We start from the raw sequence: 144,179 nt of genomic DNA, 5'->3' as shown, positions 1-144,179 counted from the left end.
CTGGAACTGCATTCCTACACAAGTCACGATCCGATTGAGGAGAAATATGGTTTTTGCTGAAGCACTAATCTCCAGACGTTCAAATCATTAGGCGCCCACTTTTCGAGTTTTGCTACTTTATTCGCTTTAAACCATCCGCCGTCCAGTTCCTTAGCGAACTACCTATCACTGCTTTCTCCAATGTTCTTTCACTGTTTTAATTTAGTTCCCAGGTAGCTTTACTGTTAAGATCAAATTCACTTCCAACATTTACGAAGACAAGAATAAAGTTCTCATTAAATCCCCATTTTAAAGAGTAATTTAATAGAGTAACTTTTGTTGCCATGTTTAGCTTTAAATAAAAAACCTTTTATTTATATTATTTCACACTTTACTTTTGTTGTTAATGAGATAGAATTGCTAAACAAGTTGTGGAGAATTATTTTAAAGCAGTGTTAGTTATGTTTAGGTGCGGTAGGAATCAAGTCCGGGAGCCGTTGAAAGTAATTACGAGTATTGAGGTAGTATAGAAAAGGAGTAGAAGACGTGAGCAACGGTAAATAATACATCGTTAGAGAATGAGTCGGTACTTCGTGGTGCTGAGGTTGTGGCAGAAGAAGAGACCATCTTTTTATGAGTGGGTGCTGATGGCGAGATGCTGTACGGATTATTGTTGGTGAGTGTGCGTCTGGAGGTGTTGCTCCGTCACTCTTTACTATCAAACAAGTTTTAGACTTCACCAAACCATCAATAGTAAAAGAAGCGGCCAGGTTTTTACTTTATATCTTTCATCTTTATTTTCTTAGAAAGATTTCTGGTTGCACCACTTTATCCTTTCTCCAAATACAGTTTATAATTAAATTAGTTCCTCTAATGTTAGTTGACTGAGTCTCTGGCCTCTCTTCACCCTCCTCTGTCGCTGGGCCGATACAATAAGCCGCCACCATGACCAAACAGCTCTCTTCTCTTGGCACAGCCACAATACACTATGATCGGACAGCTTTTAGATAGATCTGTCAATTAACGAAAACAGATTCATTGCTGCTGCTGCACTTCAAACTCTGCTCGTTTTATAAACACACACATACATTCACACATATAGTGCACAATAAAATATCCTTCTCATTGCTGTTTAAAGGGCTCATTACTTACCATTTGGAAATCACTTCACCTTGTTTATTTTGAAAACGATGCTCTCACAGGAGAACAGGACTTGAATATTTTAAATAATTGCTGTTCACGAAATTCACAATTAAAAATCTCAAATCTAATTTTGAAGTTATTTAAAATATTAAGTAAAGGAATTAATGAAAACACATTGTATTTTGTGAAAAGCTCTAATCACAGGAGGTTGGCTCTAATGCAAAAATAATTAAACGAGTTATCACACTTCAAATGATCATATCGAATCGAATTTAAATTCCGGGTTTTTTTTTGGTTTTTTTAAAACGTAAGTAATAATAAAATTAAAGACAGTGAATTCCTGTATTATAAGTTTTAATTAACAAAATAATAATACTGAGGAAATTAAATAAATGTTTGGCCAATTTTAAGAGGAATAAAATAAATAAATTAATAATATAATTAATTTCTGATGCCAAAATTGTGGATTCTCTGTAATTGTTTCATTCGCATACAAATAAATGTCTATTAGATGACAACAGTATTAACTAAGACAGTAGAATACGTATTTTCTACAACCTGTCTTGGAGAATTATTAGAGAAAATATATTTAGAAAATACTGTTGATGTTCTGTAAAATCTTAATGTACAGGTTAGGCATTGCTGTTTAGAAAATACTCAAGCGAAATACAGTTAACATTTGCAAGATGGAGAACAGCCCTGTGTTTTTTAATTAAAAAAGGTGATACTCGCATAGAGCGGCTCTAGTATTTTCATACAACCTCGTCTTAGCAGATATAAGTGTTAAAAAACATCTGAGATTTAAGCAATGATTTTTAATCAGTTTACAAAGATTTCACGATATTACGTGGTATTACAAACCACCTATCTGGACTAAAACTTCAGCGGAAATTGACCCTTTTTTACTAAAATTGCTCTAAAAAGAAAAAAGACTTGGGAAACTTTACAACAAAGTGTACGTATAAAGTGTGAATCGTCAGGCTTCAAATTTCAGTGAGAACGCCTTATCAGCTTTACAGAGAAAAAGTCTTTTTCCAATCACAAAGTTCCCAACCATGAAGGGCACCGCAACGAAGGAAAATAATCAAGGAATCGGTCCTCCTCTCTGATAATTGCTTATGAAACCTTCTCACTAACATTAATTAATTTGCATTAATCTTGAAGGCAATATTATACTAAGTTTGGGTTTTCAAGATAATCGCGGATAATCCTACAGGAAATTAGCGATATTTTCTTTAAACCTAGGATTATAGCGAATAATATTATGTGGTGAGAATTTTTAGTAAATATTAAAATTAAAATTCCTTTTACACATTCATTTTTTGCGACGAAATAGACGTTTGTGAGTCATGGTGGCTATTGCTTTGTGGCCAAACTCAGTGGAATTAACCGGTAGTGTTTAGCAAATTTAGAAAGTGATTACCTTTGTGGCAGTAATCAAATTCATATGAAACGTAGTATGAATAACGTGGTAGTAGCATTATGTGGGTGATATATTTGTTGCTCGCATACATATTGTGTTATGCGATATAAATTTACAAATAAATAAAAGTACTTGGACGGAATTGTCGGTAAGTCCTACAAAGGTGGCTAGACATTGAGTGATTCCTTACAAAAAAAAAAAATATGCGGTAATGTTTTGGTGAGTGTGAATGTATATGTACAATGTTGGTGATGGTGTGCGAGGTGCGATGATGAGCTGCGGAGTCTGGCAAAGATAGATGGAGCGATCTGTATAGGTGGAATCTTAATTAGCCAGGTGCTGTATGGCCCAGAGCCGAGCTGCGGCTATTATCTTTCAGATGAAGACAAACAGACCGCCTGAACCTTTGCGCCTCCTGATGAACACATTTGTCGTCCCTTCTACAGCGCTCACCGCTTCACCACTAACCCCAGCTTAACTATTAGTCATTTCACTGAATTATTTCTTTTGACATTTAACCTATCATATAGTTTATTGTATAAAAAATACAAATATTTATTATATATAGCTCTAAGATAATTTTTTATTTTGGGCCTAATGAGTTACTGCGTTTAATTACTTTTTAGTTCAAGGAGGCATGTCTTGTCCATGGAAATCCGCATTATCCCATTACATAGAATATACAGAAGGTACTTCTTAGGTTCTTATAACCTATCATTTCCTTATTTTATACTGAAAAGGTATTTTAGAGGGAACCTAATTATCCATACTATTTGATTTATCCTCATCAATTTGACTGGAAAAAATGTTCAAATATAAGTTGTATAGCATCGCATATTAATGGGCCCACAAAGTTTTAAAAGAAATTTTTTAAATAGGTTTGTAGTTTACATGAGATTTTAAGTGAAGGGGAACTCACAAGAGTTTGTTACCAACTTATCTAGGGTACGATTTTGGGTAAAATATTCTAATATTGGGTCGTATTCTATTGTCAAACTTATCTATCTATCTAGAATTATTTAAGCCCTCTAACGACAAAATTATGAAGTTTGTATTTATAATTTATATTTTTATAAGCTGAATGAAGTGGAAATGATAATTGCTAAAATTTAAACAAACTTTTTTTTTTCTTGTATTTCAAGTACTCGTATCGAGAAAGAATACTTAAGAATGGATTCACACAGAAAATATTACCAGTCATATCCGTAGTGAATACTTGGAGTTAGTGACTTCGTGAGAGTTGGATGTTGGGAGGAGGATATATCCGGTGGGATTTTTTTTTTTTTTTTGTAAATACGAAGTGAAGAGAAGCGGGGTGTGTGCGCATGAGCATGAAGTTAGTAGCAATTACCTGTTTGAGACAGGAGAGTGACTTGCATACGGCCACTGTCTCCCACTGCAACTTGTCCATCAAGTATCTCAAGATCTTCATAGACACTTTCATTCACTGCCCACTGCTCTCTTGAATCCTCTCATCATCTTGTTACAAGCCTCTCGACACTCTACTCCATCTCTTAGACCAAAAGGGAACATATCTCGTAGGTAGTGCAGAATTCACGATCACATCCTACACCTTCTTTCACTGTGCAGCTTTCATAGCACTATAGCAGTGACACCACCTTTCTGGTCCTGGGAACAAAACTCATTTGTTGTTGAAAATTAATTAGAAATTGTTTAAAAATTAACAAAAAGCACAAAATATTTTTGCCACAGGTGACACAAAGGATGATCACTTTTTTGAAATATTTTCTAAATTCATAAAGTGTAGCACCAAAATGTCTTTTTATTTCTTTTCTTCTTGCCATCGTATCATTTAGTTTCGAAATTAGGTTTTCATTAAAATTACACATTTTGAGGTCTCCTGAGACCTGAACAAGAAAACGATGATTTTAGCGCGTGGTCTGTCCGTGTTCGATTGTAGACTGTTTTCTTTGTCATGCGAAGTGCATAGGAATATTTATTATTTATTATTTTCATAAGATAAGATTAAGATAATTTGTGTAAAGAGGACTGTATAATAGTCGAAGGTATTGAGAGAATGGCTGGTGCCAGTAACCGAACTGGAAATCTGGGACAGCCTGATGGTTGTACGAGTAAATTATAATTTTATAAAAAGATGTTGTTTCTGAAGGAGTCTTCCCAGTATCTTATTCAGTGTTCGCAAGAGACTAAAGAGACGGATTAAATATGGGAAGATTTTTGGATTTATGGATAGTCATAACTGAAAGTTTCCTCTGGAGAGAAAAGTTGGGATTTCTTAGAAAACATCTTCTTTGAAGCACTCCTTCAAGTAAAAGTAGGGTGATGCCACTTCATACGATTAGAGACGATAAAAGTCTTGTTGGAAATTTGCATTTAGAGAAAATCAGTCTGATGGCTTGCTTTTTTAAGAAAAGGTTTTGATTTTTCACAAAATGGCTAGACATGAAACTTGGCTCACAACCAACTTTTAAGAATCTGTACACATGTGACATAAATAAATATGTTGTGGTTACATTAAAATCTATTTATTAGTACAATAAATGTTTCCATAAAAATTTGATTTAGTGGAATCTATGACATTAATTCTAAACTATTCGTTAATGGTTTGACTTTATCTTGCGCAATCAATTAGATCACATTGTTAACAAGCAAACGATGATATTACGACGTACTTATTGATATCATGGAGCGTTTTGAAGTATTAAGGAAAGTAATACGCATGGCTTTGCTTTTAATTTTGTGCTGTGACAGACCATTGATTTATTGTTGAATAACACAAACCTAGCTGTTCTATTGAACTTAAATATGTCGTGACTGCAGTCTAGTTTTTGAAGTTTTTTTTTCCAATTTAGAAACAATGTGCCTGATACAAAATGCAGATTTACATAAAAACAGCACGCCATTGTAAGTGAAAACATATACCCAGGTTAAATAAAGTTTCGGGCTATGTAGCAGTTTATTAGCTTCCAAAAATCAAAGAAATATATAAATTAAAAAAAAATAGTTCAATACATTTAGTTTTTTGTGTATATCATGTTTCATTTAGTGCGAGAGAATAGTTTTTCTCTTTATTTTCATTTTAATTATAAATTTAAACAGCCATCATCACATAGAATGTGCAATATCATATATAGAATGTGTTGATATCATTAATATAATTTGCTGTATTAATAATTTAATAATCTGTATTATTTATGATGAAGTTAAAACATTTTTACTAGGTTTGTACTAATTTTTATGAGCAGTAGAACCAACAATCCATTTAATAGAGATCATTGGAGATTGGCTTACTCAATCGTTTGATGATAGCTGTTCGTCCTGCTAGAACTAGAATCAGTCATTCAAACTTTCCCGATTAGTCTCTGGAAGAGCAAGTTTCCTAGCATTTAAACTAGAGTTTTAAAGTCATTGAAATGGAATGATGTTATTCTAAATAAATATAACTAGGTCCATAGAATTATTTATCTAATTTTGATAAATCGTAACAGATATTAAGACAAAAGTATTTTGTTTTGGGTAGGATGGTGGGTTAGGCGATAATGATGGTAGTTGATGATATTTTAGACAGAGCTTAATACTTGTGGTGGCAATATGATAAGCTAATGTTGGATTAGAGTGCGTTAGGGGTAAAGTGTATGAGAGAGATAGAATGTTTAGGGCAGAAGTACATTGTTAGCATAGTGTATCAATTAAGTATTCTGTAGGTGGTCCATTAGCTAAACAGATTAGCGGAGTGCTGTCCATTTAGGAAACAGTCCGGGAGGGCGCGCAAAACTGTGTGCGCGCGCGGGGCCGCACCCTGCAAGCTCTGGTTACTACCAGCCGGGACTTGGGCATGCATTAGGGATGCAGGGACCGTGATTGTCCCCTCATTTGCCATGCTAAACCTCTCTTGCTCTCTCTTTCCTATACCCTTCTCAGCCCCGCTATCCCCCTCCTCTCGCAATTACACGGCCAAAGTGAGGGCAACGCCAAACTGGAAGCATGTACTACCGAGCGCTTGGCACTCTGTGTTGACACAACCAATCGGCCGACTAGCAACTCGCAATAAAAACGCAAATCGAGCTCGCTTGGCCTAAATTAACGCAGGACAAGCTTTCCCCTACATTCCAAGTGAACAGCGCCGGAGAATAACAAGAGAGGTCTAGAACTTAGTATTTATTTCTAACCGAAAGTATTCGAAAGACTATGTACATTGCAAAGTGTTAGATATTGCTCTTTTAATTTTACAATTAAAATGTTACTTTCGCAAAGTTGGCCAAACTGCAACTTGCAGGTCATCTTTCTATCACTACCTTGCATTCACTGGCCATGAACAGGTGGAAGTAGTCTAAAGCTGGCCAATCTAGTACCATTGCCCTAAAGTCAAATTTAAAATCTCTTGAACTTATTCTTTCGGATAAGTAAATGTTTCAAATAAACTAATTACTTATAATTTAGCAATTAGCGATAGTTTAATGCGAATCGTTGGAGTCTTTTCGTGAAAATTACATATTGATTTTTTTTCTTGAATGAAATTTTAGCATTCTTTGGTTTGTAATTTAAAAATTTTTTTAGCACTAAAACAGAATCGAAGTTGGTGATCAAATTTGTAGAATAATATTAGAATTTATAACTGAATTTAACTCCCACGCCGCGAGGCTAAAAACAAATACAACTTAAAACAAGTTCTACAAGCTCTATTATTGCTTTTAAAGACTACAGGTATTTTATACATCTATAACAGTCCGAAGGATCACTCTAGAGTACGGTGACCATTCGTACTGTTTTTGGCAGGACAGTACTGTTTTTTAAGACGCTGTCCTTCTTTTTTTTTTAAGCATAAATGTCCTGTTTTTTATTCATTTGTACTGTTTTGTACTGTTTTTCAATGAAATTTTAATTATACTCAATGAAATTAATGAAAATATGAATATTTTTTCGAAGATTTATGTATGATTTTGTTAAGATCTGATCTTCATATTGTGAAAATTAGATATATTTGTATATTATTGTCGTTAGTATAGTTTTAAAGAATGTGACATTAAAACAAAATTTGTTGTGATTTTAAAAGACTGACTATTTTTTCTATTTACAAGAGTTACTATTTACATTTTGTTACTAACTAATAAGTGTATTGTGCAAGTAGTCGCTCAGTTTCGGTTGAACATGGGCCATATTATATGGCCATTGTTTTGTAATAACCGATCTCGAGTTAATAAACGTATTAATATTTTTTATAGGTTTTTTTTCCTCCTTGTCCTGTTTTTTGATACAAAAATAATGGTCACCGTACTCTAGAGGGAAGCTAAAGATTTCAGTTCATAAGAATCTCCGAAAGATCAATTATCTGGCAGAAGAATCAAATTGCAGAGATCGGCCTTTAAGTGAACGATTGAAATGAGTGATTTTTGAGCATATATCAATGTATAAACCAAAATCGTTTCCTAATTAAAGAAAAAAATCGAAAATATTAGAACGAATTATAGAGTTTGATCTTATTTTGTTTTTTCTTTCTTAAAATATTTTGATCCAAACACACAGACCTCATCTAAAAACATTTTGTCTGAATTTAGAAGACCTCCAATTTTTCTCAAAACATCTAATTTCAGGCCCTGGAAATGAACAAATAATAATTTTTTTACAAGATCTTTTGTTTGGCACGAATCATTGACAAAGCTCGGCTCGGAAAATATATTGGCCCAGTCGAAGGTTGTGCACAACTGTTACATTTTCAAAATGATGGGTAAAAATCTAGAAACAAAAACTAAAAAACTAGTTCATTTTGTGGTTTTAAAACTATTCAACATCCTTAAGCTCATCACTAGTATCTTTTACCTCATTTGTGACTTTCAAATAGCAGCCATTGAGGGGCTGTGGGTTTGGTCGCTTGAAAGTTTCAGACGATAGTTATTTAATAGTTGAAAAAGTTATTATTTATTAAATTGAAGACCCCAATAGTTTTCAAATGGATTAAAAGTTTATAAAAAAAAAAAAAAAATCTGAAATATGTAACTATTTTTTTGTATTCTTCTGTATGTAACTACTTTTGTATTGAGTGCACTCATTTAAAAAAGCTCTACGTGACTCACTGGTCAAATAAATAACTATCTATAAGCTGATGCATTGTGAAAAGTGCAGTTCCCTGATTCATTTTGGAGTTGCTAACTCTGTAATCTTTCTTCTGCTAAACTATATTAAAATTCACCATCCTACGTTCAATTATTGGTTGACTTACTATCATTATAAAATTTTTAAATTTCATTCATAAAATTAAGTCAAAGTTCAAAGTAGTTTTAATTCCCAAAAATTACTTTGAACGTTTTACCGAGATTACTAAAAATGAATACGAGTATTTTGAGCGTTAATGAACAGTTAATTGACTGCGTGGGCCGCCGATAACGGTCGGTAAATGACTTGCGATGACTACAACTAGCTGGTTGTGTTCTCTTTTGGCAAGCTGATAAATGTACAGTACTTTTAATGTACTTCGGAGAAGAACTTAAAAGACGACACTAATTGTGAAAATTGTGATTGAAAAATGCTAGTTTTATTATTATTATTTGGCAGATGTTCTTAATTTTCCACAGAAACAAATTTATTTTCACGAATGAGAGGGGCACTAAAAATAGAATTAGTATTTTTTTAGTTTTCAACAGTTTGACTGTTTTTAAAACTTTAAACTCAACATTTTTATCTCGTGTAAAAGGGCGCATCAAACTAAGACAATTTGGAAAAAAGGTTTAAGTAAAAATCGATTAGTTATTTTGTGGTCGATTATAACATTGTATTTAGTAAGTAATTTACTAAATGATAGATATTTAGTGAAATGAAGTGCAAAAATGTTGTAGAGGGCTGTTGACTGTAGAGGGAAGCTTTACATCCGGTTGATTATCCGTCCAATATTTACGGAAAGATGTTAGTTTGAATACTGATCAGAGCAGGGTGCAGACATAGTGGTCGCTCTGCAAACCAGACAACGGTCAAACATTAAATTATCCTACACTCCGGTTGAATATCAACCAGCTCTATTCTCTATTACGGCAACCCATCAAATAGTTCACTTTCTACTCGGCTGAACACTATCCTAGCAAAAGGGCAATTTGTTACCACTCTTCTTCATATTATCATACTTATCGATACACTTTTCTAATTTTATTTTATTCCTTAAGTTGGAAATCATGGAGAATTGTGAAAAAAACTCTTTGGAAATCTTACATCATTCTTTTTTCATAATGCTGAAAATTTTGTTCACTGCACTTGGAATTTCAATTTAAGATACAGAAACTAAATTTAAATCCAAGTTGCTGGTTTCGTTTGTACTTTCCTCAGACGACCATGTCCCCATCTCCATTAAAAGCCATTTGCGAACTTTTCTCATTTCAGTTTGTGGAATGGAATAATACCAAAAATCAAATAATGATACCAGAACAGACTGATGGCACTTGCAGACAGGTAGTATCTATTGCTACCCGTCTACTCTCACCTCCGAAGGAATTAGCGAAGCGTTAGGGGAAATACTAGAAGCGGGTAAACTAGGAGATTTGGCGCGTTAGTATTCCAGTATTTGTGAATGAAATCTGGTTTAATTTAACAAAGCGACAATTTCTGGAATGGAAATGAAATCTTCAGCTCCTCGAAGACAAGGTATTTAAACCAGGATGTGCGCAACAATCCTCTACAGTGTGGTGCAAAGTTTCATTAGCAACACCACTTGTTACCACAACAACACAGGTTAATGATTAGGTAATAGGTGGCACCCTGTCCATTCAACACCTAAACTATCTGGCGGATGCAAGACCAGCTAAAATTAAGCAGAGTAATCGTAGCCAAACGAAGGCCTCATGCTCCGGTACTCTTTTAAAATCCACCTCCGTTCTAAAACGTCACTAGGTTGCAGATATAACAGTGGAGGAGTCACTGAGGTAAACCAAGCACGCTCCCACGTAGACTACCAAATAATATTGGGTATGTTATATCGTACTGGATTCGCTGACAACTAGCACTCTTAGTAATATCCCATAATTGCAGTCCTTAAGTCCAACCAAAGAGTTTTGAGCGACAGTTGAGGGGGTCTTAAGAGAAGTTTATAACTGGGGTTTTTAGTTCCCTGTATAGCAAAGTAAAGAAGTAGAAGTTTTGTAGGGATATAGTGCAATTTATTTTGAACACTAAGCGCCAAGGGTGGTGAATGTTGTCGCAACTTTGTGATAAGGTTTGGAAAAACCAGAGAGTTCGTGCCAATTTCACTAGTGTCTGAGAGTTACACTAAAAATATTGAACATGATTGATATATTTACTGAATATGAATGGCCAGACAAAATAACAGAACTTTTTAAATTTGTACTCTGCTACACAGCTAACTGATCTTAAAAGTGTGTTTGTTTAAGAGAATTGTGATTTGCTGAGTTAATGATTTAGGAACAATCCGATTATTATAGATTACAAGCTGAACTTTAATCTAAATCTATTTAAAGAAGGAGTAAGCTGTTAGAGTAAACTCTCCCTGATCTATGTAAATGGGAATATATACTCCGTTTGGTGGCTTACATCCACAGCCAACGTGTTATGTGGTTTAAGGAATGAGGGAGGTTCTAATCAGACTGTTTACATTGAATTAGTCCTCATTGTTACAAGTCATTAACCATGTGTACACCATCCCACAGACAGTAACCCTCTTTTACAGTTCAGACGTGCAATATACAGTGTGCATGGCTGTTACTAGAATAATACATAAGTTTCCAATTCTCCAACTCACAAACTATACCAGAGGGGGGACTTAACCAAATTCATGTTGTCAGTGTCAACACTAGGGATGCTGGTTACAAGTTCCGCTACTAAAGTTCACTGTTAGGGGGCCGCATAGAAGACTAACTCACTTCATGGACTTGTGTAACAGTGGTCGCATGTTTGGTGGGTGTGACAGTGTGTGGTGGGAATTATGGCGAAAGCTGACAATATTGTTGCCACGTTGGAGTTCCAGATATTTACCCGGCCGCTTGGATGAAAAAGCACGATGGTTCAGGGATTTCCACAGTTTACATTGCCAGCTCAATCCACTTTATGCCCAGGTCAAATCGAATTGATAAACCAACTAATGTTATTGTAGCAAAGGTGAAAAGTTTTTTCTTCCTCATCCACCTGTCCGCAGCCAAACCGTCCACCGAACGCATAAACCTTTACTCTATTCCAAATATAAAAAGCACTACCATTTGCAGGGATTTTTAAAAGTGGTCTTCCCACTGGCACTTTTGATCAACAACAAATTAGCCGCTGAATCAACATTGCAGAAACATTTCCAATGGTTAAAATATTCTTTGTTCATTTTCAATTTAGTTTTCTTCTCCCTCTCTTTTTGTTTTACACATTTATCACACTTTTAGAAATCCAATTTACTTGCCTGAAAATTTTGTGTCTCATTATCTCCTTCAATCGCACCTGATGATCCTGAAAGATGTTTAGAGTTTAGCAATAATCCTCAATTAATATTAACTAACCACAAATTTTCACACAAATAATTACCTTATTACATTATACAAAAATTAACCAATTTTTTTATTTTTATTTTAAATAAATTTGTTATGTTACACCAGCGCCTAGATACGCCATAAGTAACAATGACAATAACTGACCACTACAAACTCACTAATTGAGGGGAGAAGCTACCCAGTGATAACACTCTCTAAGTCGTCTCCGAGGATTAGCTACTCTCTTCAGAAGAGGGAAAATCGCGAGGCCACTGACGTTTTAATCGCCTGGGAGGATGATCTGGATGGTGATGAGATGATAAATGGCGAACAAAAGGATTGGAATAAGAGTGCAAGTTCTGATGAAAATTTTTATAACGAGTTCGTGCAACCTGGACCTACAAACGGAATTTCCAAGTCTGTGTGGATGGTTAGATTTGAAACGTAAAATGGAGCGTTAACGATAGTGCGGAGAATTTTAGACTGAAGAGATTGAATTCGTTGCAGATTGGAGAGTTTCGTTGAACCCCACAGTTCAACACCGTACGTCCAGGCGGGTTTTAGTACAGAATAACTCAATTTAAACTTTTAAAATCATTAGTTGAATATCAGATTATTGAAATATGATTAAACAAAACATGAATATAAATAATCTAGTGAGTACGTCCACCCGACATTCTTAAACTCATTCTCGAGTTTCTAACATATTTTTTCGTACTTAAAACTATTTACTTCATATCCTTTACAAGACGTCATTGAAATCACATGGAATTGGTCGCTTAGCTTTGTTGCAACACGTTTTATTAATCGATTCGTGAAACCATGTTTATTAAATAACTGAATTTATTATAAATAGTAAGTTGACTAGGTCTTAACCCTTACTTGAATGAAGTATTCACATGTTCGCTGCAAGATTAAAATAGGCAGCGCATGCAGAAAAACAGAACAAAGTTTAGACGGGAAATGTGAACACTCATTTCCGTTTAGTCTCAAAGGTTCATTAGTCTTTTTTTTTTAATCTTGAAGCGAACATATAAATACTTTATTAGAGCAAAAGTTAAGACAGTTCTAATAATCTTGTCATAGAATAAATTCAGTTACTTAACAATCATCTGATTATTAGTGGTTTCAGGTATCGAATAATAAAATATGTTGCGACCAATTCCGTGTTGATTTCAATTACGTCTCGCAATGGATATCAAGTAAATGTTTAACCACAAAGATAACTGACTACAATGCGCATATCACTTATAAAAAAACATCTTGACATAAAATTTAAAACCTTTAACATAGTTTCTTCAAATTCCGAGTTACTTCTATACTAACTTTCAGATTGACACTCTCAAGAACCAAAATGTCGCTGATGGAGAGAAGAGTCTTCATAACCTTCGGAATATCCTTTAAAAATAATAATAATAATCATAGAAAATAACTAAGATGTAAGTTATCAGCTTAGGGAAAGTCAGAGAAGCCGTTTTTGATAAAATCTCTTATTTTTGTAAGTCCATTCGGCCATGCTAGTATGTTTACTAGCCTGTGCTATCTCCTTTGGTATGATGTGTTTTAAAAAACATGATGCAAGTAAATTTTAAATGTCTTATTTTTACAGTTTATCTCGATGTTATCGAAAAGGGCCCTGTGATTTCCTATAATCTTCTTGTACTCTTTAAATATGTTTTATGTTTTCAAGATTCTTTAATGATATACCTGTTTTTTTAGGTGGATTAGTCTTCGCTCCATCCCATTTCTGTCAAATGTATTGAAAGATTGATAACCCAGATGTGTATACCTTTTATTTTATTATTTTTATTTTTTAAATATTAATTAGAATCTTCCTCAGACTCCACACTGACGGTATTGGACCAAGTGTTGCCGTCTTTATTTTGTACACATTAAGTTTTTATGTCTTTTTCTTGAATTTTCAATTTCAATGAATTTTTAAATTTCGAAAGATATATAGAAAAAAAATATTATGTTTTGTTTTATTTTCCTTTGCTTTTCAGTTGCTAAATGTCCATGTTGGCAGGAAATTGCTTGACTAAGATGGTCAAATTTCTCAAACGACTTCTTTTTAGGTTTTGTATAAACTCTACTCAGATCTCGGTTTTGTTGGATATTCTTTTAATGTAAATTAATTAGAAAGAGGGGTTCTAGGGCTTCATTCATTTAGAAATTCTTTTATTTTAGTGAAACAATATTAAAACCGAGAGGCATTTAGTAAAAAGTTGACTATTGAAAAAAAAATTGGAGATTTTTTGTAAATGAGAGTCGTTTGAGGGTTCACACTTATTTTGTTTAATGATTAAATTCACACGTAAATATAAACAATGATCCTTCATCCTGCTCTCACTGGACCTCATCCTGCAAAAAGAAGAGATTTTCCGGCTCTCTGTCTCTATAAAGTAACAAATAAATAGTCAGCAGGACACTTGGCGGATGCACTCCTTATTTATGTGCACGCAGTTTGGACTGGACAATGTAAACAGTATTGATGCACCATGGAGAGAGCTAACTAACGCAGGTTATATAATGAACCAAACAACAGATGTGCACATTACTCTTTATAAAACCCTTTATGAAAACAACGTACTCCTTCACCACGTCACTTAGCTACCATTATTTCAGTCTATTTTCTTAACTGGCACTTTATAAACATTTTAACTTACCTATTGTTGAGGGGAGATCTACAGTATTTACTTATTATGTGTCTATAATTTTAAGTAAATACTTTTTTTAGGCGGTTAAACTACCGATATGAGTTCTGATAACGACTGTGTTGGTTTTTTTGTTACTTTATATCTCTAGACGTTTCTCTTAGTATCAAAGGTAATAAAGTCCAAGAGGGATGGAACCCAGCACCCAATACACCTTAGTTTGGCTTTTGGCTTCTAACCTCTCAGCGACTAGACTTTTTTTTAGGCATTGGCTTTCGCCATACAGCCAGCATCGTCTAGGTGCTTATCACTAGAATATCACTCACTCTCCATTCTTACTTACAAATTCATTCGCTTCACACATTCATCATTCTACTATATACAACTGTTTACATAAACCTTACAACTAATGGATGGATCAGTACTCTATATTCCTGCCATCCTTATAGCTTAACCGAAATTAAAATCACGTAATCCTTCTCTAATCATTTTCTTGCATTCATTCTAATCGGCTATAACTTTTAAATACATTCATATTTCTTTGCTAGTTCTGCTATAGATTTAAGCATATAGATTGAAACCTTATTTGATCACTTTCAGCAAGAACAGTATTTTATTGGATACTGTTTCTATACTGCAAGATTCCTGTAATACATTACTCGGAAGCTGTAATGATCTGTACCCATTCTTAAGAGATGCGTCACACTACAGTTCTCTTAATTACAGAAACCTTTTCCTTTTCTTTGTACTTGTAATTTTTCCTCCAATCTTCATGATGTAATATTTGATTTATTATTCACTTGATTTCTTTGTTTATTACAAAAATAAATGTCTGGTCTCATTGGGGTAGCTAGAGCTTTAGGCTCTAAGCCTAAGCAAACCTAAAATATTTCAGAAAAATTAAAACTTTGTTATTATTATTATTATTCTTAATAGCTGCCTACATTTCAGCATACAGCTGTAGCTTTGATGAAAGAAATCATTTTAAATTATGTCTGTGCGAATAAACGAATAAGCCTGAACGTTTAAGCTTTACAGCAATGGCTGGCGTCTGGTAGCCTTTTGCAGTTGCTCATTTCTCAACTCCAGACGGGGTTGATTGCTTGATAGCATTGAGGTTCTGAGTGGTATAGCCTTTTGGCTACTTCCAGTAGTTATTCTTAATGAGACGGAGGAAGAACTGTCCATCCCTTTAATGACGGATTGTTTAGGGTGTGAAAGGGCATGGATCTTTGGCTGAAACGCTATAAGTGCTTACTAGAAAGATAATTCCCATTAAGGTTTTTGCTAGATTTTTAAAACAATTGTAAATCTATTGCTTACTCAAGTCCAACTCTGATTAATTAACCCTGATCTCGGTCTATTTCTGTTACTTTCTTTGTTATTTTTTCATTTTAAGGCGTGTCAACATCTAAGCTCATTGGCGCTTGGAGCTTTTTCCAGTGCACTGTCAGCCTCCGAACAGTGTTATCTCATTACAAATAACAAACATATCCTGTTGCTGTTGTTGTTTTTCTTTAGTGCCCAGAGTGGCCTCAGATAGAGTAGGCTTTTCATGCTTACTGACGAATTACATTTACTGTATTTAATTTAGTTGACTCCTTCAAATATATTTTTTCGAACAGTGTTTCTATTTATTTCGATTTTAGCTCAAAATAAACATTTACCACTTCAGTTAATTGAACATTATGTTCTATTAATCAATCGCTTATTTTGGAAGCAGATTGTACACAAAATAATTCCGTGATAAAAACTTACTACAAATGCGGAAGAAACAATTTTTAGGGTGCGTGTTATTTGCCCCTGTAAAACATAATACCTAAACATCAGGATGGATAATTATAAGGGTACACCCTTAGCTTCATAATAGCAAGTAGTTAGTAACTTGAGAGCTCCCCTCGGATCGAACAGTACCGGCGCTACTGGAACCCAACGCCAGTACAATCATCGTCTAACCATTTCTTGGTACCTCTTATGTCTTTAACAATATAATAGAAGTCAAATTCATAGTTTGTACTACAAATACTATCGAATTGCCATGAATTGTCTATTACTGCTAATTTGATTGTCATTAGCGTTGAACTGTTTGGCAAGTTGGATTTGTAAAATGTTGGAAATAATAAACAATTGGTACGGAATACTTTAGCTCAACATTTAGCACTTTCCGCCGAGGAGATGTTGGGTTCAAGTCTAGCTGCTGGCCCTTACGATTTCCCTTCCAAGCGGCCTCTTTCAGCTCACTGTCCGTTAGTTTACGGTGTTGTCTGTAACGAGAGATCACTGTGAACTGGCCGGAGCTATAAAGTTTATTGACAAAATTTTAAAATTTAATTTCGAATATCACACAAGTTTCTAAAACAAGATACAGAAAACTCCACTTCAACCTGCAATCTCATATAAATCCTCTAGCTCAAAATCTTTCTTTTAGAACTCTTCCTGACAACCCGACAAGACGCCTTAAGAGTCAATGGTCTCGTGATCTCCTCTCAATTGAAAAGAGCGACTAATAGCCTAATATCTTGGAGTGCTACCACTGGGTAACTTCTACACTCTTATACCTCGATAATTCATAGTTCTGTTATCACTATTACTTATAGCGCCAACGCGTTGATTGTAGCAAAAATAAACGCAAAAAAAATAATCGAATATTGTTAAATAAGAATCCTTTCTTCTTCATTCCAAATCTTTAGTTCGACAGTTAGACTTCCCTCAACTCAGGTAGTCCTTGCCGCAACCAGGAACGCTACAGGCCTTCAGTCTAACTTTATAATAGTTAACTAACAAGTTTTAATTTTGATAGGTTTTTATTTTATATATTAGTGAATATTGAGTCTCTCAAATGTTCAGGTAAAGAGCAGCACATTAATAGCTTTGCTTATTCAGGAGCGATTATTCAGTATACTAAAACTATTATTTAGTAGTATTGAAACTATTATTTTAGTTTCTTGTTTTTGCTGAACAAATCTGTTCTTGTTTTTCCCAGTTTCCCAGTTTTAATTTACTTTTTACCTCGAATGCAAGGCTATCACGTAATTGTCTGACTACGTGCTAAAATGAGTGATAAAAACAAGTGTTTCCTGGCTATTGTTGGAACAGTGATTGTGTCTGGCTGACTATTCCACCCCCGACCATAACATCAAATCATCTCCCAGAGTCTCACCGTTTTATAAATGTTTCTACATCCCCTAGTCTTCTGCACAAATAAACTATCACTTCTTGATTTTTATCCAGTCCTGCGGACCTAACCACATTTTTAACAGAACTGTATAACTAGTTTATTGACAGAGGAATTAAAAAAAATTAGTCTTTAATAAATAAAATTAAATCTAGTAAATTAATCTAGTAAACCAAGCGAATTGTTAAATCTTTTACATTACTGGGATTTGTACCGAAAGAAAAGTCATTGTAAAAAGAGGAGGTTGATTTTTGGTTATCCCTTAAAGGACCTTCACGCATGAGCTTTACCTGAAACAGTAAACTAAGAGAGCTAATTAGCTGATTTTTTTTTTAAATATATTTTTATTTTTAATATTTTTTGGGTATTTTCTTTAAAACCATTTCTATCTATTTGCTTTTTTAAAATTCAAACTGTCGGCTAAATTTAAAATTCATCAAAAACTGCCTTATGTTGAAAAACACCTCAACAAAACAAGTATCTCTTTTTCCTATGAAAATTAGAATTCCCAAATTTTGTTAAAAATAAAGGACATATTACTAAGAAAGCAATTGAATTATGTACTATTTTGGAACGCAGAAAGTGCTATGTTTTGTGCAGAAGTTTTTTCCAATTAATTTCTATATTACTCGTACAAGAAAACTTTGCAAAATGAGGAATTTAGTGGAACTCGATAACTTTTGACCTTTAAGTAGTCGGTTAACTCATCGGAATCTGATCAGCACCATGCCAACACGCGTCGTGATAAGGTATCCGATGTTGAGGAGGGAGTAGAGAATACTTTCTCTCGCTAATTGGCCGCTGAAGAGAGAATAAATAAGGAGTATCTGCGTATCTTTCTCTGTATTGCAAATTAGTCTGATGCAGGAATTCAGGGCTGTTTATTATTCTGTTCAGCAGTTAGATCTTTGTACACCAAACAGCAAATAGTTTAAATGAGGCAGCGGATAATTTAGATTCATTTAATTCAGCACAGACTTTTGTAAGTCCTGTAAGTGGTCAGTTTCAAGAAAGCAAGTTCATATCAATCAGGGCCAAATTTTTTGGCAAAATTTTAACAATCGGATTAAATATTCCATTGTTTTCTAAATGGAGTAATTTATATTAAAGTGGATTTTATTAATAAATACAAAGTTTCTTTTTTTTAGTGCCTTATTTTCAGAAATATTCAATCTTAAGAAGATTACTTTTGGTCATACAAGAAGTAGAAGTTAGTCCCTGCTGAACTTTATGAATGCCATCAGCTAAAGAAGTTGGAGCTCAGTGATAGATCTGTAAGTTATCTGCATAAATCAGACGGTTGCAGCTGAGAATCATGTTGCTAACATAAATAGAAAACAGCATTGGCCCAGCAATGTTTCATCACTAAGAACTCCACAGAAACTTTATTATTTTTGGTGTAAGAATGTAGGAAGGATTTTTTATCCGTTTAACTATATAGTATGATCGTTTTTGCTTAATACTACAAACTGTGTATGATACTAAGAGCTAATAAATTAAAAAAAATAATAAATTCTTTGCGAAGAACGTGAACAAAGAAGTTCAAGGGAACTTTATTCATGTACACCGCGAAGAAAAATAGTACTTTGTTTGGTTGTAACTTCTAATTACTTTGAGGAAATCTACTAAACTAACCCTTTAAACTTTCTTCGATTTGTTGAGTCAGGATTCCAAACTTATTTATTAAATTAGTTATATCTGTAAAATAGACGATCGCTACAGTTCATCTAGCAAAGGAAGAAGTTTTTTTAAAAAAACATTTTGAAAAACAGCCTGGTGCTAAACTTTCAAAAGAAACTTTTAATCTATAAAAAGAAATTTAAAAGAACTTTCATTAAAATTTTAATTTGGTCCTAAATAACTTTTATTTACTTTTTCTGTATTCATATTATGAGAATGTTTTAGCAAGTAAATTGAATAACGAATCGCAATATTTATGGCATAATTAGAGCTTCAATTAATACTCAAACGAACTTCGAGAGAAAGAACTGGGAAATATTACTGAGGAAAAGCGAAGGTAATATTCTAATGAAATATACTTTGATAATATATATATATATATATATATATATATATATATATATTGAAGGGTAGACGGCGGTTTATTTAGGAAATTGCCAAGCTAGTCAGTTTGTCTGTCTGTCAAGTGAATCCCTCGCTCCATATTGCCTGCATCGACTTGTTTTCCTACAGCTCTCTCACTTGCCCGCTTTCTCATTTCCCTACAGATTTCCTCGACCCTGTCACCATGGATACCTTGCGGCGGTACCAACCCTCTTTCTCTAACCCCCCACTAAACCATCTGTATCCCTTGGTACCTGGCCTTTTAATGATCCTCACTGCTCGTCTGTGGTCCTCTCTGTAACTGAAACCCTTGAACCACTTCAAACGTTCCTGGTCTACCCCTCTAGATGAAGATGTTGATGAAGATGATGGGTAGTGGTCCACCTCTAATAAACTTGTTCAGTTAGCTCTCTTAACTTTATTTATAAATAGAAAACGCAGCTTCCAATGGCTGCCGTCTAAAATTATATTAATTACATAAATGTATCAGTGATTTTGATTAATGATTTAATCGATTATGGTCTGCTGTATCGTATATTCTAGCCGAAGAATTAGAAATTGATATTATATATTTCATCTTTAATTCATGTCTTAGCGTTTCATAATTTCAAATTTAAGGTAATTAATAAAATAGGCTTTTCAGTTTTCCATTCCAGCATTGCGATCCTACAGCTTTGACATTTTGAGCAATGTTACATAGAACCCTGGGTACGAAACAGTGGTATTTACAAAATTGGTTTGAGTGGTTTTGTGCTCAGAATACTTCGGAGAATCTTCGTTGTTTTTCTCTAAAATGTCTTCAACGCATCTCTGCATACTTCGAATGCATGAACAATTTATAACTTTTGTTTCAAAAATTTGTCAAAGAAAATATATTTTATGATAGTTTTTGGGAAGAGATGGGCTTTCATACCAAGTTTTGGAGCAGACCCTAAAGTGCTACTTCATTGCGTAGATATTTTGGTTTTTAGAGATTTTTTCAGGAATACTTCTAGTGATTTCTTTGAAGTTAGTATTCGTCTTCATACATGTAGGTTAGAGGAGCGAAGTTGGGCTCATCTTGCTTATCCTAGGATTTCTCTGCCTCCTCACTATGCATTAGCAACATCAAATCTTAGAATAACATCTGTCTATATTAGTGTGATGTTACACAACAGTTTTTTAGAGTTTTCTTATCATTTTCTTAGTAATTAACAAATGATTTCTTTTAATATGAACATAATGTAAGTTAAGCAATCTAATCACTTTGATTCGAATGTTTTTCTCAGAGAAAATTGATTATAGCTGATTGATTTCTGAAGTAGCTGAGACTTATATATAACGGACATGTATAATGTTGATGTCATCTATCTTTAAAGCGAAGATCATTTTGAAGAAAACTTAATTAGGTAAGTTGCTGCAAGAAAAAAACCACTTGACACCATCTTGTTTTAATTTGGTTTGTCAACTAGCACGTTACTTAATTTTTTTTTGTTTTATTTAAAAAAAAAGTAATTGTTATTTTCTGTTTAAAATTTATGTAATCCTATAGGTATATATTTAGTTATAATTTTTCCGTTACTTGGTTTGTTTTTTAGGGTTTCTGTATGTAAATATTTTAGTTCCTCTTTCCTCGCAGATTTTAGATTTTCCGCCGAAAATACATTTTCGACTCCTCGAAGTAAATAAAAGATTGTTTTTTAGTGTGCGTCTAGCCTATCCACTTTAGTATAGTCTTACAATTATTTCCTTTTTTCCAAGAATAGAAAATGGCAGAATGTCTAAACTTACACACTTTGTTTGGGTGACAGCAAGGGAAGTGACAATAAGATTTCGGTCCATCGGAAGTATCATTAGCCTTGATTTTTTCTCTTCGCCTCCTTTCCTTTGGATATTATCAGTCAAACGATTTTCTTCATTTTTTTTTGTACACAAACACAAGCTATTTCCGAATTCGGAACTTTTGTAAGCGCATTATTCAGATCTATTGCGATTTTCTGTAAATTTCAGGTAGTATACCAGGAAACGTTTTTACAGGCAGAACCCATCTCTCAAAAGTACGAGCTATACTCGTATAGCTTTGATCAAAGGATTACAGCAATGGTCAGAGTTAATTGCTAAATGTTAATTGATTCTAAGCATTATATTTTAAGGTAATCATCATTCACTGTCATATAATTTCCAAAATTAAAAAAAAAAATGAAAGATTTAATAACTAAAAGTAAATGTGGGGCTAAAAAACCTGAATGAATAATTATAATTATAATAAATGATAATTATCAGAGATTACTTCCATCATAGGATCGTTGTTTTCTTTCATTCGGACCGTTTTCGGTTCTTCATACACCACCAGAGATTCGTTCATCATGTTTGTGTAGAAAAATTTGATTTCTAATTGTATAGCCAATCTCTCACCGGATTATCTAGGTGAAGTGAAAAAGTAAAGTAAACAAATCGCTGAAAGTGTACGAAAGCGGTCAGGATAAAAAGAAACAAGGATGCTACGAAATCATAGTGTAATTGTCTGGTATTAATGATGTAACAATGATTTGTTCAATAATTACTAATTTTTTTAAAATATTACTAAAATATGTCAACTTTTAAGTTTCTAAAACTTATTAGCGAGGTTTAAATATTAAAATTTATTTTTCAACTCGGGAGAAAATTGCTCACAATCAAAGGTAGCCGGAAATACATTTTTAAATCAAGCTCTAGATGAAAAATAAAAACGTTTGTATAATAAATTCCATTAAACAAAGATAATATCAATAATAGTGGAAAACAAAAATAAAGAAATAGGCGGTAGCGGTTGTGTTGGGTTTGTACGAGCTAGTGGTAGTAATGGCAGAGTGGGGATGTTAGGGATGATGATGATGAGGTGTGTAGGCGGTGTTATCCTTGGCAAGTTATCGAGTTAAATCCGAGTGAGAAGAGAGTATAGTTAGAAGAGTAGCTGACAGTGTGGCTAAGTGTATGCTATATATCTGTATGGTGGGTTCTCCAGTCTGGTCTGCTGGAGCGCTGCAAGCGAGATGGTTTGTGAGTGGAGATGATTATGGTGGGGGCAGAGTACAGAGCTGGGCGGAGCTAACTCATCTTGCCGGCCGGCTTTGCCACACTCGACGCGAGATCAATACTCTGCCGCCCCACACAGCTTCCTCCCGGAATGTACCCTCTCTGTTACAATACACTCTCTGCTACCTGTAATTATACACTTCTCCCCTCTCTGTATCAAACTACTCGTTCAGATCTGGGCCAAACCGTTCTTCCTCAATCGTAACATTATCTGCTTAATATTGTACATTTTATTTCATATCAAGTATTGGGCACTTTTTAACAAAGAGCTTGTTTCTCTTTAAATTATTTAAATACATTACAACTTTTTATTCAATGGTGGCTTCCAATTCTGAAACGATTACCCAAAATCTAAGATAATTTCGGCAACCTACGGCTCACATTAAAGATTTGTTCGTGCATGCTACCAGAAAACTACAGGAGTTTTAAATACATTTCGAACTATAACATACTGTTGTGAGCAAACTTTTGGAATCATGAAATCTATTGCAAACCCTTGTTTCGGTATGTTTAACATAGAAAATTTATAAATTTTCTTAATCATCTTCAAATTGAATCCATCTTTAAAAAATTACTTCAAGAACAGAACTCATTAGAGCTCTTCAAACCTTTTTAAGTTAATGATTTGAAGATTAAAAAATCAGACAACAAAATTTAAATTGTTATGCAATGTGAATATGTCACATAATTTTGATTATTTAAAATTATTAATCTAATTAATTAGTTCACACAAAGATAATAACATCAAGAATAATAATAATGGAAAACGATAATGAAAATAAACGTGAGATAAAATGTTTCAGATTACATTTTCCATTCGAGACTTTCTGATCTCTAAGGATCCATCTTTAACCTAACATACATATATATGAACAAAAGGATTGTTAAAATTGCTAATTATGGTTTCCAACTAAGTTGCGATACATTTTGTTGAGATTCCAATTTCAACTTAAGATGCAGCATCCTTCTTACTGCCTATTTTTTTCTAAGGACTGCAGGCAGCGCTTCCGTTTTACTTTTTCAGACTCGACCACTCTAAGAGAATGTATTGTAATCCAGCGGATTTCACATTTTGATTGTCACCAGCAATGTCCGTTTTGAAATCTCTAGAGTCGGGCAAAGAGGTATGTATGTTTGAAAAATCAGTCCATCTGCGTGTTTATCCCCGTAACGCAAAAACCAATAAATCGGAGAAACTTTAAGTTTGGTATTAAGCTTAAGTACTAATAGAGGATGCTGCCATAAAGTTTTGGTTAATCATCCGGAAGTAATAATAATAATAATAATAATAATATGAGGGAAGGGATTAGCTATGAGGTTAGCATACTGGACTCCCACGCGGAGGTCCCGGGTTCGAATCCAGCTGCTGACCCTTAGATTTTCTCTTCCTAGGAGCTTCTTACAGCTCACTGTCCGGTAATGGACAGTGTTGTCTGTAACGAGAGAACACTGTCCGGAGGTCGGCAGTGCACTGGAAAAAGCTCCGGGCGCCAATAACCTTAGATGTTGACGCGCCTTAAATCATAAAAAAAAAAAAACAATAATAATAATATGTGTTTATTATATTCAATAACGATACAAAATACGAATAAAAATAATAATGAACAGAAAACTAAGATAAACAACACAATGCATGGACATTATGTCATCCGGAAGTATTACTGAATAAACTTTTTAGTATTTTAAGTTTGCGCCAAAAAACGGCTTCGACGATTATCTTTATAAACTTGTTCTACTAATAGTGTATTCTAGCTCTACAATTTTTATTTAAAACATTTTTTTTTAGAAAAAAATAGATTAAGGACCCTATTGGATGAAGAGGGCTTCCTCTAATGTGCCATTACTGTTTACAGTATTATCTTGTCACTTACATAATATAATAAGGATCAAATATGAAACCAAATTCCCAAATTTAAAGAATGTCGTCTGACTGGACGTGATGATTCAGTATTTTGATGTTATCTCAAAAACGGCTCTTTCGATTTTATTTAAACTTTGTACGGTGATTACAAACATATAAATCTATAACTCACATTCTAACAATTTATTTATCAAAAAATTGGTTTAAGAATATTTCAAGACAAGAACTAAATAGACGAAACGGACAACTATGAAGACTGCTACGGTGGAGATCAACCATGAACGTACAGAACAAACTGACTCTGTACAAGACACTACTAAGACCCATCTGGACCTACGGAGCTGAGCTGTGGGGCTCTGCGAAACCTTCCAACATCCAAAGAATCCAATGCTTTCAATCTAAAGTCCTTCGGCATATCGTCAACCCTCCTTATTATGGTATCCAATTTAATCCTCCATACAGATCTCAATATCTCTTTTGTCAATGATCTAATACATTCTCGGCTTCCTTAATTTCCATAATAGCTTAACCATACATCCTAATCCCACAGCACAAGCCTTATCCACTCCACGCCGCCTGAAACGGCGACTTCTATCTCAGTCCTAACCTTTCAGCATTGGCTGGCACTTCTCAACATGCCGCCTCGCTTGTGGCGCTGGATCCACCAGGATTCAGCAAACAGTCTGTGATGACTCGAGATAGACCACTTTACATGTTGTAGTTTATACAGGTTGTAAATAATACAATAATAATAATAATCATAATAATAAAAGAATGTTTTTGGTCTCGGGTTTGGGCGAATTCCCTTCAAAAGTATCATTTCCTTAATGTACTATTAAGGAGGGGGTTATGTGTATTGCAAAAAATGAGTTTGAAAAGAATTCAAACAATCTCTTTACTCAATAATTGACAGAGGACATTATATGAACACTTTCTTGATAATGGTTCCTAGGATTTTCTATAAACTTTGTAAATACATCATACGCGGAAGTATTCCGCATAACTTCGAAGAAGCGAGCAGGAGGATTAAGATAATCGTCTTAGGTCGCTGAGTTCTTAAGTTAACTAACTTTTGGTGCCAAAAATATTTACATACAGGCATCAGATATTTTTGGGACAGTAAAAGTGCTGTTCATGAAAAGTGCTAAATGTTATTTAATCTACGAGTATGTCTAGTTTTTATAAAAAATGTTATCACCCCCAAACTTGCAAACAGAGACTACAAAATGTAATATCCATTGCTCTGTAAAATTTGTGTTCAAGAATATGACTAATGGATTTTTTTTTTCCTGCAATTATGGATGTGTACAATATTTATTTTAAAGATATTTGAAAAGCGTTTATTGGAATTGAGTTAGTTGCGCTGGTAACAAAGAGTTTAGAATGCAGAAGGAGGTATTTGTATCGTAGGTTAAAGGGAAGCTGTTGGTAGCTGGTGAGCCATATTAAGAGGACTGGAATCCCACAAGTGTTTGTTCAGTGGCTAATAGGTTCCGTTCAGGGTGTCCTCTGTCATCATCAACAACAACAATAACAATACCAACGTGCGAGTGTGTCTGTGTGTGTAACAAACGGTGTTAAACCGTCCTGCAGAGTATTTAGTGTACTAACCTCAACGTTCACAATGCATCTATGGTCGCAGTTCCATTATATGAACACGTTATTTCCTAGCTTGGAGTACCCCATACAGACCACATCCCATACTACATTGTCACTTATATCCACTAAGAGATTCGCATTTCCAAAAGATGCTGTACAACAACACAACCTTCTATTGATTATCACATTGGTATCGTTTCTTTTTTTTTTTTATTATTTTTTCTACTTGAAAACAAATCTGAGCTTTAGGTACCTGAAAGAGTAAACATGTCTTTGTATGATATTTGGTATAGTGGAGTTCCTAGAATGGCGGGCATCATGTACCATGGCCCACGTTTCCTCAGCCCAAACCACGATGTGGGTGATTGTATAGTGGGTAACTTTAGTGGTGAGAACTTATCGTGTGCCTGTTAACGTTGGAAAGTGTAACATTAGATAGCTGTGCGGTAGTTTAGGTTCATACTGCATTGTTAATATTTCCAATAAATACTAACCATAGCTGACATCTTGAATTTGCAGTAGCTTAGCTCTCTCTCAAGAAGATTTTATTGAGTTATATCAATCGTGATGCTTCACGGGTTCTTCAAAGAAAACGTTTTAAGTAGTTTAAAGTTCTCGAGTAAAAATATAACCTTCATACAAATACGTCTTCTTAATCTTAAATCCCGGGTCTTGGATACTAACTACAACTCTAATTAGACAAACTTGGGTTCACCTGGAATCCATATACCAGACTGAAACGAAGCATCACTATCTACTCAAACGACCGCTAGACATACGATCGAACTAACCCAAAACAACGAAGTACTGCTCTATTATCTACTCCTAAACCAATTTAATCTTACGAACCCTATTAAATGGGGTCATCCGAGCGTTTCAACAACAAAAGCCTTCGACACCTTCAATTAAAAATACTCCGTACTATAACTAGTGCTCCATTCGCCACATGAGCAATCAATTCAATCTAAGGATTCCATTCCTTAATGCCCTAATTTGAACACGTTATCGCAAATTCCTTTCCCTTTTCGCGCATTATCACAATCCTTTAAACCATCAACTTCCTTTCTGCATCCAACCCAAAAAATCTCCCTCGTCGACTTAGGCGACTTTGGCCGAACATCTTCTTATGAAGTGTCAACAGTGAAATGTAGTGTCAGGCTAGTTCACTGAATTAGTGTGGGATGTCACCACTGAGTGATTTCGTCGTCATTGTAAGTTAGTCCATTTGTATTTATTGTTTGAATTCAATTTTAAACATCATTATGCACTGTTAGGCGTTTAAAAAACCTTTAAAGAAGCATGAATCTACAGATTCAAAGTTTTCACATCATCTTTTATGCGAAACAATACACTTTCCTGTTACTTATCGCTCGTTGAACCATTTGGAAAGAGAATACTTTAGTTAAATTTAATATTTGGACCCGGCGCCACCGTTTTTTGCAATATCGCATTTTTACTGAAAACACGTGTGTCAGTAGCTATAATAACTATTATTTAAAACATAAAAATACTTCTTCTAGGGCACTTACAACGAAGAAAGAATGTTAATAAGCTATCTAAAGTCTCATTTAAGGTAATTTACTCATTTACCTATATAATACTTCAGGAATTCGATAAGAAAAGAAAAAAAAAAAATGAAATAGTTAAACGGAAGTAAGTGCCTCTTTACTAAAAATGTTTTGTGGCTTTTAGCGACTTTTCCGCAAAGTTTTATGAAAATTCCTGTAAAAGAGAATATCATGTTAAAATAAGGAAATCACACCAGATTTTTTTAATTTTTTTAAATATTTGAAAGGCCAAACGAACAATAAGTGAAGACTTGAGTAAAACTTGAAATGCGTGAATGATAAATATTTCACTAATAGTGCTTGGCTTGACTAAGAACTCCTTAATAAGAGGCACATGGTGCATGATGTTTACCCAAGATGTGGAGGATTAGCAGCCGGTTGGCTAGCCACACAACCAGAACCAACTATTGGCTGTGACAAGTACCTCTATTGTTGACATGGTGCTCACACCTGGCTCTTTAGATAACAATGTATTGCAAAAAAAAAGGTTGTTAAAGATCCAGCTTAACTATCTAGAGCATTCTTACCCAAAACAACCACAATTAACTACCTAAGATAACGCTATGTCATTAATCGACGCTACCAGTTCTCGCGCCTAATCTTCCTTTCTTAGATTATCCATTTATTCGGCTGCTATAAATAATTCAATACCTCCTAATAGCATGACTACTTGATGGACGTTCAACATTAACACTGACCACACTAAGTAAGGAGTTCAGCCCAAGCATTCCAATATGTGCTGCCTCCAATTATTGCCGACTGTTCATAAGGAAATTATTCGCCAGTTAACCAATGTTCGTACTCAGACTCTAACGAGACAATTCATAATAATTTTCATCATTCTATTCGTCAAAAACTTATTCACATCTCGCTTTTTAAAAATAAATCATTCCACCCACAAATTGATCTGCTCTCTATCTGGCATTTCCTGCCCTCTGATAATCATACTCGACATATGAGACGATTTCGACCTCGCGATTTTCTAAGTGAGGGAAAAATAATGTATATAAAGAAATATTACTTTCGGAGAAGAGAGGTCAGGGCCATTTTGCCTCTCATGTTTTTATTGTCATCATTTTAGTTATTCTAAGAGCTTTACTGTCTGCCAGTTGTAAATTAAAAAATAAATTATGTGTATGATTAATTACGAAACAGGAATTAACATTCATTACTTAATTCCGTATCATATTATTTCCCACTTCATTGTAACTCTCAAAAAATTTACTGAATTTTAAAAGTTAAGTGGAAATGAAATGAAATTTACTTTTATTAGAAAACAATTTGGATCACTAGAAATTCATGATAAACATTTAAATCATTCGTACCAACGTCAACTGGACAAAGAAATGCCTTGTGTGCAATGAAGCATACATAGTTTAAGGACAAACATTGTAGCAGTTTTTTTTAAACAAAAATATGAAAAATCCGTTCGAGTATAGTTGCATTTCCGGTGGTAGATTTTGTCCCAAAGATATTACTGGCTGCAATAAACCAATAGAATATTTACATTTCGCACATTTCCGTTTTTAAGTTAAGTTGAGAAAAAAATGTAAACTCTCACTTACAAACAAAAACCACCTTTCAGATTTAGGAGACCACAAAATGGACATTTCGGGTGAAAACTTTAAATTGCAGTACCTTATCTTACTAGTAGAGAAAGAGGAAGTACTAGAAAATAGAATAACGGAAGTGGTTAGCTCAATGGCATTGGACTCCCACACAGAGATCGTGTGTTCGAATTCAACCTGCCTTTACTCTTGTTAGCAGCCTCGCGTATCTTACTGTCTGGTGATGGTCAGCGTTGTTCGCAACGTGAGAACAGTGTCCGGCAATGTACTTAAAATGGCACCAGGTGACGCTCCTAAAATTAAAAATAAATAATAATAATAAAATTATAAAATGGAATTGGAATTACCACTTTTGACTGCAATAATTTGATAAATACTCCACAATGCTATATATGAAGTATAATATAACTATAATTTTCTAGTGATTAGAAATACGTTAGGAAGGTAAAATGTACAGGTGTTAACATGCGCTTAGAGAATGGTGAATAGTAGGGCATTATCGCCACAGGATGAATAGCAAACTGTGCAGTCTCTAAGGTTGTTAATACTGTCATTACCTCACCAGGGGGCCCCTCTATTTTAGTTATTGTATACATATGTAACCAATATGTAACACATTCACACTTCTAGTGTGAACTGGTAACAATAGTAAAGACTCCACCAACTCCAGTGAGTAGACTTCTTATTTCTTTTTAATTAAATTCCCAGCGACAAATGATACACCTTATGTGAAACAGAATGAAAATCCGATCGCTCAATGACAATTAATATATTCCATTTGGTTATAGTCAGGAAGTACTGGCAATTTGAAATTGAAAGAATTACTCTTCAGCAAGTGGCAATATGAGCGATTCAATAAATTTCAATTCTACTTATTATTTGCACCTAAAACATAATGAAAATGGTAAAGGAAGTTAGACTTTCAAACACTCGCGCCTGAAAACATTGTAAAACAATAAAATATTTTAGCGACCTTTAATCACTGTTTTATTTACTATTCGTTCGGCTAATTTAGTAAGTTTTCATTTTTACATTATTCATACGAGGCCACTGTCTCTTAAGGCGTCTTGTCGGGTTGTCAGGAAGAGTTCTAGAAGAAAGATTTTGAGCTAGAGGATTTAAATTAGATTGCAGGTTGAAGTAGAGTTTTCTGTATCGTGTTTTAGCAACTTGGGTGATAAAAGGAATGTTAAGGTCAGTGTGTATAGTCAGGATGGAGACATAAAATGGAACGTCTACAATAGTTCGAAGTATTTTAGATTGTAGAGATTGAATCCTTTGGAGATTCGAGCGTTTAGTTGAACCCCACAGCTCTATTCCATACGCTCGGATGGGTTTTAAAATAGTAGCATAAATCAGTATATTTAAATATTTATACATTTAAATGCTAAAAAAACTCACTAAATACGAACTGCGAACAAACTTGACAAAAGACAAAAAGAGGTTTCATTTGGATCCTAGGTCTTCTTTAAAGCGGATTTACAAATATTCTATTCTAGCTAAGGATATCTAAAAAGAAGAAACATCCATCTTTCTTTTACGGCATGCCTCAGGTCATGATGACGTTGACTTCAAACGTATATAAGAATGAAATTTTGCTACCTTCTTTCAAACGTCCCTTAAAAAGTGGCTAGTATTTTAGTCTCTGAATAGGTGAGGAATAAGTTTGCAATTTATAGATAAGTTTTTGAAAAAGTTTACGCCAAAATAATGAAATAATTGTAGATTTTTTTTCTTTACCTCTGTATATCTGGGAGTTCATCTACATAAAAAACATTAAATCGGCAATGAAATGGTAGTACATTCTGTAGCCGCTTGAGGGATGTTCTAAGCTATCAAAGGAGGATTTCTAAACTGACAAGAGGGGACTCGAGTCCAAATTAGCCATAAATAATTCTCTATTCCTGCCTACGATCAAATTTTTCTGTTGTTTCTAGACACCGGATTCGATATTAATCAATGTTGCATCAGGTTATATAGAAGATATAGAAGAACGCCGGATAGGTAAGTTTCAGATGGCTGGAGCACATACTGCCATAAACGCAGAACTCCTTATCAGGCTGATTGGAGGTTTGAGACAAAGATAATGGCCGAAATTAAAGTGAAAAGCCAGGCGAAAGAAGCTTTAGTAAAGAGAAGGCTGGATTGAGAAAGGAGACACGATATGGTCCGAAACAGCGGTCGATGGGAGAAACTCAGTGAAGGGACACAATGTTACCGCCGAACTACGATGGCGATAAGAAGGATTTTTTAAAAAAAGTTTATTTATTTTCACAACTTGGCATGGATTGACATGGAATCCCCATACTAGACTGAAAAAACAAGAAACTAACCAGCGCTACAAACTTCTCGCCAGATTACTTGACAAACGATCGAAGCTTAACCTAGATAACAAAAGACTCTTTTATCTAATGTTACTGCGATCCATTTGGTCATACGGCATCGAAGTATGGGGATCGACTAAGCGTTCCAACTCACTACGCCTCCAGGCATTACAGTCAAAAATACTTCGAAAACTTCTTAACTTAAGGCTCCGTTCTATGTATCTAACCTCACTATCCATAATGACCTCAAAATTCCTTTCATTACAGATCTTGCAAACACTCGTTTCTTCAAATTTCATTCCTCTACAGCAGCTCATCCTAACCCTCTCATAGAACACCTATCTTCCTCCACATTACCAGGCAATCCTCTAAGGAGATTGAAGAGAAGATGGCCTCGTGATCTTCTCTCATCGTGAGAGCAGTGTAGCTGAGCACGTTACTGGAGTGACACCACTGGGTGCCATCTCCAATCGTGATTTCCCGTTATTTCTTTTCTCTTTCACCATATTTGCTTGTTGCAACAACTGTTGCAGTGGTAAGTTATAATAAAAGATTTAAAAAAAAATTCACAACTGCAGCAAGTGAAACTGATAAATTCGTGGGTCGCACAAACTCAAACGGAAACTCCCAAAGAAGAAGCATTGCCCTCTTTGTAGAATGGCTTTTACTTCATTAAGAAGATCACATGGCTTGAAGATTTCCTGGCAATGTATTAAGTAAGTTAGGAATGTAATTTAGTTAGTAATGCAGTAAGTTGGGAAACTGCAAGGTTAGAATGTGAGGAAACTGAGGCGTGGAACTAAGCAAAGAGGAATCTTGCGGATTCGGTAACATGAGGAACAAGGAGATCTCGGTTCAAGGTAGAATTTGAAAGAAGTTAAAGAATATTAGCAATCCAACGGAATGTTTTTTATTGGAAGAATTGGATTATGTAGATATCGGAAGCTTTGGCCGAGGCCCGAAGTTCTATTTCGGACGTCCCGATAGGTTTCATTGTGTCGATAAGTCGTTTGTGGTTTGTTTCGATTTTTTTTTCTAGAAGTCAAGAGAGAAGTTTGAATCGTCTTTTTCAAACATCTGCTATGCTGCAAATATTCCACAAGGGTGTGTTAATTAATATAGGTTATTATGCGATTAAAAAGATAAAAAAACATAACTAAAATCAATAAAAGGATCCATAATTCTTAATATATAAACGTAGAACATGATGTTAATATGGTGGAGAATGTGTAAAAGAAGGACCATACAATGTAACAACATGACAGCATATATCCGGTCCAACATTGTGGGACATGTGATACAGGTTGGTTGGCGTCTCATGTCTGTCCCAACATAAACATGCATGTTGCTTTTTTATTTTATTTCTTTTTATCCCTATCATTGAGACACAACACATTTGGTCTCCGCTGTTAAGGTTAACTCATCAAATTGTGACGTTTATGTGTCCAACATACGTCTAGGTGCATCTCCAGCGACTCAATTTATTCTTTTATATAATATGTCACTAATAACTGCCACCTTTTTTTTTATATATATATATTTCCAAAGGCGCATCAACATCTGTAGTCATTGGCGCCCTGAGTTAATTTCAGTGCACTGTCGGCTTCCATGTTACAGATAACACTGTTCATCAGCAGGCAGTGAACTATAAGATGTTCCCAGGAAGAGAAAAATCTTAGGGCCAGCAGCTGGATTCGTACCCGGGATCTCCCTTTGGAATCCGGTATACGCTAACCACTGAAATAATCCCTTCCATTTTTTTAAAAAAGTTATTCTTAATTTTTCACCATCATTTCGAAGAATTAACCTTATATTTGCAATATGTGCTTCTTCACTAGACTAGTACGCAGATTTAAGTCCAGCTGGCTGCCCAGACTCCAGTTGAGCTAGTATTGACCCTGATGAGAAATTGGAGTCCAGAGTGCTAGGCAAAAGCTCTGCAGAATAGATTTTGTCACTCTGTAATTAAATAATAAATTTTTAGGTGCCAATCTTATTTTTGGGAAATCTCCGTTCTGATCTAATTGCAGAGGGAGGGGATTATTTCAGAAAGAAATTAAGGAGCCAAACCGGCAAGCGTTTGACCATTATCATAGATTATCTTTAAATATATTGATTTAGTACATAAATTATCTTTCCTTCAATAAATCTATAAATTCTATTTAAATTATTTAAAATAAACAATTGCAACGGGTTTCAGCGAGTTAATTTTATTTATGAAATTGATAGATATGCCTTGTCTCAACTATTCACGAACATTTCAAAAGGACTTGAGAATTTAAAAAATCACATGCACGAAACCGTTAAAAAAAAGCAATTCATAAGGATTTTAAATTCAATAAATCTTACAAATCGAACCATGTTATTAGAAATGACGTAGTGATTGATTAATTACTATCTGAAAATTTTAAATTAAGTCTTTATTTGGTCATCTTCATAACGTGTACAAGAAGGAAACGGGTTCTTCAACCTGAAAGAGCTCGTAGTCAGTGAGGCTGTTGTTCTCTTAAGTTGAGGATGATGTGAAGACAAACTAATCAGTTGCACAACTGTTTAGAACCTCCTTAGAGATATTTTATGCATTTGATTCGCATAATTGCCTAAGTTATATAAGCAGATATTTCAGAGTGAGCTGGCCTCACCAGTGGCAGAGGCGACAACATAGCGTGCGAGGTTACCTAACATCCAACATCTCCATGAAGGGGTGTTAAGTTAAGCTTAATGGCGTGGGCCAATTTCTAGCCAGAGAGTTGCTGCTTCACAAAAATGCTGAACTTTAATGCCCTGACTTTGCTTTTGGTCCTATTCGTCAATTGCTTTTTCCGTACAATAAACTGTGTCGCATTTTCTTCCAGGGTCGTTCAATTTAATGAAGAATAGTCTCTTAAGAGAGGAGAATCCGGAAATAAAAGAAGCTATGAGCAGTCAATTTCTAATAATTTTAAATAATTAATTAATTCCTAGTTTACTGTCACCCATTTTGATGGAAATATAAAAACAATTTTGATTAAAAATGTGTATTTTTAAAAAATCAATTGATGTGTAACTGGGGTAACTCTGGCTGGTTCCTTCTTAACATCTGCTGCCCATTTGATCGGCTTATCATGAAACTTGTTGGGTGAGGTTCATATTCGTGTGTGATGCAGTGTTAAAATAGTCCATTACGGTGCTATGTTGATCCTAATAGGGTGATGTCTTGGTGTAGACCCAGTCAGTTTAGATAACACTTGCATGTCGCATGATATTTCAGGCGTGGCAGCGGCAGAATGCCGGCAGCCATGAAGCAGTCTTGTGGGTATTGCGGTATTATTCGACCGAAAGAACGCCTAGTGATTCACTCCAATGGTGTTTGCCACACTTACAGCTCCCTCAGGGCCAGATGCTCCCTCTGGTTGGCTAGTACTTTACTGTAGATATATGGTAACTGAAGGGCGATCCCCTAATTCTATCTTTTAGTACAGCGGTTCTGCTGCACCACCAAACTTTAATCCTCGAATATACATCTGCTGACAACAAACCTAATACAAACTATATCATTATTATTCATGTATTTAGTTACTATTTATTTCGATACCCTCCTTTTATTCAGCCCCCTCTTTCTATTCCAAGTCAGTTTTTATATATGACTAATTGAAAATCTTTAGCGTTCGGTTGGAGTAGGCCATATGTTGGTATCTTTCAATGTACATCGTTTTAATTATTTCTCATAAGAAATTAGTTACCAGAAAGATTGGCTCGATTGTATGCGTTGATTCTCTGAAAAAGAATTGTTTTTTATGTTTACTTTGATGGATTTTGGAAAAGGTAATTACTTCCTTGATTTCATTGCTTACGATAAGAGCAAAAGAACAGTTCAACAAAGATGACTTGATCCAAAAATCCAAAAAAAGAGAGAAAAATATATCTTCTACTAAAATTAATCATTACATTTCAAGCACCATTAGACCTCACACATATCGATGCATAATTTCTCAATGAACTTTTGAATTATTCAAAAACTCACTTATTTATTGCTTCTATATTCACTTTCAAATGTTAGCCGTGGTATTTCTGATTTCAACTCCACTTTTTCCAAAAACTATTCTGAAGCGAGGATTGGCGAGTTTAATTATTATTTTGACATTGTTATTAGCTCGTTATATTATCATCCAGTCCCTAATCGATTAAAAAAACAAACAGTAATATTCGTTTTTGATGATATCTAAGGAGCTCTGATATTGTAAGGGCTTTAACTGGGAATGAAAGAGATGCTCGTTCTATAACTCTGTTTAACTCTCGTAAAAAATGACTTGCCTTGGGTTTCAAGGTGAAGGAAATCAGAAAATGATGCGTAGGTATTAAAAAATAAGTTCAATAAATGATAATTGAGAACTGTAGGAATAGTTGATGGTCTGATGACCATAAGCTAAAGAACTTTAGTTTTAGTCTGAGGACCTCTGCAGACAGTCTGTGGAACTTGAATTATATGCATTTCATGCATATAGAACTTTAGTGACGAGCAAATTCTAAAATAACACCGTATGAACTTATGAAATCAGTTTTAAAATAAAAAAAGTAGCCATTGAGCTACATATTAATTTTACGAAAACTAATGCTTAGATTATTGACTGAAATTAGTGAGTTTTATAGATTAATGAAGCTTAAAATATGAACCAAAAGCAATATTAGCAGGAAATGTTGCAGTTGGAGGTTAATGCAGGTGACGTAAGCAATGAGGGAGACATGGTCAATGCTGTAAGCAGCTTTACCTTCTTCTATTCCTTAATCTTCATGTGTGAAACGACAACACCTTAATCTATTGTCCTCCACTACATTCTTACTGCAACTTAAGGTTTTTCTAGCTGACAGATTTCTTTTTGCAGCCTAACACCTCTTGCAAAGATTAGACCCAAACTACTACAATGTTCCTCCAAATAATAGTTGGTTTCCTTAAAAACCACATGACACTTCTTTCCTTTGTACGTTCGTTTTCTTTTAAAGTATTTCTATGAATGTTATTTTTATTAAAACACTTCTGAGATTTCTACATTGACTACTTCGTTACATACGATACAAACGGGAAAAAAATGCGAAGGGAACATCATTTCAAAATGTCTTTAGATATATCTTATTCTTTTAGATTTTCTGGAATTTAAATAAACCAATAGAGTATTACGTTTAATAAAACAGAGTACGTTTTACAGAATGTTAGAAGTACTGTTAGTAAATTAAATTTCTTTAGAATCTAAGAATTTTTTTATTCATTTATGATTACGGTCTAATATAGGTGCTTTAAGCTTATTGTGAAAAGAATAGTCTCACATTAAATGTTAATAAAACAAAGATTTCAAAATTCGGACAAGGTCGTCAATCTAAAAAGCAAAGGAAATTCTATTATGGTAACGAGCACGTAAAAAATTTAAAGGAATTTGAGAATTTGGGCATAACTTTTACTAGTTCCGGTTTATTTAACGAAACGACAAAGAAAAGAAGCGCAGAAAAGTCACTATTCAATAATGGTTGCTTAAGTGACAATTTAAAAAAATAAGCAATTCGCCACCTCTCCCTAGAACTAAATTGAAAAGGATTTCCTAAGAGAAAAACTGTATTTTTTGCCCTTTTTCTCACGTTGCAGTTTGTAACAATTCTCAACAAAATAGACTAATACTCAGTTACTACGCTGGATAAAATTAGGAAATTAGGCCATCATTTTCAAATTACATATACAATATATATGTACAGGGTGAACCAGTAAGTATTGTCCATAGGCCTACTGTGTGAAGTACATCTAAAGTGGAGTTCAATGACGTATTGGCCAACTTCATATTTTCCACCGTTCTTGAGTGACGTCACTTTGAATTTTTTTTCCAAAATCATTACTTTTTTCCAATAAAAATGTTATTACTCAGAAAGTTTTAGTCCGAATTCGATTCTGATAACACGGTTAGAAAGATAGATAAATTTTCTAAAAATTGATACCATTTTGTAGCATAAGTTATTCTCCAAACAGCCTCAATCTTCCTCCGAATGCTGGAAAAATAAAAGTAATCGAAATTTTTAAGAAAACTCATTAGGCCCTTACGTGATCATTATCCGACCTAGGTGCTGGCACCTAGTTGTTGTTTAATTCATAGAAAAATCTTTTAGATGGACCGTAGTCAATTTTTTCAGTAGATTGTCTTTAAATAAGAAAGTCAAAGGTCCTAACATTTTCTCAAATATTTCAAAGAGATAACCAGAATTTTTTTTTTTTTTTTTAGTGCCATTTGTGACCATTGACTTTCTTATTTAAAGACAATCTACTGAAAAAATTGACTACGGTCCATCTAAAAGATTTTTCTATGAATTAAACAACTTGATAACTAACACTGTTGAGTGCTCGTGAACACGTTTTCTTGTAAAACAAACGTAATTTCTCGTACGAAGATAAAAGGAATCCTGGAAAATGATATACCGTTTGAAAGCCCATTAAACAAGGAAACTTTTATAAAAAGTGCCAGCACCTAGGTCGGATAATGATCACGTAAGGGCCTAATGAGTTTTCTTAAAAATTTCGATTACTTTTATTTTTCCAGCATTTGGAGGAAGATTGAGGCTGTTTGGAGAATAACTTATGCTTCAAAATGGTATCAATGTTTAGAAAATTTATCTATCTTTCTAACCGTGTTATCAGAATCGAATTCGGACTAAAACTTTCTGAGTAATAACATTTTTATTGGAAAAAAGTAATGTTTTTGGAAAAAAAAATTAAAGTGACGTCACTCAAGAACGGTGGAAAATATGAAGTTGGCTAATACGTCATTGAACTCCACTTTAGATGTACTTCACACAGTAGGCCTATGGACATTACTTACTGATTCACCCTGTATATATATTTTTTTTAAAAAAAAACCTAGTTCAGTTGGCAAGACATGTTAAGAAGCGAAAGGGTGTAACATAAGTTGACATTAATTATGGGAAAATGTTTCCTAGAACTGGGTGCATAGGAAGGGAGAAGGGATGTTTTGGAGGTAAGGTTATGGTGACCAAATATGAAGACAGTTAAATTACAGCCCTTCACTTGTTAGGGCATGCCTCAGTAATTTAGTCCATTATTTTTATCATTTCCAGTTACAATCAATATCGTTAGGTACATTTTCAAAACTAATTCTAGTTATTTGAAGGTCCGTCGAAATCTACAAATAGATTGCTGATAGATTTTTTTTTTTACTTGCAATATTTTTCTTAATAGGATGCATTGCTTTTAGATTTTGTCACGGCTAAAAGAACGTTGAGCATAATAAAGTGGTTTTGAAACTTATTAGTACCCTTTAAGGAAATAAATTTTTAGCAGGTTCCTGGAGAGATTAATGGCACGACAGAATCTACTTCTAGTGGTATCATCATAGCCATTAATAATAGACCGTTATTATTATTATTATTTTTTTTTTTTTTGGCGCATCAACAGCTGAGGTTATTAGCGCCCGGAGCTTTTTCCAGTGCACTGCCGGCCTCCGGACAGTGTTCTCTCGTTACAGACAACACTGTCCATCACCGGACAGTGAGCTGTAAGAAGCTCCTAGGAAGAGAAAATCTAAGAGTCAGCTGCTGGATTCGAACCCGGGACCTCCGCGTGGGAGTCCAGTATGCTAACCTCATAGCTAATCCCTTCCCTTATTATTATTATTATTTTGGCCTGAAAAAGAAATGTTCTGAGAACTAGCCAATCATAATAGATTATTTCATTAACAGAAAGTAGATTAGCACTAAAGTAATTAAAATTATTATTAAATTAAACATAAATTAGTATCAGTGAACGTAATTGGTAATTGGTAATATATTTGGAATAAAATCATAACTTAATAAGAATAGAGCAAGTCTAATAATAAATTAAGGCAGTTCTTTGTACAGTTGTTTGTATTAAAACTTTATGTAACGTGAAGAGTGGCAGCTTCAATGCAGGGTTTGTTCAAAAATATATTCCGAAGGTAGAATATAATCGTTCAATTGAATTGTTTGATTTATTACTGAATTGAAATACTTTAACCAGCACATAAATGTGATTAATTTGCAAATCTCCTACGCAATTGAGTCCCAGTTCCGTAGTCAGATGGGCGGCTGAGATTTTATGAGTTTAAAAAAACTATTATACTTTGAATAAGCAGCATGAACATCCAGTAGATTCAACCCAGCAAACAATATAACAAATAACGTTATGCGAAATCACCTACACTCTTTTTAAAGACATGAAGTACCGTTAGAGATGCTATTAGGGCCCAGTCATTTTTTTCATTATTTTTAGATCAACTTCTCCAAGAGTTAGAGAAGTGTGACGTATGTATTTGGGGGCGGTCATTAAGATACTGATGTGAGCGTATACCCATTTTGGGCCGACAATTCTGTGACTCTGCAGCTGAATATTAATGCGTTGGCTTTTTTTTTTTTCGAATTGTGGGTTCTTGAATTTAAATTTAAGTTCAAAATTATCAATTCTTGAAGGAGTGGTTGATTAGCAAGAATGAGAAATTATTTTTAAGAGGCATGCTAACGAAGAAGCAAAAGGGTAAAAACTTGGACATTCTAGTATTCTGCCTCTCTTCTTGAAGCTCATCAAGATGATAGAGTGTCACTGTGCCAACTATGTAGTTCTCGCTTTATTTTGAGAATCTAGCCCCTTTTCCATCCAAATATCATCTTTATTTTTTTGGAAATCGATTGGAATATACTTACATATTAAATAAAAGATGTAATTTTTTCACAGTGTCTTAAGTCTTAAGCCGCCAGGCTAAGGAAATCCTTGGCCTGTCGAGAACGGATATGGTTGGTCTTAGCAGGTCCCGGATCCGCCAGCTGGTTCAGGTGTTGAGTGGACATGCGAATTTAGCGTATCATCTTTTTAAACGCGGCCTTATCCGGTCGCCAAATTGTGCTGGCTGTGGTGAGTCCGATGAAACTGTGAGGCACTTTGTTGAGGTGTGTCCAGTTTATTCTAAAACTAGATTCCTCGTCTTCGGTAGGGTAAATGTTTCCCTGCCGGAGATTGTGGCATCGGGTAATCTAAACGAACTTTCTAGGTTTATTCAGTGCACTGGGCGATTGAGTCGTTATGCTCCCTAGTGCCCTGTTACTAATTTATTAGTTTATTATATTAGCATCTGGCAATTTTTAGCCGGATTTGTTATTTTTTTTTAAACCCCGGTATCTCTTATGAGATGAGGGGTGGGCGGGGAACAATGGGCATTAGGATTGCCTGCGTTCCTTCCACCTTTTGGTGGGACCGCCCGTCTTAAACAATCTAATCTAATCTAAGACATTTTTTGCAGTACTTCAACAGTTGAAAACCATTTTTTTCTATTTATTTTCCCAAAATAGAAAAAAAGAGTATTTGCCAGATTTTTGAAGTATCAAAAATAAAAGCTAAGCAACAAAAATTGATTACAAGTCGTCAAATTATTGTATTATCAGCGTCACGTTGTAAACAGATACTTTTGAAATGAGAAGTTTGACGCCTCTTTAATGTCAGCCGCAGAAGTTTTATAGCTAAACTTTAATGGCAAAAGAGTTTAACTGCTCGGCTGCAACTATTATATACCTCAGAATTTTTATTACTTAACGTCATAAAGAAGTATGACGACTGTCGCAATACTTTATATATATATATATTTTTTTTTGTTTTTGCCTTTCTTGGATGTTTTAAACAATAAAACATTCTGTGACGCCGACTTTTCCGTTTCTAATGGAGAGATAACGAGAACAGTAGACACGTCTCTTATTTATGCGTTAATGGAATCGTTGCTAGTATAGGACGCTTTCATAAACTGATGTCTTTCACTTATGTTTCTGTAAAGTTAATAGTATAAGTTCACTTACAGATTGAATTAAAGTGTATGAAGAAAATATGCTAAAAATGTATTAAATTTAATCACTTTTTCCTGGCTCAATTCGAAGGGTCACTGCAGTTTTGTACTGCAGCTATTGCATTTTGGGGAAACTTGGTACTTATTATCTGGTTAAGTTAGCACCAGATGTATTATAAAGGAAACCGTTTGCAAAGACACCATGAACGAATTATTTCGTCCAAATGCACCGAATATTAAAATGATTTCCATCAAGAAAGCCTCATCTGTACTGAACATTTTTTAATAACTCACAAAGAGAATCTTTCGACATCTTAGGTAATTATGTTTGTTTAGTTAAATGTGCTAAATGAATCTTGAACTTATTGTGAGGAAGTGAGGGTAGCAAATTCTGAAAACTTACATAATTTATTAAGTATTTCCATGTAATCTTAGTTGCATTAATGTTTTGATGCGCCAGATGCATTAGTTTCTTTTAAACATTGAATCTTTTCAAATCTCAGAAAACCGCAAACCTTATCAGCAATTTTTTTGGGAGAGAAGACCGAGAATAACAGAAATAGTGGACGTCTAACGTTGGATACAAAATTTGTAATATTGTACTTTGTTTTTGAACTGTTCGCAAGGGATATTAACAAATTGAATGAAGTCATTAGGGCGGTTGAAAACCATTTCATTGGTTCAATGAGTGGAAGAAATATTTTTTGCTGAAGAATGATTCTTTTTATGTTCCAAAGGTGTGCAAAAGAAACTTGAAGTAGTGCTCCAAAGGAAGGAAATAACAGTGTTATTGAACACCACGGAAACCGCATGTAGGAGTGCGTTGGCGAAGATAGATAAGCTAGCACAGTGCCCACTTGCAGTAACCTGATAAGCAGGATAGCTTAATAAATAGCAATGATTTTTATTTTTAAATCTGGGCAGCGTATGAAATTATTTGTACGCACACGATTCGAGAGCAATGCTCGGACGTTTTCAGCATAGACTATCCTGGCAGAGGCCAACAAACAGAGCTGAGGCTATGTTTCAGAATTTGTATTGCACTTGACTACCTAGAAAGAGAATACATATGGAAATGATAGAAGAAAGACTACGAATAAATGGATTGAAAACACGCCATTTTAAAGTAAACTAAAGAAAACAGGAATATACGTCACTGAATAAGAATACTGCCCATTCGATTTTATCGATGTATAAAAACAGCAACTTCGTCCTTATCATTAACCAAAACTACGAAACATTTATTGAAGGTTTAAATGTAAGAGAAATATTTCCGAAGGTTCTTGTTGCTAAAAGTTTCAACTAATACATAATTAACTTTGAAGTGTAAGTTATTTGTGAATTCATTAACTCAGAGTCATTATTATTGTAAGTAATAAAGTTTTAACTCACTTAGCACTTAACTGAATCATTTATTCATTGATGTACAATCAGAATGCTTAATTGCATGCTAAGTTGCGGTTTCACAGTATTAAAATGTCATGTGAAATTATTAAAGTAGTTGAAGCTTAAAAATTGCTATAAATTAAATTTCGATGCACATAAGACCTGATAATTGTCTGTCTTGTATTTTTATTGTGGGTGGTCGGCCAAACTCTAGATGAAAATTGAACAAATAAATTGGCAAGATGGTTAAACAAATTCATCACCATGCTCGCTCAAATGTTAATGATGTTTGGGATAAAGTTTTTCAAAAAAAAAAAATAGTTCGCGATTTGGTTGGGAGTCCACCATACTGCATTGCAGGGTTTCCTCTTGCGAATTGTATAGAGACAGGATATACAAGATTACTGCTTAAACCCACGCATTAGGCGGATTTCTACTGTTACAGTATGGCGACAATAGGATATTTCTACATAAAAGACTTTTCAGTAGGGCCTAAACTGTGCCGAACTCATTTCATAAATGTGTAGAAAAGCGACCCTCTCCTCTAACTGAGTCCGTTCTAAGTTTATGCCGGGATATTGAGGTAAGCGTTAAACATCTGTTGTTGGGACCAGCCTACCCCTCCAAGTGGGCAGCACCAAGTCCATATGACCAGTACACACACCTACGTGGAAGCAGGGTGTTAGCTCCAGATCTACAGGTGTCTAACCAACTACAATAACTGTCAAATATAGTTATGTTGAGGAAATCGTTTTGTCCTTCCACTTCATTTTCAGTTCCTCTCTCTCCACTACTTCTTCTTCTATCCTGGCAATTTTTTTTTCTAGTCCTAAACCGTTATGTCCGGTTTTCATCTTTTTTTAACCATAATTGTAAATACCTATTTAGGCCGCTATGTGGCCTAATTTGACAACATTGCTAAACCTTTCAACTTCCTTCATTTCCACATATTTAACTTGAGCTAAATAGGATTGAGGAGAAGAAAACATTTGTCCGAGCATGTGACCAATTATCGCAATCACTGATCTTTCGTTTTCTCGCCAATGAATTCAATAAAAGCAATGGATTCTTCTATTCAGACAATATAACTAGTAAATATAAATTGCCGGCCTAGATCATGTAACGCTATGAACTTCAAATTATGATTGCTAAGTAATTCAGTTCTATTAAAAGAAGTAAAGTTTCCATTTAAAAAAAAATAAAAAGTGCAACTAACTAAATGATTCTTGCAAACGGCGCATGATAATTTAAAATTATGCACTTCCGGTAGCAATCGCCTAGCAACCATTTTTTTTTTCAACTTTTTGTTGAAAAAACAAAGTTTCTGACAAAAATATACGAGGGTCGTTTGAAAAGTCCGTGCAAAGTCAGAGAGATAGCACCACTGGCGCGTATCGAGGTTATGTTTAGTTAGTAGCATCTCTTGGAAGAACACACACCAAGTTTCAGCCAGATCGGTCTATTTCTTTGTGTTTGGCATTCGTTTGAATCGAGGAAGTCGAGTGATTTTCAAAAAATGGACGAAAAAGAATTTCGTGTGTTGATTAAACACTACTTTATGAAAGGCAAAACGCCTCAGGAGACTAAAGAGAAGCTTGATAAACATTATGGTGACTCTACACCTTCGATTAGAACAGTTTATAAGTGGTTTCAAAATTTTCGGAGTGGCCATATGGGCACAAGTGACGCTGAACGTTCTGGACGCCCAGGTTGAGGTTACTACTCCAGAAATCATTGATAAAATCCATGATATGGTGATGGATGACAGAAGAGTGAAGGTGCGTGAGATTGCTAGTGCTGTGGGCATCTCGAATGAACGGGTACATAATATTTTGCATCAACATTTGGACATGACAAAGCTATCCGCAAGATGGGTGCCGCGATTGCTCACGCTTGACCAAAAACGAAATCGTGTGAAGTGTTGCAAGGACGGTTTGCAGCTGTTCCAGAAGAATCCGCAGGACTTTAAGCGTCGTTTCGTCACTGTGGATGAAACATGGATACATCACTACACTCCTGAGACCAAAGAACAATCTAAACAATGGGTTACCAAGGGGGGAATCTGCGCCAAAAAAGGCGAAGACCGTTCCTTCGGCCGGAAAGATTATGGCGACTGTCTTTTGGGATTCGCAAGGAATAATCCTCATCGACTATCTGGAAAAGGGTAAAACTATTACAGGTGCATATTATTCATCGTTATTGGACCGTTTGAAAACCGAGCTGCAAGAAAAACGCCCACGATTGGCCCACAAAAAAGTCCTTTTCCATCACGACAACGCACCAGCTCACACCTCAGCAGTTGTGGTCGTAAAATTAATGGAAATAGGGTTCCAACTCGTTTCACATCCCCCCTATTCTCCAGACTTGGCTCCCTCGGACTACTATTTGTTCCCCAATGGCTGGCGGGAAAAAGATTTTATTCAAACGAGGAGGTGATTGCAGAAACGAATGGCTATTTTTCAGACTTGGACAAATCCTATTATTCGGAAGGGATCAACAAACTAGAGCAGCGTTGGACGAAGTGAATAAGCCTAAAAGGAGACTATGTTGAAAAATAAAAAAGGTTTACCCCAAAAAATTAAGTAGTTTTTATTTTTGCACGGACTTTTCAAACGACCCTCGTAGATTGACATGCTTGCTGCTAGTGGGAATGTCTCAAGAAAATCGTTACAGCTGTTTTTCTAGAAAGACTGAAAAATGAAGTCAATAAATAAGAGCACTCGAATGATAGATTAAATATACTTATTCTAATTAGTAAAGGAGGTAGTTAGAACGAAAAGTTATTGGTTAAGTTTATGTAAAGTTCATAGTTTGGAGTCGGGTGAAGAATTTAGCGAAAAATGAAAGTAATAAAGATCAATGATAATAATTAAAGCATCAGAAAGGTAGGAATTTGAATTCTTTGCAAAAAATGACGATTTCCAAAATCTTAATCAATGTCCCAATTTTAATATTTAATTATTTGAGAATAACTTAGATTAGCTGAACAACTAATATTTAAGGTGAAAATTAAGAGCCTGATCTGAATTGTGAGTCCTGGGTTGAAGGAATCAATTATTTGGGTTCATTATGTTCCTTGGCTCTAAAGTAGAGAGCACTTTTTATTTTCTAGACGTTTCTTGAAATTCCAAAAGAGTTCAGTTCGCGTTATTTTAACAAAACTGTATTAAATAATAAAATGAAGGTAATATTTATGAAATGGTCGCTTGAATTACCTTAGATCTGCTTGTTTTTTGGTAAAAGAATGTGATTATTAAATAATTATTCTATTTTACTTATTTATATCTGCAAATTTATTTTATTATTTTGGTAATAGAAAATAGTTTTAATTTTATGGTTAGAATAAAAACTTTGGTGTAATTTAGGCAGATTGTTGAGAACAGTTAAAAAAAATGTTTATTTCTAACAATGTACTGTATTTTCTCTAACGAAAACCTTATTAATTTTAAGTTATTTGCGTAAGTTCTAAAGTTAACTGAGGAAGGGTCCTTGGCTATATTTAACATCTGTAATATTTTTTTATCGTTAATAACTTTATCGATAATCCTAGGATTATTGGTGTTGAAGGTTTACTTCTTGTGAGGAAAGCTAAGGTAGCATTGTTTCAGAAAGGACTTGTGCCACACGAGAACAGTACTCGTAAAAATCAATCTGTGGTCGCGGATCAAGAGGACCAACTTGATTGTAACCACAACATAGTACCAATCTTCACATACTACATCGAAGGCCAATCACTTATATCAGCCAATGATGAGAGTACAAATCAGTGACGAAACGTTTAATACATGGATAAGATGTGTTTTCAAGCACATAAAAGAATTATACTAAGTGATTGTGTTAATGTGAAGGCGTCAGTTACATGGTCTACGACTGTGGTAGCTTTAGCCGGTATCTCTGGTTGAATTCAAATGACAATTGATACTTAATCAATCTCATAGAATTTGGAAATAATGCTAAGTTATCTACTTGGTCTGTAGCTAAAAGGTTGAATTGAAAGTTTGGCTCGGCTTACATATCTTTAAAATAACTATTTAACATTGAATTTCGCTCAACACTCATTTCACATTTGACTTTCATAACTAGATGAGTATAGCATAGTCAAGCGAGAAATTTGAAATCAATGAAATTTCTTTAATTTATACAGCTTGCACAGAATGGTTCTAGATTTAAACGTATTTTTGCTTTTGAATTTTTTTCGGAGATCAAGTTTTTAAAAAAAGTAATAAAATAGAAACAGCTCATAAAGTATAATATTTAGAGCCTTTTTCGAAAAAAAAATTCAAAAACTATAATAAATAAAACTATAGCACTTTCTGATAACCATTTTTCTAAAAAATTTGGAACTTTTAATAATAGTTTATATTAAATAGACTGTGGAAAATTTGCTTTTCTTGTTGAAGCACGTTAGAAAATTTGGAAAGGTTTTTTTTGAGAAAATTGGCAAACGTTTTAGGAAATCAAATGAAGTACATTAAATATATTTAATTGTCATTATATTATACCTATTATTTACACATGAAACATTGGCAACAAAATGCTGAAATGATATTTATATATTATATAAGCTTGGATGTACATATTATCTACAATATCTAATTGATATTTACCAAATTACAATATTTATATAATATTTCTCTTTTATTTATACACGAATAAAAGCAGTTCGAACTGCTGATAGTTCTCGAGGAATGTTTTATAAACATCATTGCAAAGAAATTAAATTAAAATTATAGTATATAGAAAGCACTGATCAATGGTTTTCTCAGCCATTTTTTATTCTATTTAAATAAATTATATTTTATAAAACCTTTTTTTCATTGGCTAAAACCTTTGAGCCTAACTTATTTATTATATTTTGCCATTGTTAGTTTTTTGTTAATCATGGCATAGAAACCACTGAATTGGAGAAATCAGTTCGGTGAGCATTCTCACCAAATTAGTAGTTTGTTAGACTGAGTTAGGGACATGATATGAAGCAGAAAAGAGAACGCATTTTAAAAACAAAAATAAATATTTACAAAGTTTTTGAATGGTTGGTAATTTGATCAAATAAGTTAGTTATTAAAGTAGTAAATGAACCATTCTGTCAAAGAGAATTTCTTGTAATAGATTACAATTTATAATTTTTAAAGATTTGAAAATAATACACTCATTTACGCAATCATAAAAAGTTTAAGAAACTTTAAGCAAAATTATGAAACAATTTACTATCAAAAAATAGTTATTTTCAGTGACGGCTGGGCTAATAAGCTTTATTCGGTTACTTTGATGTTGATAACCAAAACTATTTCCTGTATTGTCTTTTTGCAATTCAACAGCACAAGATTTTTAGCAAATAATCTACAATAATTTAGCTGGTTCTCAGTTAAACAATTTATCATTGGAAATACTACAGATTATTGCAACTGAAATTAAAGAAAAAAAGTATGGAAGAAGTACATTTTTTTATGATTTTCATTGAAATAAAAACATTTTACCGGCGATATTCGGGCGTTTTAAAAAAAAACTTCCTACTATCTCAAATTGGCGTTTACAATGCGGTTTTCTGTGGCAATATTGGAAGAACTGCAATTAACATAAAAACTGATCAAATTATTTTGATGTTCTAGGTTGTTGATAGACAGCAGTAAAAAAGTAAGTGTGTAATCGCCTATTTGTACAGATTCACAATTATTTGGCTTCAGATCCAAAAAAATAAAGAAATTTATGTGATATTTATGATATGTCACATACTTTTACTATTAAAATGTTCCTAACCAATTAAAAACTGAATAGCATCAGACGGTTCCTGAACTAGAGAACACATCTCGAACAAAATCATCTACGCCGAACCTACCGCCCCTACAAGAACAGAATATTATTGGTTTTAGATAAACTCAGTCCTCAGTCTCATTCAGTATTGGAATAAGTCTCATTTCACTATCTAATATTCTGTAGTAATCGTTTAATTTAGGATCATGAACACTTTTTACAGAATAAACCATGAATATTTATATTAAATTATTCTTTTCAGGAATGGAATAAAATTAAAGAAAAAAAAAACTTTGTTTTTGCTACTTAGTCATCACATTATGAAGAAATTATTATTCTGCCATTGAGTGAATACAGCTTGAAATTTAGGCAAGGAGGAATTAGTGAGGAAGGTTTAGACCCTTTTCAGCCCCTAATCTTGAAGACCTCAGACTCTCAATAATTGAAACTTAAACCAACTTCTCTTTTCAATGCGAATTAAAAGTCATTAGAACATTTAGTCAATAAATAATTCTAATTTAATTTATAAATGAGTGATATTTGATTATTGAGTCTATTTCTTCCAATTTTTGAAAAATAAGGTTTTTAAGAAAGAGTATGGAAATTATTTCTATTTAAAATTGATATTTTACTGTTATAAACTCTCTTTTAATAGAACAATCAATTTTTCCTTATAGAGTACGAGTTGTCAGTTACCTTATTGGTAGTTAAAAAAATGGCAGATCAAGTTTGATTAAAACAAAGGCTGCATCATTTTGTTTTTAGCGATTACCAAATGATCGATACACTACACTCCCACGCGGAGATCCTGAGTTTAAGTTTATATGCACTTAGATTTTCTCTTCCTTGGAGCCTTTAGCTGAGAGAACTTTAGAGGCCGGTAATGCAATGAAGAGGCGTCGAGCGCAAATCGTGGCGTTGACGCCTCTTCATTTAAAAAAAAGGATTAACTTGATTTTTGAAATCAATACCAAGTGAGTGGCTACCCTTTTTATGGTATCTTTATTTTAGAGCTCTATTTGAATTGTCGGATTGTCAAAAAATAAACTTTTGCTTGGAAACAAAGATATGAGTTACCATGAGAACAGTTTTGTGGTTTTTACACAATTTTTCCTATTTTTTGTTCTAGATTTAGAAATCATTGAGATAAATATTTTGAAAGGGAAACCACTTTAGGCCATATCAGGTATCACAAAATTTTTTTGAAATTTCTTTAGCTTAAATATATTACTATAAATTTTATATATATAAATATTTATATATTTACATACGAATAAATTACGTTGTGATATATTTATATATATAAATGTATTTAAAAAGTATTTCGGAATATATTTGGACAAGAAAAAGTGATGAATTAGTTCATCGTTCTTTCGAAATTTTAGATAAGATTGTCCGTTACAACAAGGCAGAGCCGTTGTGTTGTGGAGGAATTGCACTGATATAGGTGTGTGGAGAGAGTTGAGGCTGCTGTCACGTGATGCCCGCCGGCGGGTGATGATGGTGGTGGTGGTGTGAGGGCGGACTGAAAGGTCGATGAAGAGCCAGAGGTTGTACCAGTGGTGGTGAAGGAGCTCCCAAACTGATACTGGAGTCCGAGCTGGTGGACATTGCACTTGAAGGCCTAGGGGGTGGCAGACCCGCAGTTCCGCTGCCTCCATGTGAGGCGGCAAGTTGTGCTGCTAGTTGTTGCTGTTGCATCCTAGAACAAAGAACATTTTAGTGTGTTAGTATTTCAGATCCATATGGAATTAGTTCTAATGACTTATTTAATGCTACCTAAATGAATAGGAATCCTAATGAAGTTTAAACACTTCTAACAAAGTTCTGAGGTCACGAACAATTGAAAAATTTATATCAGTTTGGCTTTTTGAAATAAACAATTATATTCTTTCGAAGTCGATCTTCTTTTTTTTGAGTTCAAAAAGTTCTTTAGAACTTCTCACATTAAAAATGTTAACAGTTTTATTATAACGAAGGTAATTGTGGCAAATGTAAATTAACAGACCGCATTCCTCAATTTTATGCGGATATAGTCAAAAGAAATCCAACACATTTCATTACAATGTTCTTAGTAGAGTGGCTTCGAGCAAATGGTGATGTTGAACTCGTGATCCGTAAGGCCTGATGTCAGTGTTTTCCAAGTCCTCTTTCTTGGTACTTCTATAAATTCCGACACTCTAGATTGTTGACAGCTTTGTAAGACTTCAGAGACTGATAAAAATTATATCTGATAACTGATAACAATTTTTGGTTTTACCCACATAAATATTAAGTAATTAAAAAAAAAAAAATCATTACCCTGCAGTCTTAATATCGTCTGCCTAAAGAACACTTTTTTCAAGTCATTTGTTATTAAAGAATACTCTAATTTTAATCTCTGATCAAAAATATAATTAAACTCAAATCTAGGGAAATTTTCGTAATTTTGTAGTAGGTATTTCATTACTTTCCCTGCGAATTATTATCGCCAATTATTGGCTGTCATTAACTACATTTATGTTTTCACACAATTATTTTACATTATAGCCAAATAAAAATTTTATACATAAATAAAAAATACGTTTTATCTTAAAAGAGAGAAATAAAATCTGCTATAAACCAGGTCTGCTGGAGCGGAATGCAGAAATTGAAAAATGTGGTAACACTAATATTGGAAATAAATCAAAATATATTTGAAGCCATGGGAATCAAACAACTGAAATGCTTAGAGTGGGTGGTGATAGAATCTCACAGCCAAGCGAACTGTGAAAAACATGAGCTATAATTTGTGTGGGGTGTTCATTAGCTGGGCTAATGACAATATTGTGATCTGTTAGATGTATCCAGCGAAAGGGTAAAAGGAAATTCGGAAAAGAATCTAATTTAGGATATATCGAGTTTCACAATTTTTTTAATTTTTTGTGTGGTAACTTACAAGAGATGTGGAAAATGAAAATAATAATAATTGAATTAGCGGTTTAATTCAAAACGATGGTTTAACACGTATATTTAAAAAATTTGAGTTCACTCACTTAAGTTGTGAGGAAAACGTGAAAATCAAAACTAAAGCACGTAATCTTAGCAGAAGCAGAAGTGCTTTGGCACTTCCAGAGATAGTTCCCGATGTTATTCTGCCAGGAAATCCATAAATCTTTTTGAATTGAGTCAGCTACTTTAATCAAACTAAGCCTCAAACAACAAAATACACACCGCACTATTACAATTTTTTAAAACGTATCCAAAAAAAAAAAAGTTTTAATTTCAGAATAAATAGGTTAGTTCCAATTCCCACGGATACAATTTGTTGAGGTTGAAATTGTTTACAGAGTAAACATTACTGAAAGGTTGCGTTTACAGTAAACAGGATGTTATAGAGTAAAGTTTAGGTAAGAGCTACAAGATCTCATATTACTCTGTACATCTACTGCAGACGTTCCTTTTCATAGTCAGAGCAAAGATAGAGATATGGTAGATACCTGCGGTACATGACGCCGTCCGAACATATGCATGTGGTAATCAGAACGTCCTGGTCTACTGGTGTACTAATAGGTATCTACTTCAGCAATGCAGCATTGTTCGTACGTTCCTATTTGTAAATTATTTATTTTTTAAAAGTATTTTCGATAATTATCTGAATGAATGCGCGTCTAAATCTCAAGTCGTTGATGCCAGGAGCCTTCTCAGAGTTCTGTTGGCCACTCTACAGTTCCAGAGAGCCACAATAAAGTGAATGTAGTAGTTTTTTTTTTAGGACGAGCAATCCTAAAAGCTGCCAGTTGCTTTGTTTGAACTAACTAACCACTCAGCCAATCCATAAATAATATGGTTTTTAAGATAAGTAGTTCTTCTACCCTTAGTTATTAAAATCTCTCTAGAAAGAAGAAAGTACTCTTGTTATGTTGTATTTGAATAAAAAATTCTGGAGCTAAGTTAGTCTCACATTTTCGCATAAGCTCAACATCGCGATAAGCAGCCCATAAACATTGTGAAAAAGTAAGTTATTCTACTCTATAATTGGAGAAATAAGTCATTCTGTTAGTGCACAATATGTGTGTTTCTACTTTAGAGTGTATTGGAATAACTTTAACCGGCTGACTAACGGTGACTAACATGAGGTTTGTGTTTTTAAGGACATTATTTGTGTAATCAGACTTGTGTGTTTAATTTGCTGGTTAATTTGGTTATTTGGTTTTGGATTCAGAAGGAGATAAAATGTGGTAAATACCAATAAAATTGTTAATATTTTTAAGCATTTATTTGCATATATGTATTGTTTTGCAGAAACGAGTTATGCGACAATAAACTCAGATGCACATTATGTTGAATATTTGATCTGGATCCACATTTTATCAGCAAACTATTTACTTTAAACTAAATCTTTAAATAAAATCCAAGGCCTAAGACCAAGAATTGAACCCAGTACCACAATACATATTAGCTTTACAGTTCTCGCCTCTGTTCGCACGGCTACCGTGGCGCCTTAGATAAGAAAATAATATGCACAAATTCTTCAATAAAAATCAGTCTATCAGTCCATTAGCTTTGTTTAGAGAAATTTACTTTCACCTTCAGATGCTCTACCGCATTATTACAAAATGGCTAATGAGTCAGCTTGAGAGAGCAACATTGAATGATTACATGAACTTAATCCCTAGGTGTTGGATGAGAATCCGAAATCCATGTTTATCTATTACATCTCGAGATTTACTAGATTCAAACCCCGTCTCAAATGTTGCTTGGATTGAACAATGTTTTATTTATGGCAAAATTGAAAATTTCTCAATTTTATATATTAATTAATGGTAAGCATAATTAAATAATAATATTATAGGTAATTGTGATGTAAACGACAGCAGTTAGTAATCTAATACAAGACATTAGAATGTGATAGACCTTTGTGTGAATTGCAAACCGGTTTTTAAATTCACTGTGAAATATGATAGCTTATATATTTAGAGGCACCAGTCCCCTTTGCAACGCTCCATTGTACGCTGTGCCCAGCTAGCCTCGCTAACACATATTCAACAATCACTTTTCAATAATTTATACTCATAAAAAAAGAGTAGAGGGTGCAGCTTATCATTAACTACTCATTTAAACGCTAAACAGCTTATTTCGTGCAAAAAGTTCCATCGGCAAAAATGTAAGTTTCCCCGTAAGTCTTTCCTAAGCTTTCATGACAAGACTGATTTAATGAAAAGTTCCAAAATATGAATATAGAATCAAGAGGGGATGGCTTTTCTTTAGCAAGAGGTTTCCTTTAAGTAGAGGAATGCATGTCTAGAGTATTGGTGACGTGCAATACTGTTTAAAGTACCAGAGACTTCAACGGTCATCGATACTGTGTGCACCACTCGCGTAACATTAAACATTTCGGCGCCATTTCCAATCGTGTCATGCTAAAAATAAAGCCTACTTAACATTGTGTAGTCAAGGATTATAAATAACTTGATTGAACAACTCTTTATTTTGCCTTTGCTACAAATAAAATTGGTCCAAATCTCTCAAACAACTCAGTAATAAAAGTGAATAGAATCAGATAGCGGTCACAAAAGCTAACAACTCAATTATCGCATCATGCATGGATTTTATTCTATCATATTTTTAATTCCAGATTTGCTTACCTCTTTAAGCAAGAAATCATATGCATCAAAGTTGTACGCCACAAATATATAGTAAATTACTTTTCGTCCTAAATCAATCAAGAGGTAGATCAACGCTAACATTTAAAAAAATATACTTTTATAATTAAGCTGTAATTCGTCTTTTCTATTTTCATTCTCGCCCTTAAACACTACCCATTTTCCATTAAATTTAATTCTAAATAACTTCAATGAATTTTACTCATATGATCCGAAATTGGACGTTTCACGTTTTCCCATCCGTGAAAAAAAAGTAATCAATAACAATGTAAAGCCAAGTATAAAACATTATTCACTAATTGAAGTTTATAAATCCAAACTTCATTAATTGTAATGAAGTGTTTCCTCCGATGTTGTGTTCTTCTTAACACCTTTTTGATTATTACTACACATCACACATAGACACATTCACACACAAGAATACTTATTAAACAATATGCAATTAGATTTGTCGGCTAAAGTACAAAAGAGAAGAATATCAGTGTCTTAATTACAACTAATGATTGCTAGAGAAAATAAAAATATAAAACATAAGAAATGAAAAAAAAAATCCGAACCTTATGGACGTTAAGACTATATGATGCAATCACGCCCATCAGTGTTGTTGTAATCATTGTAAGTGAATGAGCTCAAGATGAATGAGTATATCATGAACAAAGACACCTCATACACTATACAGACACTTAAGTATGTGTTTGTAATTACGTACTTACACACAAACTCATGTTCACTAATATGTTGTTAAAAGAGAAGGAAGACTATTGTTGTTATATTCTTATTAAGCGGAAAAACAACATCCCCACCATCTGCATCTCAATGTATGCGTTTACCAGTCAACAATACTCTACTTCTTGCAATTAATACCATAGAAATGAACAAATTAAACCCACCTGCTTGGCTAATGAATGGCCGATGCAATAATATGCAGTGGGAATTTCTTCATAGAAGGCAGTTATCGTCTTATTCACACCTCCACTATCTAAAATATCAATTTAGCAGGCCTATTACCAGTTTTGATACAATTAAGAGGATCCATAAATATACAAAATCTGTTGTGAACATACCACACGAGTGAATCGCTGTACAAAACTGGAAATTCAATTCAGAAAAGTGGTTGGCTTATTTTGTCCAACAGCTTATTGACAAGTACGTCGGTGACCCTAAACAATACATCAAGTAAATGGGGCTAACTCCTCTCCCATTGCATATACAGCTTTTCAGACCACCCAAAAGGTACATCTATAGGAAATTCCGAATTGAATGACACCTCATTCATGAAAATCGGTTCGCGCGTTTAGGCGCTACGTTGTTGTTTACATAAAAGGTAACAAGAACAAAAACAGCAAGAACAATAACATTTTCTAAAAACGCCGTTTTTTCTAATTTTTTGCCACTATTTTTTTCTCAAAATCTATCAGATCTGGGTAGTTGTAAAAAAAATTACAGTTATAAAGAAGGATTTGCCCTAAATTATAAAGAAAATTTGGGAATTTTATTAATAGAAAAAGAGAAACAAATTGTCAAAGTTGGGTGTTTTTCAACGTTACGCTTTTTCATGCACTTTTTGACGATCAACCCTTATATAACTGTCCTACCGGACAGTTTTAACTAGAATTTTTTCATTTTGTGTAATTCTGAACTCACGCACACGCAACATTACCCTCTTAGACACACAAATACAAAGAGAAGAATCTGTGAAACATTTTAGTAAGTTACACTAAAAATTGTACTCTGAAAAAGAAGTCAAATCCTATCCATAGCGTGAAGAGCCCTGAATCAATCTTGTTACGGAGAAATAAGAAAAACTGTAGAACTGCTTAAGGGCAAAGTCTAAATGTAAAGAAAAATCATCGGAATCATTTTTTAGAAAATATTAAAATCCAGAAATAAGTATAAATTGGCGCTTCCAGTTCGTTTATTGTCAAGTCTAATTTAAGCTAATTTCAGCTGTCAAATTTGAAATTTCAGTGATTTTTATTAGTTAAGCTAAACACAAATTTCACACGCACAAACCCAAATAGAGTCAAATTTTTAAAAATTACATTAAAAAAAAAAATTTCCAGTGAACATTAGATATTTAAAATTTAACAATGATTGCGATACTTCCTTTTTCATAGAATAAGAGAACAAAAATTATGCTGAAGATTGAAGCAATCAATGATTACAAGTAAGCTACAAATTTCAAAAGTTCTTGGCACTGTAATGACATAATTTGTAAATTTTTGGAGAAAAGCAAAAAAGTTAGGTATCAATCTACAATTATAATCTAAGAACGAAAATCATATACTTGCTTCAATATGCCTTTAAGATTAAAAAGTTAAGTATTAGAGTTGTACAAACGACAAAAGGTACACAAATCAGCTAATACCCCACATTTCATTCATATTTCAGTTCGAAATTCGGTAGTTAGGAGGGTTCGGAAAAGTATTTTATTAAAATTGATTTTCAAATGTATGCCAAACTTCTGAAATGATTTCTCTTACTACTAATGGAGCTTTCTAAGTACTTTAACTTCGCCTAGGAAAAAAGTGGTTCCTTACAAAAGAAACTAATAACTCTTGAAAATAATTGTATTTTAGAAATTTTTATAAGTTGATATCACTTTAGTAATTAAATTTGCATTAATATTTTCTAGAATTTAGCATTTGCTGGTCGTTATCAGCGAAGATTTCAAGTTGAAGTTACTCAGAGAAACCTTTGTCCCTTTAACTTGCCTAATTTGATAACAATCCTGATAAGAATGAAAGTGATATTAATTGACAATAATTTTAGATGAGGCCTCTCATATAAGGAGCTAACACTTCTCCCATAAAATGTACAACACCGAGATTCTCAAAAAGCAAATCTACATGAAATTCATCTCATTCATTCATGAAAATCGGTTCGCGCGTTTGGGCGCTACGTTGTTTACATAAAAGGAAACAACAAGAAGAAGATCTTGACGAAGAATCTTCTTGAATCTTCAAGAAGAACATTTGTTTTGGGACATTTTTGGTAAATCTTTTTCCGAAACATATTTGGATCTGCGTAAAATTAAAGTTACGAAAAAATTATTCTTAAATACCAGGAAAAGAATACTCTAATACTTCTTTAAAACAAAAACAAATAAAGTCATGGGTGTTTTTCAACATTACGCTTATTCATTCAGTTTTTGACGATCAATCCATATACAACTGTCCTACCAGCCAGATTTGATTTTGGATCATGTGTTGAACACAACATCTTGCAAACTTCCCTCATGCTTTTATTGTATGAACTCTTTTGTTTTCAATATTCCAAAAAAATAAATAGATATAACAATGATATAGAAACTGCCGCCTTACTCAGACCTAACTTTTTTTTATTATTATCAAGGCGAGGAGACGATCTGGGTATTAGGCGAGGCGAGCGGTAAAGCGATCCAAAGCCGGCCTACTCCTTTTAGACCTACAGCGGCAGTACTGAGCCAAAAAGAATTGTGAATTAATATGAGGCGAGGTAGCGCATACGGGTTTTGGTTTTAGCCTCCAAAGAGTATCACCTTACATATACGGCCAAACACAGCTTATCAGCTTTTGTCCTTTACATTTCGGGAGCTGACAGTCCAATGGGCCTTCTGAAATTAGGAGGGGTAGACTGCTTTTTAAAGCCATGTGTGGAATGGAAGACACATGAAACTTTAGTACGATCCTTGCAAGCTCCCCTCCATGCTTGCCCTATAGTGTAGTATAATAGCTATTACTAGATTGACTATTATACCTTGAAAAGATGATAGAAGAAGCACACAACAACATATGAAGAGGCTGGGCCAGGGACGGGGTTGTGCAACAAAAGGACAGTGGTGTTGTTTACAACTGGCTACACAGAACAGTGCAGCGAAATAGAGGCGCGATAGCATTCTGTCCGCCCTCCGAACGGAGACGGCTTCCCTTTCAGATGGTATGTTTAACGATCAATTACCTTAGAGATAAAGTACGCCGCTTTGCAACAATGAAAGCATTTAACCCATCTCGTCTACTTATACTATAATCTCAAATTGCAACTCTATATTTACTTCCTATAGAATTATTATCAAAATTGTTACAACAATAAGGAGGGCGTAGTCATTGTTGGAAATATATGTCGGCCTTGTCTTTGTTATTGAAGTCCTCTTGCACATCCCTTTAATTAAATATAAAACCATACTCTTTAATTCAATTTATCACAATTAGAATCGCAATGATCTCTTAGTTCTTAAGACTTTTCTGCTTATAATATGATGTATGTCTATTTAAAAGAGTGAAGTTGAATAAACCCAAAGTGAAAAACTCTGCCACCAACTTTAATATCCTAGTGCAATTTTATTTTGTATTTTTTAATTTAATCTGAGAACTTTTATGATACTTTTACAACCCATTAATTTTACGGAAACCATTTATCTAACTGCCACGTCCAGTACAGGTAGAGTAATGATTAATTATCTTAACCGAGAACATAGACAGCTGTTATGAGAAGCTAGTTCTTACCGCCATTCTCTTCCGATTGGTCGTATATCAAAGTAAAACTGCGAACTGGAAGTTCAACTGTTCATCTTGAATGAACAGAGCTCAAGATATCCGGTATACAAGATATTCGGCACCTTTATGGTTTAATCACAGACGGTACTGCGGATAGTGTGCAGATTAGCTCATTGGTTAGAACAATAGGTTCGGATTCTTGTTGAAATTTTGACTTCTAAGTTATGGTTGTTACCCATTGTATCACATTTTTTTTAATTATTTGTTTTATTATGTAAAAGAAGAAGTATGGATATTTCATATGCTGGGCATTTGTGACTAATAAATATTTTTACATTATGTATAAATTGGGAAAACCATTAGTTACGGAGGCTGCTATAAAATGATTACCGGAGGAAGGTGACAGCTGCGAGGTATTTGATGACGTACACGATGCAAATAGTTTGAAGGTATCTTTGATTTTATTCGTAGTAGTAGGATGTTCTCCTAAAGATGGGAAGGGTGAACGTAGCAAGTGATGATAATGATGATTATGGAAGAGAAGCCGTGTTAAATTAATAAATGGTATTGAGGTGAGAAAATTAATGATATAAAGAAAATTAAAGAACTTTCGAGTCGAGTAGGAAATATTTAATAGGTTTAAAGGTAGAATTTTCAGTAGCCCAAAAAGTTTGAACTTTACCGCAACAGAGTTCGCTCAAAGATGTCTGTGACACTTCGTTCTTCCCCCAACATTGAAGGAAGACCAAGATTGGTTAGGTCTAAACACATATAAAAAGTTTAAGTAATCAGGTATCCAAGAAATTCAACCACGATGTGGTTTTTGTGGAAAGTGCACAACAGTTCTTTGTGCGAAATCCAATATCGTCTAAAAAATTGCTTCGTCTTGCTTCATCAAAAGTAAAATTTACTTTAACTAAATTAGACTATTATTGAATTATGGTTTACTTTTTATAAATGATACATGTAGCTTATACTGTATTGCATTTACAATAAAGACATTTTAATGATTTAATTTTATAACTTGATGTTTTTCACACCCCCAGATTCGCAACGTATTATAAAGCAGACGTATTATAAAATTCAATAAATAACTTTAGTAAAATGATAATTATTTTGTTAAAAGAACATAAATTACTGTTTAAATATAAATTTTAAAATAAAAAAAATTAAGTTTTTTGTTTATCTGGGATATAAAGGGCTAATAAAAAGTCACTTTTTTTAGAAGATTTACTAAAGCTGAGAACTCTTCCCGTACAGCCCAATTTTGAATTAAAAATTCATTGTTCTAAACGCAATACCAAATTTGAACTTTCTGTGATTTTCAGGTATTTGAGCTGTCCACATGCAGACAAAGACAGGAGCACACACTAGTATTCAAGAATCTGGCGAAAACCCAATCTACAAAATTTGAAACGATTATGATATTAGAATTAGAGAAGTATAAAACTGAATTTATGGGGCTATAAATTCAGTTTGGAGGTAATAAAATAAATTTATGCTTTGATTGGGTGTTATACTGCTGAGCAAAAGATAACTTCGAGATATTTGAGGAGTTCAGGCTGGATGTGCAGCGTTCCTTCTGATTGAATGTTTGCTCAGAGAATGAAGTCTACATATTGCCACAGTTAAGGTTTCCCAGCAAAATCAAGATAGTGGGGGCAAGTGAGCTACTGTAGAGAGACAGAGAGAGAATGGAGAAGAAGGAAAGACTGACGTCTGTAGGTCTGTCTACTCACCACGATGTCAGCCTTTTTACTTACTAGTCTTAGTGATGGGTCTGTTTGCTAGTGTGGCGCCAAAACCACTTGAGTCAAACAAGACGATGAAGGAGAATAACAAGTGAAAGAGAAATGTGGGAGTAGGGGAAATAGTACCATTGTTGTGTACCATTTACCATTGTCTTCGCCCCTAAGCTTCCGGTCAGACCGCCAGGACGTGCACCAGGAGAGAATGGCCAGCCCGGACGGCTCGGATTGGATTTCCTTATTACTGCCCTCTCTAATCGGCTCTTCCTCTGACTGCACCCTCACTCAATACCCCTTCTCAATAGAGCACACATTATCCAAGCTTTTATTTGTTTAAAATAGGTTACCAGGATACGGCACTGTTAACTTCCAATTTTACAGTCTTGCTGGTACATCTCATTTTCCAAAAGCGGTTTAAAAGTACTAACCGCACTTACTACCCATCTTAGTTCTAATTCTAAATAATAGAAATCTAAAGTTCAAATTTGAGACGGACTTTAGTGCCTTACACGATGAAACACGGATTTTTTTCTTTAAAGTCGCTCATGGACATTTATAAATCCATTTAAGAAAGTTAATCAAATTCAGGCGATTGTTCATTTTTGTCTTTCTCTTCCACTACTAAAAAGTTAAGGATTCAAATTGGCAAGGAATCGGTCCAAATAAAAACAACAACTCGTCTTTTTGCCAACGTTTCGACAAATATATTGCCTTCTTCAGGGCTTGGCTATGCGGGTTGGTTGAGTTGCAAAAATTGTAACTAATAAGGCCGAACGGTTAGAGGTGAAGCCCTAAAAGCTATGATATGGATGGTGGGTTCGATTCCCGGTCTAGGCCATGGATTTTATTTAATGGTAAGTATGAGAATGGAATAGTAAAGTATGATTAATCATATATTTAATAAATGTGTGCCAATATTGGCATATGCCATGACGTAGACATCATGAACAGGTCGGAGAATGGCCTAAAAAGATGCTTTTCAGGCTATTGAACGAACTACAAAATATAGGATAACTAGTAGAAATGCCGTGATAGACTTCTCCTTCGAAAAAAAAGTAAATGGTTTCGTTTTCTTTGGCTCCTGCATGAATTCATCCAACAACTTCAAGCTTACAACTATACAAATGTACTTAAACTATCCAATTCTGTAAAATAGTAAAACAACCTTATCATGCAGTAGCACATTACACTCACAAAGGATTGATATCAAAAATAATATTACAGTTAAAAATAAATATAACATCAAAACAAAAGTGGTACCCTTAATGACATGTTGAGTGGTTAGTAAAAATGGCAAGTCATTTCGAGCTAAGAGGAACTTCCCGTCAAAGATGACAGTAAATAACAAACAGTATACAAAGAGGGCGTATAGCAGCTAAACAACCAACTGGCACGGATGTGTTGTTATAACAAATGCTACACTTCGCTTGAAATCATGAATTTGTAGTTTTTATTTTATTTTAATAAGAATTTTCGGTTTTTTTTTAATTGAAGTTGATTGATATTTAGATTAGAATAGAAGTTCTTGCATTTCATTGACATTTCAATTATAGCTTGTCATTTAAAACCGAATCTTTAGGTTCGCATTAATTAAGAACAAGTTGACTATAAGTAAATGGGCAACAGAAGATGGTTTAAAATGTCTAACATATTAGGCGCTAAAAGGAATAATTTGAAAGTCCAAATTACTGAAAGGCTATTCGACTTAGCTCAACTCGGCTCACCGCAAATCGATTTAATTAGATTGCACTTCCAGTGTTGTATTAGATTATGTGAGTGCATATGATTTTAATGTAGGAACAATCAGAGACGTTGCCTTCTTTTAGGCACCAAGGCTGAGTCCCTCTCAAAAAAAAGAAGCTTTTAATGATCATTAAAACTACCTTATTTCAGCATACTAATGCAGCTTTCATAAAAAGCTGTGAATTACTTGGTCTACTTTTAAACAAACCCCCCAAAAAATGCATGAGTTATACCAAAGCTGGCGCTTTTCAAAGTCTATACTTGCGCAGTTCCCCGCTACAGTTGTGATTATGTCTTGATAGTATTGTGGGTCCGAAGGCTATCTTTCGGAAGTTGTCAGAGAGAAGAGGCACCCTTTAATCACTACTATTGACATTTTAAAGGGACAATCTTATTTAAATTTAAATGCAGTACAACCTCGATTAACCGGCTCTCGGTTAACCGGGATTCGGATTAACCGGGATCACGTTGAGTCATCTGGATCGGCGCCGAAACAAAAGTTAATTTTCGGTGGCGACAGGAAAATTTTGTATTTTCCGATGTAACATAATTGTAGGCGTGGCAGCAATTCTTTTATACCTGATTTTCTTGAAGGGTCATTATGTAAGTATGTAAAAACCCAAAATATGGTGCAATTAGTATTGAATTTCTTGGGATTTCTTGCGAAACGGTTTTTTAATTTACATATTTTCACATAGGCATCTTACTGATGAGTCTACCTATGCACCCGTATAATACATACATACTTATATACATATGTGCATTCATAGGTACATATTCGGTTTAACCGGGATTTCAGTTTTCCGGGGTGGGTATAACCGGAGGTCAGCCCGGTTAATCGAGGTTGTACAGTACTCTATTACTGTCCAGAGTGCCCAGTGTCCAGCTAGAAAATTTGTTCATCAATTGTGAACAAGTACTGTTAAACTATCCACTAAAAAGATCTATTCCTAATCTCTTTAAGGATCATGTTGGGAAATTAACACATCATTTTCTAAAACAATTGCCTGCACTTTTGTAAGAAATAGAAAAATGTTACTTATATCTTAAAATTTTATAGGAAGTGTAATTTTGCGGTGAGCCATCTCCCAAAACTTTCTCATACAAAAAACCTGCATTTTATACTATGATAATATCTAAGATTCGGTGGAGTTCGTTAGATCCGGTAAAACTTGCCCAGAGAAAATGTCCAAAATGTGCAGCCGGAATATTCCGGAACCTGTAGCAAGATACATTTATTCAACCGTGATCCTCTTCTATTGCTCAGCATCCACCTCTTAAATCTGATATTAACTTTGCTAGATAGTAATGGAAAGTCAATGCCAAGTGGACGTATTGCAAAACTAGATCTGATTAAATTTTTATTTGGAGTATTATTAGCAGAAACGCAAGTTAAAAATTTGGTATGCTACTCGGACGTAAGGAAGACTCTAACATTTATCAGGGAAATATCATAAAATAAAAGTTTAACAATATTTTTTTATAAAATGATATTTCATAACAATTTCTCTTTATTATTAAAAATATGTAATTCATTTTTGAAATTAAAATATAGTATTGCTGGTTGGAGACAAGTAGAGTCTTCTATTGTTAGCCAGCGATGGCCTTCTCTGTCTCAACTTGGAGGAGGGGTGTACTGGCAACTACGTAAAATAGAGCTAATTGATCGTAAAGTAATGGTGCGCCACCCGCTGAAGTGATAGTCCGATTCCCCTCTCAAGTTCTCAAAGCCAGGCGCTCTAGGCATATTTTTCCCTTCATTGTTGCCAGGAAGAATAGGAGATGATATTAACCAACCTTCTCCACCTACTCCTTAAATCCGTCAGAGACGGTCTGGTCTGCTCGCTAGACCGTGGCTAAACGCTTTTCACTTGTTGTCTATGGAAATTGTATGCAAGAATATCATGTACCCGCTCTCATTCATAGGATGTAGTAAGTATTTCATTGACAGACCAAAAAAAAAAAAAACCTTTAACTTAATGTATTTGTCTAGTTCTATTTTTCAAATGGGCCTTATTTTTGCTCGTCTGAACCGATTATGATTACAAGAAACAAAGTAACCTTAGAGTAGGGCCTACTTATACCTGGACCTAACTACCTAAATGAATTATTTGGTGCACAAAATTACCTGCTGTAAAAAAATTGTTTTAATGCTTAGTACCCTGTAAACTGCAACTCGGATATTGAGTACTTGATGTCTTTTACATCTTCCACTTGAATATAAAATCTTTTCGAACCACTGAAATATAAAAAATGGTAATTCTGTTCTAAACATCCATTGCAATACTTACTTTTAAACTGGTATCAGTTTAAAAAGATTTAATTTAAAATGGCTTTAATTTGTTCGAATCAGATATCAGACACCATGAAACTACTTTAGCTCTTTCAGGAATGTCAGGTTTGGTAAGTTAACGTGACCGGTTGAAGATTTATGAACGTGGAAGCGAGACTCACTACGCTTTACGGGAGTATACCTATCAGTTTCCAGCTATTGATTCCAATAATATAGCCACTTTAACTCATGTAGATCCATTTATGAAAGTATTTTAATGATTTTAATGATTTTAAATGAACTTTGTAACGTTATGATTCTAATTAGTGTTCTTTATATTTATTAAACTTTTCGAAATTCATTCCATCATTTTAATTAAAGACAAGTGAGGTAAAGGAGATGTCCATTTTTTTTTTTAAATTAAAAATTCCACCTTTTGCTATCAGTTGTGCTTCAAGGCACTGCAATGAGCTACCTAAACTTATAGCCAAAACAATACAAAATAGCAAACTGTCCTTATTTTCTTATTTATTTGCTTATTTGCAAATGAAAATAAAGATTACTAAAAATAGAAAATTCTTACTTTTTCTGACTCATTAGGGAATTTAACTGCGGTACTAACTTTAAGGACTTTGAGAATCTAGTTTTGTTTTAATCCTAACTTCTGGAACTATTTTTAATAGACTTGTTCAAGTTCTTGGCAATGCTGATGAAATGGTTATCACAGGATGGTTTAAAGCGGCGGTGGAAAAAGCTTTTCCAGCCTTAGAAACGACAAGAAGCCTCGATTTTACGGTCAACCCGATAAAACTAAGAATATGGTAACGCAAGAGATACAACCAGGACCTTTACTGTTTAATGAACCAGACATTCTAAAACCAATCAAAATATCTAGTTTAAGACAAGGGGACCATGTAGCGAGAGTGAGCAATGCAAAAATACAAAAAAGAAGAAAGAAGCTATGGATAGAAGAGGTACGGAGAGGTCGCCAAAGATAGTGCAAAATCGATGGATATATAGAAGATGCTAAAAAGATTATGCACTGAAGCTGGTGAAAGCTTCTTCAGGAGGCCAAGATCCATTAAAGGGCTGATGCGCTGTTAGGATGTAGAATTTAAGAATTTAGCAGAATGATATCTGAGGTCCTGTGCTCAGAGATTGTTCTGAAGCCAAGATTGTGCTGTAGCCGCTGTCGTAGGTGGTTGTATTCAGTTACACTGTCAGTTTTATGCACTACCAGGCTTAAGAAGTTAGGAGGTTAATCTCCATTTTTGAAGTAAACAGGCTAGATGTTGGTTAGGATGTAGTATTATTAAGAAAAAGTTTGTCTCAGAATCTGTAAGGAACCATCGTTTAAGCGTCTCATGATAGCGACATTACCTTTACCTTGAATACTTATTTACGTATTGAACATAAGTAGATTAGGATTGTCTGCAGTGATGCTTATACAGTCGAACCTCTCAATAACGGACACTGGCGGGGGAAAGCAAAGTGGCCGCTGTTTGGAGGTGGTCGTTAGAAGGAGGAAGGCAAGTTTCATAATGAAAAAATATGTTTTTTTTTCATATATTTAACATCTATTTAAAAGTTGTTTATTATTAATAGATTTAATAACGTACATAATTGCATAATTATTTAGCTACATGATATGCATCAAATTTTTCTTAATAATCCAAAAATTTAAAATTTATCAAAAAACTACATATTATTGACTTAATTAATAATTAATAATTTTTATAATAATCATCACATTTATTCATAACAATAATAATTTATACCTTTCGGCAAGTTGAGATGGCTCGATTTAGTTTTTTGCAAAATCTTCCAACACATTGTTTTTCTCTTCTAGAGTAAACCACTTTCGTTTGAGTCATAACATAACAGAAAAAATAATATTGTTCGTCCAAAGTAATATTGAAAAATAATTAAAATGGTACAAGATGTATGAGCTTATATAGGAAACTTTAGGAAAAACCAGAAAAAAACAAAACTTGAGAGGGGATAATTATTTTGATCACCGCGTCAAACGAACTTTTAATAATAAGGTGGTCGTTGTTGGAAGTTGAAACATTTAATGCGTTCCCCAAAATCAATGTCCGCGGTCGTTATGTAGTGCCCATAGACGGAGGTTCTTTTATATAGAAAGTGTAAAGGGGTAAAACAGGGAAATCCAAAAACTGTCCGTAAATGGAGGTGGTCGCTAGTGAGAGCGTCCTTTATGGGAGACTCGATTGTATGTGCATTCAAATAGCAGGGGATCTGGCGTAATTATGGATAAAAAATTATTTCAGTTTCATCTTAATGGGAAGAGGATCCCTGAACAAATTGGTGACATCAGGTGACAAAAATGATATTATCCACTACCATCAGCTTTCTCTGTAGAAGTATCTAGTCTCGAATATTACACCAAATCGGGATCTATGTTAGAATGTGTATCAATTGTAATCATGTGGCTGACATTTGTTCGTTTGATACTAAAACAATTAATGAGATGTAGTAATTGTAGATTGTATTAATTACATTTTTAAACAATTGTCAATTTCTGTTTCCTTACATTCCTCATAATTATTTATTTAATTGTTACAGTTTCAACAATTGTATTTAAATTTTTAATGTTTTGTTATTACTGAAGTTTTTCAAAATCATTTTATTTTATTTTATTGTTATTTGTGAATTTTTTTATCTCATTAACAATATAGTAGCTTTAGGACACAGTAATTTGAGGAAAATGTGTAATAACTTTTTTCATTACATTTCATCACAGCCTTCTGTAATTACACATTTTTACGAACATACAATAAATTGATTTTATTTTCTGATTTGTGTACAGTAGTTAAGTAATTGTAATTTATTTAACAAACCATTGAAAAGAATAGATTATCTCATCAAATTTATTAAAAATAAATGCACACAATAAGACTACAAAAAGTGCAGTGTAGTGGAATAGAAGCGGGTTCTATTTGGCAGACAAAGAGAGTATTGTTTGACTCGTGTCCATCTAGATCGTGTGTGCGCCGTTGTATAAAGGAGAACCAGTACCACACATCCTGGTCCGTGTAACTTGACCCCTTGCCCGTGCGGCTTGGCCTCCCACAAAAAAACAGAAAAAAGAAAGAGAACCTAATTCTTTAATAGTCGCCAGTTTTCAGCTTCAGAGAGCTCGTGCACCAGCGGACCCAGTTGCATTATCTAGATCTCCCTAATTTTTTATTTTACAGTCAGTTGGGTGCCATATGACACAGATATCTTTAAGAGAGAGAGAAAGAATCTTACAAACAAAAAATCATTACTTCAAATTATTTACATTAATTGTAAAAACTTGCATCAAAAGGGTCTCTCTAGTTTTGTAGCTGCAGAAAGATCTACACCCCAAGAAATGTCTCAAAAAAACGAAAAATGGTAGAAAAACCAAAATTGATATCTGATTTAGGTGCCACCAGTGAACCCCTACTAACGATAACCTCTTGAACTGAATCAGCTTCTTTCTAAAGTGTTTTCAGGGTAACCACCTATGAACCATTATTGAATATTCATTCTAAATTTAAAGATAATTGGCTCATTGAAAGTGTTAAATTGCTTAATGAATTATTTTAAAGTTTAAAGTAGTATCTTTAAATTGTACTTGTACAATATTGTACAAGTATTAATATTGTAGACAACAAGTTTTATGTATAAATTGTAAGTTTCAACTAATTCAAAGTAAGATAACATCATGTAAGTCTTCACAAGAGGATGTATTGTAATCGCGTCACATTTTCACCGGATGTAAACGTTGTAAATATTTTTCCCGCAGAAAATCTGTAGGTAACTTATTTAAAACTAATCAACAGGAAGATTACCTACCATAGTTATGGAAACCATAGTAAGTTCATAAACATCAATATGAAACCTCCAAACAATTAAATTTTAATATAACGTGGCAATTTTAATTTGTTTCTTAATTTTTACACTTTAAAAGCTCAAGTCGGTTAAATCTTCTGGATTCACTAGCCTTTCTAATCTACAGCTGACAGCTATTTCATTTAAGTTTAAAGATTATCTTCTAAATCATTGAAAAGTTTGCAAGAAAAAATTCAAAAATTGCACTAGTGAAATGTTTTTATTCCTTTCTGCACTCATATGTGCAAAACCTGGAAACGGTAAGTGAAAACTAAACGTTCCTCATTTGGGAAAATAAATATTTCCGTATTAAATGGCTTTGTAGCGAAGCGTATTAGAGAATACAATCACAACTAATATAATCATTTTCTAATAAGATCTCAGCTAATTAATCAAACTGGAACTATGATTCCAAAACTTTACCTAATATAAGTTAGTTTCTGTACTATCACAAGAGAGTAAAAGTAATTATTAGTTTTACAATAAAGACAATGGAATTAAATTTTGTGAATTGTATTTTTCTTAATTTACGAATTTTCGTCAAAAGAAACTCAAATTATGAGATGACTAAGGATCAGAGATGACTCTGACGGTACTAAAGCCAAAGTCAAAATATTATATTCTATAATAAAGTAAAATAATTAGAACAAGACCATAAACTTGTGGAAAAGTGGATGAAAAATAATACTTAGTATTAATGGAATACTCGGCAATAAATATCCACAATATTTATTGGTCAGAAGAAGAAATACTGATTCTTAAATAAAGAATAACAGCTGAAGTTGTAATGTTGAATCTAAGACTGATTGTTCCACTTTATGGACATTCGTCCAAGAATGGTATTTAACAAACACAATAATACTTAAGATTACAAAATGAGAAGTGAACGCGTGCAGTTGCTGGAGTAAAGATTTTTTTTTTTTTTTGTGAAGATATTGATGAAGATTGGAGATACTGGCAGTGGCTGACGGTAGTAAGAAGGCCGCCTGGAGCGGATGGATGGGAGCCAGCAAGGAATATAGTATTACAGAGAGCCTAGAAGGAACTACACTATATCCTTAATACAACATGACAAGGCTGTATCCTAAATCTGTCGAGCAGCCTTGGAGGAGTAGTATTATTCTACCTTCCGTTAGACGGTGGCCACAGTTTGTGTGTACAAAGGGGAGCGATTGCCCTCCACAACTCGATTACTCCACCATCTCCCTCCTGCTTACTCTCTCATTCTAAGGTAACTGCCTAATCTCATTCTCCTTGTTAACAGTAACAGACTTTGCTAGACTTAGCTAAGTCTCTTTGCTACACTTACCTCACTACTTAGCATGTTAACTCTTACCTCTGACTTTACTACCTTACTCTCTAATTAAATAATCTTCACCAGGTAATTACCTTGAAATTGCGCATCATTTCCACTAACCTCTCTGTTCTGCATTCCTTCGTACACTGGCTTTATATGAAACCATTATCCTTTATAAAACTACTCCTTAGATCTTTTAATAAAGTGAAATCAAGCTTTCAAAAAGATTACTTTAGTTTCTGCCTTTTAGGACGTAGTTTTGAGGTACCACTTAATTGGCACTTTTGACTAAGGAGGTAGTTAAAGAAATGGACAGATTTCAGTTAACGATTATGAAGGAATGTAAATGATGAATCTTTAATTAAAAATTTAATCTTAATTAAAAATCTAATCTAAATCTTAATTAAATAATATTTAATTATTACTAACATTATCTAAATGACAATTTAAGGGGAACCTTCCTCCATCCATAATCAGAATCTCCTACAATGAATTTTCTAGTAATAGTACTGAAATAAACTTTTCTAGTTTCTATATGAAGCTTTAGGAGAATAGATTCATACTCGCTCCGAGATTATCAATATCTAAACTTTTCCTATCTGTCGGATAATTTTGCTTCAACTAGCTATTTTTCCTAACAACCACCACAGTATCCGGTTAGCTCACCTATTAGTTTTCTGAGGACATCGTCTCCATCGTGTTTGACTTTCCACTCTTCTGAATCTCTTCGTAACCCGAGTAATGACGCGGTTGGCGTAATAAAGTAGAACTAGGTGGCATGCTTCCACAGAAAAAAGCAACGAAACCGAAGCAACGAAAAGAAACAATATGTTCGGTGAATTTCTGCTCTAAAAGAAATATTATATTGGTCCATTTAGAACGCCACTAAAAGGTAAAACATGGCAGTAACAAAGAGTAAAGTGTTGGCCATAAAAATGTAATAAAGGAACCATAAAAGATTAAATCTTCCACAATTTGTTGATTCAGATTTAAACAAAAGTAAAATCACACTTATTTTGTAGGAATAATGCGAACAGTAGTATAAAGGAGGTGAAATGATTATGTAGATTTGTGGCAGAATTTTATGGTAATTTTTTTAATAATATAAAGAGAAATATTGTGTTGGCCAACCGTTGGAGAGGGAGGTGACTGCGTGGTAGGGGGCACGCGCGCTTCGTAGGTGTAGTAGCTATTTGTAGGCGAGCTGGAATCAGAGAGAGGCGGTCTGCGGGCGGTAATAAATAATGTGTAAGGTAATAACAAAGTGTTAGTGGGCGCGATACAACTCCGCTGCACCAATCTCACCTCTTGTTAATTACACATTACAAGCTGTAATTTGGCCCCTTGGCTTGGACACCTTTCTATTATTAATGTCTTATTTGAATTCGTGATATGATACCATCTAGTTTCATTCCTCAGTCAGTGCGCACACCCAGTTGGCCACTTCTAGCTCCCACTGCCTCTTCTCACTGCATCTAGCAGCTCTCTACAGTTCCTCGCAGCTCACATTCACCCCCACTTACCAGTATCAAATCAGCTATTAAATCTGTAATTCCTTTAGTCAAGATGCAGTTTGATGTCACCAAATGTTAAAATAAAACTAAAGAATTAAAAAGACAGGTGAACGTCATCTGGGAAATGTGGCGGGTTCGTTCAAAAGAAGGACACAATGTTTTTTTATTCATTTTATCGTTCGCAAAATTAATGGTCCGAACAGCTGGGAGATCGTATTTCTTGTTTAAAAAAAATGCCATACTTAATAAGAAAGCATATCTGCCTTCATACATTTTTGTTCAGAAATTTTTAACGAAAAATTAAAAAATGTTTTCTTATTTTAAAATACAAAAATTTCAGGACAATTTTATTCTCTAAACAAGCGGTTTTGTGCAGGATTTTATTTGTACCAAAAGAGGTCCTTTTCCTTCTTTGTACACTTTTGAGGACAATCAAGGAACCAAACACTAACTAGCCTATTTTCCACAGAAACCCCTAAAACTTGAGAGAGTTATGTCGAGGAATCCCTCAAATCTTAATCTGGATCCAGGCTTGTAATAAATTTTTTCTGAACACGGCGGCGTCCGCCTTCAGGATATTAATATGGATAACCTTATTTTGAAAGTGGGAAAAGGAAGTGGGCCCCAACTTCTTCAGCTGTTCTCAGACACGATGCATGATTGCGACGATGTTTGCCGCCAAAAGAAATCCTTAGTTTCCTCTCCCTCTCCGCAAGCGCTTCACGAAGTCGCTGGTGTTTATCTCATAGAATAAATTTCAACCAGATCAAGTGCAGCGCTTAAATTGTACGAGGTTGACGGCTAGTTCATATAATCTAATCCAACAATCCCTGGTACCCTAATCTCGGAGAATTGAGTAAAATAACATACCAGTTTTCAAAAGAAACCGCAAAGTATTCGTGGGTTCGAGTTTTTACTGGCTTCTGTAAGATTGAGAGGATTGGATAATCGACGATTTAGTTCTTCCAATGTTCATTTCAATTTACTTCCATTTCTTGTAACAAAAATATTGTCCACCACAAACAAAAAATACCCTCGCAAATACACTTACACATAGACGCGGACTCTAACATCCTTCTCCCCTTTAATGTGAGTTATAACAATTATTTATTGCTTTATACTCTAAAAACCCACAATACGATACCACATTTTTGTAATTGTCAACATGAGTATTAGCAGACTTGATATCATGATGGAATAGAATAATTCTTGGTTAAATAAACAAGAATCCCTCTTCAACTACTTGACCAATCTTGTGAATGTTAGCGCTAACATAGTGAGTGTTTTAGGCTGAATTCACTGTAGCAAGTTCAAAAACTCTCCGAAGCTATGAAGGAAGGTGTTGCCCATATAACAAACTAACACTACACATGAACATTGTTCCTTGCAAACTTTTTGAAATGGCAAACCAACCTATAATTTTTTTCTAGCAGCCGCTAAAAATTAGAATTAAAAAGTGGTCAGTTTAATAAATTGTTAAATGAATTCAAATAATGATTTTACTCACTCGAACAGAATTGTTTATGTAATAAAACTGCATAATTAAAGCTTAGAGAAGAGCAAAATGGGATAGAAAGTTTGTAAAATTAAAAATTAAATAATCAAGGTGTAATAAACGAGGGAACCAAGCCCTTGGCAGATCTAGTCTGTGATCAAGGAGGGATCTAGCTCCCTGCAAGCACTGCTGGCTGAACTCGGCGCCTGCACAAAGAGAGCTTACAGAATGGAGAGAGCTTAACGCACCCCGATACAACAGTATTTTCTATAATTATTATTGTGAATTATAAATGACAAAGGGGAAATGTTTTGGTGGTAGCCCTAAGGTATTAGTGGACACAACGCTCTAGCAACATTTCGTTCACGCCTGTATTACAACAGCTCCATTTTATAGACCTTAATAACTCTCAGTTTACTTTGAATGTAACATTCATTCTCTACGAAGATCAACTAATTAAATCTCTATTAATGATTTCTAAACATCCACGAACTTTGAACTTTAACCATAAAATGTTTAGTTTACAAGTAGTGCATTGGGATTTATCAAGGAATAAATATTCGATAGAAATGGTACAAAAACATTTCAACCATTTTGACCACATAGACGCAGGTAGTATATATTTTATATTACAAGTGATGAAAGCATTGAAGCCTAATATTGACAATTTCTGATTTGATTGTCCGTCCAATTGTATACTCGTTATTTTCTCTTATTCATGTATTCTTGCGTAAGTGTATCAAGAATTGGAATTATTTGACGGATTCGAATAACGAATAAATTTTATCAGTAATCTTTTAAATGGAATTAATGATAAAAAAACAAAAAATATATAGTTTTCGAGCGGCTACGGATAACGAGGAAGAATTAAAAATTCATTCCTGTGTACGTGAAAGTAAAGTAAAAGTTGGGTAAAGTAAACTCTATTTTTCCAGATTTTACAACCCAACCGCTGATTATACAAAGGTGGCTAGCAAACATAATTTAATCATAATTTCTATCATGAAGGCATTTAAAAACCAAGGCTGGCACCGGTAATTAGCACCTTTGTCATATAGGGTGCTACTTTCGGTTATCGTGGCAGCATTTTACGAACACTACTTAAAAAATGAATAATCGTAGAAAGAGTTTTATAATTGTTTTACGAGTTTCCCTGGAAACCGATAGAAAATTACAGAACAAAATCCTCCAAATGGAAGTAGAATTTTATTTTTATTTAATTTCATATTTGTGATAGACTGAAAACTTTAACTGATTAATGGGTTAATGAAGTTGATTCTCCTTCAAACTTCAAATTCAAAGTTAGGATCCCTAAAGCCAAGATTTCTATTACAAAAGAATAATTCCTTTCAAGACCTAAATATTTTTACTTCAAATATTTTGGAGAATGAAGAGTAACTAAGAGGAAGGAACTAATAAGCTTTAAAATGGAGATCATGGAGGCTAAATGAAACTTTTAAGAATACTCTTCTTGGGAAAAAAAGAGAGAAAGAATGAGGAATTTAAAATGGGAAGCCCGCTTGTGGCGAGATAAGTTTGGATATATAAAAATGTGACAGGTTTGCCCTTCTTCCTGTTTCTAACTGTCAATGGAAGGGAAAATGAAAAAATCGAACTTAAGCTGAATGATGATGAGATAAAGGAGAACAACATTCTAAGAGTGGAAAGAACGGGACGGAATGGACCGTTTCTTGAGGCCAGTGGTGCACATCGAAACACAGTTTGAGACGCTCCTTTATAGAAATGAAACGGAAAAAATTTAGGTCCTTAGGATTTAATGAAACTAAAATTATAAATTGAACTATATTACACTAACTCTCTCGACAACTAGTACGATGTGATAAGGAACGGAGGAGATCAAGGAGTCTGAAAGACCTATGGTTCCAGAAGAGCAAGGAATTGCAATCCATCACCTGTCGAATGGCCCCCGTACAGCAAGAAAAACAATTCCTAACGTCTTCAGCAGACAATGCTTAAAAAAAATATTGTTGTTGGATGTTCGCCCCAATTAAGATGTCGATATGGAATACAAGATAAACCTACAAGATTTGCTAATTCGCAATTAAATATAAATATTAATTCATTTACCTTTCAAATTTTTCTTAATTTTATAATATTATTAACAGTCTTCAAGTTATCGTACGAAAGTTAGAATTCACCTAATTTTATTTCCATATCATGAGATAATGATCGCCATATTTACATATCCAGTATATAATTATCCAACCATTATGTTTACTAATTTATATCTCCCGTTTTTTTTAGCGACAAATCGACCATTAGGCGTTTTTTATTTATTTTTTTGAATACACTACATCTAGCTTCTAATGACGTATATCCATAATAAAATACATTACCTAGAAAAAAAAGTAGAATTGCCTAAGGCGGTTCTGTTTGTATTTTTAAATATTTTATTAACAGTTTCAGGCTATTTAATAAAAATATTTAGAAAGGAGATTATTTATATCTCCTTCCTTTAGCTTTATGCCTAAAAATGTCAGAATAGGATATTCGCAACAATTGGAAGTTTCAGAGCTGAAAATTCTAGCAAATATGTTCTTTAAGGTTCTTCACGAAAGAACACTATACGCGCAGTTCACTTCGTTTTTAGTTTTTTTATTATACATAACCTTAATATATCTTTTGTTACTGAAACAATGAAAATAAAATGCATAAAGTTGCATGACACATTAGCACAACTCTCTGGAATCAACAGCAAGTCTAAAACACACTTTCACTACCAAGAAGTCCAGTGGCGTACCTTCCCTGAGGGATTTAAGGCTGAGCCTATTCAAAATATTTTTCCAAAAAAAGAAAAAATTGCTTTCATTAGTCTTTTATAAATAGCTATATTTCAGCATAAAAATGTAGTTTTAATAAAAAAAATGTAATTTTATAGTTTTGCGCTCTACTACAATACTAAGTCTGAGCTTATACCAAGAATTTTATACCAAAGGCTGGCACTTTTTGCAGCCTCTTCTACACTAGCGCAGTTCTCTACTCTAGTTGTGATTACTGTTTGATATTGCTGAGGGTCCTGAAGGCTAGTCTGTCGACTACCTCTAGGCGTTGCCGGAAGGAGGGGTGCGCTTTGATCACAATGTCATTATGAACTGAAGAACTTAATTTAATTTTAAATGCTCAGTTACGGCCCATTGTCCGGTCAAATAATTCGTTCCTCAATTCCAGACAAGCCAATCTCTGTTTTCTTGCTTTGTTGTCGTATGGAGATATGGTGAGATGGAAAATAAAAATTAGTCCTTACTGATCTATTATTTATTTGCGTTTGACCCAGATCTTGGCTTTTAATGAAAACGAAAACCTCATTGACGCTTTAATGGAATCTAGGTCTTTTTTCGATCATTAAAATACGAAAAACCAAAATTTTCAGGGCGTCCTCTACAGTGAGGTATCTCACAAATATGTTCTCATGATCTGTATTTTACGATATTCGGAGGAGTTCTTTAGAAGAAGTTTACTGATCTAAAATTCAATATTCGTCTCAGCTTCAGCTTAGCCAGTTAAAACAACCACCCTAACAATTGAAGCAGATTATAAAATCTGACGGCCAGGGTATCCTTGGCAACTGAACTATATCAACGCTGGAGTGTCTTCAATGGATGGCGTTTCCGCCCATGAAACTTGTGTGTAATGGCGATTAATAATAATAACAATAATAATAATAATAATAATAATAATAATAATAATAATAATAATAATATACATTTATTTAAGAAGATATAGTACATAAGATCCTTTAACAATGTACAAAGGGATGGCTAACGCCGTCTGCCAGAGTTTGGTTACAAAATAAAAAGAAAGATAAAACTTAATTAAATTATATGAAAATTAAGCCAGTTAAATTATGGCACAAATAAAATAATACAACAATAAAATAATAAAAAAAATAGAACACTGTGAGTGAAAATTAAAAGTAAATTTTTTAAATCAAATTAATTGTAATTAAAATAGTAATATTTTCAAAATCAAAAAATTAATAATTGAATTCTCTAATGAGACTGCATCTATAGTTCCAAGCCTGCTTGGCAAAACTAATCAAATCACTGCAAATATGCTGATTCCCCAAAGCACCAATGACATATTGAGCATCTAAGAATTTCACACCGAGGCTTCTCAGTCGAAATTCCGAAAGGATTGGGCACTCGCAGAGGAAGTGATGCAAGTCCTCCCTGCTATTCAAATTGCACAATGCACATTTCTCTCTTTGGGCAGCTTTATCAATCCATGGCACATAGTTCAGATAAAGCATTTCACCTCTAATTTTAAACCACCTCCTCAGATATTACATGCCCAACTGGGTGGTAGAGCCAACTTTAAAGATCCCAAGCCGTCCTCTAGTCTCAAGCAGTGTCCTATAAAGGATAAAACGCTCGGATTTCATAGCGCGGCCCACAGATTCGTCCAGACAAGCCTCTTTCATCCTACGCAACAGTTCAGAAAAATTAGTTTCCCACCCCGACCTGTTATCACGCGAAAAATCAAACCGGAGTGAGTACTTTTGGGCGAGGTTGGACCAATCTCAGAACCAAAATTGGTTATTATTTACATTAGCAACAATTTTTGAGAGGCGGTTATCATTTGCAGACAAGATTTTGAAACAAAATTTAAAATGCAGGCGCAGAGTGTAAATGTAAACTGGATCTATTTCAGTTTCTATGTTTAAAATAAAAGCCGGTGCTGTTGAAGGGAGTGTGAACAATTTTTTAAGAAAATATCTTTGAAATCTTTCCAGTATCTCAAACCGCTGGTAGCCCCAAACTTGAGCAGGTGTAATGGCGATTATTTTACTTATAAAATAATTAGGGGAAAAAATGTTAGTCGAGTGAATTCTCTTAAATACAAACTTTTTTCTAATTATTCACCAAGAAACCGCTGGAAAGTGAAGTCGCAAGTCGCTGAAGAATGTATCTTGCAAAACGATTAAATCAGATAAATCTACGCCACCAATCCTTTGCTCATAACACGCAGAAACTGTATAACAGGGGCTCCACATTCTCTCTAATGACTCACAATCAGGGCAAGCAATCACCGTCACTTCAGATCATCTTTCCAATGTTCTATTCAGCACTATCACTAAAGTGTGCTGTAGTTATAAACTAAACGCAAAAAAATGCTAGAATGCACGCCCAGTTAGATCCTGTAAAAATAGCGGACGTTTCCTCTTAACTTCTAGTCCTTCTTCAGATTTCAGTTTTAGTTTGTAGTGATGTGTCATTGACATTTTAAAAATTACATTTAGGTGAATGCTTGAATGTTGCTTTTTTTCAATTAAATAAAAATAAAATATTTGCATGAGCAAATTGTAATTCTGTTTATCCTAAAGGCATTATTTAAAATAAATACTGAATAGTTTGCTATTGTAATGGAGAAATTATTAATTTTGATTGTGAAAGAGAAACATAGTAATAGATTTATATTAAAGTGATAAAGAGATTTGGCATTTGAAGAGTACCGCATTTTTCAAACTTTAATTATAGAGCCGAAAATAATGAAAGAATGACATTTATGGTAATGTTTCAAAGAAAAAGCTATGAATAGTTATCGAAAAATAAAATAGTAAAAGGAATGAATGTAGAGGCAGGCATTTTTTTTTCTTTTTTTCTAATGTAATTTTTACCAGAAATGGCAATAGCTAATCGGGATAGCAAATAATATTGTCTCGCCTTGTTTAGTAACGCCATCTCTTGGAGTAATCATGCTGTAACATTGAGAAGTCTAATGTTTGTAGGAACGAATAGTTATGAATATTAAATAGTAAACAATATATTTGATTTCACCAAACAGAGGACAATACAGTTTAAAAATAAAAAATAAAAACACACAACACAGCTTACGGTAGAACCGGAAATCATAGCTCACAGTATTTTTCAAATTCGGAATCGTAATTAATATTCTTTGGTTTGATTATGACAACTCAGCGAGACATTGTAGCATCCAAGAACTAAGTGCGACGGACTAACCTTTGGTATTTCTATCGATAATTAACAAAAACTTCGGAAAAAAAACTTATTTCCATCGATGAACAATCGATTTTTCACTAACCTCGTAATTTAGGCAAAAAAATTGTCTCTTTTTAATCTTATCCTTAAAATAGAATTTTGCACTTAAAATTATTTTTTATTTTTTTATTTATTTTTTTCCTTTTTCTTTTTGGCATTGGCTTTCGCCTTACATCCAGCATCATCTAGGTGCTTATCACTAGAATATCACTCACTCTCCATTCTTACCTACAAAGTTATTTTAACGAAGGTTAAGAAATGTTACTTGAGGTGGAAGCCTTAACATCTCCACCTGAACATCCTATTGGATGTTCTCCTCCAATCAAATTGCTAATCAATTAAGAAGGAAATTAGCAGTAATTGGGAGTATAAAAAATAAATGTAAGGATACTTTTATAAGTACAGAAAAAGGTGCATTTTTTAAGACATTTCCTGAAGTAAGAGGGATAAGAAATTACGTCAAAAAGGGTCCACAACACTTGGCGACAGGCTAAAGCCTCTCTTTAGCCATTACCTTTGCAGCCCGGGAAATCTATAAAAAATGAGAAGGCACATCCTAGCGCCAAAGAATAGTCTTCCGTAATTCGTCACTAGGTCAGTCAAGTTCCGGTTTAAGAAAATCACGAACAACAGATCCACTAATTGAAACCACCAATTTGAACTTGTTTTGTTTCATAGATTTGCTGTGTCAGATTCAGGACCACGATCTCTTCTAAAATATAAAATAAAATAAAACTTCTTAAAATTAGAAACCTTAATGAATCGAAGATAATCTATTTCCATTAAAAATTCAAATTCGAAAATTTTGGAGAATGCAATAGTTTCTTGCCAGGAACAAGAGATATACGAGAACGTAGAATATATCTCGTAGAATGATAATTTTATGATTAAATATTGGTTAATGGACTGTTACGTAATTAGCCGTGTTAATTGCCATTTACTTTGATGACATTGTGCAACTAAACGATAGTATATTGACTAATGTTGCTGGTTAATACTGCCGATTATTGATGCTGATGATAAATCATCTTTTTGTTTAATGAAAATAATAATAAGCCAAGTGCTGTCTATATCGTAATGATTTCTATATAGACGCCAAGGTTATCTCACCTATGATATTATATTACAGATATAACCTACAACCAGCACACAAGACACAGATACCTAATTAATTATGGTGTCCTTGCTTTGTATCCTTATTAAGAATAACAACATCTACAGATCTCTGTTGACTAGATGTTTATATTGATTGATGTTTTGTGACACAAAGTTAGTGAAGGGCCCTTCCTATGGTGAAACGTTCCTTTGTCTCTAAACTCCCGCTCCCCTCCTCGCCAAAGATGGACGAAGATATACACACTGTGACCTTGAAATTGATCTGTGCAAGATATGGTAACAGGATTAGACCGCTCTTCTGGGAGTGGACTGTCCCTACCATCTGGGTCGTGGTGGTGTAGGCTTTTTGGCAAACCTTCACAGAATCTGGGATTACCCCTTCTCGGATTGTTCTCAAAGAAATTTCAGGATAAAGGAAGATATATTAATTAACTACACCCAGGCTTCCTTGGATCCTAAGCATCAGGTCAGACCATCCTGTATCCGAAGGAATAAAATACAATGGCAAGAAATGTTTGAAAATGCTATGAGACTTCTATGTCAATAGCTAGCCTGTTTGGCTTAAAGTATTTAAGGCAAAGTACACAAATTTAGGATTTGATTCTAGGTGGTCTAACACCTCCGTTCCAAGGTAGGCGAACAAGTTAATCCGAGGTTAACGGCGGATCCACTAAGAGAGGGCTAAGGGTCAGTAAGTGGGCATGCTGACCGGACCTGTTCGGGCGTTGAGCAATTCGAAGATGTCTCTCAGACTGCTTCTTGTGAGCCTTCGGCTTGCATGTGGTCTAAGCCATCGGTTGCGGTGACTCCCTCTTTGATGCACTATTTTATGGAATTTAACTTCTATAGGTATTTAACCTACAGTATTTTCTAGAATACATAATTAATTATAGTCCGTGTTCTTGTAACCAATATTTGTTTTAGCTTTTCGCGTTGGTCTACATATGAACACATTGACTCTCAGGGAGCTGAGACTTGCTGTTTTGTCTGAGTACCAATAGGGCCTAACTATGAAAATTATCATTTTCTTTTATGTTAGTTTAAGTATTTATTGAAAGAAGTTAAAAAAAAGAAGATAAATAAAATCTCAAGAAGGAGAAATGAGTAGACTTTTTGCAAAAATGTTAAGAGGTTAATATTAGAGAATGGTTTTTCACTTTTTTGAGGTTTTCTCGAAGTTGCAGCAGCGATTTTCTTTATTCTGATAGGTGATGATGCTTTTATTTTGAAATCTTTTTCCAGGACAATTCGATTGAATTTCAAATACAGATATATATTTTTTAAAATACTATTTTGTTGTTTATTTTAGGATTAGTTTCAAGGATGCCTTTTCGAAACATAAGAATTATAGGAATTGTTGAATTATAGGATTGCTGAATTTTCCTGTTTGAGGTTTGTATGGTCTGCAATGATTTTTATTAAATTTATAGTACTATTAATACTCGATAGTCTGCTGAATGCGTCACGACATACTCGTACTTCGAGTCAGAAGAAATGTTCACAATCTATTCCTTTCACTTTATTACATTTCAGTCTCGATAAGCAACGTGCAAGAGTTTCTTAATAAATGTTAGTTTATATAAACAGAATACAGTGAAATGAATATTCAGCTTTAATGTAAAAACAAAAAAACAAAAAAAACATTAAAAAAAGTGGAAACGCGGACATTGACAGTTAATGGTTGGTAGTATTGGCTATCAATTACAATAGACGTCAGTTATGGGAGAGGAAAGTAATTGAAATATAAAATATTACAGAAAATAACAGAGTATTAAACCGGGGGCGCTGGGAGCGGTCGAACAGGGCCGTTATCGGACAACGGCTTCCTTTAACAAGAATATAGAAGGTTGGAGGTGCCTCGCTTACAATATTATGTCCACACACGTATCCAGGGTACAGAGCCAGCGCGCAAGTAAGTGTGGGTGAATGAACAGAGAGAGCATTAGTTTCTAAATATTAGGATGAAGACATAAATCGTGGCGGTGTAATTGGGCAAATTAGCGGATAGAGGTTTTACGTGTGTGAGTGCAGTAATTATTGTGGCTAGGAGCAGCACGAGCCCTGGGGCTTCCTGGGCTAGTTTATAGGGCGACTGGCCCCCGCCAAGCTGCACTTTATCCACACAACAGGGCACTGAGGAGCTCGCCAAAGACCGAGTGACGATCAGGCCTACCGTTGGAGAAATTTAACTACGTCACCCACACCTCGCTTCCTAACTCTAACACACACTTGGTCGTGACCACATCAATGCATATTTATAGCAATAACACTGCTTACTTAATATGTAAATGGAAGGGAGCTCGTCTAGATTGCTTCGCACTTCCCCCTTGTCTAACCTGCCACTTAACGTAGATGTTTCGGAGACAAATTTCAATTTAACGCCCGGTCCCGAAACAATATAACACTGTTACATCTATACCGGCTCCTCGCTTCTAAATTAAGACATTAACACCAAACTTTCATTGAGCCTCGCTTAAAATAACGACAAAAAAGAAGCTCGTCGCCGGTATTATTCAATAATATTTAATTAATTTATTTATTTAGTGTTAACAAACATTTATATTGGTATGTTTTAAGTTGAATTATTCATCTCATTGATTAAATCTTTTAGATTTTGCATGATACACTCTGGGCTGAGGATGCTGCCAGTTTTGAGAATAACGCCGCATCGGATCTTCACCAACCACCGTAACATCTTTGTTTAAAGGTAAAAACCCCACAGAATTGTTCTCTAAGCTTAAACAGTTCTCATTTCCACAAATGGATATTTACATGTTGTTTTCTGCCTACTTGTTGTACCATTAACACAGAGACATGAACTTTGTCAAATGATCGGTAATAAATTCTTTGCAAGATACCGTCATCGGATACTAGCACTTGTAGCAGTAGTACGGGTGCAGCTTTCCTTTCTATTTTGTAGATTTGCTGCTGTACAGATTTACTCTCAATAATTGGTTCAAATTTCAGAGTTTTAATATCCAAAATTCAATCAATTGTTTTCAAGAATTTTCTTAAAATGAAAAGAGAATTGTTCGTGACTTCTAATTTGATGTATTCATTAAAATATATGCATACTTAAATATGTATGTGTGTATATATAAAAATGTATATTTATTCATAATGAACTAATACTTTTTTTAAGGGAACAGGTTCATTAAAGTACTTTCTCTTTTATGAATTAAAATAAAACTCTTTATTTAACTTTAGTACTTCAGTTCGTGAGGATGTTAAGTACGATTTTGTCTGAATACCGAAGATTTGGCATCACTTTTGAAATACATTAATTAATTTTCCTGTGGAGTTCATTATTTTAAACACGGGGGCGCGTTAGATACTTTAGATAAAAAATAATCATATCGAATCTCAGGTGCTTCCGTGCGGAGAATACATCTAGAGGCTTCAATCGGGAAAAAGAAATAAAAAGTAAAGTTTAATTCAAAGTTGGATTGTTTTTATATTCAATAGAAACATTAATAGTATGGGAGAGAACTTTAGAAAGAGAAAACAGTTTTAAAAGCTTTGGTCCATTATCAGAGAGTGTACTCAAAATGTTGGGTGAGAGGGACACTAAAATTACCTAATGGAATTTAAACTGGCACTCAATAAGTTGATCGTTATCGCTAAGTAGCTATTGGAACGATTATACGAGCAATGAGCTGCCAAACTGGATTTTACGTATACATTCTATTTCTCTGGTAAGTTGTGCAGCCTCTAAGTAAAGATGGGAACTGGTGTTTATGAAGAGTTCAACTGTGGAAGGAATTATTAATATATATTGTATAAATGTGTGCGTGTGTCTCAGAAATATATATATAATTATGTGTAAGCTCTGAGATTCTGTTGGAGCCTCTCAATGCAAAGAGTGTCAATATTCCAGATTGATCGTTCTCGCTTCTTTAACCATTTACACGATGAAACTAGAACACTGGTTGTGACTCTGGTAATATAAGTGAATAAGAAACTGTAACTACTCCGACACTAGGTAGGAAACATACTATACTGTAGGGAGTGCAGTGTTTTCTATTTAGGAAAACTAAGTGGTAGTGTAAACATCGAAATTCTGTAAAAACAATCCATTAAAATCGTCTATCCTCAGAATGTAACAGTAAAAATAGCAACAACTCTCAATTCTTTGCGATAAAGTACCGATTTTATGTAACTACCAAATATGATAACTCAGTGTATAACGACTTTTTGAAAAAGGGCAACTGGAACTATTTGTAAACGTGATTTCAATCATTTTTAAAACAAATCAAGTGTAAAACTCCGCATTACCTCAAACTCTTGCAAACCTTTTGTTGGACCTTCAATTAGATATTCTTTATTTGAAACTTAGCTGCAGGCCATCAAAATTTAATTTCTGTTTGCAGAAATTTGTTTTTAGATTTTATATTTGTTGTTTCCATTAGCAGTTTCCTTTGGCTACCAAAATGTGAAAGGATTACAACAGCCCCCATCATTAACAGCTTCATGTGAAGGCCATGATCACGTATGCATCTATCCTAATAATATTTGTATTACGTTCAACCAAGAAAATATTACTTTCTAATAGTAATAAATAAATATTTGTTCTAAATGTCCGACAATCATAGGATTTATCGTTGATCGTTCATCAGTACTAAATTTATTCAGCAACCACTTGGCAGAAAGTGAGTGGTCTCTATCTATAGTTCTCAAAATACTCGAACAAAATTTATTAGAATCTAAATATGCTGTGATGTAAGCAGCTTTATTTTGTACCGGGCTCAACACAATCTTTAAAACTGTGTTGTTTGCAGCCGAGTACAAAGTCATTCTCTGCCCAGTAGCCGATTCGCAATCCAACTCATTCGTTTTGTGCCTCTGCTGATTGTTCCTACAGAAATCATAACAGTTTTTCTCCTTTGCATGTTACTAGAATCTACCATCAATAGTCCGTCCTAAAGATAAACTCCTTAATTTTAATTAATCCCGTTGCAGTTCGTTCGTTGATGATTGAATAATAATTTCTTAAAAGTTAAACAGACTTAAAATGCACCATTTCTGAAACGTAACTATAATAATAATTTTTTTCTGTGTCCGCCCAAGGAAGCTAATTTTTTGAAATTGACTTGAACAAAATTTATATTTGTAGCAGGAACTTATTATTAAATTCCATTGACCTTTATGATAGTTCTAGTCGATAACTTTCATAATCTTTACTAAATTCCCATGAAGAAGCCAAACCTCCTACGCATACAAATTTAAAACTTAAATGTATTTACATCTTCATCTCTAAATTTCAGTGGACTTCACCAATCGAAAACCAATTAATCAGCCGCCAGATACATTGTGACAATAATAAAAGCGGCCATATTATAATAAATTGTTTTTTTTAGAGAAAAATATAAATCACTAAGACAGAATAATGAGTAGTGTTGTTACAGACTGCCTTCGGCGGTCTACTGTTTTTCTGAATAAAAAAAACTGCTTGAATATTTAGAAGCTCTTGGTTTTATTGCTTTATTAGAAAATATATATCTGTTTCAACATAATAATCAGAATATGAAATTCCAACTGCTTCTAAATAATCCATAACTTTATATAGTAAGAATAATAACAGGGAAACAAGATAAATGAAATCAATCGGACATGGCAAACCCCAAATACAAGAATTATGTACAATATTTTAATATGAGTGAGATCAAACCAGCAATTAAATAATAATATATTTTAATTAAAAAAACAAAATATTTTTTTTAGGGATACCAGTTGTTTCAGCCGAATTTGTCCATTTAAGGCAAGTGGTTTAAAACTAGGTGGAATGATTCGGTCAGTTTTTGAAAACAACATTCTTGAATTCATCAAATAGTTAATAGGCAACTAAAGATAGTTGGCATCTTATATATTTTGTTTCTTTTGTTTTGCATTTGGCGATACCACAAGTAGGTATAAAGATACGTAAGCAAAGGCTTATGTTCTTATGTTGTGTTGTTACCTCCACTATCTATCCATAAATGAATCAAACTATAAAGTGTCTATTCAAAAAGTTAAACGAACAGGTCAGCTCTAGAATCTGCTAACTTCTGACACAATCAGTTTATAGCTTAGCACCATCAGTATATAATTAAATTTTTAGATAAAATTTGTAGAACATTTTTGTATAAAAAGTATAAGTTAAGGAACAGTAATTTATGTGTTACTTCCACGATTTCTTTCATCAAGACTTGTTCTAATTGAGCAAAGAAGGAATCTATTGTTAGATTATCATCGCTTTGAGGAGGTGAAAAAGAAGTTCAGGATCACATTTGGCCAAAGAAAGGCACATTGCAGGCTTCCGAGGGAAGTAGAGACCCTTGCACTAAATTATACAGCATCACCAATCAATCTCATATTTCAAAACAAATAATAATAAACGACCCCCTACCCGGATTATTTCAACGGAACTATTAATAAATTATATTTCTTATAATGTTAAAAATATCTTAAAGCGCACCTCACACTATAATAATCAACTTACTTACACATGACTGGAGTGGTGGGTGTAACAAATAACCCAATAGACCTTTAAAACTTAAGAGATAAGACCTTGACCCCAATATGATAGTAAATGTCGGGAATTTAGCATAAATCAAGATACTGGAAGGCCAACAAAGAATTGACTAGAATTGCAGTGATATGATCATAATATTGTTATGTAAATTGTTTTATCTACTAATGTGTAATGTATATAAATTTCAAGAAGTATACCTATTAACAACTGCTCTAGTACACAAATTCGATTGCTATTTAGACTGGAAAGATAATAAATAGTGTTCGCTATCTTTTCTCCAGGGCAAATATAAGAAATTTGCATATTAACACTGTGCAGTAATATCTGGCTATAGAATGGTAGCGCAGTCGAAGCAGGACGTAAGTTGATTTATATTACTGCTATAAATAATTTACTAATTTAAAAATTGTTTAGTAGAATTTTATTGTTCACTATTTCTAACAATAACTATTTTATTATACACTAACGGCAGAGTTTGAAATCGTGACATTTTGTCTAATGTTTAGTAACTTTATAGAATTCCATAAATAGCCTAAAACGCCAGTTAACTTCGTCGATTAAAATCGAATATAAAGAAAATCAAATTTTTAGGATATGAGCCTCTTACAACTCACTTTGTGGTGTCTGTCACGACAGAACTGTGTCCGAGAATGAAAGTGCGATGAAAAATGCTCCTTTAAAAAGTTATCTACTATGTATAAGATAAGAAAAAAATAACCTGCAAAAAAAGACTGAATCTTGATGGATTAGCTCAGTGGTTAGTGTTGAGGATTCCCACGCGGAGATCCCGGGTTCGAATCTAGCGCTAGACCTTAGATTTTCTCTTCCCAGAAGTTTCTTACTCTCACTGTCCGATGATGAATTGAGTTATTTGTGAATCTTTTTTGAGTTATCTTCACTTTAAGATGATAAATATTACAAAAAAATGTTTTATGCATGTGTGCGTGTGTATTTATGGGAACTCAAAATATGTACATAAGACAGGTAAAATACTATTTCGGCAAATTGACAAGAAAGAAAATTGCAATAAAAGAGTTTGTCGCCTCCAAAGAGAATTCATTCATCAACAGACCATTATCAAAGAATCATTATAAGAAAACTATATCAGTTCTGAACACACAAATCTTTAAAGGACTTCAAATTTGCTTTAACAAGTTCAAAATGCTTTACCTTATTGCTGCTTGTATGGCATCAATTGAAGTATCAATTTCTGGCTAAGATTTATGGTTGGGGATTAACCAAGAGGTAGCCGATGCCTTTTGTTCTTTCCGCTTTTTTTAAATAACATCCTACACTTAACAAATCAACCTTTCTAATACTCCAAAATACTTGGTATATAATTTTGACAAAGAAAGGTTCCAAATGTGTACAATCGATTATATAAATATACAGATTTATCTTAGTTTTGGTGCAAAGAAATGAATAGTGTTCCTTAAACTTCCAAGTGAACTACCGCGACGGGAGCTACAGTTCAACATTGGACAATTGCCAATGAATAATAGAAGCAATATTATGTTTGAAGCTTTTTGATGATGACCAAAAAAAAGTTACAATTTTTATAAACATTACAGGAGAAAAGAAACATCACCAGCTAAAATTACAGAATATTAGTAAGAGAAATATTGGAATAAAAAATAAAATAAATAAATAAAAAAGTGACTGTTGACAGGGTGTAAGAATTATTATTTGGCGGTGTGATTGAAAATGTAATTATAAAGTAGGCGGCTTTAGATGGGGGCGAAGTGTTTGAAGTTAACACCATCATGGACTGGCGGTGAGTGACTACTTGCAGCGGGCGGTAAGTGTGCCGCCTCCGCCCTATAAACTGAGTTCAGTTAGACGACAAAGAGTGGCAAGCAAATTGCTTCCTTTTTACTTGATCAAACTGTGACGTAGGAACGTCTACGAGGAGGAATGCTAAGATTGAACTGTATCAAAACCAGGCAATCCGTTTAAACAACATGGAACCATTCTAACAATCTTTTCCAAACTTCTTTTCAAGATTATTTACACCAACCGCTCACTATTATATGTTTATATTTATTGAATATTGATTTTAAAAGGGTATTATTATTAGAGATTTGCGTTTTTTCTGGTCACATTTTATTTAAAGTAATACAAGTAGAATAAAGTATTGTCTATTTCTTTCAGATAGGGCTTTACGTCCAACTACCAATTAGGTGTCGTGGACGGAGGCGACTAGCAAACATACTTTACTGTATATTTCTTTTATTAATCATTAAAATAAAATCCAAGGCCTAAGACCGGGAATCGAACCCAGTACCACCATACATATTAGCTTTACAGGTTATTATTCAAACTAATGTTTATTAATTTCAAGTAGGGTGCTGTAAGCCATTAGACAATGCCACAATTGGGACTGTATTTCACCCGATTGAAAATCCTAACTCTTAACCGAATCTCATACTTCAATACATTAAACCAACCATGGTCGTCGCAAGACCATACATTTCAAATACTTTAAAGATAAGTTTATGAATGTCGTCCTGCCGATTCACTGTCATTCCAAAGAGCCACATTCTGCAGAGTCCGTAGCGCGGCTATTCCCTGAGATAATGCGTCACAGGTTGTACAGACTAGAACAATGTTTTTTGTAGTAATTTTAGCCAAAATAGTATTATAGAATCATCAATGTCTTCACTTATTTTCTATCCCTTGGGATCCTAATAACTGATAAAAAGATTCTTCTAGTTAGTTACATCGCAGCAAGGGACTAAAATCTAAGGAAGATCACATAAATTCTTGCCAAAGAAGTTAAAACATTTCTTATGAAAATTTCTTAGACTCCTAGTCCAAAGAATAACAAAATTTTATGTAAAAAGTAGAAAACTGATTACCAAATTTTGTTTAATAGAACGCCTTCCGTCTCTGATCGGCGGCTAGTAATCTACTTCCTCAGTGATTGCGATTGGTACTTTTATTTATTGTTTTCTTACACAGTAAACGCTGACTGCAATATAACTTTTAATAACAAAATCTAAATGGAACAAAAATACTGAGCGTAAAGTGATAAAATGTTTTAACACACCTAGAAACCAACAACTCGGCAGGTGTAAAAAAGAGAATATTGTTTAAGTATTCTTTATTTAACAAGATTTTTAATAATGAATCTTTCAATGGTGAATGCAACATCGTACATCTAAGCGTGATCAATTTGGGGAATTCATTGTTTTAGGCCTGTTTTTCAGAGAAATCCGCTGTTTGTTGTTTACGCAGAACATCACTTGACATTTCTTGTACTGGTACAATTAATTGTAAAACGGAACCGCACTTTAAGCGGAGACACTTAACTCACTGCGAACTTAAGCAGAATAAAGTAAGAATACCATATTTCAATAAACATATTAGACGAGAGATCAAAGATTCAAAAAAGGGGAGTAATTTATAAGCTCCATTTAGAGTTTAATCACGTAACTTACTTTTTGTCAAAACCATTTTCACAATACAGCAGCTAAAACGAATTCATCACAATATACTGGTCAAAAAAAATAACCATACCAAAAACACAAAAACAAAACACAATAAAAAGAAAAGCGAAGCACCCTGACAGAGAACGCACAAAAACTGTCCACTTTCTAAAAGAGCGTGAAGTTATCTATCTCCCTACCTTCTAGTCTACACTCTCAACAACCGTTTTTAACTTAATTTTATCCCCGCAGGACCGTCACAGTCTGGAGTAGAGTAAAGGATGTAGGGAGGAGATATAGGAAATTGCATGGCTCTCATAAAGGGTAGAAAACCCTCCTCAGCCAGCCCTAAATCGCTCCATATCACTCACTCTTACCAACATTACCTCTCCTCACAGAGGTTGTTGTTTTTTTCAATCTATTCCGCTATATTCATCCTTTTTACCCCGCTATTGTAGTCTCAGTGTCCATTAAAAACTGTAAAAAAAAAAAAAAATCGCAACATCCTAAGTTTAGATCTAACACACGACAGGATCAATCGCCTAAATGAATACGTCACTTCATTCTGATATTGTGTATCTCTTGTGTATCTAAAGAGAATATTTTGATTTAAATAGAGAAAAATTCAATGATGCAATTGTTTATATTCCTTCTTCTTTAAAAAAATTATCCATTCAACTAACTAATTCATGTTCCAATTCAACAATGATAACTATTTCTGATTGTATTAGCACAGAGGGAGGTTGCAATTGGGTCAAATGTTTTAGGTTCTACATGATAAGTGTTAAGCTAGGCAAACTTGAGAAGTTAAATACATAATTTTATGATAATTGCTTTTATTAGACTAGTCTAACGGTGTGTACAAAAAACTGGTCTTATTTCTGATCTTATTTTTTAAATAATATATATAAGACATTTTTTTAGCCAGCTTTAATCTGCATTATCTTCAGTGAATAATAAAATATGTTAGAATTCATTAGAGAAGTATTTTTTTTTTATTATTATTTTCAAATATATAATTAAATTCTTTTCTTTTTTCTGCTTATTATTACTATTTTATTTGTATTATTATTATTTTTTTTTTTTTCTCATCTTTTGTATTCTCTTTTAGCAGTTTTTGTTTTTAATTACTTAGTCAATTTATAAAGCAATTTGTAATTGTTATTTTATATATGTATATCAACCTCCGGCAGACGGTTTTCCATTGTCGTAGAATACTTTTCTTTTCATTTTTTATGTTTGTATTAGAATTTCTTTTCAAATAAAGTATTATTATTATTATTATTATATTATAAGACATTTTTTTAGCCAGCTTTAATCTGCATTATCTTCAGTGAATAATAAAATATGTTAGAATTCATTAGAGAAGTATTTTTTTTTTATTATTATTTTCAAATATATAATTAAATAATGATCTCCTAGATTGATTAGCATTCACACGTTTAGATGTTTCAAAAAAATAACAGATTCTTACGACATGAACAATTTGGAAAGGCATGCTGTTAAAATAAATGTAATTTTTTTGTTAAATGTTCGCCGTGAAGATGATCACAGTGAATGGAAACATGTTTTTTTTTTGGCGCGAAAATACTATTTCAGGCTTTAAATGTGGCAGTGGATACATAGTTATGGGAGTGGTCTTGCAACTGGGAGGTCATCTGGTCCAGCCCTGCGTGAGTAATTAAATTCTTTTGGAAACTGTTAATAGCGAAGTAGGTGTTTCCGCTCAGAGCAGCCACTTAATCTTTTAGTAGGACATTGAGCTAGATTTTTTTAAAAAAACGTTAGATTTGTTGTTTTTGTTTTTACTTCAGACTTGTTTCCAATTTTATACTGAAGATGCGTACGTAAATTAATTGCGATTTCAGAGAAGCAATATTGATTAATAATTTTTGTTTTTTCATAAGGATTACTTTAATATAGTTAAGTTTCGAACCTAATTTATTTTTTCTTGAACTATCAGTACTTTAAAATTGAACTTAATGTCCATTACATTAAGTTTACATTCTGACATGTGGTGATAAAATTTGTTCACAATATCATGCTAGTACTTTAGATCGACAATTGATTTTATAAGAGCCTCACTTACATTTATCAAATAAGTGCATCTAAGCGTGTCTAGGTCTGCGAGAATAGAAAGGGGCCAGAAGTGCTATTACAAAGTATCATTAGTAACTTTTGATTGCTTCAGTTTATTGAAGAAGTATGCTGCTCACTGCAGGCTATTGTCCACATCCGACAGTGATAATTTATCCATGACCAAGCGGCTGTCACGCGATATTTTAACACTATTTTATATTATATATATACGTAGCCTTCATTTAGCTGAGAATATTGATTTGTTCTAATAATTCAAAATATTTAATTGAACAACTAACAAGTGATCACAATACACGTGCTCTTAAAAGCGTCGATGTTAATAGAGACGATGTCCAAGTTAAAGTATTCGCATCACCGTCCACATTCCCTCTTGGTGAATCAAATCTAATTTCTGGCCTTCACATAAGGAATCCATTTATGTTTGCAAAAAAGGTAACAACTAGAAGAAGAACAAGAACAAGAACATTTTCTGAAAATGTCGTTTTTCCAGTTTTTGCTAACTTTTTTCTAGAAATCTATTAGATCTATGTAATTACGAAAAAATTACTGTTATAAAGGAGGATTTTCCCTAAATTTTAAAGAAAATTTGGAAATTTTATCTTTTATAGAAAAAGAAAAAAAAATTGTCAAAGTTGGGAGTTTTTCAACGTTACGCTTTTTCGGGCAGTTTTTGACGATCAACCCTTATACAACTTTCCTACAGGACAGTTTTAATACAGCCATATATATATTTGGCTTTGTTTCGGTCCAATCTCACGTAAGATTTCAACCTTACCGAATGGACCTATTTCAAAATTTTAATTTTAATGGTAATAACTACTTCCATTTCTTTTTCCCTGTCCTCTTTCTTGTCTTTATAAAGAAATTCATTGGTAATGGATGGCCATCTTTCTTTCAGATTCCAATGACATAATTACAATGGCAAAAGTTCTTCTTATCCCTGACCAAATGAATTAGCATTTCATATGTATTTTTGACGAAAACTTATTCGCATCTAATTTATGAAAGATTTAATGTGAGATTGATGAATTTAATGTGACTTTTTTTCTAGTTAATCTTATTAATTATCAAGTTAATGATTTTTTTAAAGAAATTTTTAACTTTTAGCTGCAGCTAAATAATCTAAAGAGCACTCACTTGTTTCTTCTTTTAATTAAAAAATAATAATATAATAGAACTGTTCTAAAAAATTAATATACATATTATTAATATGAACAATAAAACTTAATTAATATTCCTTTGAATTTACACTTGTGAATACTGGCTCCATTTCATATATTCTATAAAAAACACTTTGATGTAAACCGTCTTGTTTAATATAGTTTTATAAAAATTAAAAGGATATCCCAATTAAATCTCTATTTACATAAAACACTATAAACACTATAGTTATATAGAAGTAATTAAGTTTAATTATATTTCTAGTACATTAAGAAGTAAAATATTTCATTTACAAGGAAGATAAGTTCGCATATTTGCCAAATTTGTGGAATGTTTTAATGTTATATAATGTTGAGGAGGCTGTGACTAGAGCATTTTAATCTTTTCTTTTGATTTACTATCTAAGGTTTAATAAGTCTGAATTGTTTTACTGATTGAATATAAATGCAAAAAGGCTTTTAGCATCCAATAGTTATAATAATAATATTTTTGAATTGGCGTTTCAAGCATTTTGTGTCCTACATTTTTGACTCCGCTATTTGAGGTTCTGTGAAGAAGTAAGAATTAAAAAATGCCATAAATGTCTTCATAGTATAACAACTAACAAGAAACTATCCGGAAATTGCCTTGACTTATTCTTAGTCAAGTCATGACGAGAATGTGAATATTTCTATGAGATATACCTATTGCCTACCGCCAAATAACTCTAGATTCAGATATTTAATTTTAGCCAAAAAAAATCTCCGATAATTTAAAACCGAATTTTCAATTTGTACAAATTTAAAGAAAAATCGTGGAGGCGTTTTCGTGAAAAAGCCAAAACTCAGAATCTTGTTTAGTAGACGATCTTCTCCATCCATTTAATTTAACTTAGTATTTTTCACTGAATTAGAGTGATTTAATATCAGTAACATTTTTAAATATTGAATTAGTGCGAAATTTTCCTGTTTAGAATATTTCTGGGTATTAATTGGACAGACTATGACGCTATTAATACAGAAGAATGTTGAGTTGAACGTATTTTGGTCTGTGTGACAAATAAAAGAGGTTTGCTGAAGGCGGAAAACTAGAGGAAGTTGTACAATCGCTCCCCTGCAATTGTGGCGGAAATTAAAAGTGGAAGAATTGGTTAGGAAGAGAACAGGAGGAAGAATGCGGAAGTTGTAGGAGTTGATAGAGTTAAGACAGCAAGACGAAGACTTCATAACCTTGCAGAAGGAGTCTGAGGAGGTAAAGAAGGAGCAGAAAGCAAGTTCTATTGCAGTAGCAATATAGTTATCAAGTCGGGAGAACAAATTTATCCTTGTCACGAGATGCAATAAAATAAGAAATACGCAACTTTACCGTCTTATTATTGGGTAATTTATGCAGCGTAAAACATCATTTTTGCAAACGTTTGCCGTATCTGTTTAACAATGGGATTGAGTACTAAAAAACAGAAAACTTTTTGTTTCTATTCCGTTCTTATTAATAAGTTTTGGAAAGAGATCGATTCATTTCCATTAAGGAATTTCACAGATTGCACTTTGCACTCGATTCATACTGACTCCCACGAAAATTACTCGCTAATTCTCATTTAGCCCCGTTATAACTAAGTAGTCACAGTGGTGCAAAATATAACCACTCAATGAAGGCTGTAAGGCATTACACATTGAAACTTGTTTGAATTTGTTGAAAATATGTACGTAAATAATAAAGTTTATCTATCTGTAACAAGCTCCTAGGAACAAAAAGTCTGACGGGCAACAAATGCTCAGTTATTTTTATTTTACATTACAGCTGATGTGATAGTACTACAACTTAAGATTAGCATCAGCTTATTAGTGAAAATATTGGTCTAAGAGTTTATAAGTAGTGGGAGATATATGTAAGGAGAGCAATTTTAAAGCAAGTAATGACAAAAAAAAAATTCAAATCTCAATATCTCTAAACTGATGGATTTGTACACATGAAAATATAGCCCATAACTGAGTAATGTATAGTGTATAAGAGTACAAAAGTTCATACTAATATATTCAGATTAAGGGTGATGTAGCGGGCGCAATTTTAGAGCAAGTTATGACCCAAAAAATGTTAAATTTCAATATTTTCTCAACTGATGGATCTGTGCACATGAAACTATAGCCCATAACTGAGTAAAGTATAGTGCTGTGATAGTGAAAGTTTTGTGCTCGGTGTGTCAAAATTTTGAAATAGCTGAACGTAACTCTTGTGCCGTTTCGCATTCAGAAATATTCATAACTTTTTGATATTTTCATCCATAGTAGAAAACAACGATTTATTAAATGACCCATTTTATGATCATTGTTCTGAGGAAAGGTTGCCAGATGCTTATTCTCATTAAATACCGTAATATCTTCACAGTACTCCACAAATCGCCTACGTATTATTTAAAATTATGTCATATTTTTTGTGTCTGTCTGCCGATGCGTGTCACCCAAAATGAGTTCGCTAACACGGGACTAATCGCGATACTAGTGGAAATTTGTTAGCTGATGGTGGCTGTTAACGTCCAAACACACAATATTCCTCTTTCGTTTTTTTCTTTTAACCTTTGCAACCGAACACCTCTAACAGTAGTGATGAATGTCGCCCGCTACCTTGGGCTTTACTTAGGCGGAAGGATCGTTTGGAATCCTAGACTTAAAAGAAAGAACTAAAGAGACGCATTCGACAACTTAAAAGACTTAAACAGTAGTTCTCTTGACAATAAGAAACTAATTCACACATCATATTAAAACTTATCTACGTTTAAAGTATGTACCCAACGCAACAATCTCCAAACAATTCGCCAAAGCCAGATACAGGAATATCCCGATTTCAACTTGCCCATCACACACAAATCCTCTAGTTCAAAATCATTAATTTTAGAACTCTTCCTTCAACCCTAAAAGACAGTTGCCTCTTAAGCACCTCTCTGGTGAAGGAAGTGACCAATGTTTAAGTGTGTTTTGGATGGTACTACCGGTTTACGTCTCCACTCGTTTGTATTAACTGATCAATATGATCATTGTCACTTATAGCGCCACCCCTCTGTTTGCGGCACAAATAAATGATAATATACTTAGTTTTATGGAACTGTTTAATTTTTTACAAAAAAAATTATTAATTATATTATAAGATAATTCGAGTGAAGCTATTAAGTGAAAAAAATATTAAGTCGATGTGTGGAGTCAAAACGATATTTTTACCATCAATATAAATGCATAACTTACAAAAACATTAAAAACGTTATTTAAAAATTATTATTTGAAATAATAGTGTTCACACCTTTGTCTAGTTTTGCATAAATTCTTCTATTTTATTGTCTTGTCACTTAGGTAATAAATACATCAGAATTATTACAGTGTTGTTTATGATTAAGTGCCGATTACTGTAATTGCAAACACTATAGATGTTAACGTTAGTTTCACTGTCATATTGAGCAATAAATTATTAAATTTCCTTTTTAAAGTTCTTAGAATTATATTTTACTGTCACTCATATTTATATTTACTAAATATTTTTGTTTTATATCTTTTAAAATTAGATTAGAATAATTTTTAGATTTAGTTTTTTAGTTTTTTTTTAAATTTATTATCCCATTATATTTTACAAATCATAAAGCAGAGATATACTTTATGATTGTCATAACACTTTCGGAAAGCTGCGAGTTTGGAAATTTCTACAGCGAGCTCGGATTCCGCGATAAGCAGAACGTAAATCGGAAAGTCCTATGTTTACAAAGATCAACAACAAGAACAAGAACATTTTCTGAAAATGCCATTTTTTTTTTCTAATTTTTGGCAACTTCATTCTCGAAATGGATGTGGGTAGTTGCAAAAAATAACAGTTATAAAGAAGGATTTGCCCTATATTTTAAAGGGAATTTGGGAATATTATCATTTAAAGAAAAAGAAAAAAAAATGGCATTTAAAATTATTCCTTTTTTTTTGGCGTTTATTTTTGCTACAATCAGCGCAATTTCTCTTGAGAGGAGATCACGAGGCCACTGTCTCTTAAGGCGTCTTGTCGGGTTGTCAGGAAGAGTTCTTGAAGAAAGATTTTGAGCTAGAGGATTGATACGAGATTGCAGGTTGAAGTGGAGTTTTCTGTATCGTTTTTTAGCAACTTGATTGACAAAAGGAATGTTAAGGTCAGGTCGGAGACATAAAATGGAGCGTTTACATTAGTTCGAAGTATTTTATATTGAAGGGACTGAATCCTTTGGAGATTTGTGCATTTGGTTGAACCCCACAGCTCTATTCCATACGCCCAGGATGGTTTCAAAGTAGAAGTATAAATTAGTCTTTTGTTGTCCAGAGGGAGTTTTGATCTTTCGTCTAAAAGTCTTTTAAGTAGTCGATAAAATTATTCAAAATTAAAAAGAAAAAAGTTGGGTGATCATCTAACGTTACTCTTTTTCGTACGGTTTTTGATGATCAACACTTATACAAGAGTCCTACCGGACAGTTTCATTAAAGGGTACAGGAAGGAGAAAAGGCAATCTTTTGGATACCAAGGAACTAGCCTCTAGCTCATCCACCACTCTGCCTATCACTGGCAGACATCTTGTAAAACGGATTATAATACAAAAAAATGGTCTCCATTTGATAGGATTCTTTACCTAATGGATCCCAAATAGATTACATTCACACTGTGCTAGATGTGCCAAGTTAGTCTTCTGCTATTTAAAGCCTCCTACTAAAGTTTGTCTCAGTTTCAATTAAAAGAATCTGTCTGTTTCGTAAGAATTGCTTTTAAAATAAAAGTTCTTCCACTTGTAAATGATAGTAAAACTGTCCGGTAGGACAGTTGTATAAGGGTTGACCATCAAAAACTGCACGAAAAAGCGTAACGTTGAAAAACACCCAACTTTGACAATTTTTTTCTCTTTTTCTACAAAAGATAAAATTCCCAAATTTTCTTTAAAATATAGGGCAAATCCTCCTTTATAGCTGTAATTTTTTTGCAACAACCCAGATCTAATAGGTTTCGAGAAAAAAGTTGCCGAAAATGAGCAAAAACCGCTTTTTCAAAAAATGTTCTTGTTCTTGTTCTTCTTCTTCTTCTTGTTGTTCTTGTTGTTACCTTTTTTGTAAACAACGTAGCGCCTAAACGCGTGAACCGATTTTCATGAATGAGGTGTCATTCGATTCAATATTTTATGTAGATGTGCCTTTTGGGGGTCTCGGCCCTGTACATCGAATGGGAGAGGAGTTAGCCCCCTTTATGTAAGGCCCCCTCCAAAATTATTATTACTAATTACTCTGTAAATCTTGGCCCGATTTTGATAAAATTTGGTAGGATGATAGGGTTAGGGCTCCCCTACCTAACAATAAAGCGACGATCTGCTCTTACACTTGTTAAGGGGAAGTATAGCAATCGTTTCAAATTATCGACACGTGAACCGATTTTCATGAATGAAGTGTCATTCGAATCGAAATTTTGTACAGATTTGTACTTTAAAAGTCTCGACGCTATGCCTCATAAGGAGGGGAGTTCGCCCCACCCAAATAAGGCCCTTTCTAAAACTATTATTACCAATATTTCTACAAAGCTTAGTCCGATTTTGATAAAATTTAGCTCAAATAAGTGGTTAAAGCTCCTCTACGTGGCTGTGAAGTGCCATCATGCTCTTACACCTACTAAGAGGAAGTACTGCAATCGTTAAAATTATCAATGAGTGAACCGATTTACATCAATGAATTGTCGTTCGATTCAAAATCTTTGCCTTTTAGGGAGAAGTACTGTAATCGCAGTTTATTTTTCTTGCTCCTCTTAAAAGGAAGTACTGAAATCGCAGTTTAATTTTGCTATTTACGTACAAATACCTTCCTATTTTATTCAAAACGCTTTCTAAAAAAAATGGTTATTGAGGATGGTTTGGGGACCGCAACTATAATCATTCTTTAAAAAGATCTCTCCAGTGGTAGTTACGGTTCCGATTTAACACCTTATCAGGTTATAATGATAGAATAGCTTATTCCAAATTTTAAAAAATCTGTAAAGCAGACGTAACTTTGCAAATAGACAAAAAGGAAAATCTATCCAAAAGGTACAAAAATCTCCTTAACAAAAACTTACAGTTTTAAAAGTTAAGTATAAGGGTTGATTAAACGCCAAAAGGTACACAAATCAGCAGTTCCCAACATTTCATTAATACTTCATTGATATAATTTAAGTAATTTTACTGCATTAACTTTTCCTTCACATTTTTTAGAATTTATTAGATGTCACAGACCCTTATGCTGGCCAGTTCATTCATAATATTTTTTTATTATAATTATGATAAAATGAGTGATGAATTATTCTGAGTAGTCACATATACATGCATGTTAAAGTAGAAAAAAACAAAGTTAGAGTCGGCCACTTTTTAAATTTCAATCACGGAGAATTCAAAACAATATTTCAGTCTTAAATTCGTCTTACCGAAATATTCGTGAGCACAAATAACATACATTTAATAACAAGTAGATTATTCAACAATATTTACTCATTTCTCAATTGTAATTTAATTTAGTCCCCCTAATTTTACTTATGGTAAAATACTGGAATAATTAGCTGTCCTAAAAATATGCATATCTTTATTTTCTTTATTTTATATTACATATATATAACATTGTGGGAAGAACACCTAGATTGAGAATGTAATTGAAGAAAACTATATTATTTGCGATAAAGCCAGATTATTTATTACTTATTATTACAAACGTTTGACTACAACATAAAATAACAATTACTTTAATCGAAGAATGAACTTAAACCAATGATTTTTATTTAAAAATAAAAATAAATGCATAAAATCATTGATGTAAAAAAAGTTTATGAATTTTTTAGCCTCTTTTTTTTTTATATTTTTTATAACGTTTTCTTTTTCACCTGTGATTAATAGTTTGATTATTATAGATAAATAGATATTACAGTCAATCTAAGTTAAATGGTGTGCTACTTGAGTAAATATTTTGTAGACGAAAATGGCCAGCATAAGGGTCTGTGACATCTAATAAATTCTAAAAAATGTGAAGGAAAAGTTAATGCAGTAAAATTACTTAAATTATATCAATGAAGTATTAATGAAATGTTGGGAACTGCTGATTTGTGTACCTTTTGGCGTTTAATCAACCCTTATACTTAACTTTTAAAACTGTAAGTTTTTGTTAAGTTAACATAAAGGTCAAAACATATTTTGTTGTTTTAATTAGACTCTATGAAGTAAAAAACAACCCCCAAATGTTAATTCAAGTTTTTATCAAAATTATACTTAAATATTCTTGGATGAGTGTGTGAATGGGCGACATTGCCTGAAACCTCTGAACTGACTTTAGAACTTCGTCTATTATTGTAAATAAATCGTTTATTTATTCATTCATTTTGCCCCTCAGGATGAATCCTGCTTCAGTGTGTCCCAGAATAACTGGTTACATCCCACTGACTTGAGCGTAAGTAGAAATGTAAGTTTGAATCTAAACCAAAATGAGAAAACCCAAAATCATTATAAAATAATCAATTAAGTAAAAGCGATAAAATTGTCTTTACTCTTGAGAGTCGTGCCTATGATCTGAAATAAAGTTAAGAGGTCGGCACCACAGCGCTGAAGATCTTGGGTGTGTTGACAACTTGTCACTTTGTAAAGCTGCGTGAAAAGCTCTTACACACGAGCGCAAATCGATTAGCAACAAGCCAGCTTCTCTCCGCTTGTGTTGGTTCTTGGTTCGTCACCCATTCAAGTACTTCTCATTCTGTATATAGTCGTCACACTTTCCTGTACAACTACTTGTCTGAATTCTTACTTGCCTCATACTCCATTCTCTGAAGGAAGAGGCCAAATTTGTAGAATACTTACTTGCCTCATCACTCATTTATTATATACCCGACTCTTTTACATAGGAATAATTACCAAGATGATTTTATACCAGAATTCAAATATTTATGTAAATCTGGGTTATAATTAGCCTGAGGATGCCCGAAAAAATTAACTTTTTTCATAAGTTTCTCAAGTAAAGGAAGGTACCGTTAAATTAATTCCTTTTTTGACGAGATCCTGCTATTAGACACTGATCCATGACATCCCCAGACATATACTTCCTGCAATACTTTATTTACTGAGAAATGTGTGAATTTTGGTCCAGTTTAACTATACAGTAAGCAGCGACTGCTAACAAAATTAGTAATTTTAAAGTGAGGAAGAGAAACGGTAAAAGCATCGCGGAGTTTTTTTTACAATGGGCAATTAAAAATTTATTAGTTATACCTGTCTACATAAATCATTTGTATCAACTTGCTCTTACTTGGAGTCAACGCTGGCGTCCTAATTACAATGAACATAAATCAAGTTAATATCTCGTAATTAATGATATTATAACAGATTAATGTTCTTTAATTAAACAGCCGTGGTAGTACAGGCGTAGAAGTTAGTAGCAGTGCCATTCCTCACCTAGTCCAGCTGTACATTCGGTGAGTGTGAGCTGTTTGGCCCGCAGGCATACATAATGAGGGCCAAGAGGTGCTGTAATTTTCTTACATTTATTGAGTGAACTTGCGAGAGCCTACCTGCCTTAAATGTACTCTTCTTAGCGTTAAAAAGAAGTCATAATATTAAAAAATAGGGCTTCAGCACCTCGCACCGACTTCTTTTTAAGGTAATTAACAAACTTTCTCACATTTCGAATTATCAATAAATATTTATTTGTCCTTAATATTAAATAGATCCTTTATAATAAAAAGGTACTGAAAGGAAGCATGATGGCCTAGTGCCCCAAAAAAGTCTCTAAAATCATCTTCTTTGACAACAACCTATATGCGTATGTTAGTACGTCAGATTGATAGAAATCAGCGCAAAGAAAAATGCTCCGGGCGCTAAAAGATGAATCTCACTTTTAAATTTACAAAAAATTATTAGAAAATGTTTAAACACCCTATCACTAACGTGTAGTTTAATAGCTTCATTTGTCATCTTGTGTTAAGTGCAATAAATTTATTATTTTATCGTTTTATTTTGTGGTAAATTGCCAATATTCTATTTTAAAAGAACAATAAAAAAAAAAAATTAAACTTTTATCTATTCATTTTTTTTTTTCTTCTTCTTTTAGTTTATTATCTCATAAAATTATTTTTAAATTTACCAGAATAATATCGTGAAAGAACAAACATACAGAATTATTAATAGGTGAAAGGAAATACGATGTACTCATGATGTTCGTCTCACTTTGCAATGATGTACGGTACTTATATTAGAATTATTACCAAGGCTTCAACACACCAGAGGTGCTCTTTGCATATGAATCTACCTAAGTAAAAAATAAACAAATTGTCAATTTGTTCTTTTTTTACATCTTTTTTTTTTTTTTTTTTTTTTTTTTTTTTTTTTTTTTTTTTTTTTTTTTTTTTTTTGGCGCATCAACAGCTGAGGTCATTAGCGCCCGGAGCTTTTTCCAGTGCACTGCCGGCCTCCGGACAGTGTTCTCTCGTTACAGACAACACTGTCCATCACCGGACAGTGAGCTGTAAGAAGCTCCTAGGTTTAGTGAATAGTCACCTTACATCTTTTTATAACGTTACATTTATATTTGTTTTTATAGAAACACACGTAGATTTCTACTTTCAAATATCGACGTACTACTTATTTCATTGCACAAGCTACAGACGATGCAGTAACAAACATTTATGGATGCAAATCTTCTTCAAACCCAGGAAAAAACAGTATTTAGTATAACCAAGTCTAAAGATGAATATAGGGCTACTGGCGAAAATGCAGTTGTACATAATTGGAAAAAAACTAAGAGCCGGTGACGTAGTACCAGTATTTGGGCACAATCCTAGAAATAAACGGACTGTAAAGCCTAGATTGGAAGGAGCTTTAGGGCCATAGATTTTCTCGATCTAGTTTTAAGCTTAGAGTGGAAAGGTATGAATGGACCGAATTGTCCATTATTCGTATTTGTGCGAATTAGTATAGAGTTAGGGTTTCATAGAAGAGTGTAGAAGAGGAACACATCTAAGGTCCTAAGTTCTAGGCCGTAGGGCACCCGACTCATAATAATAATAAAAATTTTGGGAATGAAGGTTAACAGTTTCCTTCTTACACGGTGAGGATGCTACAATTTTTCTATGCTTAAATTTTTCTTTGCATTTCACATAACAATCGTATGTTGTTCTGAGGAGTCACTTTAGATGACTATAGTTTTGCACTTTTCTGATAATCCCACAAAATAATTTTTTCTAGAAAAATGTTTTACATAAAAGGGTCCAAAGTTTATATTTTATTCAAAATAATTTTGAAATTAGAAATACCAAATTTTTTTTTTTCACAACAGTAAAACTACCAAATTTGAATGGTTAATTTCGGAAATTAGATGCACGGATAAGAGAAAGTAGAATAAAGGTCCTTCTGCACGGAATTCTATCGATGGGATCCAAAAGAATATTACCGATCGAATCAGCATTGCAAAATTCAAGTGTTCAGATCTTAGCATTAAACATTCCTATCTTAGGATCAACTTTTATTATACATGAATAAGGACTTCCTTTCAGTGAATTTCCAGAAGATAAAAGAGAAGTTGTATTTAGCTTTAGAACTCAATAACCAAGTGTTGTGTCAGAGTAAAGAAGTCGAAAGTCAAGTTAATAAAATTTTCATCAACAACTACTAGAGTTTAGTAAATGGATCGAAGAAGACGAATAATTGACATGAATGGTTGTTGTGTAGGGTTCGACAGGAGAATGAGGTACTTGAAGTCTTAATAAAGACTGCTAACCTGGTAAACACATACATCGGCAGTAAAGAATGGATGTACTTCTAACACAAACACACTTACACTAACCTTACATAGTGCTTTTCCTAGAGTATTTAATAGTATGGTTGATTGGTGACAACAAGCTACAAAACTGAAGGTCTAGAGGAATGTAAACAGTATGTGGACGCCATGTCTTTAATTGCTGTAGAGACGGTGGCAATCTGCCCATGACAACCGCAAACACTAGTCTACTAATACACTCGTGCCCACTTTCTACTCACACAATCAAAAAGACTCTTTAGAGAAACACTGTTGCCACCACACGAACACACTCCAAATAAATACGAGAGATTAGTTCATGCTGGCGGCATGAGGTTTTTAATGACGGTTCTGATTTTGGTGGTGACCACAGTCCACAATAGTGTTGGCCATAGAACATAAACTCAATTGCAGCTCCTACTCTATCGCTCGCAGTTATAATAGAACTAAGAATGAATGTTAGCCTCCTAATGAGCAGGTTTGATGCCAATAAGAATGGCCAAACTATTGTTAACTAGCGACTAAATTCCGGCCTGTGAAATGGAAGTGTTTATAACCTAGATTACCCAGTTCCTGCTTTGGACACATTTCACCCTATTCAAAATGGACATCTAATGACCCTCTGGTGCTTAGTTTAAAAATTAGAAATCTTAAGATTGCAATCTCATTGTAGTTCTTACAAATAATATTTTAACTTCTTGTGTCTGTTAATATATTACAGACACATGTTGACTACCAGTTAGATAAAAGAAGCCGCCAAGAAATAAATCTTCGTAGCCTTTCTTTATCTTTCGAGAGAATTACTTCTATTTATCTAAATAATAAGTTTTGTTTGATTAAAATAAGTTAAAAATCATTTTTATCCTTTTCTAATTGGTAAGATTATATTAAGATGTCTTTTGAGGATTGGAGAATGTACAGAAGCTCTGGTCAGCCAGCTGCCTCCACCCTTTTCAAGACTTCCGGTCAAAATTCCCTTAAATGATAAGAATTTCGATGCAGAGCAACCATAGAAAAGGCAAACAAAATATGGTTAATTATTGTTTCAAATTGTTAAGGTTAGAAGCTAAGGAATATTCGTTTATTTCAGGAGGGCTTTATCTTTTAAGTCCATCTAACATATTTACCTTATTTTTTCATTTAATACAATAAATAAAATCCCAGGGCTGGAAATAGTTGGACCGAGAATCGAACCAAGTACCACGCACGATAGTTTTGCGGACCGCACCTTTAACCGCTCGATCACTGTGGCGCTGTAGATTCATGTTTATATCAATCCTTTGCAAAAAGTTGTTACCATCTGTCAGTTATCAGTTAAATGAGTAAATCTTTGAATGCCGTGAATTCAAGAAGTAAATCCGTAAGAAATAATTCGCTTGCCAACGTAAATGAACCATGCAATATAAAAAACCAATCAACAAAGAAAAGTTGCGTTGTAAAAAAATGCTGATTTGCAAATACTTAGGATTGCAAATAATCATAAGAAACAGAAACGCATATCTAAACATTAAATTTCAGACTTGTTCTAGTGATTATCTGAAATTTTGAGCCTCGCAACATGTACATAAGTAATGCAATTAACGTTAAATAAAGAAACTTTTAAAAAAACATAATTTGTTATCGAAAGAAAGAGTACCAACCTAAAGTACGTAAGAAGTTGCTAACGATCTTATCTAATCGAGTTTTAGGTTTTGTCAAACAAGTCAAACGGAGGGGATAGTAAATATATTATATTCAGCGATGCAGTGTTACAGAATGGGAATGGCAACTTACCTAAATGAGGGTAAAGTTAACAGTTTTTTACTTTGAAGAAGGATACCAAACAATGAGAGTTCGGAGTTAATATCTTTAATCTGCGTTAGCTTCTATTTGCTGAGATATTTGCCTGATTAGCGGGTGGAATGCAATTTCTGTTTTAAGCAACTGGTTAGATATTTGCAGGAGATTATTGTGAGAGGTAATGAAATATTGCTTTAAACGGAAGGTACAGATTCTAACTGTGCTTGATTTTGAAAGAAGTAAAATGTGAAAATTTAATTTCTCTTTTCTTCAATATAAATTTTTCTTTTTAAATATTCGTTTGGTGAACGGAATTCTGTTAAGCCCAAGCTCAAAGCTTGTCAGCCTTTAATCCAGTGAAGAGCATATCTTAAGAGAGAGAGGGAGTGAGAGAGAAGTAAAAAGAAATCGCCACTGGTTTGGACAGCCATCAGCCAGTAAGAGGGATTGGCCAGGATAACAATAACAGTCTGTGATTTCTCCCACAGCCATAGAAGAAGGCTCACCATCTTATCTAAGCGGGTTTTGGATTTTGTCAATCAAGTCCAACAGATGGACTTAGGGGAAAGTAAGTATAGTGCTGCCCAAGAGAAGGGCAAGGGAATGGCGTCTTTGGATAACAATTCCCGCACAAAGTACTGGCAGCCCTCTCCTACTTGTTATTTGCATTTGGAAGGTTATAGTCAGCATTGGAATTGAGTTGCTCCCCTAGTTTCTTTAGATATTTCAACTTCATTAACTTCGTACCTTTTCGATAAAAAGGGGCGTCACAGGTTCAATTTTATTTATTGCTAACCGCCATATAAATCCTAAAACTAATGTAGTAGTATCCATTAGGAGAAATATGATGTGAACGCTGTAAGACTCACTCTTACCGAATTCACTTTGGAAATTTAAGTGTTCTTGAACCATACTGATATGGTACTTTTTAAAATAGCTTATCTAACCTCTCTCTTTAACAAATTTTCGAGATAAAGTTTGTAAATCACCGTAGTACTATTTGATTGTAATAACTCTATGTAATTAAGGTTTTTTTAAAAATTATTTTTCTCCTTAGTAAGTAAATTTGGACAGATTTAGCAATGTAAATATTAAAAGTTGTAGAGTGTATACGTAGGCCCTGCCGCATGAAACCTCTTTCTGTACAATTTGTATCTCTCTCTTAAATTGTAAATAAATGTCTAAATTCTAAATGTGATTGTAAAGGAAATAATTGGAGCTACTTTTAAGAAAGTCTCAAAAAAAAAAAAAATAGGAGTCTAAAGGAGTAGAAAAGGGATTAGCTATGCGGTTAGCTTACTGGACTCCCACGCGGAGATCCCGGGTTCGAATCCAGCTGCTGACCCTTAAATTTTCTCTTCCTAGGAGCTTCTTACAGCTTACTGTTCGAGAGAACACTGTCCGGAGGCCAGCTGTGCACTGAAAAAAGCTCCGGGCGCCAATAACCTTAGATGTTGACGCGCCTTAAATCATTAAAAAAAAAAAAAAATAAATAAATAAAGGAGTACTTCCGGTGGAAGAATTCCAATCGCTAAGTTACGCTCAAATTCCTTGAAGAAACTAATCGAATTATAGAGTTTCAGCTTTATGCAATTTTTTGTTTTTGAGATACTTTACATATACAAAAAAAAAATCTCTTTTTTGAGACTCAGGGGTCCTCAAAGAAGATATTTGAGGTGTAAACTCGAAATTGAAAATTAGATAGATCTCAGTACTATTTTCACCTAATGAGAAAAATTGGATATTGATATTGTATTTTAATTTGACTTACATGATGTGTAGCGGTAGAGTTTCAAAGCATTGATTGTAAAAAATAAAGTAGTTTTGCGGCGAAGGGTGAACATGTTTAATTTCATTGTAACTCGTTGGCAAATAATATTGAAGTTTTCCTAACTATTTAAAAATATTTAACGAAAAAAAAAGGATTAAAATTGCTCAGTTTTCTAAAAAAAGAAATCAGGACATGAAACAAATATCTGGTGATTTAAGAAAAATAGACAGTCATAAAGAAATGCTAAAGAAACAACGCCGGCGGGCGCTGGTAAAGAAAGAGGAATAGAAAGGAATAAGGCGTGACTGGTGGGCAATTGTTCAACTTGTCGGGACTCTTTTGAAACGGAGACACACACCGGGAAATAATTAGTAAGAAGTGATGTTGCGCTCGATGATGTGTCTCTAGTAGTTAGGTTCGTCCGCTTCTTCACGGCCAGTGTTGAACTATGGAACTCGCCTACACGCATACGGACAGGCCTTGTTTATTAGCCGACTGACTGATGCCTAAAGTTCCCTAGGATGAAGCCATTACTTGCTAATGACGACACTACATACTCAGCCTCCAGCACTCTGTCTACGGGGGAAAAAATGAGAAAGGAAAAAAAAACAACAACGCTGGGTTGGATTAAGTTATTAATAACTGTACGGGTAGAAAAAAGAATCTCAATTAATTTCTTGGTCAAATCGATTCTCTATGGATCTATGGGTCTCAATTAATTCTGAACGCGTCAATATTAACATCAATTTTTTAAAACTGGAGGGAAGAACTGATACGTGAAACTACACCGTTTGTTCTGTTTTTTCCTGACTATTTGTATTTCTAATACGAAAATAACTATTTCATTTTTAAACTGGATAAAAGGAGGTATTTCAATCTTACAATAGAGTAAGTAAGAATGAATAGTTAAGATATACTGGGTGCGTGAAAAGCAGGAGGAAAGAAACCACCCAGCCGGAGCACTCTCTACGGGAAATCAATGATGACGATGATCTTCAGAACTGAAGGAAGTCTCGGAGTCATTGGCGATTCAGTCGGTGACGTGGATTGTCAAGAATCACAGAGGAGGTGAGAAATTGTACAAATAGAATAGAGTAATTATAAAGAGCAGTATGGAACTTTTGATATTTAGTCTTGGCGTGTTGGTGATGTTGAAGTCGTTATGAAGTATAAGGATAATCACCTTGAAAGGAGCGTCAACTATCTGTCGCAGTAGTTTTGATTGGAATGTTTGTACTGTCCGTATGGTTGTAGGTTTGGCTGAACCCCACAGCTCTAGTACGTACATCCACAAAGGTTTGAGGATAGTATTGTACATTAAACGTTTGAGTTCTATGGGCAATTTGGAGCATCGTCCAAGCAATCTGTAAAGCAGTTTCGCACGTTTTGTCATTGCTTTTCTTTTAAGTCTAGTGGATAAATTCCAATTGAGTCGTTGAGTCTATGAAGAGAGGAGAGATCTGAGCAAGAAAGAGAACTGCTAATGAAGAAGACAGAAGCCCCGCCTTAGAGTAAACGTGGCATGCTGTCATTTTTGTGACTTCATTTTAATTCGCCATTCTTTGCGAAAGATTCTAAGTCTTTAACTTGAATGAAGCTATTGATTTTAAATTAGGCTACATTCCACTATTGTTGGTAAAGTACGATTATTTGGCAGAAAATCCTGAAAATGAAAAAAATGGCCCAGAATTTTATAAGAAAAAAATATCAAGAAAAATAACAATTGCAAAAAATATAAATAAAAAAACATATCGGTATAAGATTTCTGTTACTTTATGAGTTACAGAAACAACTGCCTACAGGAACAATCTGCCTGAAGAGTTGTCTGTCTTTGTGCATTCCTTTAAAGCTGTGCATTCGATTTAGGGTCCGCTTAGGGCTACAATTTGCCCAACCAAGAGAGATAGTCAGTGCGGGGCACGAGAGAGAGTAAAGCTAGTTAGACCCCCAGTCCGTCCCCTTACATCGATTTTCAAATTACCCACCCGGAACACAATTACAGAGTACGAACTCACACGGGCACACAATATGCACTATTCGTATTTGCGCACAGACCTAGCCATGCTCTCTGCTTATCCGCATCAACATACATACATACTCTCGAGCATGTTCCATTGTTAACTGGGCACACTGTTGCTGGTAAATCAATACAGTTTGCCTTACTTTCATTCTACTAAAGCACACACTTGCACACAAATTACTACAACGAACATTCAAAGCTTAAAACATGATTGTCTTATGCAAACATATTTATGTATCTTTTACATTCAACTTAACAGCTTTCATATTATTATTTTTTATTCATTACTTCAAACATATCATCTTGTATTCAATCTCGCCAAACTTTGGATCAGTAGAACATTCTGATTTCCTGGTTGAAGTTTCGAGATTCTTTAAGTTAGCCGAAATCTCCCCTACATATAACTCTCCAAAAAATCCTCCTACTCTACAATCATATCCAAAATAGTCCGCTATGCCACAGCATCCGATTTTATTTTAATTTACCTATTTATTATTTTTTTAAATTTATGCACAACATTCTACAGTTTCATTCTCCCAATATGAGTGTTACGGAAGCGGCGAAATAACCTCCCAATTACAAAATTTAAATAAAAACACGAAGTTTTCTGTATATGAATCACGGACACCACTAGTCCTATATCCAATTTAAAACTAAGTAGGAAACACTTTCTGAGCCATAGATTAAGTAACCAAAATTAAATTTGTTGTACACAGAAAACTTGAGTTTATACTTAAATTTTAAAATTTATTTTGCCGCATATTCAGTGTGCCCAGTTAACAATGGAACATGCTCGAGAGTATGTATGTATGTTGATGCGGATAAGCAGAGAGCATGGCTAGGTCTGTGCGCAAATACGAATAGTGCATATTGTGTGCCCGTGTGAGTACGTACTCTGTAATTGTGTTCCGGGTGGGTAATTTGAAAATGCGGCAAAATAAATAAAGTACAATCGTACTTTACAGCACCTTGTTTAACCCTAGTATTTGTAAAAAGATAACTTATTACTTTTTTTTTATTATTGTTATTTTTTTTTAATGATTTAAGGCGCGTCAACATCTAAGGTTAATGGCGCCCGGAGCTTTTTTTAATGCATTACCGGCCTCCGGACAGTGTTCTCCCGTTACAGACAACACTGTCCATCACCGGACAGTGAACTGTAAGAAGTTCCTAGGAAGAGAAAATCTAAGAGTCAGCAGCTGGATTCGAACCCGCTTATTACTTATTGTTTCACTTATTACTTAGTGTTCCCCAAATTTCAATCGATTACGGTTAATAACTTATTTTAAACTTAAAACTCTATTAAGAATTTGAAAAAGTCAGAAATCCGGCAACAATTAAAATGGTTTGAGAATATCACAAACGTGCTCTCATCTGGCATGGCCATGCTAAGATCGTAGAATGAAGGGGGGTTCATGGTGGCAATCACCCATTTTTGAAAAAAAACTAGACTAGTAAGGAATCCGCGCATCCAGGAAGTGATGGCCGGCTGAAGCCTGGAGGATAGAGACTATGAAAGAAAGAAAGAAAGAAACTTTTATTTTGTCCTGGGACAATATCCCTTAAGGACAACAAACAAAATTTAAATTACAAAATTAATTACAATAAGTTCTCTATAAGTAAAAGCAATATAAAAGTAAAATTATTATAACAAAAATTACATTGAAATACACTTAATTAATAGATATAAAACTAAATAATAAATTCTCTAATGAGAAGCGTCTTCTATGAAAGACCGCATTAAGAAATCATACAATGCATTTTTAAATGAAGCTATTTTACTTTTATGAATTAATGTAAGAGGTAAAGAATTCCAGAAAAGAGAAGATTGCACAAGAAATGAATTTTTATAGGTAACTGTTCGATATGGAGAAATATAAAATTTGAAATTAGCAGTTCTGGTATTTTTTAAATCTAATTGGGCCTTCCTAATAAACAGATTAAATAAATATTCAGGACGTTTATTTTTTAGAAGCATAAACAGAAACCTTCCCAATAAATACTTCCTTCTACTCCTTAACAAAAACTTACAGTTTAAAAAGTTAAGTATAAGGGTTGATTAAACGCCAAAAGGTACACAAATCAGCAAGTACCCATCATTTCATTTATACTTCATTGATATGATTTAAGTAATTTTACTGCATTAACTTTTCCTTCACATTTTTAGAATTCATTAGATGTCACAGACCCTTATGCTGGCCAGTTCGTTCATAATATTATTTGGTTATAATTATGATAAAATGTATATTATATCTTCGTTTTTAAATAGGTACTTTATTTTAACTCTATTCCAAATTATTCTTCTGATTTATCTTTAATATGCCCTTTATTCTGAAGTTGTCACATCTTATACATGCATGTTAAAGTAGAAAAAGACAAAGTTAGAGTCGGCTACTGTTTAAATTTGAATCACGGAGGATTTAAAACAATATTTCAGACTTGAATTCGTCTTACCGAAATATTCGTGAGCACAAATAACACACAGTTAATAACAAGTAGATTATTCAACAACAATTATTCATTTCTCAATTGTAATTTAATTTTACTTATAGTAAAATACTGGAATAATTAGCTGTCCTAAAAGTATGCAATACTTATTTATTTTATATTACATAACATATATATAACATTGTGAGAAGAACAGCTACATTGAGAGTGTGATTGAAGAAAACTATATTATTTGCGATAAAGCCAGATAATTATTACCTATTTTTTTTTTTTTTTTTTTTTTGCGCATCAACAGCTGAGGTCATTAGCGCCCGGAGCTTTTTCCAGTGCACTGCCGGCCTCCGGACAGTGTTCTCTCGTTACAGACAACACTGTCCATCACCGGACAGTGAGCTGTAAGAAGCTCCTAGGAAGAGAAAATCTAAGGGTCAGCAGCTGGATTCGAACCCGGGACCTCCGCGTGGGAGTCCAGTATGCTAACTATTTTGAGTTCTGTATGAGATTTTAAGACTTGTATGAGGATTCCAAGTAAGTCTTCTGTCGAGGTAAAGCCCAATGAAGTGGTCTCCATGTAAAGGAATTAGTTTGTAAAAGGCAGGAGTATGAGTGATGCTTCGAAGAATGAAGGTAATGTTTTGAGATTTTGTTTCGTTCAGTTTTATTGCCAATTTTTTTTAACCATTCTTCTATTGTAGTCAGAAACTTATCTGGATAAAAATCCTTCAACCAGAAAAAAATTTTTGATAAAGAGAATTTCCATTTTGTAGAGATTTTTCCGAAAGTAGCCTCGTAATTTTTTTTATTTTTTATAACGTTTTCTTTTTAACCTGTAATTAATAGTTTGATTATTATAGATTAATAGATATTACAGTCAATCTACAGTGCTACTTGAACAATTTTTTTGTAGATGAAAATGGCCAGCATAAGGGTCTGTGACATCTAATGAATTCTAAAAATGTGAAGGAAAAGTTAATGCAGTAAAATTACTTAAATCATATCAATGAAGTATAAATGAAATGATGGGTACTTGCTGATTTGTGTACCTTTTGGCGTTTAATCAACCCTTATACTTAACTTTTTAAACTGTAAGTTTTTGTTAAGGAGATTTTTGTACCTTTTGGATAGATTTTTCTTTTTGTCTATTTTGCAAAGTTACATATCTGCTTTACTGTTTTTTTTTAAATTTGGAATGAGCAATTCTATCATTATAACCTGATAAGGTGTTAAGTCGGAACTGTAACTACCACTGGAGAGATCTTTTAAAGAATGATTATAGTTGCGGTCCCCAAACCATCCTCAATAACAATTTTTTTGAGAAAGCCTTTTTATATAAAATAGGAAGGTATTTGTACGTAAAAAGCAAATTTAAACTGCGATTTCAGACCTTCCTTTTAAGAGGAGTAAGAAAAATAAACGGGCGATTACAGTACTTCTCCCTAAAAGGCAAAGAGGCAAAGATTTTGAATCGAACGACAATTCATTAATGTAAATAGGTTCACCCATTGATAATTTTAACGATTTCAGTACTTCCTCTTAGTAGGTGTAAGAGCATGATGGCACTTCACAGCCATGTAGAGGAGCTTTAATCACTTCTTCGTGCTAAATTTTATCAAAATCGGACAAAGCGTTATAGAAATATTGGTAATAATAGTTTTAGAAACGGCCTTACTTGGATGGGGCAAACTCCCCTCCATATGAGGCATAGCGACGAGACTTTTAAAGTGCAAATCTGTACAAAATTTCGATTCGAATGACACTTCATTCATGAAAATCAGTTCACTTGTCGATAATTTGAAACGATTGTTATACTTCCCCTTAACTAGTGTAAGAGCAGATCGCCGCTTTAATGTTACGTAGGGGAGCCCTAACTCTATCATCCTACCAAATTTTATCAAAATCGGGCTAAGATTTACAGAGTAATTAGTAATAATAATTTTGAAGGGAGCCTTACATAAAAGGGGCTAACTCCTCTCCCATTCGGTGTACAGCGTCGAGACCCCCAAAAGGCACATCTACATAAAAGTCCGAATCGAATAACACCTCATTCATGAAAATCGGTTCGTGCGTTTAGGCGCTACGCAGTTTACAAAAAAGGTAACAACAACAACAAGAAGAAGAAGAAGAAGAACAACAACAACAACAATTTCTGAAAATGCCGTTTTTGCTCATTTTCGGCAACTTTTTTCTCGAAATCTATTAGGTCTGGGGGGTTGCAAAAAAATTACAGTTATAAAGGAGGGTTTGCCCTATATTTTAAAGAAAATTTGGGAATTTTATCTTTTATTGAAAAAGAGAAAAAAATTGTCAAAGTTGGGTGTTTTTCAACGTTACGCTTTTTCGTGCACTTTTTGACGATCAATCCTTATACAACTGTCCTACCGGACAGTTTTAATACTTGACATTCAACCAATTAAGAAAAATAAAATGAGGAGTAATATGCTCATCTCTTCTTACATTTAGAATAAAACGAACACAGGAATTTATTGACCTTTGTAATTTTATGTTCAATTCAGCTGTTAAATCATTGTACACTAGCGAACAGTAATCTAAATGCGGAAATATAAGTGTAGTAATCAGCTGTTTTCTTAGCGAAATAGGCAGAATATTCCTATTGTATTTAAGCTGGCACAAAGTTTTAGAAATTTTGTTAGATATGTCACCAACATGATTATTCCATGATAGAGTACTAGTAATAGTGACACCCAAACATTTAGCAGAATCTACATAAGGAATAGAAGCCTGATCTATTGTTATTTTTGAAATAGAATTCATATCAATATCGTTGACATATCTGGCACTTCCAACAATCATGGCTTTGGTTTTGGAAACATTAAACTCAATACAATTTTGTTTCACCCATTCATTAATTGAATAAACATCGGAATTGACTTGGGCTATACCCTGTTCTAATTCAGACAATGGGCAATGAAGGTATATCTGTAAATCATCTGCATATAGACTATATTTGCAATGCTTGATAGATGATGAGATATCATTGATATACAGAGAGAACAGAAGAGGACCTAGAACAGAACCTTGGGGTACACCCGAATAAACTGGTTCCCATGATGAATAATCTCCATGCCCAGAGACAACGGACTGTTTTCTATTACACAAATATGATTGAAACCATCTAAGAGTTGCATCAGAAAATTCCAATAATTTTAATTTTTTTAGAAGAAGAGTATGACTAACTGATTCGAAAGCCTTAGTAAAATCAAACAACACTAAAATGGTTAACATGCGCTTATCAATAGCAAAACGAATATCGTCTGTAACTTTTAGTAACACACTCTGTGTACTGTGACACTCACGATAACCGGATTGAAACGGATCCATGAGATTATTATTTTCCAAGTATTCCTAAGCTGATGGCATACCATTCTTTCCAAAGGCTTAGAAACAGCAGACAGCAATGAAATAGGACGCAGATCTTTTAGTGAGGATGGATGTTTAGTTTTAGGGAATGCTCGAATCAAGGAATGTTTCCATAAAGAAGGAAATGTCGAATGATTTAAGGAGAAATTGTAAATGTCTAATAGAGGAGGAATGATGACAGGCATGGATTTTTTCAGAAAATTTATTGAAATTTCATCAACACCTATGATGCCTTTTCGCGTGTCCGCTTGTTCCATCGAGCAGTACAGAGCTGTCAGTGTCCACTCATTCGTTTTTTTGTTTTTTGCTTTGGCGCATCGACGACTTAGGTCATTAGCGTCTCTCATTCATTATTATTACGTGTTTAAATTCAACATAAGTACAAATTCAAATCTGAATTACGTCCATTGGGACATATATATTCGAAAAATAAATATGTTCGTGTGTTTTTTTGGGTTGGGTAGTTGAACAGAGACAATTTGAGGGATTTGATCCAAGGATGCAGGCAACCTTAAAGGAGAACCCTAGTTAAAAGAAATATTCAAAAATAATTACATTACAATTATAATAAGATAGAAAAATACTTAAACTGCGAGTATTAAAAATAAAAGTTTACTTCATTTTTTTTTAAATATTCCAAATATTTACGCATAATTTTAACTGCTTTTTTGAAAATAAACACATTTCTATTTTAAATAGAAAATACGAGTCTAATAGAAATGTTGAGAACTAGTGCCAGCCTGCCTAGAGGCTATAGATTGTGGTAATCTAGGGGAACACTCTACATTACAAGAAAATTTAAGACCGTAATTGCCACGCCCACTTCACTACTTTATGAAAATACCATTACTATTTGATAAGAGCGGCACGATATACAGCTTTTTGTTCAAACACAGCTCTGAATACTAATTTGTAGTTGATTACTTAATTATATTCAAAACATGTTCAGTTTAAGCAGTACCCAGATAAAACTACAATACATCAAAACATTTCTTAATTTGAAAATTACAAATCCAGTCCGAAATTCCAAATCAAAGAGTCTTGAATACTGTACTCGAAGAGCTTGCAATTAAAAATGCCTTATTCCAGAAGTGTTCTTGCGGCTTTTGTCTACATTACATATAGAAAATATGCGCAAACTACGAAATAAAACTAGATCCTCTCCTCTGAGATAGCACCATTTTTAAAACACAGATATCGATGATGGTGCATTAAAAAATTAGTTAAAATTTAACTCGCCGATAGTGAAATCAGAATATCAGGTCTAAAACTGGTGCAGAAGGGACAAGTCATGGGAGTGCTTCCGTCATGGTGAGCAATCCAACTGACCGCTACCGGTTTTCCGGAGTATGCAGCACATATCTCATTTCTTACTTTGGTTAATAAGTAATCTAAAAGAGAAATCAGTTACAGCTCTATTAAGATTTCCTAGCTGTAGATTTCATTGCAATTGTTCTGATATCTGATTGCTGTGCGTCATTGCTCATAGAGCCGCAAACTTAAAGCAGCGTAGTGAGTCCATGGATCCCCAACCAATAATTACCAACGCTCAAATCGTCCATAATATAAATTCATATCATGTGGTCACACATATGGTAGTGCAATTCAGGAGTAAATCATTGCTAACTGGCACTGCATTGAGATGCCTTTGTCTCCAAAGTCTAATCAGATCAAAGCAGACCAATATGCCTTTCGCGTGTCCGCTTGTTCCATCGAGCAGTACAGAGCTGTCAGTGTCCACTCATTCGTTTTTTTGTTTTTTGCTTTGGCGCATCGACGACTTAGGTCATTAGCGTCTCTCATTCATTATTATTACGTGTTTAAATTCAACATAAGTACAAATTCAAATCTGAATTACGTCCATTGGGACATATATATTCGAAAAATAAATATGTTCGTGTGTTTTTTTGGGTTGGGTAGTTGGTCCAGTGGTTATGAAGCAAGTATTTGTTAGTGACAGTTCTCCAGTTCGAATTCTACATGGAGTAACTTTCTATTTGTTGAAAAAACGATAATAAATTAAGTGCCTCCACCCACTAAGTTGATTGTTATACATTAAGTCTTTAAGATAAAATATCGATTACTTTACGTTCTTAATTACTTATCTGATTGACAGAAAGGCTGCTTTCAGATGTGTGTCAAGAACAGCCAGTGAGCTGATGAAATTTGTCAATTTTAGCTTCAAAAATTAATTAGTTTGAAAATAAACAAAAAAATCTCACAGATCTGGGGGAAAAATGATAAAAAATTGAAATCAATTATCTGCTAAATTAGCACTACTAATTGTATTTTTGTTTATTTATTTAAGTCGTCTAGTTCAAAGCGAATTTCCCAGTTACGTTTGGAAGATTTATGCTGGGAAAAAAACAAATCTGAATAGCAAGTTTTGCCCTTTACTAAGCTGTTTCGCACGATGTGTTGATGAGAACAAGGTTATATAGAAATATGGAGTACTCCAATCTAATTGCTTGAAAGTGGCTAATGCGGTGCAACTAGATGGCCAAGTGGTGGTCTTACGTGTCACGTTCAGGGTTCAAAAAAAAATCTGATTGTAAGTACAAATTACTACGGAGATATGTGCGTGAAAGAGAGAACAGAAGGATGGGTCCAAGGATTCATCTTTGGATGAAGAGTAAAAGTCTGCCTCTCCTTGCACGTCAAAATAAGGATATTTCTTTCGCTACTTTTGGTAATCTGAAATTTGAAATTCAGCTGCATTGCAGCAACTCTGCCTGAACAATCAACACCGTTCTTGGATTAGAAACACATCCACGAAAGGTTAGGTAACTTCCACTGACGTAGGAGTAGATGATTGTTATGGCGTCTACGGTATAAAGACGAGAATTATCGTAAAGTAGCGCTTTAGAAGTTCATTAGTTTGTAAAAGGCCAGTCCACTGAATTTGCACGTTAGGAATACAGATCATTAACTGCACTTAATGAAAGAAGAATTTGTAACTTTCCTCTAAATCTCTGAAGATTGTGTGGTAGAATTAATTGTGTTTATTGACTGAAAATATGTAAACTACATAAAAGGAAATATTATTAATTTTAGAAATTAAAGAGTGAAAATTAAGGGCTACAAAAAAGGAAAGCTCAAACACTTTAATAAGAAAAATAATAAAGTATAGTGGTTAAGTTTGTTAGAGTGAAGTGATTGGCTGTAATAGGTAAATAGGGCTGACAGGTATGGGATGTGGACATTGGTCAGAGCCAATAGCTAATAGCAAGTGACAATAAATCGATCAAGCAACTTTACCACTTCCTTTTCTGTTACCTTCTACCCACTTTTCAATAAACTTATTCAAACTATCAAAAAGGCCCCTTCAATTTCTCCATTTTCCATTATATTTCTACCTAACTGGCTATAAGTAGAACTAAATAAATATATTTCTTAAATCGATTTAACGCGATCTCTCTCATGAATTATTGTGATGAACAAATGCCATGGATCGAATATATATGCATGGTTATGGCATTTAAATTCTAGCAAAAATTTGGATAACCCTTTTGTAGTATGAAAAAAAAACACCTGACATGGCTGAGTCGATAAAATGTTTTGCTCGAAAAACTAATTATGGAAATGAATTTCAAATCTGTACTAAAAATACAGTAATAAATCAATAAATTTAAATATGTTGTTTTTTGTTTTCATTGGATACTTTTAAACTATAAAGGCTTTTTTGGATTTCAAATCTATACAAATTCAAATTGAAGCTCACAAATTTATAATGCTGATCAATTTCAGTGAAATTTCAGGACCCACTGGAAGAAGAATCACTCCAAGAAAATGATACGCTATTTAGACACCATTATCACTATAAAGTTCTGATTCTACTTTGAGTAGCACAATTTTGTTTTCCATTTCTTCCCAAATACTTAGAATGCTATACCTAACAGCAAGGGCTGTTTGAAATACGAACAGTACCAATATTGCACTGTCTAGAAAGTCTAAATGAGTACTTTCTGGATACCAAACCCAATCTATGCCGTCTCTGGTATCTTTTCTTCAGATAATTATTTGTTATTTCTTCCCGATCTCTTAGAAGAGTAAAATATATCGAAAAAAAGAGGTCATGAATGTGCATACCAATTTGTCATATTGCTCTCAGACAATTAGTCAATACAATTCAATGTGTTGTAAATTCTTGAACCTTTGAAAGCTTAATTGAACACTTTTATTGAATTTAAATTTAAATTTGAGTTCCAGATTTTTAATCCTTTATAAGTATTTTCATTGTTTACATTTTTAATTTTTATTATAAATAACATTTGCTGATTTCTTCCTGCCGATTTATCAAGTCACACGCTGAGAAGGTAGTGCGCTATTAGCAATAAACGGTAGAACACTAATTTTAATTTTCATTATGCTAATGATATAATAATTTTGGTTTGTATTGATTAATTTTGCTATTTATCCAAATATAAGCGAATAAAAAGTTCAAGAATTCTTTTTAAGGACTTTAAACAGAAAGAAACTATTTAATAAATACATAAAATTTGTCAAGCGACATTAACGTGAAATAAATGAAGGGTTTAGCGAACAAAACCACATTCTCTGTATCACATTACATTTGGCCAAGTGATCAAAGAAACTTCGACATTGTGGTCGCTGATGTCCAGCGAACTACTTATTTAGGAGGGGTTTATATAACTAATGCCAGATATAAACTGACTAAATATCTACACTAAAGTGCTTAAAAATAAACAACTGATATCACAGATGTGAATCTGATGACTATCGAATGCAAGCTGGTTGTCACAATGTAATTTGGAATTGAATTACGATTGGTGCAATTTCATTAGTCCACCATCTAACTCGATAAAGGCTTTCCCTTCAAGAACTACTAATTCAATCTTTGTAGCATAGGAACTCTGCACAAAAGTAAAACTAAAACGAGAACTGTTATCTTTTTTATGGATTTAAAATCAATCGAATTAATATGAAATTCAATAAAAAATTATTCTAAATTCCGATTTAAATTTTTTTTAGTGATTCTACGTTAAATTGTCCTGTAACTATATAATATAAGAGGGTTGAAGTTAGTGATTGCAAGTCAAAACTTTGTAAATGGGAGTTAAATGTTCTTGAACGGACTTGAATCTCTGCAAATGGAGAAAAATGCGGATCTATTGAATCTATCTTGTTGAATGTCAAGAACATGCTGAGAGATCAATTCTTTCAGATGGACAGTTAGCTCTCTACAGACATTAAAATGCAGCATTATTTATGCGATAATGCTTCGTTAGACAAGTACATCGATAAGAAATTCGTAAGGGATTTAACTAATTCGTAATTTTAATTTAGAGTTATGAGTTATGTCTTTTCAAAATTGTATTTTGAAGAGAATGTGCTGTTGAGAATGTTTTGAGAGAAAGTGAGTTTTATTTTTTTTTCTCTTAAGGCCTGACAACATCTGAGATCATTAGCAACCAATGCATATTTCAGGCATTGCCAGCCTTTGGCTAGTGTTCTTTAGTTATAGACATCATTTTCCATCATCGGACAAAATTAGAAGATAGCGAACTCTTGATCTTCTCGTAGGAGACCAATAACAACTAAACTAATCCCTTCTTTATTTTGGGAGAGCGACATCTTGTTAATGAACCTCCTACTCTAATATTATTTGAGTTAAAGTAGTGTATAACTATCAGTCTATACTAATTTAACCAAAAAGTACAGAAACTAAAATTGTCTTCTACAATAAACAGCTTAATCTCAATTACCACTTTGTTAAAAGAATTTTTCCACTTTTCCCACAAATTTATCTAAGTTAATCTCATAAATTTTACTATAATTAGTTACACTGATTACTAAATTAGATTAGTTAAAGTTAAATTTTCAGTTTCTATAAGGAGCGAAGTAGATTTCCACCAGTTTCAAGGCAGCTGGTCTTCTCTTTAGTAAATTTAGTTCGTCTATCAGATTTAAGTTTTGTTTTTGTTCGTTTGTAAGTACCGTTAATATGACAGCAGTAATTTGAGAGCAAGTTATTCAGAGTTTAAATTCAAGTCTCCATTCGTCTACACCTTAAACATCTTTTATCTAATAAACTAGAAATTTATGTTTATATTATTATTGGATTACTATTATTGTTTTTTTGTTTTAATAAACAGATATTTTCAAACATTGTGCCCGCAAAAGTCCACTTGTTTTCATTTTATGATGACCGGTTTCGATTTTCATCTATTTCCTTAGATTGTTCATCAAAACTGCCAGCATTGAGCAAAGAAATTGGACTTCCAGTCATAGAACTCCCGATCTGTTGCCCTCACTCAATCTTAATATGACTCCTTACAAAGTTGAGGAACCAAATTCTGAAGATGAACATTTTAAACCGGTCAGGAAAAAAAAAAAAATGCTGTTATGGAACAAATAATTGATGCTGCCCAGCTCTTAATTGGTATTAATTAATTTTGAGAATTGTTTTTACCACTAAATGTTGAACGAATTATATTTCAATCAACAATTCCTTTATTACAGGTTACTAGAAATGTGAAATATCGGTTCATCCATGTTGAACACATCAATATTCCGCTGTTAGAAGAGAAAACACTCTGCCTATTACCTGCTGTTTTAATTTTACTTGGATATCCGGAATAGGTGACATTATAGATACATCGTACATAGATCAACATGAGGCTAGATCCTTATTCAAGACTCTCGGTGAATCCCCGTGTATCCCAGCTAAATATTCATATTTCCCCAACAATGTCGACACACACATACAATAGACTGCAGAAGCAGTTAGGATTGTTCCACTATTTAGCGCCCCTTTACCACAGGGGGCAAATTATTCTCCATCAATCATACTCACTCTAACTTCAATATTTTGCACAGAGTTCTTCATTCTAACCAAGAATCATTAAGATATCTCCAGGCCAAAACAGTTCATTTAAGTATTTCAGCTGCCACAAATATCATTATTTACCATTCTACTATAACAGCTAATAATAGCTGGCCAATCCTCAAAATATTAAAATCGAAAGGATTAAGACATTTAAAATCTTACAGCTTCTGTACAGGAACTTGATCTCCAATCGTTAAAATAATCGTGATGTTAAAAAAGAAAGTAGTATAACCGCTTTTGGACCAACCGACCATCATGTCCAACCAGTCAATTATCGCAGATCATTTCTAGAAAAAAGATTGTTATTAATTCTTCCTTTAGAAAGTCTATTCTTCTATAGCGAACATACCACCAAATTTCAATGTTCTTTGCCTATGAAAAATTGTCTAGAATCTCAAACATATAACTCAGTAATCAATTTTCGCATCTAGTGAAAATGCATTACATAATTTAGTTCATGATTTATAACTACATACTCGTATTAAAGATTTTTAAAAAAATAATTGCTTGAATCAATTTAAAACTACGCTTTATCTTTTTGGATTAAATTATATATTTATATTTCAAGAGAAATAATGAAGGAGTTATTTTCTTCTTTTTTTATGCAAAAAAATCTAATTCGGTTGCAAATCTCATCTTCCCTTCCCTTAATTTGATAATGTCAAATTTCGGTTAAGCTATAAGGATGGCAGGAATATAGAGTACTGATCCATCCATTAGCTGTAGTTTATGTAAATAGTTGTATATAGTAGAGGTATGAATGTGTGAAGCGAATGTATTTATAAGTAAGAATAGAGAGTGAGTGATATTCTAGTGATAAGCACCTAGACGATGCTGGCTGTATGGCGAAAGCCAATGCCAAAAAAAGAAAAAAATAATAATAATGTCAAAGATTATGAAGCCTGAGAAGTTATACATTTTTTAAATTTTATAATAAGTGGTTGCATTCATAACATAAAGTAGGAAAATTAATGCTTCCAGATAGTATTCTTTTAGAATTTTAATAAATAAGTAATATTGTGAGATTTTTTTTTTTTAATTTAAATAAATGCAAACTTGTATCGATGAACTTCATGAAATCGTAGTGCACTCTTGCTGAAGGCAACAATGCTTAACAATGTATTAAAAATAGAATAAATGGTGCGATAAAAATTTAAAAAAGATTTTAGCAGGAAGAAAGAGCTTTGGATGTCCTATACTTTCTTGGAGTTATTATTCATGGATGATTTGTAAAACACGCTTTCAAAAAAGTGCAATCCAAAGATAGCAGATAGCAAGATAGCAGATGGACCTGATAGAGAAATTAATATAAATTAAACTACGGCAAATTAAAGTAATAAATAAATCTAGAATAAATAAACGAAATGTTTTTCTCAGTGGAAATCAGTAAACGATGTTTTTAAATTTCAGACCAACACCATTGATTTAGCATTAGTTTTAACTACTTAATATAATTTAAATATGGCATAGCTTTTGTCAGTAGCGACCAATCTCTAAAGATTTAGAATTTCATGAGCGTATTAAATCAAGCAAACGTAACAATTTTGAATTGATTGCTCAACTTCTAAATCCAACTTTTAGGAGTGTCAGCAAACTGAATTTTGTCGAAAAAACAAAAGGCAATTAAATAGTTTTATGGTAATCAACACTGAGATTATTAGCAGTGTTTTAGAAAAATGCAACTAAAAAATGTGGCTCTTTGCAACTACGGCCTCCGCCTGAGATTGTTCGAATGGGTAGAAGTTTTCTTGAAAAGCTATGGAAAACGTTTCTATTGTTACAAAATTATTGAAATATAATGTCATTTGTAATTAAATATGACACTACCTAACAGTTGATCAAAATATGGTATGTTGAACCAAAAATTTGTGACTAATGTGTCAAATATAACATATTTGATTAAACTTTAATTTGATTGTCACGTCACGAACTCATTAACTAGGCAAATAAACAATCAATCAGCAGGATGAACTATCAATAATACCAAATTCACTTTTACAGAGTGCATTGAAGCTTTTTAAAATCTTAAAGTTTTCAAAATTTTCATAATACTAAAGTTCTATTTAATAAAATGGTTAATTAATAAATTTTTGTAAAATACGGTAATGATAGAATTGTCCATTTATTTTTAATTTCGAATTTCTTGAAAGAGGCGAAATAGTTCCTTTCCAAAATATTGTATTTCATTATTTATAGCATAATTTTAGTATGCAATTTCTTTCAAAAATTGGAAGAATATTAGGTTACCAGGTGTGCGACCGTACAGGTTGTCTTATTATATTTTTCCAAAATTTACCGAATAGTAGTTGAAGGTTTTTATTTGAAGTTATGAACAATAAGTATGCTGTTATGCCCACCATTTTTGTTAACAAAATGTTGATTTCAGTGGGGATCTGGCGAAGCTGTATCAACATGCTGCCTTCATCACTAGTATGCATAAATTGCGGTTAGGCTAAGTCGTAGCAGGATTCACACCAGATGTTTTAAGATAGCATAGCAGCAATTGCTTCGTTTGTCTTTAAATCTGTCTGTTTTAGTAGCATGGATCTTCGAATGAAATTAAATTCAAAAGCGATTACTGATACTGGCAAGGAGCATAAAGAGAAATGGGTTAGACAGTGAAGAAGAGTAGCACCCGGCAAAGTGTTATTCACGTTTTAGTTCCCTAAACTTTTTTTTTAGAGAAATTTACACTCGAGGAGCAGATGAATTCTAACTTAAATTGAAATTCCTATCGCTAAAATTAAGAAGTAATTAAGTAAATATCTGCCAGTAACATAATCATTGTTACTAGAATTCTATCTCGAGTCAAAAGAAGTTTCGGAACAAAAAGAAAGCCTATCTTCTTCGTACTCATTCAGGAAGCAATATATTGCTACAAGTTGCCCAACTCAAAAATACAGGTAACCAAAAGGTTTGAAAGCTCCGTTTTACTTTGCCGTTCATTTTTGTTTTCGTCAGTAATTGTAACTACTTATAACAATGCAAATTTCTTTATATCTTTGATAATTCAACTTCTATGATGACCAAGCAAAACAATTTAAAGTGCGATGGTAAGATGCTTAATTGGAGGCAAGAGTAGCTTTATACTTTAAAGCATTAAAATAGATGAATAAAAACATTTAGATCAAATACCGACTTTCAATTATTTTAAATTAAACACCATTGGGTTTGTTTGTTAAAGCTAGTGTTTCCGCGGCCAAGGTTAATATCTTTTCGTAATAACTAGATAATATCATTTCAACAATAGGTAATATTTATAAATGGTTTAACGATAAATTTGTTTAGTTCATTCAATTTACAAGAGCAAAATAACTCAGAAATATTTATTAACTTTTGTCCCGAATAAAATTATTATTTACCTAGTCTCTAATTATTTAGTATAGAATTTTTTTTTTTTCTGTAACTAGATTCAGTTCTAGTCTAGGACTAGAATTTTATTGTAATTTGTTAAATGGGAAATGTATATAGCCTACCTCTTTCCTAGACACCTAATCAGTAGTTTTAAAGAAAAGCCACCTGAAAAATAGTACTTCTTCACTTTTTCTTTTACAAAAGTAGCCGGCAACAGACCGCATTTGTTCAAAGGATTCTTTTTAAACTATTTATTTAAGAATAGTTACAAAGGTAGACAATTTTTACGAACATTTAACATAAATTGCTTCAAATTCGTTAGATTGCACAAGTTTAGGAAAAGGTTATTAACAGTTATTTTATATTAGACGAACATTAAAACTAGGAAAGTTGACAATTGTTTAAAAGAAATTTTAATTATTTCATTGCATGGGATTTTATTATTTTAAGCCGATCTAGAATCACTCTAGAGTGATCATTACAAAGTAAGAGGCGATTTACTTGATGTAAAAGCGGCTTTTGATGCTAAATTTGTGCTTAAATTAGTAAAGGCGCATTAAAAACATTAACAGCAAAATTTATGCAGCCATTAGAGGTAGAAAACGTTTATTCATTCTTGCGAGTTCACTCCAAATAAATTTAGAAGTTTGGAATAAATTTCTGAACAGACATGCGCACTATAATCTAAGTTAAATTTAGTAGAGATTACCGTCAATGGAAATACGATACAGCTGATGTTAACTAATAAGTTGAGATAAAAAATAGATTAAGTGTTTGGTTGAAATGGATACCCTGTATAACGTGAACGGTGGTGTATGATAGAAGGAAGTGATGAAGCCCCGACCGCTTACTAAATCTTTAGAAGAAATCTTCTTGATTACGGCCTGTCCATAAACTATATCGAGTTACTAAGTTTGGGACAAACAATTAATTAGAGGAAATAGAGACACTCTGAAAGGAGTAGAAGCCAAAAATAGAATTAAATCGAAGATATGTGCTTAGAAAATGAAAGACATACCTGTTTTTGGCTGCCGCAGCTCTATCCCTTTGCCTCCTGTTCTTGAACCAATTGCCAACTTGTGTGGGAGTCAGTCCTGTTGCCTGTGCCAATTCCCTCTTTTTGGTTGGATTCGGATACGGATCTTGTAGATACCATTCCCTTAATAAACTTCTAGTGCGTTCTTTAAAACAATGCGTCTTTTGTTCACCATCCCATATTGTCCTCGGCAGTGGAAACTTCTTCCTCACGCGGTACTTATCCACCGGTCCTAACGGCCTACCTCGTAATTTTTCAGCCTCCTGATAGTGCGCTTCTAACCACATTGCTTGTAATTTACCATGCGAATCTTTAGTAAATTTATGATGTTCCAATATTGAATACATTTCTCGAAAGTTACCAGAATGGTAGGATACTATAGCTCTGGCCCTGAGCACAGCTTCGTTTTTATTTAATTCATTTATATTTGGATGGGCTACCGGCAATGACCAAAGGAACCTGGCCAAACGTTCAATGTCTCCACTTTCCTCTAGAGTTTCACAGACGGCCGCCACTTGTGACACAGTAAAGTTTAAGGTAGGTAATGCGAACATTGGTGCTGGCAAAGGATGCGGTGGTGGCAAACTCGTTCCCAGCCCTAGAGCCATAGCGGACCGACATCTCCTGACTGACTGCTGCACTCACATGAACATCCCCTCCAAACTGAGTGGAATAAGCACCGCCTACTCACCATGACTACCACCAATCACACTCTACATCCAAACCTCTAACACATTCACACTAATTATTTGTTCCCACCCTCTTTTCACGGATCCAGCTCGTCGCTGCATCTATTGCTATACAACACTACCCTCATTTCCTTATTAATTAAACCCCAACCGCCCCACCCGCTCGCCCTTAGCCGCCTCCACCCTGCCCAGCACTTGATAAACCCGTCTCCAAACTCTCAATATACATATATACTGTTTCCTATAATTACCCGTATTTCTCCTGATAACTCGCTACTGTTTAGCAGCCGCTACCTCATTGTGTACCATAATAACGGATGAAGACATTTCTTTTTTAAGCATGTATCTTCTATGTTCGATCTGAAGGTGAGAAACTTGTCGCGGATAAAAAACATTTTTTTTGTTGTTTGTTTACACAATTCTTTTCACATATTTTTTCGGATCGCAAAAACAAACTTGAAACCTTCCTTTCTAACTCTGTTCTTCTCACATAATGTAACACTTTTTTTTCATTTTTTACTCCATGAAGGTAATTAGCCTCAGCGGCACTCTGTTGAAAACACAATACATGCTAGTTACTGGTATACAAGGTTGTGTGACCATCACATATCTTATTGTCAACTATTTTGTTTTGATCTTTTATATTTCCTTTTTACAATGTTTTCTGACCTCTGTCCTTTAATTATAAATACATTAATTAAATAAATTTAATATCAGGGATACTAAATTTTGAAAATCATATCATGTTTCTCGTTCTACAATATTACAACTAAGAAAGCTAATGTGAGGAAGGAAATGTTTATAAATTGAGATATCGCAAGTCCTCCTGAAAGTGGATCTTATTTTGGAAGTTTTATGTTTCCAGGTAATCTCCAGATACGCAAAATGGAGAAACTGTACCAGTTAAGTATACCAAATTAAGTATTACAAAACAAGATGCAAGATTTTTGGATGCTTGAGCAAATAACAAAAATATAGACACTAATTAAATAAATTGATGCCATGTGTAATGATCAAATGTTTGGAAATTATAGTAAGAAAATGAATAATTGCTTTTAAACGATTATAAAGCTATTTTCTTTTAGATGAATGAGTTATCACATTAGGTTAGATATTTGGCTCTAGGAAGGTTGAAAAGAAAGGGACAGATTAAGTCGAAATAAATTACTTGAAGGAACTGTGCAAAGAATAGATTTAGAGAGAGGATAAAAGGATAAATAGTTAAATGGTTGGACATCTAGGGAGAATGCATTATTCTAGAATGCCCCCCAAAAAATATGATGTAGTCCAGTTGAAGCAAAATACCGTGGTTGTAAGATGTAGAAAAGGTATTTGATAAAAATAACTCCTTAAAAAAGTAAAAAAAAAAAAATCTGAACAAAAATATTAAATCTTGGATTTCGCTCTTTCTTAAATTCTTATGATTCTAATCGTTATTTGATCAATTTGATTATGATTGATTAACTTTCTGTTAAAAAGTTGAAAAAATTATTACTATTTTTAGCTTAAAGCGCGTCGATATATGTGATCCTTCCCAAACAGAGCAGCCTTTTATAAATGCACTGCTGGACTACGGACAGTGTTTTCTCGTTGCTAACTACAATAATCCGGACAGTGAGCAGTAAGGGAAGAGAACCAACGATCTTATGAGTGAGAAACCAGAGCGCTACTCACTGAGCTAACTCCTATTCTTTAAAATATTACAATTAATTAATGATAGTCCTGACAGATAATAATTATGTAAGTCTATACATTAGAGGCACATTAGCAAAAGTATAAATGAAAATAACAACTCGTTCTTAAATTCGCAAGAATCTGTCTGTTGAGAGCAATAACTGAAAGAAGCAAATGTTTCAATATAACCTATATAATGGACAATTTCATGTAATTTTGATATGTAAACAATTTGAAAAAAAAAAAAAACTTTATTTAATAAATAAATACTAAACTACTAAACTATTAAAGCTTATTAAAAGTTATTTCAACAGAATTGCCTAAAAATTAGAAAGCAGTTAACAACAGAATAACTGGGAATGGGAAGTGAAGCTGTATTATTTGATTTCAATCAAATATCGAATGAAGAATGTGAGTACAAGTTGAAGGGATTTATAAGTTCGTAATAATTTGGTTATTAAGATAGAGATTATCTGATATGATCAGTTGATGAATTCCTGGCATTGCTGCTGAAAGAGATGTTGGCTGATGCAAGGAATTCCCTCAGAGCTGGGATTTCCTCCAGCACTTTCCAATGTTAGGTAGCAACCTCCCTTCTGCAACTTGGTGGGCAACAAAATACTCCCTGGGTGAGATAGTAGTAGCGCGCTTTCTAGTGGCTAGTTATTGAAACATCTGCAAACTGAATATCGCCCTTCAAAGATTTCTTTGAGAATTTCTAAAAAATAAAAGGAATTTGTTTCGAAATTCTAACAAAGATTTAGGTAATTTTCTTTTCAATATTGATCTGATCATGTATTACTTATAATCTCCAGGCATTTAGTCAACAATATCGTTAGGTGCAGTTATACACAACAATTAAACCACTTGGAAGGTCAACGACCCATGAGGTCTACTACATATACTTGAGTAAATATTTTGAGTATAAGCGCTACAATTGCGGTTACACATCGTCGAGATTCAAAGTAGATTGTAAGTAAAAAAGAGGAATAAACTCCTTTAACTGCTTTAATAACAATAATGATTCCAAAAATGAATAAATGGTGGCTGTTATACCAAAATAGAGAAGAGTTACCCTACTTAATGGTTTGTTGATCTAGTTCATACAAGTACCGGGTTCAGGTCCAAAAGAACCTCTTTCTAGGAGCGACAACTGCTCATTTTGACATCAAACTCAAAATCTATGATATTGTCTGAAAATTTCGGATCCAACAAAACTTTCAATTATTACAGGGTTACCTCAGTGATAGGTAGCCTTAGGACTTGCAAGTTGGAAGTTCTTGGGTCCTTCTCTAAAATTACCTCTTCCTAGAAACCTGTAAGCTTTTTGTATTGTCAGCGGCAGGATACATCACTATCCGGAAGTCTAAAAGGGCCTTCAAAATATTCTAAGACTAAGTAATAAAAGTAAATACTTCCTTTAATTATTAAAATAATAATAATTTGAAGTGCAACTTATCACTATTCTGCCCATTATACAATAATGGGGCTGGTGAAGTTGATTTAATGGTTATGAAGCGTGTGGCATTGTAAGTGGGAGATCACCAGTTCGAATCCCGCATATAGCTTCATTTTATTGGTTAAAAGGAAAAAATGTTTACAGTAAAGTATGGCTTCCGCCCCGTCTACGATACCTAATGGGTAGTTGGACCTTAAGCAACGCCTGAAAAAATAGGCGATTTCTTTTCTCTTAAATACGTGTATATACTATAAAGTAATCGTCTATTTATTGGGTCAAACAACTATCCATCTAATTATAAAGGAGGAAGATGCTAGCTACAAGACAAATTGTAGCAGGGCCGTGGAAATAGCAAAACGCGGTTATATAATCATAGGCCGGGCAAGATACATCTGATAGTGCTAGGTAGTGAAGAAACTACTGCTAGAACCTCAAGTATCAACTAATTGAGATCATATTAAATTAGGACTCACTGATCTGAATAAGCAACTCTACAAAGCGTGTAATTACACTCCACTGGAAGTAAACCTGATATTATATGGATCCGTATTGATTCCGCCAAAAGTTCATAAAACTTCACTTTTGCAAGGCTGAGGTGAAAATATTAATGAAGGAAATGAAAGTTAGAAAGACTGCAACTAATTTAATTACCAAAAAATTAGTAATTTTTTAAAAATAATCAATTGATTGGCCAAATATTAGTCGTTTTGGTAGAAATAAAATTAATTTTTTGATGCAGCGAACTTATAGATCTTTGGAATAAGATTGTTTGAGGACGTTAAGCTTGAAGAACTATTCGCTAGCAAAGTACTCATCTTTGTTAATCGTTAAATTTAGAAATTTTTTATTTTTAGTTTCGAAAAATACTGGATTATATTCGATGCGAGTTTCTTATTTTATTTTATTGTCAGCAATCTTTGGTCGATTGACTCGTTCTCTTTACTCCTTCAAACACGTTCTCTGATTATAAAAATAATACGAATTTCATGTTTTGAAGAGCTCGAGATACGTCGAAAAAAAAACCCTGTTGATAAAGGACTGAATGTTTTCATCAAGACCGAAATTTGACTTTTTCATTTTTCACGATTTATCCAAATAATTTACCAACGACTTCCTTTTAATCGTACTTTAAAATGAGCACATTTACCTGTAAGGCACAAATAACATTGTGTAAACTGTTGCTATTCTCTAACCGCTATTTCGAAATAGTTAAGTATTTAGAAACGATTAAATATGTGACATTCGGTGATTAAAATGTAAATAAAATCTGCTTTAACGGGGTCGAATATTTCTTCTTAATAAATGCGCTGTTCGTAAGTAATAAGTAAAACGCTTAAGGCGTTATTGCTGTTAAGAAAATAGAAATCTCGGTCTACTTTTAGATCAGTATGAGATAAACAGGTTCACAAATATATTAAATACATTTCAAGGTAATAGCAGTAATATGAAATTGTTAATTTAGAACATGAGTCTTTACTGCAGGTGGTACTGACTCTTGCCAAGATCGTAAATGAGTATGGCAGCACCAATCTCTCTTACTGTTAGATTTATTTTTATTTATTTATTGAATTTATTAACTATTTATACAAGTACAATAATTGCCATTGAGCATTAATGAGGTTTTTCATTCGATCGGAGTAAATGAGAGGCCATCCATCGATGACACTCTCAACATGATTCAGTCTCCCAGATTATCCCTAGGCATTTTCAGTCTCTCGTTGTAAATAAAAGTGTGCTCAGTCCATGATGAGATGATTGTCTTGTTGTGTTCTATATTGTAACATATGTTGATTTGATATACAGTACAATTTAATAAAAATGTTTACTGTGACGCAAAATTTTGTAAGGATTTGCTACCCTCTTGAAAAAATGTGAAAATCTATTTGGAGGATGAGGAACGAGTATTGATTTAATTCCATTTCCTGTTGCTCTTCATCCTGGGCTCTCTTGACTGTAATTCGATTGAAGGTGTAGGTCCTATATCTCGAATCTGGTTGGTGTCATCTGAAGAGGTTACCGTTTACTTTGATAGTGTTGTGAAACTGTCCAACCTTGTGTCCGAGGCCCATAAAAGCTAATAGTGTGATACTGGGTTTTGATTCCCAGTCTAGGGTTTCCACTTTATTTAATGGTTAATAAGAGAATTTAATCGTTAAGTGTTTTTGCTAGTTGGCTCCGTCCACGTCACCTAATTTTGTAGTTGGACGTAAAGCCCGCCTGGATATTTATCCAGGCCATTTAGCCATTACATTACTTTCTTTACTGTTGTGTCAATAAGTCACTTCTGGGTTTGCTCGGTGCTGTCCAGCATAAGGTAGAAGCTGACTTATATGCAATAAACGTTTTAAGTTTTAATTCCAACTTGACAAACAAAGTTAGAAAAAATTGAATCATATTCCTATCAGCTATTGCTTTTGAATTTTTTTATGCTAAAAATATCAATAAAAAATCCCTTAAGAAAGTACAACTTTGATGTAAAAAACTAGGATGAGGAGAAAAGATTTGAAGATGTGCTGATTCTGATTTCTTCTTCATGCTAGGACTTCTTTTTAGCTCTTCCTTCGAAGCACAGGAGCCCATACACAAATCCAAAAGTAAAAGAAGCGCAATTGGTTCAGCTACAGCCTGTGGAAGCTGTCTGTTATTGAAGCCCATTATTTGCTCGAAGGTGTTGTCAGGGTGGCATGCCTTTGCCAGGAGGAAGCTCAATGAAAAGTTGGGAAACTGAATGGAAACGAAGCCTCTGCAGCAGAATTTTTTTTTGTGGACAAATATTTTCTTAAAACACAATTATTAATCAGCATTTGAATTGTACTACGAATTATTATCCCAAACTGTTTTAAAGGTATAATCCGTCTTATATTGCTTTCTAATCACATTACAGAATGTGCAAACGATTTCAGTTTTATAGTGAATGCTGTAAGAGAAATAGTTGCAATCTAAATTTAGTTCATCCCGCTGACCTGATGACTTAATCTAAAATTCTTAGCCTACATTAACAGAAAGTTTCCTTTCCAAATTACATCATTATTATTTATAGATTTACACTTATAAAGAGACTAAATATGGACAAATATTTGAATATTTTTTATTTTTATTACAATGTATTGTCTGTCATTGAAATTATTCTTTCAAAGTAAATAGGATGTAGCAATTTCAATTTAGATAAAAGAAAAGTAATTGTATACAATGTATTTGTTAGATAATTTCACGTCAAAAGTTCTGGCAGTCAACTGCAATTCTCTTTTTCAAGCCTTAACATTTCTGTTCCTAAATAAACTTCTAATCAAGAAGAATTCATTTACTACTCCTACAATACAAATTACACAAATGTTCTTAGAAAGAAGAAACTGTAAAGAAAAAATCAATTAATAAATGAACACAATTTGATTTTGAAAATATGGGGCCAATAGCACAGTACAAAATACTACTGCACTTTATAATATAAAGTTATGGATATGAAAGAAAGAAATGCTAAAAGATTAATTTAGTTTAACAAACGTTTGAATTATTAGTTTAATTGTTAGTGGCGTGCTGTTCATCTTTTTGTGTGTGATTCATTTATCCAAAAGGAAGAAGGATTATCAGCACAGCAGGCTTACAGTTCAATAACATCAATAGACTTCATATCAATAGTCCATAAAAGCATTACAATATTTACCAGCAAATTTCCATCCACATTTTGTGATTTCAATTTATCTTTTTAGTTTAATTCGCGAAGATACAAGATGTGTAATTTTGATAATAATTTGTGATGTAAATAATGTAAAATAACAAAAAGTTAACATTTAACATTTGGAATCTGGGCTGCCATTAGTGTAACGTTTTGGACAAAACTGCCATCCAACTGGAAATGCTAGTTTTAAGGGGTTTTCACGAAAACCCCGATTTTCTTTTAACATTGAACACATGTAGAATTATCACTTTCATTAGAAAAATTATCCCAGGAAATAAAAAAGGAATTAATTGTTTCAGCGGTAATCCCGTTTTATTTTAAATAAATTTTTGGTTTCCCCACACAAATAGTTTCGAGATTTCCTTAGTAAGATGCGATAATAATAAGTGTTGTGAGTAATGGCACCAGATTTTTTGACATTCCACAATCATTACCAGTCCTATAATTAGAATCAAGAAACAATAACTTCCCAACTGTTACCTAGTTCTTCACAATGTTACGAAGTCTCTAAAACAGGGATCAGATATTTTTTTTTACAATTAAATTATGCATTTTTAATTTTTAGAAACAGAAATATCATTATGCTTAAAACTAAGTGAATATTAAATGGCGTGCTAAAGTGTAGGGTACTTAGATTTACTGTAAAAGGGTTCCAATGTAAAATAAGAACAGCACACATTGTGTGTGGATTTCCCAGGCGTCCAGCTGTCTGGTCTTTCCTTTTGGCTTGTAGCTGTAGATCATCTCGGATTAGTCTCTATTGTAGTTTCATGTCTATTAGTTGGCCTTTACTTTAGCTAAATTAAACGATTTGTAATAATACATTGTGTCGAGGATAATAAGCAATCTCACTACCGGTCTGCAAATAATCGGTCAAATATTCCACAAAATTTTACTTCCCAGTTCTTCTATTACCTGTCCGTTGCCCTACTCAACGGAATTAAGGCATTTGAAAATGCACATTTAATAAATAAATGAAGGAATATTAATTAAGAAAAAAAGGATATTTTAACACAAATTTCTCTGCTTCTAAAAGCAAAATTATTTTTAATGTCATATTAATGGCAATAATGGTTATAAATTATTTACTAAACAGCAAAGTGTAAGATGAAACAAAATTTGAGTCTAATTGGTTCTAAATATTAACAGACAGGTATAATATTTGTAAAAATCTATAACAGACATGCGGAGAAAATCCTAGAGGATGGTTGATACTTATCTGCTCACTAAGACGGTAATAATTGGGCACAGTAAAAGCGTGTTGGTATTCAGAGCTCGGAGATTTTAAAATAGAACCCACTCTGGTCACTTGGATATTAGGAGCATCCGACAGACTGCGTGACGACACTTTGCTCTCATTAGTTTGTATTATGAATTACCAGGTGTACTTTTTGTTACCTGCAAGGTTTTAAGGCCATTAACTTGGTTGGAAGGTAAGCAAAGTTTATATAGATTTTACTGAAGCTCATTCGTTAACAGTAAATGTTATTCGCTTAAAGTAATACGAGAGGAAATGTAAGATTTGCAATTTTCTTTCTTCGTAAAGAATCTGAATTAATTGATTGAGTAATTGATGTGTAAACATTAAATTCTGTTTACTTTTAATTTAGACGTTAAATTTTATACATTCTCTTACTCCACCAATGAGAGAAAATATTATTGTGATCGTACTGTTTTTCAGTTACAAGTTTACTAAGTAATTAACACACTTATTTCAGAAATCATTCGAAAGTAAGAGCTTGCTTACTTTCTATCTGCGTTGCTGTTTGTTCAAGACTTTTTCTTGATCTGTAACTTCTAATATATACCCGGTCTGAAAATCCAGTTTCACAGCTGCAATGGAAGCAGTACGTGCAAGGCTTTCTTCATTTCGTTGGAGTATTCCAGAAATCTCAAAAAGTACAAAATCCATTTTAAATAGATCTTCCGATTAAAGAATTTTGTCAGCTAAGTTACAGCCAGGTCTGAGGTAGTAAGTAAATGCAATAAAATGTGCTGTACAATAAATGGCAGAGGTAAAAAAAAAAGAAAAAAATTTTCTTTTTTAAAAATAGAAAATAAAAACCCAAAAGGTGTATAATCAATACAGAACACGAGAAATAGGCTCATGAAGTGCACTTTTATTGTAACAAAGCCCAAATATTCAAGTTCTTTCTGCGATTTTTCTAATTCTATACATTTTTTGTTCATACTGATCGTTTACTTCAGTCATTTTTTTTTGTTTTGTACGGAAGACCGCAAACTCATATTTCCGGCAAAACCTCAAAAATTTGACATGAACGAAATAATTCCGCGTAATTACCTGCAATAAGTAATTATTAGAAATATAAAATGTGCAAGATTTCTAATCTAACATAGAAAAATTAAATAAAAAAATCAACCATTCGGCATGCACGAGTTAAAAAATAAAAGCAGTTCCACCCAAGGTAAGACACTTCTTTCTAGTACATTCCGAGAACCACCCTCGTATTTGCACTTTTACTGCTTTGCGGTAAGCAAAACATTGTACAAGCTTCGAGGTTTCTATGCAGTAAAGTATTGCCCATTAACTAACTATCAAATGAAGAGCCTTATTCTCAGTGATATCCAAAAATTTGGAATTACTGGAGTTATACGGTGTATTGTGAGTGAGTAAAGTATTCAAATGTAATAAATTGATATATGGCGGGAAGTAATTCTTAATTATCAGAACTCATAGTACGAGGGTTGGCTGAAAAGTAATGCACACATGCTAGGAGAGGGGGAAAGAAAAGAGTTATCAAGTTCGGGCAGAAAGTATATTAAAGTGCAATTCTTAAGCTTTACAATTATGTGTTACTTTTCAATGTAGTCACTATTAACGCTAGTACATTTCTCCCAACGTGAAACAAGCTTTTTCATTCCGTCACTGAAGAATTCTTTTGACTTTTTTTGAATCCAGGAATAAACAGCTGCCTTCACCTCATCGTCTGAGGATAGTAATTACCCTTGAGGTCTCTCTTGAGTAGAGGAAATAAATAAAAATCGCAGGAGGCAAGATCCGGTGAATAAGCAGGGTGTGGAATTGGTTCAAACTTCAGTTTTTCCAGAACCTCTGCAGTTTCGCGCGAGGTGTGAGGACGAGCGTTGTCGAGTTGGTGCCAAGCTGCCTCTAACACGACAAACTCAACGTCGGAGGTTTCTTATAGTCTATAAGTACCGAGAAGAATTTACCGTTGCCCCTGGTTCCAGAAAATCGGTCACATAAACTTGGTGAGCATCTCAAAACACAGTCAGAAGAATTTTTTTTTTTTTTGCGGACGGTTGTGTTTTGAACTTTTTCGGCCGAGTAGAAGACGCATGTCGATATTCAATGCTCTGCCTTTTCTCTTCTGGGTCGTAATGATGGACCCATGATTCGTCCCCTGTCATCGTCTCAAAAGAAAGTCGATAACAGCACGCTGTTTAACTCGCAGTGACATAGCACCAGTACACGTGTCCATACATCGGCGACTAAAAATACACTGGCTGAACGCAACGAGTTCAAACTGCGCATACGTAATAAGGGGAAATGTGACTTCCAAATGCCACCTCGCGCGCTCTTTTGAAGCTCTTCGTTCACGCTCTGCAAGCATGTGTGCATTACTTTTCTGCCAACCCTCGTAATACCTAAATTTGGAATGCATTAATGCGAATTATTCAAAATAATCTTGCCTGTTTTCACCACTAGTTGCATAAATTCAACGAATACTATATGAAATGTCTCTTTAATTGCAACCAACACGTTTTAAAACTGCCCTTCAAGTTATTGCACTAAAGACATGATAAGGGAAATAAATTATGAAGATAATGTGAGCATTTGATGAATCTATTTATGGCCTCTAAGTACGCTACATATTTTTCTAAATAACAACTTATCTACTTTTGCCTTTAACTTCCTTAATCGTTATAGTTAGTTTGTAAAATATGGCTCTTCGTTTAAGTGCAAGCTCTTAAAGTAGACGAAAAGCGATGGCTGGCAATGCAAAAACAGTTCTATTCTTGGAAAGAGAGCTAGTGTTAACAAAGTTGTAAACAGCTTCAAGTTACAATACGGGTGTTATGGAATGTATCTCTTCAGGCCGAATGGGATGACATCTGCCAGTTGGTGGACAAAGACCATCACGTTCCAAGTGATAACATCAACACCTGGTCCTTCCATTCGCTTATATTTCTTCTCTGCGAGTATTCAAAATATATATTTTTATATGTTCGCCCAAAATTAAACAACAAAACTAATATATTTTACTTATATCATTTTAATACTCGTCTAGAATAAAAAGACATTTAATTGTACTCCACTCTTTTGTTTAATTTTTATCCTACGGGTTCTTTTTTTACTTTCTTTTATTGTTAATTGATTTGTGATTCTATCAAAGTTACCACTGTAAATACATTTTTGATGTTTCCGAATTGCTTGTGTCAGCTAAGTACTGACCGTCCTGAAATTGTTTTCTTTGAGTTCAAAAATCTATTCGTATCACACACGCTGCGAAGTGATTCTAACTACTAATTTTCTACAAGTATGCTGGGACTCCTGAACTTTTTTTTAAACTATAGAGGAGACTGAAAGAAGTATAACTTTAATAACTAAGGGTGCGTTCCACTAAGCGCTCACAACGATCAAAATATACCTACTCAATTACACTTTGATTGATAGTTAATAATACGTGGCCTAAGTTTTAGCTTTTCAGCATTGCGATTTTGTAAAATTGCATTCCACTCTTCAACGGAACTACATGAAGAACTTTCTAAAGCATTTTTACGTTGCATTAATAAATATCCTGCTGTTGCCACAAAAGACATTTTAATTTTATTTAAACGTAAATTTTATAAATACTCCACGAAAATGTAATATAAATATTGAATTATATATATATATTTTTAATGAAAGTCAACTTTACCAATAATTAATAGTTTATTATAACTGCTTATAAACGGGGTTAAAATTAAAAAACAACCTCTTCAAGCTTCTGACTTATTTTCGAGGTCGCCATTTGTAATGTTTACATGAACGGTTAAAACGCCCCATAGTCCATTCCACTTGAGTTTTCGATTGTAACGTTCGCAAGCAAGTGGAACAGGCAAAGCCGCGGTCCTGAGCGTGATCGTTGTGAACGCTTAGTGGAACGCACCCTAAGTTAATTTAGTGCAAGTAAAGGAAACTTATCTCAATTCCAGACCCAGCTATTTCATATTTAGGTATAATATTCAAATTGTATAGAAGTGATTTTCCGTATTGTGTAGAACTGGAGCGCCAAGGGATATTCTGGAATAATGCAATGAATATAAGTACGAGAAGCCATACGATGAAAGATAAGACAAATTTATAATTACTGCTGCTATATCACGCGTAACATATGGTAATTAAGGTAAAAGATTGTATTAACGAAAGAGAGCATCTTTTTGTTATGTTAATAAGAAGAGAAGGCCAGCATTAAACAGTCATGTTGCTTTGTGTACAAACAGTTGGATGAGCCCGCTAACAGACTGGTGTCTCCAAACTAGAATGTTTACCAAAGGTAGCAATGTTTACATCCAACTTCTAGTTTTTGTTTACCACCACTTGTGGGAATGGCAGCCGTTATACCACTACTTCTCCATCAATAAATGCAGTAAACAAAAATAAATCCATAATATTGTCTACGGCATTCTACTTCATCTTCTTTTTATTATTATATTTTAATAAGTTTTCTGGAGCTATGATGGCCCCAGGACAATCTTTTGAAACATCCTCTAAGTATCTCCTTCTTAAGTTTTCTTTCCTACTTCTTAACAACTTAATGAAACTCTGCGGAATGTGACAATACAAAGCAACAATGTGGGTAGCAAATGACACGTAACCTGCCTGGGAAGTTTTTGGTTATTGTTCCTAAAAATCAATTATATTTTATAGATGATTATCGCAAAAACAAGCGTTTTCTTTTCTAAACTCTTACATCTTATGTGATTTGTTTCACTGGTCATTCACAACAGTGATAAATTACGCCTTACCAACAAGATATCAACCAATTCCAGGTTGCAAGCCCATCATTAGTGTAGAAAAAAATGCATTAAAAATTGAAGTCTCTCTACAACTCTACCAAAAATCTAGTTGGCCATTTTCACTTTTTAGAGCTTCTATTTTTTAAAGTGCGTCTTTATCTAAGGTCTTTAGCCCCAGGAGCATGCACCACCGGCCACCGGACAGTGTACTCTCGTTATCAACACTGTCTACCACCGGACAGTGAGATGTAAGAAGCTCCTAGGAAGAGCTAAGGTCCAGCAGTTGGATTCGTACTAGGTGGCAAGCCACCACTCGGCTGAGACAGGCGAAGGAGTTCATCAGAGGCTATTCGCCGAGACTGACCGCAGAATTAATCCGTCAAGGCCGTGGGGCCATAAGGATAATTGTAGGCCTATTAACGGGCCACTGCAGGCTCAGAAAGCACATGCATCGCATGGGCCTGGCAGATGATAGCCTTTGTAGGTTCTGTCAGGAAGAGGAGGAAACGGCACTGCACGTGTTGTGTCAGTGTGAGGGGCTCGTATGGCTAAGGATGTTACTTCTCGGGGAGGAAAAACCAAGGCCTGAGAGCTTTACCCAGGAGCCACTCTCCAGAATTAAGAGTCTGATTAAACGGACGGGTCTGGAGGGTGAGCTCTAAAGCCGGGGAGCCACAATAGATCCATAGGGGTCGCGGTGGCGCAGGCCTTGAGGCCACCCTAATTTAATCTAATCTAATATATATAAAGTTAATTTTACATAAATTGATGAGTACTTTGGCTACAAAGACTAGAAACCAATCCGAATTAATGACGTACTTGTTTAAAAAGAAGCCTAATACTCATTTATAAACGCAGAGTTAATTATTTCCGCTAGCTAAAAGCGGGTTTAATTAACAAGAATTATTAGAATGGAAGAATAAATTATTAATTTACAATTTTTTGTTAAGGAAATATCAGGTAAAGTTACCTGCGAGCAACAATCCCATAAAATATCCCTTTTGTGTACAGAAATATCTCTTTTCGTCCAGTTTTTCTCCCATAAGATTTTCGTTAAGTTAAATTGTTCGTTCGTAATCAATAATTTGATGTAATGAGTTATGAATGAGATTTTCTGTGCCTTTGACTGCTCTCAAGAGGATGTGTTGCTTGTTTGACATTTTGACAGGTTTGTCTTTTCGAAATTGTGGTTCCATTTTTTGGAAAATTCCAACATGACATTTCTGTGACAACTTAATACAGAAAATTAAACGCAGTGCTATATCGTATTAGCTAACTTGGTTAGCCAAGTGGTGCTGTAATAGTAATAGAGCTTACCTGTTTTAGTGGAGATCTAAGAAAATAAACAGCTTCACAGTCTATAAACACATTAACATTAGAGAGAGAGATCGCAGAACTAAGAATAGTTGGGGAAAGACAGTTGGTGTATATCTTAAAAGCAATACCTACATTATTTTAAAGGTTGTCTGAGCTAACAGATCTTCTTTCCACTGATTTCAAATGGAGCTCTATCAGCGTGTACAGCTTGCTGAAAATAGCTAGGTCGAACTCACCTGACCCCTCAGCGATTACAACCACAGACTCCTCATGTTTTAGACCGGCCAGGTGTCTCATGTTAAATGTACAGGATATTTTAATTTTGGCTTTCATCCGAGCTGCAGTGATAATTGAGAACTTTTCCTTTAGTTCCTAATGTATAATTATTTTACAAAGTAATTAAGTAAAATGTATTCTAGCCGTGCAGAGTGAGCATTATTGACCTTCCAGCCATTACTGTCACCAACAGTCTGCTGTCAGGCAGAATCTGTGGGACACTAACATCCAAGATTAAAACTGTCCGGTAGGACAGTTGTATAAGGGTTGACCATCAAAAACTGCACGAAAAAGTGTAACGTTGAAAAACACCCAACTTTGACAATTTTTTTCTATTTTTCTATAAAAGATAAAATTCCCAAATTTTCTTTATAATATAGGGCAAATCCTCCTTTATGACTGTAATTTTTTTGCAACCACCCAGATCTAATAGGTTTTGAGAAAAAAGTTGTCGAAAATGAGCAAAAACGGCTTTTTCAAAAAATGTTCTTGTTCTTGTTCTTCTTCTTCTTCTTCTTCTTCTTCTTGTTGTTGTTCTTGTTACCTTTTTGTAAACAACGTAGCGCCTAAACGCGTGAACCGATTTTCATGAATGAGGTGTCATTCGATTCGGAATTTTATGTAGATGTGCCTTTTGGGGGTCTCGGCCCTGTACATCGAATGGGAGAGGAGTTAGCCCCCTTTATGTAAGGCCCCCTCAAAAATTATTATTACTAATTACTCTGTAAATCTTGGCCCGATTTTGATAAAATTTGGTAGGATGATAGGGTTAGGGCTCCCCTACCTAACAATAAAGCGACGATCTGCTCTTACACTTGTTAAGGTGAAGTATAGCAATCGTTTCAAATTATCGACACGTGAACCGATTTTCATGAATGAAGTGTCATTCGAATCGAAATTTTGTACAGATTTGTACTTTAAAAGTCTCGACGCTATGCCTCATAAGGAGGGGAGTTCGCCCCACCCAAATAAGGCCCTTTCTAAAACTATTATTACCAATATTTCTACAAAGCTTAGTCCGATTTTGATAAAATTTAGCTCAAATAAAGTGGTTAAAGCTCCTCTACGTGGCTGTGAAGTGCCATCATGCTCTTACACCTACTAAGAGGAAGTACTGCAATCGTTAAAATTATCAATGAGTGAACCGATTTACATCAATGAATTGTCGTTCGATTCAAAATCTTTGCCTTTTAGGGAGAAGTACTGTAATCGCAGTTTATTTTTCTTGCTCCTCTTAAAAGGAAGTACTGAAATCGCAGTTTAATTTTGCTATTTACGTACAAATACCTTCCTATTTTATTCAAAACGCTTTCTCAAAAAAATGGTTATTGAGGATGGTTTGGGGACCGCAACTATAATCATTCTTTAAAAAGATCTCTCCAGTGGTAGTTACGGTTCCGATTTAACACCTTATCAGGTTATAATGATAGAATAGCTTATTCCAAATTTTAAAAAATCTGTAAAGCAGACGTAACTTTGCAAATAGACAAAAAGGAAAATCTATCCAAAAGGTACAAAAATCTCCTTAACAAAAACTTACAGTTTTAAAAGTTAAGTATAAGGGTTGATTAAACGCCAAAAGGTACACAAATCAGCAGTTCCCAACATTTCATTAATACTTCATTGATATAATTTAAGTAATTTTACTGCATTAACTTTTCCTTCACATTTTTTAGAATTTATTAGATGTCACAGACCCTTATGCTGGCCAGTTCATTCATAATATTTTTTTATTATAATTATGATAAAATGAGTGATGAATTATTCTGAGTAGTCACATATACATGCATGTTAAAGTAAAAAAAAACAAAGTTAGAGTCGGCCACTTTTTAAATTTCAATCACGGAGGATTCAAAACAATATTTCAGTCTTAAATTCGTCTTACCGAAATATTCGTGAGCACAAATAACATACATTTAATAACAAGTAGATTATTCAACAATATTTACTCATTTCTCAATTGTAATTTAATTTAGTCCCCCTAATTTTACTTATGGTAAAATACTGGAATAATTAGCTGTCCTAAAAATATGCACATCTTTATTTTCTTTATTTTATATTACATATATATAACATTGTGGGAAGAACACCTAGATTGAGAATGTAATTGAAGAAAACTATATTATTTGCGATAAAGCCAGATTATTTATTACTTATTATTACAAACGTTTGACTACAACATAAAATAACAATTACTTTAATCGAAGAATGAACTTAAACCAATGATTTTTATTTAAAAATAAAAATAAATGCATAAAATCATTGATGTAAAAAAAGTTTATGAATTTTTTAGCCTCTTATTTTTTTTATATTTTTTATAACGTTTTCTTTTTCACCTGTGATTAATAGTTTGATTATTATAGATAAATAGATATTACAGTCAATCTAAGTTAAATGGTGTGCTACTTGAGTAAATATTTTGTAGACGAAAATGGCCAGCATAAGGGTCTGTGACATCTAATAAATTCTAAAAAATGTGAAGGAAAAGTTAATGCAGTAAAATTACTTAAATTATATCAATGAAGTATTAATGAAATGTTG

The 144,179-nt window shown here is 33.7% G+C and overlaps 1 protein-coding gene across 1 annotated transcript; it reads right to left on the bottom strand.

Moving 5' to 3' along the window:
- Positions 1-47,517: 47,517 nt before the first annotated feature.
- On the bottom strand, positions 47,518-127,437 carry Optix (optix). Its single transcript, XM_074140109.1, has 2 exons — positions 126,548-127,437; positions 47,518-50,494 (listed from the first exon to the last, which is right to left on the bottom strand). The coding sequence occupies exons 1-2, from the start codon at positions 127,171-127,173 to the stop codon at positions 50,266-50,268; spliced, it is 855 nt and encodes a 284-aa protein (XP_073996210.1). The 5' UTR covers positions 127,174-127,437; the 3' UTR covers positions 47,518-50,265.
- Between the last annotated feature and the right edge of the window lie 16,742 nt (positions 127,438-144,179).

The sequence above is a fragment of the Rhodnius prolixus genome, unplaced genomic scaffold (genome assembly GCF_049639745.1).
Source record: "Rhodnius prolixus isolate KJV_2025 unplaced genomic scaffold, Rpr scaffold_1, whole genome shotgun sequence".
NCBI classification, from domain to species: domain Eukaryota; kingdom Metazoa; phylum Arthropoda; class Insecta; order Hemiptera; family Reduviidae; genus Rhodnius; species Rhodnius prolixus.
The sequence above is the reverse complement of the archived record's forward strand: the minus strand, read 5'-3'. Positions and strand labels throughout refer to the sequence as shown.

Excerpts from the sequence above, each read along its gene's own strand:
- Optix (XM_074140109.1), bottom strand. The coding sequence starts at position 127,173 with ATGGCTCTAGGGCTGGGAACGAGTTTGCCACCACCGCATCCTTTGCCA. Across the intron at positions 50,495-126,547 it reads GCTGCGGCAGCCAAAAACAG|GATGCAACAGCAACAACTAG; the intron begins GTATGTCTTTCA and ends TCTTTGTTCTAG.